This window comes from Mobula birostris, chromosome X, assembly GCF_030028105.1.
Source record: "Mobula birostris isolate sMobBir1 chromosome X, sMobBir1.hap1, whole genome shotgun sequence".
Taxonomy (NCBI): domain Eukaryota; kingdom Metazoa; phylum Chordata; class Chondrichthyes; order Myliobatiformes; family Myliobatidae; genus Mobula; species Mobula birostris.
In genome coordinates this window covers 33,474,276-33,596,171 of record NC_092402.1, presented here as the reverse complement: position 1 = coordinate 33,596,171, position 121,896 = coordinate 33,474,276, and the positions used below count along the sequence as shown (strand labels likewise).

Here is a 121,896-nt window from a genome sequence, read left to right as displayed (position 1 = left end):
CTCACATGGATCTCTTTGCGAGGGTACTACACTTAGTCAATTATTGAAACTATCCTCATTTCCTTGAAGTATGCAAACCTAGCCTCAGTCATTATTGGGAATTCGTCACCACCACTGAGTAGGTTGATGTGTTGTTTTGTGCTTGTAACAGCCAAAGACACTGTAATTTCTAGCCCTGTCACCTGCACCATTTCCTCTCTTGATTGTAATGAACAGAACACCTAATATTAAAAAGACCGATGTAACCAGACTAATCTGTAACTATTATCTGAGTGTCGCCAAGGAACATAGATTTCCATTCTCTGTCTTTCTACTATTTATTTCATTTACCATGGAACTAAATTTATCACAAATGTCTTGAAATGTAAATCCCTCCAGATCCCTGTTCTCAGCTGAATTGTTAAATTCAGGGCAAACATGAGATTTCTACAGAAGGCCGCGATAACTAATATCATGCTTTTAATGATGCTAGTTATGACTACTTCTTATTCAGTATACAAACCAGATCTCTTTCCCTGTAGAAATCCTGGTTTGGGATTTTGCTGGATATAATTTTAAAGTGAATATATATACACATACATACATTTATGATATATATACACACACACATATATATATATATATATTTATTGCACACACTGTATATATATCTCCAGTAATCTCCAACTCTCCAGTAACATCTGTATTTTTCAACCATTGTAATAATCCTTTTGAGTATGACCTACTTCTCAAGAGGCAAAGCTGGAGGCCTCGTTTATTTCCTTCATTGTCAAGCTCACTTGCCAGATTTGTACCTTTGCCCCTTCTTGAAGATTGTAGCCATGTTAGCACTTTTGAGTCATGTTATTTACAAGAAGTGTGGTGAATTTCCAATAACTGCTGGTCTCAGGAACTGCAAGCACGTAATATTCTTCTTCAGGCCAAAGTGTACCCATTACATTTAATGGAAGCAAGTTGTTTCAAGAGAGTATAAATTTTTTGAAAACCCTGTGATTGAAGACAGCTTTTAACCTTTTAGCCTCATGAGCTACTCATTAATCATTGACTTGTGACCTGTAATCAAGTAACAACAGCCTCAGATTATAATAATAGCTAAATTCAAGATGTTGTGCAGCTTTACTTCAAAACAGCTTTCAATTTAGGTAATCTGCTGTATTAGTTGCCAGTTCATAAAGGCATTTAGTCTACCTCAAACTCTTTTAAAACTTGAGCTGTACTTAATCGGTCATTTTATTGAAATATATTCTGCTCTGGTACATTTACTGTATAAAAAATATTTGGACAGCATGTCATATATGTTTCTTAGCAAGCCCAGGGGAGAACAGAATTGTTTCGTAGTAAAAAATAGAAAATTGGTCTTGTGTTCTGAGAAGGTGGAGACCCATCAGTCACTCTGAAATTAATTACAGTCATTAATCCAATGAAGCACAGCTTTCTGTGGGGAAGAGCCTGATTGATATTACCAGTCCCTCCTAGCTGGTTCATGTTTTATTTTAACGATACATAACCAGATTCTGATAACTTTAGTTATTTTATGAAGACACAAATGCCAGAGTTTATGAATAGCCTAGTTTCTATTTAGATTGCTACCAAATACCAACAAGTGAACAGTGGCCTCATTATAAATGGCTGCATCTGGTGACAAAGCAAGTCAATAAGTGTAATTACCCTATCAATCACGTTTGGGGACCACACTGCTGTAAGTGACTGAGATTGATTTTACATAAACATACAGACCTATGATTAGGTGAAGTAGTTGGCCACACAATTTCATAGCCTGCACTACTATTTAATGTGACTGTGGTGGTGCATAGAGGGCATAATTTTAAGGTGATTGGAGGAAAGTATAGGGGGGATGTCAGAGGTAGTTCTTTTTATAGAGGGAGAGAGGTAAACGCATGGAATACACTGCTGGGATGGTGTTAGAGGCAGACGCATTAGGGAGGTTTAAGAGACTCTTAAATAAGCACATGGATGAAGCAAAAATGTTTATTCTGTTTGTGCAGATTCGTGAAATTGGGAAAAAATCCATTCATATGGAAGCACTGAAGCTGGTTGGAGAGCTCACATTTGGCACATAGTTGCTTTTCTGACCACAGGGAAGTGAGCCAGAAGTGAATAAACTCTCCCAATGCCAGACCCTGTGTAGTGGCGGGAATGGCAGCCACGGAAGTGGGTGAAAGGTGGAAACATGGTGCTTCCTCCTGGGGCCATCCTCCTCACATGATGATGTGGTCTGACTAACTGACATGCCATGAAGTGTAGCCTGATCAAAGGACCCATGATCATAGCAGACAGCCCAGAACTAATTTGAACTAAAGGCCTGTGAATGCAGAAGAGTATATCACTGATAGGTTCTCCCATGATGCAGGCCATTGAAAAAAAAATGCAGCTGGCAAACGTGGTGCGCAAAGCATTGATGTGGCAATGTAGAGACTTTAATTGCTAGACCATTTCACAGTGAAATTACCACCACATTTCTGTGGTCAGGAGTCACGTGTAAATCAAATACTTGTGAATTTTGGTCATAGATTTTCTTTGAGTGATCGGTGAACGAAGCACTAGTGGATTTTTTTTCTCAATTTCACAAATCTTTGTAGAGCTGAGTAGGGGGAAAAAGTGCAACCCAATAAATATGGAATCTAGTTTTAATAAAGAACATATAAACACAACAAACTAATGATCTAAAATAAAACAAAAGGAAATCTGCAGATGCTGGTAATCCAAGCAACACGCACAAAATGCTGGAGGAGCTCAGCAGGCCAGGCAGCATCTATGGAAAAGAGTATAGTCGATGTTTCGGGTTGAGACCTTTCATCAAAGGTCTCGGCCTGAAACGTCGATTATACTCTTTCTTATAGATGCTGCCTGGACTGCTGAGCTCCTCCAGCATTTTGTGCATGCTATCTAAAATGAAGACTGAAATTCTCAATTTCTCTCACAATAGTTCAGCACAGGAAATGGGAATAGAGGGAATATGTGTTGAGGGACACCTGATGTCATCCGGTGTGTGATTGGTGTTGGTCAGACATCGACTGCTTTAAGGTGAATCGCATGCTGAAGTACATTGGCCAATTTCCCAATGGATGCAGTGATAGCTTAAAGAGTTTCCTGACAGGACCTACTCTCGCTGAAAACACTTTTATGCACAATTTGTGCAAATGGGTCCAATCCCTAAACTAATGTTTAGTTCATTTAAGTATATCTTGCCCTTGTCCTGCTGTAAGTATTGCTCTGGTTTCTTTTGCTCTCTGTTTCACTGTCTTCTCTCTGTTCCTTGGTGCACTGATTAGTCTTGGAGTTTAGCTGTGTAGCTGTCAGCTTTACTTCAGGACTATACCCAGGCTGATGTTGCCTTCTTTGCTGAGTCATAAGTGTTACCAGCTACTTGTGTTGTGAATGATCACAGCTGTGCTCGGCTCTGCATTTCAGAGACATGAACAGGTGCACTCTTGGGCTTAAACTGGTGACCAGAGGCAGTCATCAGTTTTATTCTGAAGCTCTTTTTCTCTCCCTCACTCGGTTTGAACATAAATTGCTTCTTTCATCCTTTTAAGTATCTGTGATGTCATCCATTACCGGTAATATCCCTCTTCTACTTAGCCTGACAGTTTTATCTGTATGAAATATTTCATTCTTTCTCAGCTTTATCCTTTGGCTGCCTTTTGATTGTAACCACATTTCAGTGATGCTCATAGTATCAGTACAATTTAAAGCCACAAAGAACCATAAGGGCATTAATTTATACCAAATGTTTTTTTTTAATGCATCTGGGTTTGTTGTAAGAACCTTTTAGCTTCTCTTAGAATACATTGTATTTTTCCAAATATTTTTAAGGGGCTTTATCACAGAAATTTTATGTAATTTGAAATCCCTTCCACTATGCTATCCCCTACAGGGTTTCTGGAACCTGTAACCATCAGGCAGGAGGTATATAAGCTTTAGGTCCTGCACCAACAGGTTCAGGAACAGTTACATCAGGGTCCTGAACCAGCATGGGTAACTTAATTCACCACTACTCTGAACTGATACAATAACCTATGGACTCACATTCAAGGACTCTTTACAATTCATATTCTCAGTATTATTTTTTATTTGCACTGTTTGTTTTTTGCAAAGAACTTGTTTGTAAGTCTTTGTCTGTTTATGTATTGTTTTTTTTGTAAATTCTGTTGTATTTCTTTGCAAGAAAATGAATCTCAAGATAGTATACTGTATGGTAACATATACATATTTTGAGAATAAATTAACTTGAAAACTTGAACTTTGACCAAGCATCAATAAGACACCTTAATCAGTGTGGGGAATTCCAAGTGAAAACTGTGTAACATTGCACTGGAAATTTTTACTTGTTTGTTCTGAAGAAGCAGGCAACATACTTTATTCAGCTTAACTCAATGTGAGTTATTTTCAAGACCAGAATGGTTGGCAAGGCTGGAGTTTATTGCCCATCTTCATTTCCCATGAATTGAATGGCTTGCTATGCTGCTTCAGTTAAAATACCACCCCTTTGTATTTTCCACCCAGGAATAAAAAAGCCTTTGACTATCTGCTCTATCAAGCCTTTCACATAATTTTGTATACTTCTATCAGCTCATCCCTCAACCTCTGATGCTCCAGAGAAAACAATCCAAGTTTGCCCAAGCTCTCCTGATTGCTAATATACTCCAATCCAGGCAACATTCTGGACAGCCTCTTCTCCAAAGCCTCCACATCCTTCCTATAGTGTGCCAACCAGAGCTGCACACTATACTCCAAGTGGACATGATAACATAAGACATAGGAGCAGAATTTAGGCCATTTAGCCTAAATTCCACCACAAAATCAGGGCTAATTTGTTATCCCTTTCAATCCCATTCTCCTGCCTTCTTCCCATAACCTTTGACAGCCTTATTGATCAAGAACCTATCAACCTCCACTTTAATTACACCTAGTGACTTGGCCCCCTCAACTGTCTGTGGCAATGAATTCCACAGATTCACCACCCTGTGAATGAAGCAACTCCTCCTCATTCAGTTTTTAAGGAACGTCCTTATACTCTGAGTCTGTGTCCTCTGGTTCTAGACTCTCCCACTATTGGAAACATCCTCCCCGTGTTCATTCTATCTAGGATTTTTCAATATTCAGTAGGTTTCAATAAGTGAGATCACCCACAACCTAAACTGTAGTGAGTACAGGACTAGGGCCATCAAATGCTCCTCATAAGTTAACTATTTCATTCCTTGTATCATTCTCATAAAACTCCTCTGGACCCTCTATGTGGGTCCCTAAATCTGTTCACAATACTCCAAATCCAGTCTAACCAATTTTTTTATAAAACCTTCTGTTATATTCTAACCATAGTTTTACACAGTTGCATCATGGCATGCCTACTTTTATACTCAATGTCCCAACCAATGAAGGCAAGCAAGCATTGTGATTTCTTTACCACCCTAATCACTGGTGTTGCCACTTGTTGGAAATTATGGAGTCGTACCCTAAGATTCATCTGCATTAATGGTATTTTTTTGTCTGCTAATTCTTATTTGACGTGTAGAATAATTATGTTTTATGTGCATTTAAACTTACTGAAATAATTGAACACAAATGGCAAGGCTATACATTTTCCTCTATATCTGAGATTTTCATTAGAGTCATTGGATCTGAATTCAGAACTGAACTACTATGTACAGTAAATACCATACTGCGTGTTTTGTACAAGTGACCAAGGACAAATCTTTACCCCACTATCTCTAACTTACCATTCTTGTCCCATAGCAACTAAAACATGTTGCCTCCTGACACTCAAATGGAAAATGAATAATCTGTTCCTTTACAGCAGCATTTTGGTTGTAAAATTTCATATTATCTTGTCCACTCCATAAACTGGGTTTAGTTTAATTCCCCATGGATGGTTTTACATGCTCTCTTATGATTAATACAGTTCTCACTGGCATCGATATATTTAATATTACTGCAGATTTTAATGAGGTGATACCAGAGACGGAAAGACTTGATAGTAGCTTGCAGAAAGCTCGAGCACAACTCTCTGTTAAGGCAAGACGACAACGACCTTCTAGGTCTCGACTAAGAGACAGCATAAGCTCCACAGAAGGCGATGACAGCCTGGAAAGAAGGGTAAGTCATTGTTTTGACTGTTGGACTGATAATAACCCCAACTCCACCCAGCGTGGGTCATTAGCAAAAACAATTTGTGGTCGAGCTCAGCACCTGGTAAGTCTGTGTAATTAGCTAAGCTCAGACAACCAGTCGCAAGTTACTTTAATTGGTTTCAGAAACTGTGGCTAGTGACTGGAGATAATTAGTCATTATTTTCTGTTTCTGTTCGATGAACTGTGAGGTGTTGTAATTTGGAAAAGGCAAATCAAGGCAAAACTTTCTCACTGAACAGCAGGATCCTGGGTAGTGTTATAGAACAGAGGGATCTTGGAGTTCAAGTGTATGGTTCGCTGAAAGTGGAGTCACAGGTACAAGGGTCGTGAAGAAGGCTTTTATCACATTAACCGTCATCAATCAGGATCCTGAGTATAAAGGTTGAGAGGTCATGGTGTGGTTGTACAGGACATTGGTGAAGACACTCTTGGAGTTGAAGTTTGGTTGCTCTGCAATAAGAAAGATTTTGTTGAAATGGAAAGAGTGCAGAAAAAAAATATAAGGATATTGCCAGGACTGGGCTATTGAGAGAGTTTGGACAGGCTAGGACTTTATTCCTTGGCGTGTAGGAGATGGTGCAGTGATCTTACAGAGGTGTGTGAAATAATGAGGGGCAAAAGGAGGGTGAATACACTTGTTTTTAAGCCAGGATAGAGGAATGAAGAACTAGAGTCATAGGTTTAAAGTGAGAGTGCAAATATTTAATGGGAGCAATTTAATTGAGGGGTAACTATTTTACAGAAGGTGTGTGGAATGAGTTGCCAGTGGAAGTGGGAGGTACAATAGCAACTTTTAGTTGGTCAGGTACAAAGTTTGGAAAAGTTTGGATGGAAAGGGGGAAAGTGTTAGCAATGGGACTAGCATGAATGGGGCATCTTGATCAGCACAGAGCAGAGGGGAAGAAGGTCTTGTTTACCTGCTGTATGATCCTATGGCTCTTATAATTTTTGGAAAGGTATGTGTACAAATATCAGGTGAGCAGTGCTCTGGCACCCATGATGACTTCTGTTTCTAAGATTCTTTTTCTCATGTTTCCTCAAGGGATAAAGGAAGCTATTCAGCCCATTGTATCCTCTCAGGGTGTTCCCATCAGACTCATCCTCCTTATTCATTTCCTTGTAATCTGTTCTCTTTCTCATGACCATCAACTACCTTAACTTTCTTACCACTCACCTCTATAATAGTAGCCAATTATCCTATCAACTTTGGGATGTAGAAAGAAACTGAACACATAGTGCCACGGAGAAAATAGGCAATTTCCACACAGACTGCACCCAATGTCAGGATTGATCTATGATCACTGGAGCTGTGTGACTGCAGCACTAATGACCCATTACTGTGCTGCCCCATAATCCATTCTCCTTGTTTTTATTACTTGGATTTAAGTAATGAAATGTAGTTGAAGAAAGGTTCAGGAAAGGTTCACAAGGATGTTACCAGGAAAGATTGGATAGGCTGAGACCTTTTTCCCTGGAGTATAGGAGGCTGAGGGGATGACCACTTGGACTATACGAAATCTGAAGGGTGTAGATAAGGTGGGTGGTCACAGTTTTTCCCAGGGTTGGGGAGTGTAAAACTAAGAGGAATAGATTTAAGGTGAAGGGAAGGATTTGAAAGAGACCTGAGAGGCAAGTTTCTTTGCACACAGGGTGATGTGTGGCCAGATCAAGCTGTAGAGGTGGGTACAATTAAAACACTTAAAGACACTTGGACACACGCATTGATAGAAAAGATTTAGTAACATAGGCCTAACTCAGGCAAATGGGACTAGCTCAGATAGAGATCTTGGGCAACATGGGTGAGTTAAGCCAAAGGGCCTGTTTCTGTGCTGTAAAACTCTATAACTCTGTAATGGATGTTTGCGTGGGTGGGAATCATATCTCAGTGAGGTCAAGATCTTCAGGAGAGAGGGCAATGGGAAAAAATGTCAACCAAAGTAATAGAAAAATTGAGATAATGAGATAAATTGTAGGTAGAATCACTAAATGGGTATCATGTAGTATTATAACTTAATCTTGTCATATTGGCCAGTTGGATTACAATTTTCTCACAAATCCTTTCTGGTTTGTCTTTGATAATTTCAGGTATCAGATAGCTATGGAAGCCCACTGCACAATATGAGATCTCCATTACATTCCTCTCTCCGGGGCTCCTCTCCGTCCTCAGAATCTGTCATCTCTTCAGCATCACCTTCCCAGCGGGCTGCCTCCTTCTCGTTTGATGTCAACATTGTGAGGAGGACATTTGAAGAGGAAGAGCAGGCATCGATGGCGATGGCACGTTACCAGACTCTGACTAATGCTTCCTCCCAGGAAGCCCTGGGCCTAACACCTACAAGTTCCCCTTCCAAATCCTGCCACAGCTCTGACACCTCTCCAGTTCACATGAGGAGGGAGAGGAAAACAGAAAAGCACAGTGAAGGTAATGTTACTCAATTTTGTCATTATTTATGAGATCCTTTTTCTTTATTTATGGACCCCACTATGTGCGAAACATCAGGCAAGCAATACAAGCAAAACTTACCATAAAAATTATAGAGGCAGCCTAGAATATTACTCCTAAATGCAGAACCATGGTGGACTTGGATGGAGGTTTACTCTTATAGATCCCATTTTCTTAGCAAGGCTTGTCCTTGGCATAGATCATTACATACTCCGGAAAGCCTGAGGTACTCGGAGCTGCCTCCTGGTGTCTGCATTTAGAGCAGCTTTGTCAGAAGCCACAAAGGTCACCCACCTGTCCTGAAACAAGTCTATATGTGAACTCTTTGACAAATCTTTGTAGAGGAAAGAAGATTTTTGGAGGCACTTTTAATCTGCTAGGAATCTGAAAGGGAAGGTACAATGATGATTTTGTACCTAGCACCATAACATTTTTTTCCAAAAATTATCCTTTATTCTTAACCCTCACATATTGTTCATATTCTATACCTTCACTGTATGGTCCGGGTAAATTTTGACCTGGAACAGCCTCAATGTACAAAAATTTGTAGCACCTGTACAAAAGTATAACATTTTTAAATATTTTCATTTTTGCGCATTTTGGGTCACTTTTCGGCTAAAAAATTGGCATTTAGGGTGTTTTTACTGCTGTCAAATATCAAAACAGGTCAAGTTTCACACGAGCAGTATGTAAGGGTTAATATGATAACTTAACACAAAGGGAATATGTCTTTCTTTAAATCGACTGTATTCTCTTACAATGTATTACCACTCTTGTTTCCTCCAAAAACAATGCACCTGTGAAACATTAGAGAGGCTGTTATGCAGGACCCAGTCCCTCTGCCTTGTGGCCACAGGTCCCTAGACTATGCTCCTTCCTCATAAAGCCTTTGGGTGGCAGCACCTAACTAATATACCTCAGAATCAAATCAATGAAATGTAATACAAAGCAGACTGCTCTCCCCAATCTGGAGAGAGAGCTACTTTAAAATGATCCCTTCAACATAACACAGATAAACATTTTTAAAATGGGCACCCTTATGCTCATAAATATTTAAGAAACTCAAAAGAGAATATGATTTTTGCTTGTAAACTGAATAAATCATCTCATCCCTGAATGGCTCCCATTCACCAGCCATCTCACTTCGCATCATGTAGCAGAGAGATTCAGATATTCACAGTGCAAGGAGATAGTTGCAGTATTTGTGTTTGAATTGTACCAATATCTACTGTAGATCTAAGCAGAACATAAACATTCAAGCATTTTTCTCTCGAGTTTCCTTGTTTCATATTAGAGCATCATCTAAAACGTACTAATGAAACTTGGATAATAATTTTGTGTTGCATGGTCTATCCTAAATGGCTGCAATATATGGGCATGAGAGCTGAGAACCATTGACCATTTTGTTTTTGGGTTACCTCTGGTTTACAGGAGCTACCATCTCCCAAATTTAGCAGAAGCCAATGGTCAAAGCCTCAGGGACAGCTGATTATTTGGTAAAGTTTCGAGATCAAAAATATGCCAGCAGCTTTTCTGTTCCAAGACTCACCTTGGCTTTGCTGGCAGTCACAGGCCAGCTGGAATGGTCTGTGATGGTGGGTCTCTTAAGATATCTTCGGTCAAAAAAGAAAAAAAAAACTTGGTAATTACTGAAGGCTTCAAGCTTCTGCAAATCTAATTTCCTTTCAGAAATTGAATTGTTTGGTGCACCATAATATTGAGCTTCAAAATCTAATTTCCAGGAAGAATGAGTATCTGCTCACACTCGTTCAAATTGCTACAAGTGTTTGTTTGATAATAGTTACAATGAACAGAATAAAAAAGGCGTAGGATCAGAGGGAGAAATTCATCTTCAGCTGCCAGTGTTAAATATTGGTAACTGGTTGTAACAATTAACTGGATTTATTTTCATTGGACCCAGGTGTGCAGATGTGGACAGCATCAGACACCATTACAGTAGTTTATTGCTAACCATCCAAGACAAATTATTTTCCCCATGCCTTGGGTCAGGAGAGAAGTTTTGCAGTAATGTTTATGGCTGTACAATTGTTGAGTTTTCTTTGGATAGCATTGGAAATTCATCTGGGAGTAAAGGAGAAAATAACAAATAAAAAACAAATGTGATCTTTGCAAACAGGCCCAAGGCACGACTCCATATGGCTGTGAATTAAGCCTGAGTGACTTAGCTGCTCAGCTGTGATAGCAGAGGAATATTACAATTAGCCTTGGTGCCTCAGGCGGAGTTAAACCACTAGGGCTTATACTCCCCATTATAACTTGGTGATTCCATTTGGGGGTAAAAACAGAAAATGCCAAAGATACTCAGAATCTCTGTAAACAAATACAGATTGAGAAGTAAAGGTAAGGTCTCAGTTTAATGGCCCTTCATCAGAACTGGAGAAATAAGATATCAGGTGTATTAAATTGCAAAGGAAGAGGGGTGAGAAGAACAGAAGGAATGCTTGCAATAGAGTGGAGGCCATGAGTAGAAAATGATAAGTGTTTCTAACATTTTCTGACTTTATTTCTGAGTTCTGCAATCTCTACTGTTTCACTTACTAGAGACTGAGGTTGACCAGCTGATATTATACTTTTGCACTAGTAAGAGATGAGGGAAAAAGAAATTTCACAACATGCCCTTAGAACTAAAAGGACAAATTCTGTGATGAAGATCAAAAATAATGGACTATAATATATATATGTTTATTGATCTGGGACATTAATGGTAGTAATAATCATCTAACTAATTCTGAAGAATCTGAAGAACAATCAAAGTTGGGATACTCACACTGAATGTGTACTTTGATGCATATGGCTACATGTTTTGGTTGTAAAAGATATCTTTGCTGAAAACTGATGTTGCCCCTTCCCTGAAAAGTTCAGGTTTGGGGTCATGATTGAACATTCTGTTGGAGGCTTCTCTAAATATTCACCATTTTAAAGTCAATCATCCATTTGTACAAAGGGAAAAGAACCTACAGATATTGGAAATCTGAATAAGAAACAAAAATACTGGAAATAATCAGCAGGTCAGGTAGCATCTGTGGAAAGAGAGACAGAGTTAATCCATTTCAAGTCAATAATATTTCATCAGAACTAGCATACATTTGTCTTGTTAGTCTTTTGGGAGGAATGACATAGCTTTTCAATTAATCTCATCCACTTTTGAAACTCAATTCTCCTCAGGTTTTGCAGAGAAAAAAGTTTGAAACCAACTGCAACCACATCTTTCTTTGATGGTGCTTCTATGTTTGAAACTAAGGTTCGATGAGTAAAGATGAGATAGCAACTGCACATATTATTGATTATACACATTACAGTGCCTCACCATTAATTAAGAATATAAAAAAGACCAAAATAATTATCAATTATATGTAAACAACAGGAATTCTGCAGATGCTGGAAATTCAAGCAACACACATCAAAGTTGCTGGTGAACATCAGGACGAAGGGTCTTGGCCTGAAACGTCGACTGTGCCTCTTCCTAGAGATGCTGCCTGGCCAGCTGCGTTCACCAGCAACTTTGATGTGTGTTGCTATCAATTATATGTGCTGTCTTGGTATATTGATATGTTGTCCCAGCTCATTAATTCTAGCATGAGATTGGTTTATAGTAATTTATAGTTGGATTGACATAAATCAGGAAGTGCTCACAATCTCACAAGGTTGTTATGTATTCATGGCTGTCGAAGCAAGAAGTAGATAGTTATAATTTGGGCAGTAGTTAGGAATGGCATACTAACAATGAACTCTCAATGTAGAAACAGAGCTCTAGTGTTTTACTTGCTTATTTCCACCCTAGTTTCAGAAGGAAGCAAGGAAACAAGTCCAGCAGAACCAGCAAGTCCCATAGTTGGGCTGGATAGAAAGGCAAGAAGGAAGTTTTTGGATCTTGGGTAAGTGTGGATATTTTTGAAATTAAATTAATATTCATTTTATATTAACCACAAGAAAGTTGTTCACAAAAAGACTAAATGTATATTAATTCAGCAATTTACAATTTAAGTGACAGACAAAAAGACAACATTCACCTCACTAATTTGTTCAATAGCCATTTTTTAAGACAAGGTTTGGAGTCTCATTTTTTACCATGCCCTTTCTTATTTATTCATAGAGTATAAGTATCACTGACAAAATTAACCTCTTTCTAATATCTCTTGAACTGAATGCCATGGTAGAGCATTGCAGTAAGCATTCAAGAGTCAACAGCAATGTATGGGTCTGGAGTCACATAAAGTCCAGGCTAAGTAATGATGGTAGATTCCTTTTGTGAATTAGTTAGTTTTTAAAACAATCATTTAGGAGTTTTAGGGTCACCATAATAGTACTAGGTTTTTAAACTGATAATTTAACAATTAATTTATTCTTCAGCATTCCTCAGGTCAAAGATGATCTCTGTACTGTTAATGCGGAATTTGATTGGGAATCAACTAAACTGAAAACTAAGTATTATTTGCCTTGTGTCTACTGTGCATTTTGCTGTCCACTGAAGTTGTGAAATCGATGAGGGATAAGTATAGGAATTGTGGACTCTTCCTTTTAGGGTGGCTTGTTTGTGAGTTTGGTACCCTCTTGATATTAACACAGTATATCTATGTGCCACCAATGCATGGATTGTAGGTTCTCATTGCTCCTTCACTACTTGGACAAACATCAGTGAGGGATTCCCAAGAGCCAGTGTGATTGCTCCGCTTTATCATGGAACCTTGAACACATGCTTGAATCTTTTCCTATGCCCTCCTGGGAATGTCTTCCCATGGCAGAGCTTGAAATAAGTTGTTTCTTTCTGGTCTCTGTTGTGGGACATCCAGATGCTGTGCCCTATCCAATAAAAGTGATAAAGTATAATTAGGTACTCACTTGTTGAAGCTCACACTTTATTGTCTTTGCCTAAACATCAAACAACTATGTTGACCCCATGCCAATAACTTAAAACATGAATTCTACTGCTCCCTCTGTACCAATACTCACTCAGACCACTTCTCTAACTTATAACATCGAAATAGGGGATCTCCTGTTGGCCAGACGATTGTTCCTTCTTTCTTGTGATGCTGAATCACTATTTTGCATTTGAAGCCTTTGCTTTTATATTCACTCCTTACCAGTTCAAATGTTGCATTTCAGTGTTATTGGCTATGAGTCATCTGACCGACCTTTAACACCTTCTTATTGGCTCTACTCCAAGCCAGCGTCTATTTATTATCCTCTTCTGTAAGTGACAACTGGTAATTTATGGTAATTTATGAGTATTTGTTCTAAATAAGTTACCAAACCAGTAACCAGCTCAATTCACTCAGGGCAGACACAGACCCCACCAATCACAAACCTGCATGTTATATCTAACCAAAGAACACCTCACAAATAACTTATTTGGAAATTATCCCTAGTCCAGCAGATTTCCTGGAGCATCATTGTGTTTGCTTTAAAACACTGATCCAGCCAAGCAAAACTAGTTGACAAAATGGAGGATGCAGAGCAGCTTCACAAAATGGCACCCTCCATTCCTTCGACCTCATAACAAGAACAAAGACATTGGTTTGTCTACTTCTACTCTTCTTGACTCATTCGAGTTTGATGTTTTCTTCCATATTTTAACTTCTCTATGGCCAGCATCTCCACCCTTTTGATCCACTTAAAATTCTGGAGATCACACTAATGTTTGTATGTCCTGTTGAATACAGTACAAAAGGAGCACCAACATTCATGACTACATCAAATAATACTGATAATGATACTAACAAAATACTATCGACTATAAACAAAGCTAAAACAATATCAAAACATTGCCATATTTTTTAAAAATATATTATCAGTCCAAAAGCATAAAGAAACATGATATAAAAGTATCTAATTTCACACCATATATCAAGGCATTTAACAGCAATTAATAATACTTAAAGACAACGTCATGGTATGAAGTCAGACAAAATCACCAAAAAGAGATCTGGAATGGTATCGAGCGCACAAACGTGTAAGTTGTTTAAGTTACCATCAAAAACACTTTGGAAAATACATTGGATAACCATTGGAACAAACAGCAGAACAATAATAATGTGAAATAATACACATCCTAGGATGTACATTAACGTTTAAACCAGAGTTCCAAACTTTACTCCAAAAGGTGATGGATTCTGCAAAACATCATTAGCTAAATCTGCATGATCTTGGATAATTCATCCCATTGTCTAACTTCATTATGGTAAGTATCTCTATTCCACTGTGCCATAAAATGAAAGATAGGTGGAAGAGCAGTAGTTACATATCTAAGTAAGCCCTCAGCAGTATCGTTAATATATATATCCAGATGATAGGTGGTTTTACAACAGGTTTGGGTAATACTTGCCCAGCTAAATCTAAGTCCCTTGAAACATTGGAAACTGTAAGTTGCAACTTAAAGATCCCTTTTTGTAATGTGTTCTTGAGGTAGCAATGTAATAAGTGTTATTCACCAAACAAATTCCAGAAACGTTTTGTTATTGACAGGCAAAGTAGATAGAGAATAATCATCAGAAATAAATACACAATCTGTCAACCCATTCTTAACGAAATCCTCTGTACAAACCCAATATTCATCTTTTTGATGACAGAAAGCCAAAGTTACTCCCTTTGTAGATCCTTTCCATTTAATAGCATAAGTAGATGATTAGTTAAGTGAAATCCAAACTCCTCCTTTCCCATCACTTGGTATAACTCGTTGCTGCTGTTGCTATACAATACGTCTGTCCCACCAACACATATTGTAAGAAAAACTGTTTATTCACAGGTAAAATTGACAATGAAGTACAGTGCCTATAAAAAGTATTCACCCCATCACAGTCGATTTAATTTGGCTTTTTTTTACACTGGTCAACAGAAAAAGACTCTTTTGTGTCAAAGTGAAAACCGATCTCTACAAAGTGATCTAAATTAATTACAAATATAAAACACAAAATAATTGACTGCATAAGCATTCACCCCCTTCGACTCAGTATTTAGTAGATGATTCTTTGGCAGCAGTTACAGCCTTGAGTCTGTGTGGATAGGTCTCGATCAGCTTTGCACATCCGGACACTGCAATTTTCCCCATTCTTGACTTGAATTGACTTTATTACTTACATCCTTCATATAGCCATCCGTTAGTCTAGTCTCATGAGACCATTGATTTGTGCCTTAGAAGGTTTCCAGGGCACAGGCCTGGGCAAAGTTGTATGGAAGACCAGCAGTTGCCCATGCTGCAAGTCTTCCCTCTCCATGACACCGATGTTGTCTAAGGGAAGGGCATTAGGACCCATACAGCTTGGCACTGGTGTCATCGCAGAGCAATCTGTGGTTAAGTGCCTTGCTCAAGGACACACACGCTGCCTCAGCCAAGGCTCGAACGAGCGACCTTCAAATCACTAGACGAATGCCTTAACCACTTGGCCACGTGCCAACACATCCTTCATATACATGAGTGAAAATCTTTACTTTACGTCTCCATCTAAATGTGCAATGTGCAATTTATAGTAATTTGTAATAAATATTATGTACAACAGGACAGTCAATATAACATAGAAATACAGTTGTGTCAGCATGAATTAATCAGTTTGATGTCCTGGTGGAAGAAGCTGTCCCGGAGCCCGTTGGTCCTGGCTTTTATGCTGTGGCACCGTTTACCAGATGGCAGCAGCTGGAACAGGTTGTTGTTGGGGTGACTCAGGTACCCAATGGTCCTATAGGCCATTTTTATACACCTGTCTTTGTAAATGTCCTGAATAGTGGGAAGTTCACATCTACAGATGCGCTGGGCTGTCTGCACCACTCTCTGCAGAGTCCTGCGATTGAGGGAGATACAGTTCCCATAACAGGCAGTGATGCAACCAGTTAAGATGCTCTCAATTGTGCCCCTATAGAAAGTTCTTAAGATTTGGGGGCCCATACCAAACTTCTTCAACCATCTAAAGTGAAAGAGGCACTGTTGTGCCTTTTTCACCACACAACCGGTATGTACAGACCACGTGAGGTCCTCAGTGATGTTTATGCCAAGGAACTTAAAGCTGTTAACCTCTCAACCCCAATCCATTGATCTCAATAGCAGCTAGCCTGCCTCCATTCTTCCTGTAGTCCACAACCTGTCATAAGGTGGTGGCTGGGAACGGACCCAAGTGCAAGACACAGACACTGAAGTTCTATGGACAGGACTAGGATACAGGGTTGAGGGCAAGGACATGGACACGAAAACCGGGAACCCGGAACAGGACTAGACAAGAGAGCTAGGAGCCCAGGCTTGGACTCCGAGCCAGAGACTGGACAAGGACCCAGTACCTGGGTCTTGCCTCTGGCTCGGACCCCAGAACTAGGCAAGGACAAGGCTTGGCTGGCAGGCAGGACGAGGCTGGAGTCTTCAGGCTTGAGGCTAGAGACTAGAGGCGAGGCTTGGCTGGAGGCTAGAGACGTGAGGCGAGGCTTGGCAGGGGGCAGGAGGCTGGAGTCTTCAGGCTTGAGGCTAGAGGCGAGGCTTAGCAGGAGGCAGGAGGCTGGAGTCTTCAGGCTAGAGGCTAGAGGCTAGAGGCTAGAGATGAGGCTTGGCAGGAGGCAGGAGGCTTGGCTGGAGGCCGGAGGCTGGAGGCTCCTCCTGGGCAGGGCGCGGACCACCACCCGACGGAGGCAAGGGTTGGGAAGGGACAGAACCAACCGCAGGTAACGGCAATACGCCCTGGCTTACCCGACGGAGGCAAGGGTTGGGAAGGGACAGAACCAACCATAGGTAACAGCAATACAGCCTGGCTTACCCGACGGAGGCAAGGGTTAGGAAGGGACAGAACCAACCATAGGTAATGGCAATACGGCCTGGCTTACCCGATGGAGGCAAGGGACAGGAAGGGGCAGAACCAACCGTAGGTAACGGCAATACAACCTGGCTTACCCGACGGAGGCTAGGGACAGGAAGGGACAGAATCAACTACAGGGTAATGGCAAGACAGCCAGACTTACCCAGTGGAGGCAAGGGACAGGAAGGGAGCTAGGTACGGGGTGGCTCCAGGACAAGACTGCTGGCGAGACGAGGCGAGAGTTACCAGCAAGACCAGGCAAGGCTTCAGGCAATGCAAGGTGAAATGAGAACTTCAGGCGAGGCGAGAGTTACCGGCAAGGCTTCTGGCGAGGAAACAGAAGGCAGAGGAAGGGATACAAGGAGTAAGGACATGCAAAATCCAGCAGCCACACTTTGGTCTCTGAAGGTATTTATGCAGCCAGCCCCAATGAGCATCAGCTGCCTCAATTAGAGCTCAACAAGAACAGAAACAGGGTAGATAGGAAAACCTGGAGCAAGGGTTGATGGACCGGACCGTGAACCGGAATAAGGACCTCACGGACCGGACCATGACACAACCAACAACTTTGTTTTTGGGATATTGAGGGAGAGGTTGTTTTCTTGACACCACTGTGTCAGGGTGATGACTTCTTCTCTGTAGGCTGACTCATTATTATTTGAGTGTAGTGTCATCAGCAAATTTAATTAGCAGATTGAAGCAGTAGATGTTCTTTACAAAACTGCTCAAGCTCTGTCAGATTGCATGGGGATCATGAGTGAACAGCCATTTTCAAGTCCAGCCACAAATTCTCAATTGGATTGAGGTCTGGACTCTTACTTGGCCACTCCAGGACATTAACTTTGTTGTTCTTAAGCTATTCCTGTGTAGTTTTGGCTTTATGTTTGGGGTCATTGTCTTGCTGGGAAACAAATCTTCTCACAAGTCACAGTTCTCTTGCAGATGGCATCAGGTTTTCCTCCAGGATTTCCTTGTATTTTGCTACATTGATTTTACCCTTTACCTTCACAAGCCTTCCGGGGTCTACTGCAGTGAAGCATCCCCACAGCATGATGCAGCCACCACCATGGCAGTAGGGATAGTGTGTTTTGATGATGTGCAGTGTTTGGTCTGATGGCCAAAAAGTTCAACTTTGGTTTCATCAGACTGTAGAACCTTCTTCCAGCTGACTTCAGTCTCCCACATGTCCTCTGGCAAACTCTAGCTGAGATTTCGTGTGAGATTTTTTTTAACAGTGTCTTTCTCTTTACCACTCTGTCGTAAGCTGTGACTGGTGAAGCACCCGGACAACAGTTGTTGTCTGTGCAGCCTCTCCCATCTCAGCCACTGAAGCTTGCAACTCCTCCAGAGTTGTGATAGATCTCTTGGTGGCCTCCCTCACTGGTCCCTTTCTTGCGCAGTCACTCAGTTTTTGAGGATGGCCTGCTCTGGGCAGATTTACAGCTGTGCCATATTCTTTCCATTTCTTAATGACTAACTTAACAGTACTCCAAGGGATATTCAATGGCTTGGCAATTTTTTTGTATCCATCTCCTGACTTATGCTTTCCCATAACTTTTTTGCATAGTTGCTTGGAATATTCTTTTGTCTTCGTGGTGTAGTTTTTGCTAGGGTACTGACTCACCAGCAGTTGGACCTTCCAGACACACGTGTATTTTTACTGCAATCAATTGAAACACCTTGACTGCACACAGTGATCTCCATTTAACTAATTGTGTGACTTCTATAAGGAACTGACTGCACCAGTGATTAATTTGGTGTGTCATATTAAAAGGGGGTGAATACTTATTTAATCTATTGTTTTGTGTTTTATATTTGTAAGTAATTTAGATCACTTTATCGAGATCTGTTTTCATTTTGACACAAAAGAGTCTTTTTCTGTTGATGAGTGTCAAAAAAAGCCAAATTAAATCCACAGTGATTCAATGTTGTAAAACAATAAACCAGTGCCTCTACTTTTTAGAGGCACTGTATTTCCATGAGTACTGATAGCTCAATTTGTACCTTTCTGCTTTGTCGTTTCTTCCAGGTAAGCCCAGTCATCTCCCCCTTAATGGCATCTTGATAACTCTATCCCTTTCCCAGTACCATTGATAACAATAGCATGTGCTGGTGGGTTACTTATAGGTAGCCAAGGATTCTCATGATATTTGCCCACATTGTGAACTTTTCACTCTACCTGTCCCCTGTACAATGTTCTCCTATGTACAGTTAATAATGATCAAAACATCCTTTGGAAAATACTTGGCTGTAACCACCCTAATAAATATATCTTGATTGAATCACTGCCCCATTTACATTCACACGACTGTGATCCCACAGAACTGTAATCTTACCATGGCCATCACTACCTAAGGACTGCCCCGTAATTTGACCTAAAAACTGACTATTATTCCCTCTGGAAGAGTTGACATGAGCTTTCACCTGTATGACTGTGTTCTTCTACCCTCACCTATATCCCACAGTTGGCTTTCCTCTCACCATCCTGTACCAGTGAGGAACCATTGACAACAAAAAAAGTTTTTCCTGTGTTTGTGTCTTTGTTCTTGGGTGTTACTTTCTAATCTCCTTCCACCTCCCCCTTTATTATTCTTATACAAATGGTCCCTTGGGATCATTTGCTATCATAATGTAATACTCCAGTACAGTTAAGATTATCTTCAAGGAAGGTAAAAACTTTTAATACCCTTTTCAACTACATCCCAACCCTGCAGTGCCAAGGATGACTGACCAAGACATCTTAATTCGAACATGTAGCAGCAGCTAGATAAATGTGTGCCTTCGGATGTGAGAGTGGTAATGCTGAAGTGCTGTTTGGACTTCATTTAAACTGAAGCTCCATTTGCAATTTACATGACAAAATACCGATTGCATCAAAACTATTTTCCAAGGAATCCCATATCAAAATCAATATGTAAAAGTCTTGAGAAACATCTTTTATGTTCTGTAAAAGAAAGCAGAATGTTAGTAAAAACAACTTTAGGATTCCTCCCTAATTACTCCAATCTTTCCAAAACTGTTAATTTCAAATTCCCAATGAGCAACTTCCCCAAATGCCCATTTCCCTCTGAAATGTGGGCATCTCATATCCAGAACAGATTTCTATCTCCTTAACTTGGATTACACATCGCCAGTGTGGAATCCAAATCTCTCTCTAAAATCAATTCCATAAAAAACAAATAAAGAAAATCAAATCAAAAACATAGATAATACAAACAAAAATCTTTACTGTTCTTCCTTCAGAACCTTCACATGTAACTGTGAAATTAAAATAAACAGTTAATTCTCACTGTGGAAAGCTTTCACATATTTTTCAAAGAACCAAGGCAGAAGGGAAAAACTGCTGACTGCTGACCCGACACATTAACACATTCATGCAACACATTATAGGATTCAAACTTCCTCCCAGTATTGATTGAGCAAACACAGAACAGTCCTTGCATATTTTTCTTTCTCTCTCCCCTCCCCCCTTCTCTCCTCCCCATCACCTCCTCTCTTTCTCTATACCACCCTCTCTCTCCTCCACCCCCTCCCTCATCCCCACCCCTCTCTCTCCTCCCACTCTCTCGCCCCCTCCCTCTCTCACACACACACACACTCTCAAGTGAACTCACGTGTGGCCTACACTTCACACAATTGAAACATACAAGCCATTCACACTTAAACCATTTCAGAAAATCTTTTGTGCCTGAGGGTTAAACCATTACCAAAATATTCAGTTACAATCAGACAAAATTGAGGAAATGTGTTATTAGCTTCCTGTAAATCACCCAGTGTTCCCTGGCCTTGGGCCGGTACCTCCAGCAAGGCTGAGTGTAACACTGAAGTTAGACACAGAAGGGTTAACTTCTGTTTCTCTGCCTCATCTAAATTGTGAAGTATCCTGTGTTGCTGAATGTGCTGGAAAAGTTTCCGAGGATCGTCTCCCAGTCCACACTTCGGTACATTCACAGCTATAGCAGTCAATCGGGCCATATGGAAAGGGATAGAATACTGTGTCACAACCGGTGCCTCTGGCTGTGGTGTTTCCAGAACTCTCTCTGTTACCACAGGTGCCATTGGGAAGGTGGGTGTTGAAGGTTACTCTCCCTCTTGGAAAAATCCATAGGGAGGTGGGACACTTTCTTAATCATCCTCACTGCTGCAGTGTCACGCACAAAATGATGGTGGAATACAACAGGCCAGACAGCATCCATAGGAAGAAGCACAGTTGACGTTTCGGGCTGAGACTAACTGAAAGATGAGATAGCAAGAGATTTGAAAGTGTGAGGGGGAGGGGGAGATCCAAAATGATAGGAAAAGACAGGAGGGGGAGGGATGGAGCCAAGAGCTGGACAGGTGATTGGCAAAAGGGGTACAAGGATGGAGAAGGGAGAGGATCATGGGACGGGAGGCCTAGGGAGAAAGAAAGGGGGAGGGGAGCACCAGAGGAAGATGGAGAGCAGGCAAGGAGTTATTGTGAGAGGGACAGAGAGTGAAAAAAGAGAAAGAAAAACAAAAGGGAAAAATAATAAATAAATAAATAAATAAATGATTAAATAAATAAATAAATAAGAGATGGGGTAAGAATGGGAGGAGAGGCATTAACGGAAGTTTGAAAAGTCAGCGTTCATGCCATCAGGTTGGAGGCTACCCAGACGGAATATAAGGTGCTGTTCCTTCAACCTGAGTGTGGCTTCATCTTGAAGGTAGAGGAGGCCATGGATAGACATATCAGAATGGGAATGGGATGTGGAATTAAAATGTGTGGCCTCTAGGAGATCCTGCTTTCTCTGGCGGACAGAGTGTAGGTGTTCAGTGAAACAGTCTCCCAGTCCGCGTTGGGTCTCACCAATATATAGGTGTTCAATCCCTTCCAACCTATGTTCGTGACACTTCTCACGCTTTGGATTTTTTCGATGATTTTAAATTCTCTGGCCCCCACCGCCTTATTTTCACCATGGATGTCCAGTCCCTATATATCTCCATCTCTCACCCAAAGCTCTCCGCTTCTTTTTGGATTCCAGACCTAACCAGTTCCCCTCTACCACCACTTTGCTCCGTCTAGCGGAATTAGTCCTTACTCTTAATAATTTCTCCTTTGGCTCCTCCCACTTCCTCCAAACTAAAGGTGTAGCCATGGGCACCCGTATGGGTCCCAGCTATGCCTGCCTTTTTGTTGGCTTTGTGGAACAATCCATGTTCTGTGCCTATTCTGGTATCTGTCCCCCACTTTTCCTTCGCTACATCGACGACTGCATTGGCACTGCTTCCTGCACGCATGCAGAGCTTGTTGACTTCATTAACTTTGCCTGCAACTTTCACCCTGCCCTCAAATTTACCTGGTCCATTTCCGACACCTCCCTCCCCTTTCTAGATCTTTCTGTCTCTGTCTCTGGAGACAGCTTATCTACTGATGTCTACTATAAGCCTTCTGACTCTCACAGCTACCTGGACTATTCCTCTTCTCACCCTGTCTCTTGCAAAAATGCCATCCCTCTGTCTCCGCCGCATCTGCTCTCAGGATGAGGCCTTTCATTCCAGGACGAATAAGATGTCCTCCTTTTTTAAAGAAAGGGGCTTCCCTTCCTCCACCATCAACTCTGCTCTCAAATGCATCTCCCCCATTTCACACACATCTGCTCTCACCCCATCCTCCCGCCACCCCACTAGGAATAGGTTCCCCTTGTCCTCACCTACCACTCCGCCAGCCTCTGGGTCCAACATATAATTCTCCGTAACTTCTGCCACCTCCAACGGGATTCCACCACTAAGCACATCTTTCCCTCCCCACCCCCCCCCACTTTTCACAGGGATTGCTCCCTACGCAACTCCCTTGGCCATTCGTCCCCCCATCCCTTCCCACTGATCTTCCTCCCGGCACTAATCCTTGTAAGCAGAACAAGTGCTACACATGCCCTTACACTTCCTCCCTTACCACCATTCAGGACCCCAGACAGTCCTTCCAGGTGAGGCGACACTTCACCTGTGAGTCGGCTGGGGTGATATACTGCGTCCGGTGCTCCCGATACGGCCTTCTATATATTTGGCAAGACCCGACACAGACTGGGAGACTGTTTTGCTGAACACCTACGCTCTGTCCGCCAGAAAAAGCAGGATCTCCCAGTGGCCACACATTTTAATTCCACATCCCATTCCCATTCTGATATATCTATCCATGGCCTCCTCTACTGTCAAGATGAAGCCACACTCAGGTTGGAGGAACAACACCTTATATTCCATCTGGGTAGCCTCCAACCTGATGGCATGAACATTGACTTCTCTAACTTCCGTTAATGCCCCTCCTTCCATTCTTACTCCATCCTTTATTTATTTATTTATTTATCTAACTATCTATCTATCTCCTTTTTTCCCTCTCTTTTTTTCTCCCTCGGTCCCTCTCATTATAACTCCTTGCCTGCTCTCCATCTTCCTCTGGTGCTCCCCTCCCCTTTTCTTTCTCCCTAGGCTTCTCGTCCCATGATCCTCTTCCTTCTCCAGCTTTGTATCCCTTTTGCCAATCAACTTTCCAGCTCTTGGCTCCATCCCTCCCCCTCCCCCTCTCACTTTCAAATCTCTTACTATCTCTTCTTTCAGTTAGACCTGATGAAGGGTCTCAGCCCGAAACGTCGACTGTACCTCTTCCTATAGATGCTGCCTGGCCTGCTGCGTTCCACCAGCATTTTGTGTGTGTTGCTTGAATTTCCAGCATCTGCAGTTTTCCTCGTGTTTGCAGTATTGTAGTGTGTTGCCTCATATGCCAAATTACCCCAGTCTGTATCACCATCATCATCAGTTCTCGTCCCAAATGTACATATCACTCCTCTCTGAGCTAAGAGTTGACATTGCAGCTTTTCGATTTGTTTTAAACACTTGGTGTGGTCTGCGCTTGTGTGTGGTTGCCTTTCCTCTCAGCTGCCAGTTTCTGCAGTCCGTAAATCCGTTTCTCTCCTGTACTTGCCTTTTTACACTCCTCTTTCCATTTCTCCTTTTCTCTCGTCACACGTTCACCCTGAGTCGGAAACTGAGTCATGTGGATCTAATTTGTCTGACCTTGCTCTCTCTGAATTTCATTTCTCTTCCCCTCTCTCTCCATCCCCTTTCTACACTTACACAATTCCTCTGCCATTTTCTGTTTTACTTTAATTAGATCTTCCCACATACACCCTATTTTAATGGCTTTTTTTAATCTCTTGCAATTTCTTTGATTTTTTTTCACTAACTGCTTTCCACAATGCATCCTCCATAGTCTCTGACCCTCCACTCTCAACCTTTCCTATCCCCTCCTCATAATTGGGCCATTTTCTTAATATATAACTAAGCAAGTAATCTCTCCAATCCTCTGAATCCCTGGGTTCTTTCTTCTTGTCCTTTCCTTTTCCCATTTAAAAATCCTAAACTAGTGGGTGGTTCCACTCGAAACTAGGGTCCCAGACCTCTATTCTTTCTTTTCGAGCGCATCCTGGGATGCCAAAGCACTATTTGGGATATAGACCTAGGAAGGGACACTGACTTTGGTTCAACTTGTCCGACCATGAAATTACTTCACTACTTATGTAGAGAAAACTGGATCGTTAGCCCAGGTTTCGGGATTGCTCCTAGGTTGAGGTGAACATGAATTCTATTTGGGAAGAATAGAAAGCTACATAGAGGCCTGAAGAAACACAAAGGGAATAAAATTCATAAGAAAATAATAGGCCACTTTACACTCTGCCAGCTTTCCCTTCACAACTGCAATGAACTGTAAAATGCACTGTAGACTCATTATTGCCCATTTTATGTTACTAGCTTTTCTTTCTTTTTCAATCTTTTTATTAGTTTCATAAAATAAAAAAATAACATAGCAATAATACAAATAGTAGGAGATACATTGTTGTACTTAAAATGAGTAATTATAAGACCAAATAGTATAAATTGACAAAACTCCCAATCGTGTTGGATAAACAATGAATAATACAGGACAAAAAAAACTGAAGAAAAATCATGAAAAAGAAAAAAAAGAAAAAAAACAAACCCCATCCCAAAAAAAAACTAAACAGAATTAGTCAACTAAACTAAAAGACTTGGGCAATTCTAACAACTTAAAAATGGGAAAGAAGAAAACCTTAGTGTCGACGACTCCATTCCTCTCAGCCAACAGTACGGAGAAGTAAAATAAGTTTGGAAATGGTCAAATTACATCATATGAAAATGCTGAATGAATGGCCTCCAAGTTTTTTCAAATTTAATAGAAGGGTCATAAACCGCACTTCTAATTTTTTCCAAATTCAAACACACCATAGTTTGTGAAAACCAATGAAATACAGCAGGAGGGTTAATCTCTTTCCAATTCAGCAAAATGGATCTTCTGGCCATTAAAGTAAGAAATGCAATCATCCTTCGTGATGAAGAGGTTAAATAACTTGAATCTATCATTGGTAATCCAAAGATAGCAGTAATTGGATGAGGTTGTAAGTCTATATTCAAAACCGATTATTATACCGATTGAAAAATGGGAAAAAATTCTTCAATTGGTTAATTTATCCTCTATATGTGCTAAACATGTGTTGATACAGTTTAAAGTAGTGCACAGGGCTCATATGTCCAAAGATAAACTATCTCATTATTATTCTTATATTAATCCTATATGTGATAGATGTCATTTCAAGATAGCTTCTTTAACTCACATGTTTTGGTCATGTCCTTTGTTGGAAAAATATTGGAAAGATATTTTTGATATGTTATTATCTTTTAATGACAATTTTTGAAAAATTTCTTTCTTTAAGCTCTATTTTATTAGACTGTCAAGTACCAGCTGTTTATATTTGTTCTAAGATATGTTTTTGTATATTAAAATATCACAGATAAAAAGTAAACTCTGTAGGAGTAATTTCAACTTTGTTGGAAGATATCACAGTTTGATGTTCTTGCTGCATTTTTTGTACAAGGTCCAAACTAAGCTAATGACAAATATCTATCACTTAGCAAACCTGGTGATTGGTTTTGTGATTACATCTGTGGTTGCATTAAGAATCAGAGTCAAACATGAAGCCTCTTATCTTCAAATAATTTCCAGTTTATCGCACTATCATTATACCATAAGCACATTGTTTACTTTTCTATACTGTTAGCAGTCCTTAATACTTTGGTCAGACTGAGTTATTTTGTTGGGGGAGAAAAGCACACAGAAAATTGTTAATTCATGCCATAAAGTCACAAATTCAGTGGCACTTATTTGAAACTGATCACTACCTTTTCCATGAATGTTTCATAGACAGCTTCACTTTGAGCAAATAATCCCAATGACACTTCACATTACTTTCCTCCCCACTTTCAAAGGTCTCCCTGAAAACTATCTTCTCCAATTTTTGAGTTTTCTACACAACACTATATTCCATCCTGGATTACTACCCAATTTTTGTTTGTGAAGAAATGTTACAAACCACTTCGTACAAAGGGCAGAATATCAAAACAAATTATTGGTTTTGTAGAACAAGAATAGATCCTGTTCAGAAGGAGCAGCGTTGTATTATTGTAGAGAATTGTAAAGCCTCAGCTTCCCTGTTCAGCTTGTGCTGAGGTTGTGGTTATCCCTGTTTAAAATGGATCCAAGTCATTTCACTTTAGAAAGTTACTGTAATCCGGTCAAAAACATAAGGTTAGAAATGATCCAATTTTTATCTTTTACCTCAGAAATGAACACATTAAGGAATTGGTTCAGGTTCTGTATCCAAGACTTCAACTAAATCTGAGAAACCAGGAGGAATAGGAATGCAGATTACCTCCCCCTCCCATATTATTGCTCTGCCTCTCCATGAGGACTTGCCAATCAGTGAAACATGTCAGGCACAAGTAGCGTTCATGTGGTCCTACAACCAAATTTTACCAAGCTTGAGTTTCTTAGTTCATTCACACATTGCAACTAATTTTAACTCCATAGTTTGCCCAAGTTTTAATGTATAACAGCTACTTAAAGGAAAAAAATGAAAGAGTCATGAATAGATTTATTCCATACGATAGTAAATTGCAGCCTCTAATTTTTCTTGCAATTAAGTAATCTGTGTTGACAGAACCACTTTAGATCTTTACTGTTATCCTATCCATGGGAGCCACAAAAAGGCAACTTATATTGAACATGTATTATTGTTATGAGAGCGGCATATATAACGTCTGTTAGATCGATGTTCTCGTGCAGAGTATTGAACAAAAAGGCTGTTTATGACGCTTCTTATTGCAGAGAAAGCCATAAAAGCAGCCCTATTTGACATTTTGGATTACTTGCTATTTAATCTTTGAAATAGCAAAAAGAAAAATTGTGCCGTGGCCTGCTATATTTTATTCATTAGTTTTTCTATCTCTTATCACAGTCTGAAGACCTTGCACCAGGTAGGTGGAAGGAACCAAGGAAGTTAATGTCAAATACCTGACAACAAATCTGGTGATTCGTTCCATAAACAGTGTTCACAGTCAGGATATAACAATAACATCATGTTCTCCTATCCTGTATTTTTATTGGTGACAATAACCACATTTTCCTGGTAAATACTTATCCATAAAGCAATGTACAGTAAATTATCAATTCATTATTTTTGGTTGCTTGTTGGATTTTGCTAGGCACAATTTAATTGTTGTATTTTCCCAAAGTGCAAATGCAACAATACTTCAGATAAAAGCAGTTGGTTCGATAACATTTCAACTTTGTGAAGCGAATGGTACTACATAATTATCTAGAACTTCCTCATCACCTGAAGACTTTAGTAAATAGAAGGTGCAACACACACAACTGCTAGCAACCAGTGACCAAGAGCTCCATGTGTGAGTGTCCTTTGGTTGGTGTGTCTGAGGGACCTGGTTAACTGATTGGTCAGTGAAGGAGGGGCAAAATTGATTAATTGCTTAATCTTGCTTCTAAATAGCTGTTTTTTTTCTCTTGGGATGACTGCTTGTAAACTCCGTGGCACTGTGGCATGAGATGGCAGGCATTACTGATCCAGCCTATTGTAGTGTGCACTGCACCTGAGTAGAATGCGTCAAGGAAATCAGATATCCATGGATACGGACATATTGTGACAGGGGGGATTTGGGGGGCAAGATTAGGTGCGGAAAGAAACTTGGTTGCAGGGAGGAGACATGAATCTGTTGGGGGAGGGGGTGACATGCTATGAGCCAACTGCTAGCAACCAGTGACCGCGATCTCCATATGTGGGTGTAAGTGTCCTTTGGTTGGTGTGTCTGAGGGACCGGGTTAGCCGATTGGTCAGTGAGGGTGGGGCAAAAGTGGTTAATTGGTGAATGGAGAGTGAATTGGAGAATTGATTAGTGCTTAGTGAATGGGAAAATTGGGACAGGCAGTGCTGGGAGCTGAGGAAGAGGCTGTCAGAACAATGGGAGGAAATGTGAGCTGGGAGCACAAAGAGAAGCCACTAAACAAATATCTCAAATCAGACTTCCAGGGCCAAGCTGGGATGTGCTCAGAGACACTCCCTGTCAATGACTTGAAGGCGGGTATCGTAGGCAAGTAATTCATAGACTGCAAGGACTCCTTCAGTGAGAATGCATCTGCCTGCTGTCATTCATGCATTACCAGCAGATGCACAAATAACTTGGAATAAAAATCCCAGACTTTGTAATCATGTGGAAAGCTAATGATTTTCATTCATGATTTATTTATTCAGAGAAAAAATGATTTTTTTTTCAGAGCAAACAACGACTGGTTGCTGCAAAATCTGATTTCCAGGCAAATACTTTTTGGATACTTTTTGATATGAATAATAACTAAAAATGCTCATGAGTGACAATGGAGTGAACAAGACAGAGAGCAAGAGAAATCAATTTTAGTGTAATCTGTGCTTCAGCAGAATATAAATTAAGCAACTTAAAAATATTCTTGCTTAAAAGAGAAAATGCTAACCATTACTAAAGTTATAGTGGTTAAAATTCTGATCTAGTATGGAACAGTGCGAACTTAAGACTATAAGACCATAAGATATAGAAAGAGAATCAGGCCATTCAGCCCATTAAGACTGCTCCACCATTCCACCATGGCTGATTTAGTATCCCTCTCAATCCCTTTCTCCTGCCATAGCACAACCAAAACAAACTTCAGTTCATATGTGTGTATATATACTTGCCCATAAAGTAGATAAAATGGGGAATCCCCTGTATATCTGAGGATCTGCAGTATTTTGTGATGAAAAATTCTGTGCTGGTTATACCCACTGAAAAAATCATTAACACTCAGATTGGTTAAGTTGCTCATTAGCTGCTTTGGGAATGTAGTAGGTTCATTTCTGAGGTTATGCAAAATAATGTAGAACAAATTAAAATAAAATCTAAAATGAGATAGTTTCTCATTAAAAATCTTCCCCTTTTGACCTGAATAAATTAATGTTGAAAGGAAATAAAGCAAAACTCTGGTGTAGATGCAGAAGCAGAGCAGTTAGCTGCAGGCCATAAATGATTAAATAGAAATCATAGACAGAAGAATAGTCAGAATGAGGACAGAATGTTAATAAGGTTAAAGTGAAAGACCAAAAATTTAAATACCTCTGTAATTAACATTGTCAGCATCACCACAGAGTGAAGTGTCAGCGACAACTAAGCCTTTCTCAAAGCATGCCTGGGCTGCATTTATGTGCTGTTAGATTCAATTCTGGAAACTGCACCTAGGAAAGGATGTCAAGGCCTCAGAAGCTGCAGAAGGGATTTACTGGAATGCTGGTGTAGACTTCATTCAAGTGAAGAAATTGGAGGCTTGTGACCTAAAGCAGATGATATTATTAGGAGTGTTAATAATCACACTTATTTCTAATGGAGTAAGTAAGCGAAAAAAGTCGGAGTGTTGGACACCAAGATTTACGGTCTTTGGTCAATGAAACTACAGGAGCGGAAAATACGTTGTTCAACTGGCAGAAGTGATTTGGAGTTTGAGAGGGGGTGGGGGGGTTGCTGAGAGCCAAAAGGGGATGAGTCACTCCATAATCATTAAATACATATACGATGTATTAGTGTACGTATACAGCATGGAAACTTGTTCTTTGGCTCCTGACTCCACCCATCCTATCAGATTATTGCTTAGAGAGTTAATGAAGAGCTGGATTCTTACTGCTACTAACTCTGAAGAATTCCAATGTCTATGGTTTGTAACACATGCCTGCACCATTACAGGGTACAGCTGCGAAGATCCTCATCCACCAAAGGAAGAAAAGCAGAGAAGGCAGCAAACAGACTGTCTACTGGCAGCAGGTAAAATCAAGCTGTGAGTCAGCACACTACCACATCTTCGCACGTAGCTGAAAGGGTTTGAAAGTATGACTCAAAGTTGTTGCATGACGTTGCTATGTATTCGAGTTGACTTCACCACATTAACTTCTACCACCAATGATACTTCTCCTTCAATGATGTTTTAGAGTGGGGTGGACCACATAATAATTCCTTTGACTATAAACGCAGAAACAGAGGATCTCGTCAAATTTATCTTTGGTGGACTCTTACTCATAAATAGGTTATGCTTTCTGAGTAAGGAATTTTGCCTGTGATATTATGAGCAAAAGATGCCTGCTTTACAAGAGTCTGGAATGTCATAGATTTGAACGAGTTGTGTTTTGGATAGAGTGGGCTGGAAATTTTCTTTTTAAAGCATTTAAATATGCAAATGTAGGCCCCACTGCATTATAGCTTCACCTCCACGTTTTCACCTTTGATCTCATATGAACAAGTGATGCAAATGTTCTGGCAGTGCAATGGATTTTGTTGCAGGTAGGACATCTTCTTTTCCAGCAAAGAGAAGCCTGGAAGTTGACTTGCTCTCATTTTGACACAGCTTTCCGTAATCCTTCAGTATCCACTGGTTAGGCAACTCAGATGTATAGTGCCACACTGCATATGCTCATCTCACAGGTACCCGGAACTGTGCATCCAGTAGAGGACACTAACTTGTGTATTTAAGAAGCCTCCTATTTGCAACAGCTGGGCAGACTACTCATCTATTTAAAAGCTTAGTTTTAGAACAAGCGGTCTACCATCTAAGACAGATGACGACACAGAACCTGGAATGAGCTGCTAGAAGAAGTCGTTGGGGTTGGTACTATTGCAACATTTAAGAGGCAGTTGAATAGGTACACGGAGGGGAGGGGCTTGGAAGATTATGGGCAAAACACGGGCAACTGGGAAGAGCAGGGAAGTTGCTGTGGTCAGCATGGACCAGTTGGGCTGAAGGGCCAATTTCCATGCTGTATTACTTCATGAATCTAATTTGGAGTTTGGATTTCTCTCACCAAAAAGCTGCAGAGGCTTTGTCGTTGGAAGTAATTAAAGGTGAGAAAAGGTTTTGGCTACTGGGGGAGTCGAGGATTCTGGGGAACAATCAGTGAAGTGGAGGTGAGGCCTGTTATGTACATGTGGAGCAAAAACTACAATGGAGTAGTAAACTTAAACGTTTTACTCAGACATATTGGTAATAGTACACGCTAGACAACATACAGTGTGGGAGCATTGAGCCAGCCCCTCCAAGATGAAAACTCGTGCACTCCAAAAGCTTGCGCCAAAAGAGAGAACCCTCCATATGTAGGAGGCCCAATTGATTCACCGCGCAATTAAAATGGCTGCATGCGCTCTTGCCAATTCTTGCAAGCGGCCTTCTTTTGTTTTGCTTTTCATCACCAAGTATTATGTAGGTGCGAGACTAGAACAACAACGGAGAAGTAGGACTAAATATTTTTACTGAGTCATGTTAGTAATGGTACATGCGGGGCTACATACACTGTGGGAGCGACAAACCGGGCCTGCCAAGACAAAAAACATGCGCATTCGAAAGCCTGTGCCTAAAAGAGAGCTCTCCAGATGTAGGAGCCCCAGTCAATTCACTGCGCAATCAAATTGCCTCATGCACACTTGCCAATTTTTTGCAATCGATCTGATACAGTACAAGGCCAAGCTCAGACCAACTGTGATCTTGGATAGTCAACATTTCAAGATGAGAGTTAAGATGAAGGCTCTTGACCTGAAATGTTGACTGTCCGTTTCCCTCCATAGATACTGCCTGACCTGCTCAGTTACTCCAGTGCTTGGTGTGTTGTTGTAGATTTCCAGAGCTCTCTTGTGTCTCATCCTTGATTTTACTGAGTGGCAGAGCAAGGTCAGGAAGTTGTATGGCCTGTTTCTGCTTCTATTAGTTGTGTCTAATGTACTTTAACTAGTGCTGAACTTGGGCTAGGCAACATAAGCTGCCAAGTAACAGTTAGTGGACCTTGTAATCTTAATTCATATCCAGAACAAGACTGTCCAGGAGATGCCAGCATGAGCAGAGATCAAGTTTCTGGAAATCACTTAGACCTGAAAATTCTCGCTAGGTCCCAAAACAAACCCTCTTAGCCAAAGGATCAGAAACCAGATAAACTGGATTTCAGAAAAACCATATCAATAATTGTGCTTATTTTCACAATTGTGCAGTGGCCTATTCTCATTTGTCTGATTGCAGGTTGATTTTTTTGTAGGTAAGCTCCTTCAGTGGGAATAATCCTAATTTTATGATTTTATGGCTGTTCTTCATTTCAAGGTTGCAGATTCCTGAAGACTGGGCTCTTTCCCAGCCTTTGATATCCCAAACCTGTCTGAAGCAACATTCAGACGTGACTTTAAATAGTTGAGTGGGTTTCTTATCTAGTTCTGGTGTAGCCTGATTAAATGTACATATCCATTGGCTGTACCAGTTGGATTAATGTGAGTTAAGTTGCACGTTGCAGGCACTACCTATTTGAGTGGCCCAATCAGGATCTCTGAAAGATGAATTAAGAAGGGAACAAAGGAAGTCCCACATATATTTTAGTTAGATCAGGAGATATCTTTCCCTTTCACGACTTCTTTCCCTTTGACCAGCATGTGACTGGGATGTTTGCCCTTACTCACATCTTCCTCAGTATGCTCCATAGATAAATCTTTTGAAGATCTTGCTTTTGTGCTGGACGGAACAAAGGTGCTACACCTGCCCCTACACTTTCTCCCTCAGCACAATTCAAGGCCCTAAACAGTCCTTCCAGGTGAGGCGATGCTTCGCCTGCAATTCTGTCAGGGTCATCTACTGTATCTGGTGCTCTTGGTGCGGCCTCCTCTACATCGGTGAGACCGGATGTACAAACGTGTAGATTAGAAAATCATTTCGTCAAGCACCTTTGCTCCATCCACCACAAAAGGTGGGATTTTATAGTGGCCACCCATTTCAATCCAACTTCCCATTTCCATTCCACTGTGTCTGTCCATGGTCTCCTCTACTGCCATGATGAGTGCATACTCAATTTGGAGGAACAAAACCTTATATTCTGTCTAGGCATCCTCTAATTTGATAGCATGAAAATCAATTTATCTATCTTCCAGTAATTGCTCCCCTCTCCCCCTTCTCTCTTTTCCCAGTCCCTATTCTGGCTCTCCCTTACCCCTTCTCTTCTCCTCACCTGTCCATCACCTTCATCTAGTGCCCATGCTCTTACATTTCTCCACTAATCCACTCTCTTCTCCTGTCAGATTCCTGCTTCTTCAGCCCTTTACCTCTTCCACCTATCATCTCCCAGCTGCTCACTTCATCCCCTATCCCCACCCACCCATCTTCCCCCTAACCTAATTTCACCTATCTCCTTCCCCTCAGCCTGTATGCCTTCCTCTCATCCTACCTTCTTAATCTGGCTTCTTCTCCCTTCCTTTCCAGTTCTGACGAAGGATCTCAGCCTGAAATGTCGACTGTTTATTCCTCTCCATAGATGCTATCTGACCTGCTCAGTTCCTCCAGCATTTTCTGTGTGTTACTCTGGTTTCCAGCATTGCAGAATCTCTTGTGTTCAAGAGTTATTCCAATCTCTTTCTTTTCATTTTACAGTAAGGGGAAAAAGTGAACATTTATAACTATGAATATCAAAGTAAAAAGCATCGTTAGCAGCAGATAATTATTACACAAAATTAGTATATAATCCATCAGATACCATGATTTTTAGAAGAATTAATAGTTTTATTGGCTTGGAATCTGTATTCAAACTAAGTTTTTTGTAAGATTGCTGTAAAATAGGAGAAGTATTTGCACATACTGTATATACCTATCAATCATTTAAACTGCTGGTTTTTCATCACTCTTAAATGGAATTATTTTTTCTTTGTTACTTGTGCCTTATAATCAATCAAATCAATTGAGATGGGTGGCTTTAAGGAAAAATACGATTAACTTTCTACATTAAGTATGTTAACACCTCTATAAAAATGACAGATGACTTTATACTTATCTCACCTATTTGGAGACCATTTGACCCATTGTGTGTGTACCATCTCCTCAAAGTAATCTCTTTAATCCTACTATATCTCTCTTTATTTCTCTTTACTCCTGCAATTTATTCTCTTACACATACACATCACCACCCCACCCACTCCCAATTCATTTTGTCAATAACTTGCACTAACATTTAAAACTTACACATAAAAGCATTTGCTTTTGCCAACAGCCAACATTCATTTCTAGCTCCACATGTTAAAGTGCACAAGATGTTTGAAATGCAAATCAGATTGTACAGCAACTAAAAGAGATTAGAAAAGGTTGCAGCTGGAGAATTTTAATGGAACTCAGTTCTAAGATTTGTTTTGAATCATGCTTAAAGCCGATTGTAGCTAAAATTTAATGATTTAAAATAGTTACACTATCAGTTGAATTCTTGTCTGACTTTGGTTTGACAGAGGCCCCAGGACAGAGAAGGATGTGATAATAGATCTCTTCTTTCTTTGAATGTAAAATGCATGGCCTGGGGAGATGAACATCAGCAGATTTTAGATTTCTGTTTCTGCATTAATGTAATGTGTCTGGGCTGGCATTTTGACAACCAAGAATTGGACTCTGACACTGTGATGAGTTTCTCACAACTATTTCTGTTTTCATTGACTTTCCATAACTACTTTTGAAGTTGTATGCCCTCAGATTCCACCCACTCAGTAAATGCATCATTACTATAAATTATACCTGATTCTGTTCTTGCCTTTTGTCCCTGGCAATAACATAGTAATCCAGCAACATTAGAACTAGGAAGAAACCATTCTCATACCTGCTCTGCCACTCAATTCAATCATATCTGGTCTGTACGTCAAATCCACTTGCCTCACTTTTGCTCCTTTTTCTATAATAGCTCTGCCCATCAAAACTTATGTACTAAAGCAAAATATTGTGGCTTGCTGGCAATACTTAATAAAATCAGAGAATGCTTGAAACTTCTAGACAGTCATGAGAGATGTTATGGATGTGATGGGAGGTGAGGACCTCGCTATAATTGCTGTCACTAAAGAGGTAATGCTGAGCAAACTAGTGGCCCTAAAGATAGACAGATCCCCTGGTCCTGACTGGATGCATCTCAGGGTATTGAAAGAAATGGTGGCTGTTACAATAGATGCATTTGTGTTAATTTACCAAAATTTTCTGGACTCTGGGCAGGTCCTGGCAGATTGGAAGATAGCTAATGTCATGCCACTGTTTAATAAAGAATGCAGGCAAAAGGTGTGTAACTATAGACCAAATGAGTTCCGCCAGCATTTTATGCATGTAACTGTAGGCTAGTTATCTTAATGTCTGTAGTGGAGAAAGTGTTTGAAGCTATCATTATGGAAGAAATAGCAAGATATCTGGTATAAGTGTTTCCATCAGACAGACACAACATGCACTCATGAAAGGCAGGCTCTGTTTGACAAACGTACTGGAGTTCTTTGAGGATAGAACGAGCACAGTGGATAGCTGGGAACAGGTGGATGTTGTATAGTTGGATTTCCAGAAGGTGTCACATAAACACTTATCCATAAGATAGGGATTCATGGAGTTGTGGGGAATATATTAGCATGGATGGAAGATTGGTTAACCAATAGAAGGCAGAGAGTTGGGTTAAATGGGTATTTCTCTGGATGGCGGTCAGTGGTGAGTGGATTGCTGCAAGGGTTGATGCTGGGCCTGAAAATGTTTATGATATACATTAATGATTTAGAAGAGGGGACTGAGGGTAGTGTACCTGAGTTTACTGATGAACTACACTGAGTGGAAAAACAGATTGTGCAGAGGATGCGAAGAGTCTGCAGAAAGATGTAGTTAGATTAAGGAAGTGGGCAAGGGTCTGGAAGATGGAGTACAATGCTGGTAAATGCAAGGTCATCCAGTTTGGAAGGAAAAATTAAAAGTCAGATTGTATGGTGAAAGATTGCAGCAAGCTATTGTGCAGAGGGACTTGGGAATTGTTTATATATGATTTGCAAAAGGTTGATTTGCAGATGTTACGGGTTATCAGGAAGGCAAATAGAATATTGGCCTTCATTGCTAGCAGGATTGAATTTAAGAGCAGAGAGGTTGTGATGCAGCTGTACAGGATATTGGTGCGGCCACAAATGGAGTACTGCATGCTCTTCTAGTCTCCTTACTTGTGGAAAAATGTACTGGCTTTGGAAGTGATGCAGAGAAGGTTCATCAGTTTGATTCTGAAGATGAGGGTTTAGCATATGACGAGAGATTGAGTCGCCTGGGACTATACTCGCGGGAACTCAGTAGAACGAGAGGGGATCTTACAGAAGCATATAAAATTATGAAAGGGATAGATAGGTTAGAAGAAAGCTATTTCCACTGGAAAGTGAGACTAGAACTGGGGGACATAGCCTCAAGATTTGGGGGAAGAGATTTAGGAGATGAAGAGAATCCGCTTTTCACAGAATAGTGGAATCTGTAGAATTATCTGCCCTGGGAAGCTGTAGAGGCTACCTCATTAAATATATTTAAGACTCAGTTTGATAGATTTTTGGATAGCAGGGGAATTAAGGGCTATGGGGAAAAGGCAGGTAAGTGGAGCTGAGTTCACAGCCAGTTCAGCCATGATGTTATTGTATGGTGGAGCAGGCGCAAAGGATTAGGCCTGCCCCTGCTCCTACTTGTTATGTACTTATGTAACCTGCAGACTGAGAAAAATAGTTAATGGTTTGGATGCTCACGAGAACAATTTATTGACTAAGATCATTACTTCATTAACCATTTAACCCAATCTTACTTTGAGCAGATCTTCCCAGCCAGAATATTGTAAATGAAGCAAGGTCCACCCCGACTGGCAGATATTATGTAGAAGAGAGACTTCATGTTATAAATCTCACCAAATTGCTTTAATAGCTGGTAAAGCCATCCCTTCCGGCTGAACTAGATGTCCAACAGCATGAATCTTTTTTGAATTGTTTCTACACATTTGATTCATTATCCAATGTGTAGAAACAATTAAAAAATATTATTACACAAATATTAAGGCAAAAAGATGTAAAATACAGGAAAATTTAAATAAATACATTTAAGTTAGCTCTGTTAAACCAGACAGTTATACAATACAGGTCGGGTCACAGATCTCTCAGTCGGTGAGCATCTGGGGGACAGTGACCACCGCTCCCTGTCCTTTAACATTATCATGGAAAAGGATAGAATCAGAGAGGACAGGAAAATTTTTAATTGGGGAAGGGCAAATTATGAGGCTATAAGGCTAGAACTTGTGGGTGTGAATTGGGATGATGTTTTTGCAGGGAAATGTACTATGGACATGTGGTCGATGTTTAGAGATATCTTGCGGGATGTTAGGGATAAGTTTGTCCCGGTGAGGAAGATAAAGAATGGTAGGGTGAAGGAACTATGAGTGACAAGTGAGGTGGAAAATCTAGTCAGGTGGAAGAAGGCAGCATACATGACGTTTAGGAAGTAAGGATCAGATGGGTCTATTGAGGAATATAGGGTAGCAAGAAAGGAGCTTAAGAAGGGGCTGAGGAGAGCAAGAAGAGGGCACGAGAAGGCCTTGGCGAGTAGGGTAAAGGAAAACCCCAAGGCATTCTTCAATTATGTGAAGAACAAAAGGATGACAGGAGTGAAGGTAGGACCAATTAGAGATAAAGGTGGGAAGATGTGCCTGGAGGCTGTGGAAGTGAGCGAGGTCCTCAATGAATACTTCCCTTCGGTATTCACCAATGAGAGGGAACTTGATGATGGTGAGGACAATATGAGTGAGGTTAATGTTCTGGAGCATGTTGATATTAAGGGAGAAGAGGTGTTGCAGTTGTTAAAATACATTAGGACGGATAAGTCCCCGGAGCCTGACGGAATATTCCCCAGGCTGCACCATAAGGTGAGGGAAGAGATTGCTGAGCCTCTGGTTAGGATCTTCATGTCCTCGTTGTCCACGGGAATGGTACCATTGGATTGGAAGGAGGCGAATGTTGTCCCCTTGTTCAAAAAAGGTAGTAGGGATAGTCCAGGTAATTATAGATCAGTGAGCCTTATGTCTGTGGTGGGAAATCTGTTGGAAAAGATTCTTAGAGATAGGATCTCTGGGCATTTAGAGAATCATGGTCTGATCAGAGACAGTCAGCATGGCTTTGTGAAAAGCAGATTGTGTCTAACAAGCCTGATAGAGTTCTTTGAGGAGGTGACCAGGCATATAGATGAGGGTAGTGCAGTGGATGTGATCTACATGGATTTTAGTAAGGCATTTGACAAGGTTCCACATGGTAGCGTTATTCAGAAAGTCAGAAGGCATGGGATCCAGGGAAGTTTGGCCAGGTGGATTCAGAATTGGCTTGCCTGTAGAAGGCAGAGGGTGGTGGGGGAGGGAATACATTCAGATTGGAGGATTGTGACTAGTGGTGTCCCACAAGGATCGGTTCTGGGACCTCTACTTTTCGTGATTTTTATTGACGACCTGGATGTGGGGGTAGAAGGGTGGGTTGGCAAGTCTGCAGATGACACAAAGGTTGGTTGTGTTGTGGATAGTGTAGAGGATTGTTGAAGATTGCAGAGAGACATGGATAGGATGCAGAAGTGGGCTGAGAAGTGGCAGATGGAGTTCAACCCGGAGAAGTGTGAGGTGGTACACTTTGGAAGGACAAACTCCAAGGCAGAGTACAAAGTAAATGGCAGGATACTTGGTAGTGTGGAGGAGCAGAGGGATCTGGGGGTACATGTCCATAGATCCCTGAAAGTTGCCTCACAGGTAGATAGGGTAGTTAAGAAAGCTTATGGGGTGTTAGCTTTCATAAGTCGAGGGATAGAGTTTAAGAGTCGCGAGGTAATGATGCAGCTCTATAAAACTCTGGTTAGGCCACACTTGGAGTACTGTGTCCATTTCTGGTCACCTCACTATAGGAAGGATGTGGATGCATTGGAAAGGGTACAGAGAAGATTTACTAGGATGCTGCCTGGTTTAGAGAGTATGCATTATGATCAGAGATTAAGGGAGCTAGGGCTTTACTCTTTGGAGAGAAGGAGGGGTGGGAAGTTCAAAGGGGATATTAGAGGAAGGTTTTTTACTCAGAAAGTGGTTGGTGCGTGGAATGCACTGCCTGAGTCAGTGGTGGAGGCAGATATACTAGTGAAATTTAAGAGACTGCTAGACAGGTATATGGAGGAATTTAAGGTAGGGGCTTATATGGGAGGTAGGGTTTCAGGGTTGGCACAACATTGTGGGCCAAAGGGCCTGTGCTGTACTATTCTATGTTCTAATACTTAAAACTTACCTCTCTCTCCCAGCTCACATGAGAGAAGAGCTGGCCAAAATTGACTGGAAGGGGACACTAGCAGAATAGCAATAGCTGGAGTTTCTGGGAGCAATTCAGAAGGCGCAGGATCGATATATCCCAAAGAAGAAGAAATATTCTAAAGGGAGGATGACACAGCTGTGGCTGACAAGGGGAGTCAAAGAAAGCATAAAAGGAAAAGAGAGAGCATATAATATAGCAAAAATTCGTAGGAAGTTAGAGGATTGAAAAGCTTTTAAAAACCAACAGAGGGCAACTAAAATGCCATAAGGAGTGAAAAGATGAAATATGAAGGTAAGCTAGCCAATAATCTAAAGAGAACACTAAAGGTTTATTCAGACATATAACGAGTAAAAGAGAGGCGAGATTGGATATTGAACTGCTGGAAAATTGCACTGGGGACATAGTAATGAGGGACAAAGAAATGCCTGATGAACTTAGTAATTATTTTCCATCAGTCTTCACTGTGGAAGACACTAGCAGTATTGCATAAATTCAAGAGTGTCAGGGAGCAGAGGTGAGTGAAGTTGCTATTACTATGGAGAAGGTACTTGAGAAGCTGAAAGGTCTGAAGGTAGATGAGTCAGCTGGACCAGATGAACTACACGCCGGGGTTCTGGAAGAGGTGGCTGAAGAGATTGTGGGAGCAAAAATAGTGATCTTTCAAGAATCACTGGATTCTGGAAAGATTCAAGAGGACTGAAAAATTGCAAATGTCACTCCACTCTTTAAGGGATGGAGGCAGAAGAAAGGAAATTATCGGCCAGTTAGCCAGACTGTAGTGATTGGAAAGTTTTTGAAGTCCATTATTAAAGTTGAGGTTTCAGGGTACTTGGAGGCACATGATAAAATAGGCATGGTGTCCTTAAGGGGAAATCTATCCTGATAAATATGTTATGGCTAAATATGTTTGGCTTTGTGGCTGCATTTGAGGACAATATGAAGATAGATGGAGGGGCAGTTAGTGTTGACGCAGCAAGAAGCCTGCCAAAAGACTTGGACAGGATAGGAGAATGAGCAAGGAACTGGCAGATGGAATATAGCGTTGGGAAGTGTAGGGTCATGCATTTTGGTAGACGGAATAAAGGTGTAGACTATTTTCTAAACATGGAGAACATTCAAAAATCAGAGGTGCAAAAGGACTTGGGAGTCCTTGTACAGAGTTCCCTTAAGGTTAATTTTAAGGTTGAGCTGGTGGTAAGAAAGGCAAATACAAGGTTAACATTCGTTTTGAAAGGACTAGAATGTAAGAGCAAGGATGTGATGCTGAGGCTTTATAAGGCAGATCGCACCTGGTTTATTGTGATCAGTTTTGGGCCCCTTGTCAAAGAAAAGATGTTCTGGCATTGGAGGGGGTCCAGGGGAAGTTCATGAGATTTATTCCAGGACTGAAAAGGTTGACATATAGGACCGTTTGATGGCTCTGGGCCTATATTTGCTGAAGTTTAGGAGAATGAGAGTGGATCTCATTGAAACCTATTGAATATTGAAAGGCTCAGATAGGGTAGATGTGGAGAGGATGTTTCCTATAGTGGGAGAGTCTAGAGAGGTGGATCCGTGGAATTCATTGCCATAGACGGCTCTGGAGGTCAAATCATTGAGTATACTTAAAGTGGTGGTTGGTAGGTTCTTGATTTGTCAGAGAGTTAAAGGTGATGGGGAGAAGGCAGGAGAAAGGGGTTGAGAGGGATAATAAATCAGCCACGGTGGAATGACAGATCAGAATAAGTGGACTATATAGGCCAAATTCTGCTCCTGTGTCTTAGCATCCTTTGGTCTTGAATGGAGTTGTTGAATCCGCACAAGGTCTAATGGCACAGTGTCAGTAGGATGTTGTCTCCCATTGCTGGACTTTACATCAGAGGCTAATGAGTGTAATGGCGATGAACAACTATGGGAAAACTCAGAAGTTCTGCTTTTTGTGGATACTTATAATAAAGCCCCAAGTTTTTACAGCTATAAAATGCCAATATTTCTCAAAAATGTGAGCTGTTGTATCAGGCCTTTTTCCTTCAGAGGTTTGAAATCTGTGATTGCCCTTGTACTCACAGTATTATGGGGAGAGAGTTCCCCATTTTACAGCCCATAAAATAAAAAACATCACATATTGGGTCTACCTGACACTTAATTTATCTGTGCATATCCCATGCACCATAAATCTAGTTACCTTCATCCAGACTTTGGAATTGGTTGATCAGCCTTTTCTAATTTTCTAAGTTGATTTGTAAAGTCTCCTGTGTCATTGATTATGCTTTCAATTTGCTCCTCATTCTGACTCTCGCCTCTTCCTGTTTGCAGGGAGTCTGTTGATAGCCCAATCAGTATTCTGGCTTCTGCCAAGGCTGCAGTGCCACAGTTTGTGCCTTTCTCATGGTTCACTGACAGCAGCAAAGGGTCAACCACCTCCAGTAGCACAATGTCACCAACCTGCTCTCCAAGAATGTCCTCCCATGGACTTTCTCCGAAAAAGTCTGCTTCCCAGGTAGGGCTATTGTCAGTCTTTGTTAAAAATTGGTTGGAAATTATCAAGAGGTCTACAGATAGATCAAAATGCAGAATTTATTATAGGTTCAACCAAAGGATGTCCCTCCCTTAAAACTGCTGAAGGTGAATCAAATTTTCTTGTTAGAATGCTTTGGCGCTGAAAGTTTATGGCTGGATTCAGCAAGTGAAAAAGCTATTGACTGTGAGGTAGACATAGGAAGAAACAAATAAAACACAGCGCAAAGATTTGTAAATTAAAAATCTGTAGTACTTAATGGCTACAGGAATTTATAAACAAGCATGTTCAACTGTGTATAATGTCACTTTCAGCGCCAATTATTGATGACATATTTAGGAATGTTGTTCAAGTGTGAATGTTGCAGTTGGTCTTTCTTCATTATAATTGGGGAAGACTTGGCCTCATTTTGATGTTAATGACATTACTTCCAATGGTGTGATAAGCACGTCAAATATAGTGACTGTGGTGGGGGACCAATTGATAGTAATGTGTTGAATATACTGATAATAATGTGGTAGATGTGGTGGTTACTTTCTCCCTTGTTGCAAACCATCATTACCTGGCACTTTAATGGTGTGGCATTGCATGCCACTTATCGGTCCATACCTGAATGTAATTTAGGTCCTGCAGCATGTACAAACGTAGACATGCAAAGCTTTGTTTGATGTGGAGTTGTGAATGGAACTGAGCATTGTGCACTCATCAGTAAACAACTCCACTTCTGACCTCATGTTGGGTGGAAAAGCATGAAGAAACTAATTGAAGATATTTGGATCTGGGAACACTGGCCTGACGAACTCCTGCGGTGATTTCACCTGGCTGGGATGATTGACCTCTTATATCGACAACCACCTTCCCTTCTGTAATCTACAACTCTAACCATTGGAGTTTCTTTTCTTGATGCCCATTGCTGGACTCCGTGTTGTCACAATTGCTGAAATGCTGCTTTGACAAAGGGAGTCGCTCTCACCTCATGTCTGGAATTCGACTGTCTGGTCCATATTTGGACTCAGGTCGTGATGAGGTCTGGAATTGAGTGGAACTGAAACAGTGAACTGGTTATTGACAAGGAAGTGCAAATGAAAGTACTGTCAATTTGCACATACATACTTTCTTCGCTTTACTGATGATTGAAAGTGGGCTGGAGGGCAATAACACCAGCAATTTTCCATATTGTACATCAGATTATTGCTTCTTACATTTACTAGCACACCCTGTTTAGAGGTGGAGCTAGTTCAGGAATACAGGACTTTGGTACTGCAATTACGCTGTTGTCTGATTCCATTGCTTTTGCTGCATCCAACGTTCTCAGCCTTTTCGTAATATACTCAACTTAACACTGATGCATTTTGTGTCTATGCAGTTCCGGAACTTGCTTAGCTTCTTTTAATAACACTGTCTAAACTCCTGACCAAGCATGAGGATACCAAGCCTGTTCGCCACATTCTGATGGGGACCTATCAGTGCTGTGCTAATGTCTGGCACATGAAGTACCTTCATGTCACAGAATGTGTAGGCATCTACAACAGATTCAAGAACAATAACCGGTCCTGATGAAGGGTTACAGCCCAAAATGTTGACTGTCTATTCCTTTCCATAGATGTTGCTTGATCCGCTGAGTTCCCTCAGCATTTTGTTGGTGTTACTCTGGATTTCCAGCATCTGCAGAATCTCATGTGTTTCAGTATTAAGTCATTTCTGACATTTAGGACAGCAAAAGGTTTAAAAATTGCATGAGGAGTTTCTTCATAAGACTTAAAATATGCTCATGGCAGGTCTTGATTATTTAAAGTAACTGGAACAATCCTAACATTTTTGGAGTCATTTGTATAGATGAACCTCATTAGAATCTATTTAAAATGCTAGAATTTCAAACAATTATTTAGAACACTCTCAATAACAGAGTGTCCTGGAGGCTCCATGCTATGTTGGTTGAATATGCTAAAATTACTTATTTTGAAAGATTCGTAAGACTCATTGGAAATGTTAACTCACTGGTTGACTTCCTTTGCGTACCTGTCTATACAATGATCTATACCATTCTTTTGTTTAAGCCAAGTCTTTAAGCTTGTCCAGGTGTACTGAGAATATCAGTAGGGTATGAAAATACTGATTAAAATGGCATATTGATTTCTGGCAAGAAACACTATTTAGACAATCAGCTCTATAGCAACCTATATTATAGCACTGAAGGAAGAGTTCTACAACAGTGGAGAAATCCCCTCTGTCAAAGTTCAAAGTTCAAAATTTATTATTGAAGTACAATTATGTCCCCATATTCTACCCTGAAATTCATTTTCTTATGTGCATTCACAGTAACCAATGAAAAACTACACACAAAGAAAGATGGACAAATAACCAAAGTGCAAAAAAAACAAAGTGTCCAAATAGAAAAAGAAAAACTACTACTAATAATAATAAATAAATAAGTCATAAATAATATTGAGAACATGAGTTATAGAGTCCTTGAATGTGAGTCCATAGGTTGTGGAAACAGTTCAGTGTTGAGATGAGTGAAGTTTTCCATTCTGGTTCAGAAGCCTAATGGTTGAAGGGTAATAACTGTTCCTGAACCTGATGGTGTGGGTCCTGAGGCTCCTGTACCTCCTGTACCTCCTTCCTGATGGCAGCAGCGAGAAGAGAGCATGGCCTAGATGGTGGGAGTCCTTGATGAAGGATGCTGCTTTCTTGTGGCAACACTCCTCATGGATATCAGTTACTCCCATGTTTCTAAGAATAAATAACTGGAACTGAATTCAAGAATATTTCTGAAAAGAAAAAAGAAAATCTTGTAGAACATAGCATCATTATCTTCACTGGTGTGAATTACAAAACTGTATAATCCATTTGGTGCTCATGACACTGTCTCTCATACACTGGAGACCAAACACAGATTGGGCAATCATTCTGCAGAGCACGTCCACAGAACTACCCAGTTGCCTGTCACTTTAATATTCCCTCCCACATCCACTCTGATCCATGTATCTGCCGACTCCTGCATTGTTTCAATGAGGTCCAACGTAAGTTCAGAGAACAATAACTGACCCTCTGTCTGGGGAAAGTGCAGCCTTTGGGATTCAATACCAAATACAACAAGGACAGGTAATTTTTTTTCCTGTCTGCATCAGAACTGAGCAGTAACTCTATAATTCTCTGTAATCCCCCTTTCTCTCTCCCATTAATCAACCAGACAGCTCCATGAGTAGTGCTTCAATATGGCAATAATGCCTCATCGTATCTCATTGTCCTAACCATCCCTCCAACACCCACTCTGCAACTCAAAAATAATTTGTTTCCCTGCTTCCCTGGTGTTTTTGCAGGATAACTGAGTTTCTCTGTCTATAGCTGCTGCCTGATTTGTTGAGTTTTTGCAGCATTAGCTTCGGACCCAACTGATGAAATGATTCACATAGTAAAATGTAAGTGACACATATCAGGAGTTAATGGCAATGACCCAGAGTTCATTTAAGCCTGGAATCTTCAAGTAGAATGTGATTTTTTAAATGGAATACATGATGCTATAATAATGAGTGCAGAAAACAAGGATGTTATGTCATGTTTCTGGCAAGGCTTTTGCTCTACTGTGGGTTCCGTACGTCAAGAAGGATTCCAGATTCTGAGGGGTGAGTGAAATCAATTTTTGGAGAGACTAGAGGGGCTGAGAAGATGAATGGCAAGGTGGTTCAAAAATCAACTGTTTCCAGTGAGACAAATATCAGCAAGCACAGGACCAAGAATCAATCGACAAAGAACGCTGATGGAGCATGATGAATGCTCTTTTTGTGCAGTCCACACATATGATGCCAGTTGTGTGCAGAATGGCCCTGTGTTGAGCTGACGATTATTGGACAGGTACCAAATGGCTTCTTTGTGGAAGAAGGGTTCCAATGAGAGCATGTGTAAAGGATAGTTCGTGGGTCGTGAAGCAGCAGTCTCTTTAAAACAAAATGGCAGACCTGAAACCTCATTAAAGTTAATGCAAGCAGTCTGCATTGGAAATGTTTTTTCATCCTGTTTGTGGAAGAGCTGAGGACTAGCTGGTGTAGACTGGAAACAATTGGCAATAGAATCAGGTGTTGAAGAGGAAATTTGCTTTTCATGCCATAAACTTCATGATCTGAATGGATGCTGAAAGCAGATGCAATTGTTTCTCTCAGAAGGGAACAGGATAGATACTTGAGAAAGAAGACGTACATTTGCTGTAGAAAAGGAGCCAGAGAATAAAACTGCCTGCATTGCTCTTGCAGATAATTAGTGTGAGCTCAATGGATAGTAGACGTTTTTGGTTCCTTCTTTTACAGCCTCTTTCAGTGCTGTAAAAATTCAATTTTGTGATTGCTCTATTTATGTAATGAGACACATTCATATCCATTGAACATTGACTGCTGTAAAGGAATAAATGTTACAATATTAATAGCAATACGTTGGAGGAAGAGGTGGAGGGAATGATGTGTATGCTATAAATAAGAATGGTCCCACACCACCTGGTTCAGGAAAAGATATTACCCTTCGACCTTCAACTGAACTAGCGTGGGTAACTTCAGTTACCTCAACACTGAATTGATTTCACGACCTATGGACTTACTTTTGAGGACTCTACAACTCATGTTCTCAATATTATTTATTTAAATATTTATTAATTGTTATTTCTTTTATAGTTGCACAGTTTATCTTCTTTTGCACAGTGGCTATTTGTCAGTCTTTGTGTGTAGTTTGTTTCATTGATTCTATTGTATTATTTTGTTTTACTGTGAATGCCTGCAAGAAAATGAATCTTTGGGTAGTATATGGTGACATATTCATACTCTGATAATAAACGTACTTTGAACATTGAAGAAGACTGGCATTGATATGATAGGATTAGGACTAGATGCTTATCTATTGGAATTTGAAGATTGCTAAAACTCATTAATGAGAACATAGAACTGTATGAGTTAAAGCATAACATAAAATGAACTTTTTTAACACTTTCAAGATGGATTGACAAACTTGTTTCTATTTTAGACGGTACCAGCAAATGAGTCACAGTCGAGTGACTCGGGGAGCTGAACAATATTATTTCTTGTCTTGAGGCCTGAAGCAAAGTGTCTTTCCGTGCTCCTAGAGCATGAAGGCAGGTGACAGCTGTGCCACCTAACTGATGACTGTCTTATCCCTGATGATTACTCAGTGATTCTTCTTTCTATGTCCTGCAAAGGGGAGAAAATAGGGTTAGAACCAATTTAAGCAAATAAGACATCACGACAATGGTTGGAAAGATAACCACACTTCCTATAGGCCTAATTAAGGAGAAACTCTCTCGGGTCTGAGTACTCCCAAGCTTTTCAATTGTCCGTGCCCCTCTGAAAGCCCGAGCTCTGTTCAAAATTAGGCCTTATTAACAATATGGGAACAAATATCCACCAAATATTGTGTCTCTAGAAAGGATTGAGATGATGTTGAGGAGGAGACGTAGGAAGGACTGCAGTGGAACTGGTAGGATCACACTGACTTCTTCCAACTCCTTCTTAAACTTAATATAACATAATGATCATCAGCTTGCTAGGCCGCATCCATCCCTGCTAATCACAAAATAACACCCTGAGATACTATCAGGGCACTGAAGCAACCTTTCTCTGTACTATTTTATGCTCATAAAATAAATATTATGATGTCTAATTTCAATTTCAGCATGATAAAATAATACAGGAAGACATTCCACTAAAAAAAAGGGAAGTAAAAAGAAGGAAAGGATGAATCTGAAGAAAATGGGGTGATATCAGGGTAGCCCAATGATGCTGCCAGACAACATCAGAATTATTGAGTGCAGAATGTTAGAAGCCTCAGAATTAACAATAATATTAGAACAGAGAGCATCGAACATAGAACATTACAGAACAGTCCAGGCCCTTCGGTCCATGATGTTATGCTGACCTTTTAACCTACTCTAAGATCAATCTAACCCTTTTCTACCACATAGCCCTCCATTTTTCTTTCATCCATGTGCCTATTCTAAGAGGATCTTAAGTGTCCCTAATGTATTTGCCTCCATGCACCCACCACTCTGTGCATATAAAAGAAACCTACCCCTAACATCCCAATACTTTCCTTCAATCACCTTAAGATGATGCCCCCTCATATAAGCCATTTCTGCTCTGGAAAAAAGTCACTGGCTATCCACTCTATCTATACCTCTTATAATCTTATACACCTCTGTCAAGTCACTGCTCATCCTCCTTCGCTCCAAAGAGAAAAACCCCAGCTCACTCAATATATCCTCATAAGAGATGCTCTCTAATCCAGACGGCATCCTGGTACATCTCCTCTGCACCCTTTCTAAAGCTTCCATGTCCAGAGTTTTATAAAGCTGCAACATTACCTCATGGTTCTTGAACTCAGCCCCCCGACTATTGATGGCCAGCACTCCATTCGCATTCTTAACCACCCTAACATCTTGTAAACCCCAAGATCCATCTGCCACTTCTCAGCCCAGCTCTGCAATCCTATCAATGTCCCATTGTAAACTATAACAATCTTGTACACTTTGCACACCACCACCAACCTTTGTGTCATCTACAAACTTACTAACCCATCCTTCCACTTACTCATCCATGTCATTTACAATAATCAAAAGAGAAGAGGTTCCAGAACAGATCCCTGTGGAACAGCACTGATCACCAATCTCCAGGAAGAATATGCTCCATCCACTACCATCTACTTCCTTCTGTGGGCAAACTAATTCTGAATCCAGACGGCCATGGTTACCTGAATCCCATGCCTCCTGACTGAATGAGCTTACCATGGCGAACCTTGTCAAGTGCCTTACTAAAATCCATGTACACAACATACCTTCATCAATTTGTTTTGCAGTTCAATGATTCACAGGTTTGCATGCATTTATTTTAAATGGATTAATACTGTACTCAAATTTCATCACAGAAATGTCTGCTGACTTCATTAATTAATTTCACAACTGTAGTATATTACCTCGGTGACTTTGCATTAAGATTAAGCAGCGAAACATTGTGACATTTTTTAATAGCTCTGATGCTTAACAAGTAGAGACTGAATTGAAGTATGAAATGAAAAGTATATTCTTAATCCAGGTGATAAGAGTATAAAATGGAAGTTCCTAACTTGGGGTCCGTGGACCCTTGGTTAATAGTAGGGGTCCATGGCATAAGAAAGATTGGGAACCCCTGGTGTAAAAGGTAATTGATGCATTGCAAGGAAGGTGACACTGCAGTGACCTTGTTCAACAACAGGCCTTCAATACTAAACAAGTGTTCCTTTAGCACATGCTACACCATGCCTTCATCATTTTGTGTATGTGAAAAGCAAGAAAAGCACATTATTTGATTGTATGTTAAAAACTTCAAATTCGTCATCCAGACCTTCCATTCTGCAATGTAAAACTCAATTAAGGCTCCAATTTATCCATTAACAATGCCATTTATAACAGGTTATGCTGATTTAATATTTCTCAAGGTCTTGTTGAAAACACAGTTGTGCGGCCATGCATTGCTTTAAACAGCCTTGGCAATGTCAACAATCCCCAAAATGCCTGACTTCTCTTTTAAGCTATTATACATGGTTATTTTTGACAGATGAATTTATAGTGTTTCAACATGCAGATTTTAACCAAGGTGAATACTTTCTTTTTTAAATATACAAATGTAAATATCTGATATCTTTTATAAATATAAACCAGATTTATTTTTAAATTGTAAATTATTTATTCCTTATAAATAAATGAAACCTCTAACTCATCAACCTGAGAAAATTTCCTAACTTTCCGTTCGGTACATCTGATTTATTTGCAATGTATAAGCATAATTCTGTTTTAATTAATACAATATAGAACTATATCAATGTTATGTGAAAATTACATAAAATTATAATGTCTGTGGTGTAACTCTGCCAATCCAATATTATTTCTTCTTGACATTAGCATTCTTTTGATTTCTTTCAGCCTCAGTTAAATGCTCTCATTAGTGGTAAATTATGCTAAGCAGGTTCTTTTATATTTTAAGCAAGGGCTGACTTAAGATCTCCTTCTTCAGGTGGTTTAAATATCCAAAAGGGCAGGAAGATGCCTTTGTTTTTTTTAAATGGATTCAGGGGAATTCCATTGGTATTTGACCAGATCCTATGGTAGGAGGTTGCCTTGCAGTGTGCAGTATTAGAAAGAGTACAGAGAAAATTTACAAGGATGTTGCTGGGACTTGTGGACCTGCGTTATAGGGAAAGACTGAATATGTTAGGACTTTATTCCCTAGAGCATAGGAGATTGAGAGGAGATTTGATAGAGTTATAAAAAATTATGAGTGGTATAGACAGGGTAAATGCAAGCAGGTTTTTTTTCACCGAGGTTGGGTGAGACTAGAACTAAAGGTCATGGGTTACAGGTGAACGGTGAAATATTTAAGGGGAACATGTGGGGGAACTTCTTCACTCAGAGAGGCTTGTGAGAGTGTGGAATAACCTACCAGCAGAAGTGGTGGATGCAGGTTTAATTTAAGAAAAATTTAGATAAGTACATGAATGGGAGGGAATGGAGGGCTATGGTCTAGGTGCAGGTCAATAGGACTCGGCAGAATAGCAGTTCAGCATGGACTAGATGGGCTGAAGGGCCTGTTTCTTTGCTATAGTGCTCTATGATACTAATTAAGTCTATGCAATCCTGTGGGAAGATGACACCCTAGAGATAAGTATAAACCATTGCTATGGGGTAGATCCTCAGGAAAGGTGACAGAATTGGTCATAGAATTTCATTTTGTTTATTTATCAAGCAGTAAATTAAGTAATTAATAAATAAATTAAATAAAATGAAGGTTCTCAGTCATCCAGATCATTGTATATCAAGCAGTAGTAAATCAAGGCAGCTGGACCTGCTGTGTTGCCTAGAAGACATTTCACCACTCATTCAAGAGGCTTCTTCAGTTCCAAGCCATGGTTGGTAGTTTTCTGGTTTATAAACTCTGTGAGCTGTTTAAAGGTATGACAATCACATGAGGGTCGTTAAGAGTCATAGAGGTAATAACAGGGTCACTACTCTTATCTTTGCATGAATGGAGGTGTGAACAGTTATGGAGATGCCAGGGTAGAGATGTTAGGACTGCATTGTAGGTAGCTGATAGGTGGTGTCGTACCCCAACCCCTCTGTTCAGGGATGGGTTTTCCAGTTTGACAAAAATGGCTCACAGAGTTTATAAACAAGAAAGCTACCCACCATGGATTGGAATTGAAGTAGCCTCTTGGATGAGTGGTGAAACATCTTCTAGACAACACAGCAAATCTAGTTGCCTTGATATAAATTGACCTGGATGACTGAGAACCTTGATAGATAGATTAGATAGATAGATAGATAGATTGATTTATTTACCTACATCCAAGGGAATGAAAATCTTTGTGTTGCATCCCTGTCGCAATGTACAAACATTTTCTAAACTTCTTTCCCTTCTTCTCTACCACTGAATTGTCCATAAGCCTTCCAGCATTGGCCAAGCTCCTTGTTCATTGCTGTTAATTAAATTTATCTCCTTACCTTCAAGGCCATAAGAAATTGCTGTAGGTGACAACCAAACCAGCTTCAAAATTCAATAAAACTGTGATTGATCTGATCTTGGCTTCCCTGTTCACCACTGTAACGGAAATACTTAGTGGCCCAGTCTTCACAGATCTCTGTAGTGGGGAATTCCAAAGAATTACAAAGTATGTGTTTGATCTAAGCAGCTCCAAGCAAGCTCAGACTGAAATGCTGCTGAGCTATGAAGCCTGGTTGCTTATAGAATAACCTTTCTGAGTCAGGGAGGATGGCAACGACTTTGATTCACTACCCCCTGGGACATCCAGACCACAGCCACTATAAGTTCCATATGGAAGATCAATTTCTCTGCAAAATAAATTAAATCATGTATAAAAAAAGGTTATTGACAAAACATAACATCCACAGAGGATTTACAAGCAAAGATTTGGCTGTAATAACAGAATATAAAGGTAAATTTCTGCAATGCTTGCTCCTTTGGAAAATAATTTTATTCTTCTTTAAGCTTTGTCTTGGAACAGATGGCAGCTTGCTGGACTATAGAGAAATAATTGAATGTTTGGAACAAGGAAGAAGAGGGCCTGGATACATCTTATAAAAATGTTTTATTGCACAGAGTACTAACATAAGATGGAACTTTGACTGATGGAAATGCTGCTGCTTTCTATTTTATTGCTGCTAGTGGGGTCCTGAGTATATTGTGAAACCCCACTGGTTTCCTTGGGCTGTGTACGCCGAGGGAAGACACTCTCCGGTCCCGCCAAACTCGTGAGATTGAGGCCCTCTCCCACCTCAAACCCCGGTTTGTGTGGATGCTGGGTAATTTACTATCCTGTTATGACTCAGTGCCAAGAAATAACAGACAGCACACTGCATACAATTAAAGAAATTATATTTATGAATATTAACTTAACTATAGGGTTAGTAAACAAAAGAAAGAAAAAAACAAAAAAGGCCCATTATAATTAAGCAGTAAAATGTGCACAAATTGGAGCTCAACTCTTCCAAAAGTCAGATTCACCGATCCTCAGTCAACCTCCGTACCCGTTGTCTCTAACCATAACCCAAATACTGCTTCTACAGAAAGACCATTACGTTACCATATTTTATATGTTGAGTTTACTTTTTTCAAATTCTTATCAACATATGACCAATCTGGTAATCTCTTAGCAATGGACTTAAATTAACATTGTTGACATATCCTTCTTACAGTTTATCCAGAATCTGTCTTCTGATAACACCTGGATTAACAAATCAATATTCTAATTTCGGACAGTCTTGACCTTTTGATAATTCAAACTTTCTATTGTTAAGTGGCTCCAAATCTTCATTTGTACACTTGTGTAGGCTAGGTGCACAACCTAGTGGATCCTGGATGAACTGTGGGCGGAATATGCCAGCCATGTCAATATACTGTATGTCTACTGCTAGGAGATTTTCAGATTGGTCATATGTTGAGAGAAATAAAGAGTCAACATTTCAAGTGCATCTTGGACCAAAATGTCAATCCTTTATTCCTCTCCATGGATCCTCCAGAATTTTGAGCGTGTTACTCTGGATTTCCAGCATCTGCAGAATCTCTTGTGTTCAACTGTGGTTCATTTATCATTTCACATTTCACTCCGGGTAAAGTGAATTGTGCAAAATAAACAGTACAACATAGCTGTGGTTCTAGGCTGGTTTGTTCAAAAAACGAGATTAAAAACAAACAACAGCACATGTTCTATGTCCTGTGTCTTCATGAGAGCATCTTCTATGCTGTTATGTTACAGTTATCTTCATCACAATATTTGGGCCTAAGGCATTGAAACCAGCCCAAGGCTCATAAAGCAGATGAAGACAAAACCTAATGCGATTGTTGATGAGATATTGCCTCAGCTGAGACTACTCCCATGAATAATTTAGGAAGTCACCTCTGGCAAATGAAGTGAGCTCATGGGGCAGGTCCGACATGATTTAGCAGATTGTGAAGACAGTTCTTGGCTAAACTGGTAACAAAACTGCTCACATCACATGAAAGCTTGCACTTCTCCAGGACTTTGTTTTATAGATTGAAGGCTTTCTTTAAATGAAGCATATTTTCGCTCAGCTCTCAAAGCAGGGAAGCAAGAATGCTCACATCATTTGACAGAGCCATGTCTGTCTTTCCTTCCTGGACCCTACAGAGGTCTTCAGTTCTGTGAACCTTCGCTGGATTCTCTTCAACACCTTAATGAACAACTGGATTGGATTGAGACAGGATAGTATTGCTTTCACCCTGTCAACTCTCAGTTGACTCTACTGCCTTCTAGGAAGAACATACTAGAAGAATTAAAACACTAGATTACTCATCTTTAGAAGGAATACTCAGTAACATTTAAAGAAAACCTTCGAATTATGTAAAACAGATGTGTCTCATTCCCAAGGCAAGTAATTAACAGCCTCCTCCTTGGGGATGTCTAGTCAAACATTAAGATGCTTAATTTATTTGGCTCACATACATAGTTTCAATATTTTATTAAAATTGTTATCTATGTTTACTTAAAATATGACATCATTTCCTTAAAGCTAACTGAGGAGTTTGAAAGTCCCCTAATTCTGGAAGACAAAATCATTTGCATAAAAGGGAGAAGCTTCCCTGGCAACATCTGGTGATCCAATGAAGTAACAAGAACATTACTGCAGCTCATTACCACTCTGTGTCAGCCTTGTCTCTGCCTCTGCCGCTGAGTCCAGACTCTCACACCAGTAACTTCCAGACTCCTATTTTAGTATGGACCTGTGCAGCAGTACTGGAAGTCCTGTCTTCCAGATGAAGAGTATAACTGAGGTCAGTCTGCTCTCTCAGCAGAATGTAAAAGATGCCAAGACATTAGAATGAAGAAAGAAGAAGTTTTCCTCCAAGTCCACATCAATATTATTCCTCCACTAGCATCAATAAAATGATTACTCATCATGTTGTTCAGTATTTTGGTTTAAATTGGCTGTCATATCTCCTATTTTCAAACTTCAAAAAGTACGGCATTGACAGTAATGTTTATTAGTACGTTTTGAGTTTGAAAGTTTCTCTATAAATGGGAAGGTGTGACAGATGCTTTGAAGTGAGCAGGAGATTGACTGGAGGAAGATCTTTCCTTTGTTTGCAGCTATAGCACCATGACTGAATCTTGGGTTCTAGTTTTAGTGTTCTTGTTAAACTGAAATAACCAGCATAACAACTAACATTTAGGCCAGCTATCGCTGGGATTGTAGTGTGATCAACATGTCTAATGAGGAATATACAGTATATGCCCAAGTTTCCTGAAGAGGCAAGTTCATGCTCACTGCCCTAATCACACGACCCGCATCCCCACCCCCGAACTTTGCACTTAACTGCAAGTCTTCAAGCTAGCATCCAAATTGGATGGTAGCACCAATATATCTTTAAAAGATTTCACATGGCAAGGCCTGGACAAGTCCTGCCACATCCCCAGGCTAAGCTGGCTGTCAAAGTACTTTGCATGGTTGTGAATGTTGCCAAAATTGAAAAACATTAAAAAGATACACTAGAAGCCATTTAAAATGTGTTAATGTATTTAACTCATGAAGTTCAAAGAAAGGAAATTATCAGACATTAATCTCTCTTCTTTAAGCCATTTCACATCATGCACATAATCTGGTAATGATCAGCAGGCAAAATTTCCAGTGCAGCTGCTGGAAAGTTGGTGCTTCTCCAAAATCCAACACTAAAAAAGTTACAATTTCCCCAATAAGTACCTTTCAGGAAATCTGTCCTTCTGAAAGCATGCAAGTGTGCTAAATTTCCAGAAAATATTGGAAAGGAGTCATGGCTATTCCACTTGGAAATGCTTCTCTGGAAATTTCAAACCATATTTTATGAAGATATTTTCAGGGCCTTTCTGGGTCTAGATTTAAGGGAGATCAGCACAGTATGGAAAGGTATAAAATGCAATTTAATTTTTTTTTATTTACTGCCTATTACGCCGCTGGCATTTAGGGCAGCAATGAAGGTCCTCCATCTCTGGCAGTGTGCAGAGCTTCCTTCATCATGTTAGTAGCTTCCTCTCTCAGTTTTCACTACTGTCAGTCATGCAATCCTGGGTGGAGACTCAGGAATACCATCACACTCTGATGTAGAAGGATTACTCATTGCTGTTTCCATAACAGTTTTGTTTAACCAGTCTGTGTTGTTGGCTGAACCCCGAACCTGGAGGACCAGTGGACCACAGCTAGTCTGGCCTCTGTTCTTTGACCTGTTTGGTATGGGTGACCCTATCAAAAGCCAAAGCATAAAGCCCTGACTCCAGCCTGCATAGCTCTCTGGGTCATTGAGGCATGCAAGCCTCCAAAGCCAAAAATAAGATTGTGGTCCTCTTGGAGGATGCAATTTAGGTGCAATGAAGTCAGATGAAAATCGTCCAGTAGGGAGAATACCCCTGACGTAGAGCTTTTGAAGTTGACTAGCCTGCTTCAATGCAGTAAAATTCTATGCACCAAATTTATCCATTTTTTAAAAAAGATTAACACCATGTCTGGGTACCTAACCCACAAATAAAAACGCAAACATGAGGAAATCTGCAGCTGCTGGAAATTCAAGCAACACATATCAAAGTTGCTGGTGAACGCAGCAGGCCAGGCAGCATCTCTAGGAAGAGGTACAGTTGACGTTTCGGGCCGAGACCCTTCGTCAGGACTAACTGAAAGAAGAGCTAGTAAGAGATTTGAAAGTGGGAGGGGGAGGGGGAGATCCAAAATGATAGGAGAAGACAGGAGGGGGAGGGATGGAGCCAAGAGCTGGACAGGTGATTGGCAAAAGGAATATGAGAGGATCATGGGACAGGAGGCCCAGGGAGAAGGAAAAGGGGGAGGGGGGGAAAACCCAGAGGATGGCCAAGGGGTATAGTGAGGGGGACAGATGAAGAAAAAGGAGAGAGAGAAAAAGAATGTGTGTATATAAATAAATAACGGATGGGGTATGAGGGGGAGGTGGGGCATTAGCAGAAGTTTGAGAAGTCAATGTTCATGCCATCAGGTTGGAGGCTACCCAGACGGAATATAAGGTGTAGTTCCACCTTATAATGCCCCACCTCCCCCTTGTACACCATCCGTTATTTATTTATATATACACATTCTTTCACTCTCTCTCCTTTTTCTTCCTCTGTCCCCCTCACTATACCCCTTGCCCTTCCTCTGGGTTTTCCCCCCCTCCCCCTTTTCTTTCTCCCTGGGCCTCCTGTCCCATGATCCTCTCATATCCCTTTTGCCAATCACCTGTCCAGCTCTTGGCTCCATCCCTCCCCCTCCTGTCTTCTCCTATCATTTTGGATCCCCCCTCCCCCCCCACTTTCAAATCTCTTACTAACTCTTCCTTCAGTTAGTCCTGATGAAGGGTCTCGGCCCGAAACGTCGACTGTACCTCTTCCTAGAGATGCTGCCTGGCCTGCTGCGTTCACCAGCAACTTTGATGTGTGTTCCACAAATAAAAATATTATTAACCTAAAGCATTAACATTGTTTCTCTCACCACAAGTGCATTTGACCTGCTAAATGTTCATCACATTTTCAGATTTATTTCAAATGCTCAGCATTTGAAGTATTTAGATTTTGCAACTGAAATTTTTCAACAGGAATTTCTGTGAGTATTCCCAGCTCCCAAAGTAATGGCTCACACCAGCTCTTCTGCCAAGGTTACAGTGTTTGACTAGGAGAAAATGTGCTAAAATCTTTGATTAATATTGTAAAAGCTGCTTACGTCAAACTGAAGCTACGTTCCCATCTGTGTCCAAACTGATCACCTTGCAAGACAAGGAGACTTGAGGAAGATTTCTGCAAATAAATCTGTTAGAGTTCATTGAAATATTTGGTGTTTCCTTTTGATATAATAAAAGCAATTTCTCTCAAGGAATTAAAGGGAGTTAAGGCCACTTTATAGCTTTGAAACAGATTACTCATTCTGCAGGAACTGGTAGGTACTGACATATCCTTTCAAGGAATATGATGAAACAGTTGTGACAAGTCCAGCAATCAAATTATCACTAATTGTCCAACTAAATAATAGGACGCAATTTGGTTACTTCGGAGCTATGATCAAATCATCGTACATTTCATCTCCTCATAATTTTTTCACCGTTGTTTTTTTAACAGGGATCCACTTATGCTTCCACAATCCTTTTTGTTCGGATTTAATGGAGAATAAGATTCATGTTTGTGGAGTTCTATTATTTTGTTTTATGTTTGTCCTCTGTTTGGAAAGCAAGGCGTTGACGAAAGGAGCAGTTTTATTTTTAGATATAGGCCAGTACTGTGCCACATTAGACTGGAAACTGCAAAACATTCTAGTGTACGGTTAAAATTTGAGCACATCTAGGATTGAAAAAATATCTCAAATAGATTGCTTCACATTGGGGTTTTATACTAGTTAAAATATAATTAAAATCAATTTGATACCATCATCTTAGAGTCATAGGGTCATAGAAAAATACAGCACAGAAACAGGCCCATCAGCCCATCTTGTCCATGCTGAACCATTTAAACTGCCTACTCCCATCTACCTGCACTGGGACCATAGCCCTCCATACCACTATCATCCACTTCTCTTAAACATTCAAATTGAGCTTGCATGCACCACTTGCTCTGGCAGCTCATTCCACACTCTCACACCCTCTGAGTGAAGAAGTTTCTCCTCATGTTCACACATGGCCTCTAGTTGTAGTCCCACCCAACCTCAGTGGAAAAAGCCTGTTTGCATTTACCCTATTTATACCCCTCATAATTTTGTACACCTCTATCAAATTTCCCCTCAATCTTCTACATTCTAAGTTCTCCAGTCCCGGCAACATTCTTCTAAATTTTCTCTGCATTCTTTCAACCTTATTTGTGTCTTTCCTGTAGGTAGGTGACCAAAACTGCACACAGTACTCCAAACTAGGCCTCAACAACGTCTTAAACAATTTCAACATAACATCCCATCTCCTGTACTCAATACATAGATTTATGAAGACCAGTGTGGGGCAGCACAGTAGCATAGTGCGCATCACTTTACAGTACCAGTGGTCCAGGTTCAATTCCCGCCACTGTCTGTAAGGAGTTTGTCCATTCTTTCCGTGACTGCATGATTTTCCTACGGGTACTCCGGTCTCCTCCCACAGCTCAAAGACGTACCAGTTAGTAGGTTAATTGGTCATTGTAAATTTTCCCATGATTAGGCTAGGATGAAATTGGAGGATTGCTGGGCAGTGGAGCTCGAAGGACTGGAAGGGCCTATTCCACACTGTATGTCAATAAGTAAAATAAATGTGCTAAAAGCTTTATTTACAACCTTATCTACCTGTGATGCCACTTTCAATAAATTATGGACCTGTATTCCCAGATCCCTTTGTTCTACCACACTCATCAATGCCCTACCACTCACTGTGTAAGACCTACCCTGGCTGGTCCTACCACAATACAACACCTTGCGCTTGTCTGCATTAAGTTCCATCTGCCATTTTTCCAGCTGGTCCAGACCCCGCTGCAAGCTATGACTGCCTTCCTCACTGTCCACTACACCCCCAATCTTGGTGTCATCTGCAAATTTGCTGATCCAATTAACCACATTATCATCCAGATCATTGATATAGATGACAAACAACAACGAACCCAGCACTGATCCCTGTGGCACATCACTAGTCATAGGCCTCCAATCAGAGAGGCATGTATCTACTATCGCTCTCTGGCTTCTTCCACAAAGCCAATTTACTACCTCATCTTGAATGCCGAGTGAATGAACCTTCTTGACCCACCTCCCTTGCAGGACCTTGTCAAGTGCCTTGCTAAAGTCCATGTAGACAACATCCACTGCCTTGCCTTCACCAACTTTCCTGGTAAATTCCTCAAAAAATGCTATAATTTTGGTTAGACACAACCTCCGACACACAAAGTTATTCTGACTTCCTAATCAGTCTGTAGGTGAACACAATCAGTCCACGTCTATCTACGTACTCATATATTCAGTCCCTTAGAATACCTTCCAATAACTTCCACTACTGATGTCAGGCCCACTGGCCTATAATTTCTTGGTTTATGTTTAGAGCCTTTCTTAAAAACTGGAAGAAACTTAGCTATCCTCCAATCCTCCGATACCTCACCTGTTGTTAATGACGATTTAATTATCTCTGCTACGGCCCCTGCAATTTCTGCACGTGCCTCCCACAAGGTTCAAGGGAACTCCTTGCCAGGCCCTAGAGATTTATCCACACTTACTTGCCTCAAGGCAGCAAACACCTTCTCCCCGTAGCATTATGTTCATTATCTGACCGAAGAAGCATTATTTTTTTGGCAGACTTTTGCTTTAGTTCACCTTCTATTCATTTTAAGATGGGAGGCACAGATGCCTAGCTAGTAGAGCCATTACCACACAGTGCCAGAGACCTGGGTTCAATCCCAATGCCATAAGGAGTGGTAGGTAGATTAACCTGTGTAAATTGTTTGTAGTTGAGTGGAGGAATATGGGGAAATTGATGGGAATGTGGGTAGAGTTAAAATGGATTAATATAGGACTGGTGTTAATGTAGTGTGGATTTGGTGGGCTGGAGGGCCTATTCCAACGCTATGATTTTTGAAGGAAGGAAAATTGGATTCTGCTGTGATCCTTTTCCTAGTCACTGTCACTCGGCATTTTTTCCTTTGTTAATATTTGGCCGAATGTATTTAAGTTTCATGCTAATGAGAGAGTTCATTCTGTCAATGTATTACACTTCATTAATATGCTGGCAAGCTGGACCTCTTTGACATCCAGTGTTGTTCAGAATATAGTGTTAGTTCAATTTTAAAAACATTAAAGGTGAACACCATCAATCAAAGACACTACATTTAAAATTAATTAGAAATGTCACTCATTTTTTTCAGTGGCCATAGAAGCCACTGCCTGTTACTTTAGAAGCCCGAGGCGTTTGACATTTTTTCATCCTGACCTAAGGTTATGTTGCTCTGCATGGTAGTAGCCTGCTTCGCACCAATTAGTATTACTTTAATGATGGCAGGAATTTTCATGACGTCTTGATGAGCAACAGACAGGTGGAAAAACCGCTCTGTTATTCAATTGCCTTTCTAGTCCTGATGAAGAGTTCCAGTTGAAATATCAACTGCTTATTTCCCTCTATAGATGTTGCCTGACCAGCTGAGTTCCTCCAGAATTTCATGTGTGTTGCTCAATATCTAGAGAATGGTGAGCCCCAAAATAATGGTGCTGGGGGCTTTGCACAGGTAATGCTTCAATGATGGATGAAATGAATGTTTAGGAGGTAGTTAAATGTTGTAATAAGTAGTTAAGGTCATCACTGATGGAGATAGAACCATAGAACATTACAGCACAGAAACAGGCCTTTTGGCTCTTCTTGGCTGTGCCGAACCATTTTTCTGCCTAGTCCCACTGACCGGCACCTGGACCATGTCCTTCCTTACACCTCTCATCCACGTACCTGCCCAAGTTTTTCTTAAATGTTAAAAGTGAGCCCGCATTTATCACTTCATCTGGCAGCTCATTCCACACTCCCACAACTCTCTGTGTGAAGAAGCCCCCCTAATGTTCCCTTTAAACTTTTCCCCCCTCACCCTTAACCCATGTCCTCTGGTTTTTTTCTCCCCGAGCCTCAGTGGAAAAAGCCTGCTTGCATTCACTCTATCTATACCGATCATAATTTTATATACCTCTATCAAATCTCCCCTCATTCTTCTACGCTCTAGGGGATAAAGTCCTAACCTATTCAACCTTCCTCTGTAAATCAGTATCTCAAGTCCCGGCAACATCCTTGTATACAATACCCCAAATTCGGCCTCACTAATGCCTTATACAACCTCACCATAACATTCCAACTCTAATACTCAATACTTTGATTTATAAAGGCCAATGTACCAAAAGCTCTCTTTACGACCCTATCTACCTGTGACGCCACTTTTAGGGAATTTTGTATCTGTATTCCCAGATCCCTCTGTTCCACTGCGCTCCTCAGTGCCCTACCACTTACCTTGTATGTTCTACCTTGGTTTGTCCTTCCAAAGTGCTATACCTCACACTTGTCTGTATTAAACGCCATCTGCCATTTTGCAGCCCATTTGTCCAGCTGGGACAAATCCCTCTGCAAGCTTTGAAAACCTTCCTCACTGTCCACTTCATCTCCAATCTTTGTATCATCAGCAAATTTGCTGATCCAACTTACCACATTATCATCCGGATCATTGATATAGATGACAAATAACAATGGACCCAGCACTGATCCCTGTGGCACACCACTAGTCACAGGCCTCCACTCAGAGAAGCAATCCTCCACTACCACTCTCTGGCTTCTTCCATTGAGCCAATGTCTAATTCAGTTTACTACCTCTCCATGTATACCTAGCGACTGAATCTTCCTAACTAACCTCCCATGCGGGACCTTGTCAAAGGCCTTACTGAAGTCCACGTAGACAACATCCACTGCCTTCCCTTCATCCACTTTCCTGGTAACCTCCTCGAAAAACTCCAATAGATTGGTGAAACATGACCTACCACGCACAAAGCCATGTTGACTCTCCCTAATAAGTCCCTGTCTATCCAAATGTTTGTAGATCTTATCCCTCAGTACTCCTTCCAATAATTTACCTAGTACTGACATCAAACTTACTGGCCTATAATTTCCTGGATTTCTTTTAGAGCCTTTTTTAAACAATGGAACAACATGAGCTAACCTCCAATCCTCCAGCACCTCACCTGTAGATACATAGAACATAGGATAGTACAGCACAGTACAGGCCCTTCGGCCCACAATGTTGTGCCAACACTCAAATCCTGCCTCCCATATAAGACCCCATCTTAAATTCCTCCATATACCTGTCTCGTAGTCTCTTAAACTTCACTAGTGTATCTGCCTCCACCACTGATTCAGGCAGTGCATTCCACGCACCAACCACTCTCTGAGTAAAAAACCTTCCTCTAATATCCCCCTTGAACTTCCCACCCCTTACCTTAAAGCCATGTCCTCTTGTATTGAGCAGTGGTGCCCTGGGGAAGAGGCGCTGGCTATCCACTCTATCTATTCCTCTTATTATCTTGTACACCTCTATCATGTCTCCTCTCATCCTCCTTCTCTCCAAAAAGTAAAGCCCTAGCTCCCTTAATCTCTGATTTTAATGCATACTCTCTAAACCAGGCAGCTTCCTGGTAAATCTCCTCTGTACCCTTTCCGATGCTTCCACATCCTTCCTATAGTGAGGTGACCAGAACTGGACACAGTACTCCAAGTGTGGCCTAACCAGAGTTTTATAGAGCTGCATCATTACATCGCGACTCTTAAATTCTATCCCTCGACTTATGAAAGCTAACAGCCCATAAGCTTTCGTAACTACCCTATCCACCTGTGAGGCAACTTTCAGGGATCTGTGGACATGTACCCCCAGATCCCTCTGCTCCTCCACACTACCAAGTATCCTGCCATTTACTTTGTACTCTGCCTTGGAGTTTGTCCTTCCAAAGTGTACCACCTCACACTTCTCCGGGTTGAACTCCATCTGCCACTTCTCGGCCCACTTCTGCATCCTATCAATGTCTCTCTGCAATCTTTGACAATCGTCTACACTATCTACAACACCACCAACCTTTGTGTTGTCTGCAAACTTGCCAACCCACCCTTCTACCCCAACATCCAGGTCCTTAATAAAAATCACGAAAAGTAGTGGTCCCAGAACAGATCCTTGTGGGACACCACTAGTCACAATCCATCCAATCTGAATGTACTCCCTCCACCACACCCCTCTGCCTTCTGCAGGCAAGCCAATTTGGAATCCACCTGGCCAAACTTCCCTGGATCCCATGCCATCTGACTTTCTGAATAACCCTACCATGTGGAATGTTGTCAAATGCCTTACTAAAATCCATATTGATCACATCCACTGCACTACCCTCATCTATATGCCTGGTCACCTCCTCAAAGACCTCTATCAGGCTTGTTAGACACGATCTGCCCTTCACAAAGCTATGCTGACTGTCCCTGATCAGACCATGATTCTCTAAATGCCCAGAGATCCTATCTGTAAGAATCTTTTCCAACAGCTTTCCCACCACAGACATAAGGTTCACTGGTCTATAATTACCCGGACTATCCCTACTACCTTTTTTGAACAAGGGGACAACATTCGCCTCCCTCCAATCCTCCGGTACCATTCCTGTGGACAACGAGGACATAAAGATCCTAGCCAGAGGCTCAGCAATCTCTTCCCTCGCCTCGTGGAGCAGCCTGGGGAATATTCTGTCAGCCCCAGGGACTTATCCGTCCTAATGTATTTTAACAACTCCAACACCTCCTCTCCCTTAATATCAACATGCTCCAGAACATCAACCTCACTCATATTGTCCTCACCATCAAGTTCCCTCTCATTGGTGAATACCGAAGAGAAGTATTCATTGAGGACCTCGCTCACTCCCACAGCCTCCAGGCACATCTTCCCACCTTTATCTCTAATCGGTCCTACATTCACTCGTGTCATCCCTTTTTTCTTCACATAATTGAAGAATGCCTTGGGGTTTTCCTTTACCCTACTCACCAAGGCCTTCTCATGCCCCCTTCTTGCTCTTCTCAGCCCCTTCTTAAGCTCCTTTCTTGCTTCCCTATATTCCTCAATAGACCCATCTGATCCTTGCTTCTTAAACCTCATGTATGCTGCCTTCTTCCACCTGACTAGATTTTCCACCTCACTTGTCACCCATGGTTCCTTCACCCTACCATTATTTATCTTCCTCACCAGGACAAATTTATCCCTAACCTCCTGCAAGAGATCTCTAAACATCGACCACATGTCCATAGTACATTTCCCTGCAAAAACATCAACCCAATTCACACCTGCAAGTTCTAGCCTTATAGCCTCATAATTTGCCTTTCCCCAATTAAAAATTTTCCTGTCCTCTCTGATTCTATCCTTTTCCATGATAATGCTAAAGGCCAGGGAGCGGTGGTCACTGTCCCCCAGATGCTCACCCACTGAGAGATCTGTGACCTGACTCGGTTCATTACCTAGTACTAGATCTAGTATGGCATTCCCCCTGGTTGACCTGTCCACATACTGTGACAGGAATCTGTCCTGGACACACTTAACAAATTCTGCCCCATCTAAACCCTTGGAATTAATCAGGTGCCGATCAATATTAGGGAAGTTAAAGTCACCCATGCTAACAACCCTGTTATTTTTGCTTCTTTCCAAAATCTGCCTCCCAATCTGCTCCTCTGTATCTCTGCTGCTACCAGGGGTCCTATAGAATACCCCCAATAGAGTAACTGCTCCCTTCCTGTTCCTGACTTCCACCCATACTGACTCAAAGGAGGATCCTGCTACATTACCTACCCTTTCTGTAGCTGTAATAATATCCCTGACCAGTAATGCCACCCCTCCTCCACTTCCCCCGCCCTCTCTATCCCTCTTAAAGCACTGAAATCCAGGAATATTGAGAATCCATTCCTGCTCTGGTGCCAGCCAAGTCTCTGTAATGGCCACTACATCATAATTCCGCATACAGTATGTATCCAAGCTCGATACTGACATTTTAAATATATCTGCCAGGGCCCCTGTAATTTAGATGTTCATTGTCTAGCTCTTTTAAGTCACAAATGGTACATGTCACTTATCAACCATATAAGTAACCATGTTATTTAGATCTTGCTGGATGTAGCATGCTATATTTGCTGGGGAGTTGCTAATGGAATTGCATGTATATTGTGCAATCATTAGCAAGCATCCTTACTTTTGACCTTATGGTGGAAGGAAGATATTAAAGTATCATTTAAAGATGTTTAGGCCTAGGATCTGCCCCAAAGAACTTGCTGTGGTGATGTCTTAGTTTTGTGTCACAAATTTCATGTCATATGTCGGTGATAGTAAACTGACTTTGTTTCATTTTCTGTGATTTGATTTTGCTTTGGAGCAAGTGACTCTCAAGGCACTACTGACATTCAGATGCTTCTCCATCAGGTTAAAAAACAGGGTGCTGGGGTAATTTGGGTTGGTGGAGCTGCTACTGCCATCGACACTTTTGTTGTCATGCCTGAGCTGGAAAAGTTGATTATCTTATGTTTATGATGTAAATTTGCTTCATCAAATCCTTGATTGTTCAAAGTTCAATGTTCAAAAGTCGAAGTAAATTGCCACATGATAATGGAGTAATGTTCACCCATTAAAAACAAAAGCAAAGTGTGTGATTGTGAAAAATTTGCCTGATGAGAGGTGTCACATTATTTTGACAAAGATTGTGTGTGACTTTCAACTCAAAGTTAATTGCTGTCTTTTGGTTGTTCCCACCTGTTTGTTCCAATTGGTTCAATACCAATCATAGCAACATCTGTGGCTGAGGATGCATTGGAGAGGCTGAAAAACACAGCAAGCAATATGGTGAGATGAAATATCTGCTCCATGTTGCCCGGTCTCAAAACAGCAAGAATAGGAGGGACAGTCTGAATTAAAAAATTGGAAGTCGAAAATGGAAAACAAACAGTTGGTGGTGCTCAGCGAGTCAGGCTGCACCTGATCCAGCAGTTTGTTTTTGCTCCTGATTACAGCATCTGCTGGGTCTTGTGTCTCTATTAATCAAAAAATGATTGTGTGTGTAGAAAGCATGACTCTGTAGGTACAGCCAATTATTGAGTGAAAAGTGCTGCTTCTATGGGGTAACATTGTTAGTCTGCTCCATGTACCACGAGGTGATAAAATAGCACAGTTGCTTAGATTTTAATGAGCTCATCATGGTACATGGATTTTAATCCGCAAATTCTCCTTGCTAAATGAGTTTGGATTCATTGGCTTGGAATTGTATCTCCTATATGCATCTTCCTACCTTGTGCATATCATTCTGATCAAGGAAATTAACCATTTCTGAGATAATGAACAGGTGTACAGGTGTACCTAATAAAGTTTATTAGATACACAGCAGGTTTGTGTCTCCCCGAGGAAATAAGACAATTTTGCACGACGTTCCTACAGAATGGCTACAAGGTGAAGGAAATCAGTTGGGCCAATGGAAAAACCAGGAAACCTAACAACGAGGAGGAACCCGTCGCTACCACCTATTTCCCTATATTTCCACAGTTTCTGGAAAGATTGCCAGGATCCTGAAGAAATACCAGATTAATACCATCCACAAACTCATAGGGAAGCTCAAGTCACAGTTTATGTGGGTGGAAGATGACCTGGGACTCAGGTTAGCTGGTGCTTACAGGATTCCCTGTGAATGTGAAGCAGTGTATATCGGCTAGACGGGACACACGGTGGAAACCCACATCAAAGAGCACAGGAGTTGTACCTGTTTGGGTACCTGGAGAAATCGGTGGTAGCAGAACACTGCATCCGCAATGGCCATGGGATTGACTTTGACGGCACAAAACTACTGTGTCACGCCAATGGGATTTCGGATCGCCTAGTGAAGGAAATTAATTTTAACAAAGACAAAGGTCTCATTCTAAGTACGAACTGGAATTTGTTTGTACATTAGATAAAGACAATGTAAAACTGATTGGATGAGGACAGACCAATAAGGAAGCATAGATAATAGGGGTATAGATACCACCAGAATAGACATGCCCAGTTGAAGAGTTTGTCGAAACGTCAGTTATTATTGCTATCTGTGCCCGACCGGAAGCCCGAGAAGAGTTTATTCATCATATACGCCAGGCAAGCACAAGATCCTTTTTAAAATTTTATTGTTATTCAACCATACATGAATACCCATGAAACAGTCTTACTTCAGGGCCAAAGTGCAACAGTCATGCACAGTACAAGGCACGTATAACAAACACATAGAAGAAAGCAAGCACGTATAAAATATCAGTAAAATACAGTCACACAAAAAATATACAGTCCAAGACCCTGAGTCCATAAATGTTGTAACAGCATGCAGCCAAATGCTGGGGAGCAGTGTTGACTCCAGCTTGGACGAAGTGCCTAACTGCCCCCCAGCACTCCACATTAACAATATCCAATAGGGTTTTGCAATCACAAGAAAAGTGACTAAGACAATCACTCACTGTTAGACTGCACACCAACTCCCTCCCCAGATGCAGCAGGATGCGTATTACTGGGTACCCCTGCTCTAAAGGAATCTCATCTTCAGGAAACTAATGACATTTTCCATTATGATTTGTGCTTTGATTTTTCGGCACTGCACAGTTGTGGTGTGAGGAGCCATGAAGGTAGGGTAGTCTTCCCCCACCTCCACTAGGATCCATCCCTCTGGGTGCTGAAGGTCATTGAAAATGTTCAGCAGTGTGGACTCCCTCTGGATGAAGGACTTATGGATACTACAAGAAACATGGTATTGAGTTATAGTACACAACTGACCGCGGCAGCCTCCAAAGCTTAGGCACTCCAATTCTCCAAAGAATGGATAGCTGACAGGGTCCTTCTAAAGATTCTGGTCTGCTCTGTTAATTGGTGGCCATGTTTTGGCACCAAGATTTGGATATTTAAAGAGCACCTGAACTCAGGTTCAGAGCTCAATCGTCAGCTCAGCTCTGGTTCAGTCTGTCACTGCGTTTAGGATTTCTGTCTCATTTGGATTCTCATCTAGCATCTAGTCAAGAATTCTTGTTTCAGACTTGAAATCATGTTTCGATTCTAGTCTTGGATACTCCAGCACTGGGATCCTTACCATCCTCACCTGGGTCTTTCATCAAGCACTGAGCATCAAAAAATTCTTTTCATTCTTTCTATGATCATTGAAATTTCATTGAGGAATGAAATTTGCTGCTGAAAATAGTTCTGGGGTTACTGTTGGAACTCTGTCAACAACGCTGGCAAATTCCAATGCCCAAAATGCCACCTTCTCTGAACTGAAATCAGGGTGAAATCCTTTGGTAGGAGAGAGTCTGTGGCTTTACTGAGGCTGAAGGGAGCTGGGAAACATGCGAAAGATCTGCTGATGCTATCTGGAATGATCCTGGACACAAAACCTAGAGTTATGGTTACCTTGACCTCAGACAAAGCTGAAGTGGGAGGCCAAAGAATCTCCTGCGAGTGCGAGAGGGAGGGTAGGCAGGTGACAGTGCGAGAGGGAGGATAGGCAGGTGATAGAGAAAGGACGCGCTCAGACCGAAGGTTTAAGATGTGTCTATTTTAATGCAAGGAGTATTATGAACAAAGTGGATGAGCTTAGAGTGTGGATCAGTACTTAGAGCTATGATGTTGTGGCCATTACAGAGACTTGGATGGCTCAGGGGCAGGAATGGTTACTTAGAGTGCCAAGCTTTAGATGTTTCAGAAAGGACAGGGAGGGATGCAAAAGAGGTGGGGGCATGGCACTGCTGATCAGAGATAGTGTCATGGCTGCAGAAAAGGAGGAAGTCATGGAGGGATCGTCTATGGAGTCTCTGTTGGTGGAAGTTAGGAACAGGAAGGGGTCAATAACTCTACTGGGTGTTTTTTATAGACCACCCAATAGTAACAGGGACATCAAGGAGCAGATAGGGAGACAGATTCTGCAAAGGTGTAATAATAACAGGATTGTTGTGGTGGGAGATTTTAATTTCCCAAATATCGATTGGTATGTCCCTAGAGTGAGGGGCTTAGATGGGGTGGAGTTTGTTAGGTGTGTTCAGAAAGGTTTCTTGACACAATATGTAGATAAGCCTACAAGAGGAGAAGCTGTACTTGATCTGGTATTGGGAAATGAACCTGGTCAGGTTTCAGGTCTCTCAGTGGGAGAGCATTTTGGAGATAGTGATCATAATTCTATCTCCTTTACCATACCATTGGAGAGGGATAGAAACAGAGAAGCTGGAAAGCATTTAATTAGAGTAAGGGGAAATATGAGGCTATCAGGCAGGAACCTGGAAACGTAAGTTGGAAAAAGATGTTCTCAGGGAAACATACGGAAGTAATGTGGCAAATATTCAGGGGTTACTTGCATGGAGTTCTGCATAGGTACGTTGGAAATGAGACAGAGAAAGGATGGTAGTGTACAGGAACTGTGGTGTACAAAGGCTGCTGTAAATCTAGTCAAGAAGAAGAGTTTACAAAAGGTTCAAAAAACTAGGTAATAATAGAGATCTAGAAGATTATAAGGCTAATAGGAAGGAGCTTAATAATGAAATTAGGAGAGCCAGAAGGCGCCATGAGAAGGCCTAGGCGGACAGGATTAAGGAAAACCCCAAGGTATTCTACAATTATGTGAAGAGCAAGAGGATAAGACGTGAGAGATTAGGACCAATCAAGTGTGACAGTGGAAAAGTGTGTATGGAACCGGAGGAGATAGCAGAAGTACTTAATGAATACTTTGCTTCAGTATTCACTGCGGGAAAGGATCTTGGTGATGGTAGGGATGACTTACAGCAGACTGAAAAGCTTGAGCATGTAGATATTAAGGAAGAGAATGTGCTGGAGCTTTTGGAAAGCATCAAGTTGGATAAGTCACCGGGACTGGACGAGATGTACCCCAGGCTACTGTGGGAGGCAAGGGAGGAGATTGCTGAGCCTCTGGTGATGATCTTTGCATAATCAATAGGGAGAGGAGAGGTTCCGGAGGACTGGAAGGTTGCAGATGTTGTTCCCTTATTCAAGAAAGGGAGTAGAGATAGCCCAGGAAATTATAGACCAGTGAGTCTTAATTCAATGCTTGGTAAATTGATGGAGAAGATCCTGAGAGGCAGGATTTATAGACATTTGGAGAGGTGTAATATGATTAGGAATAGTCAGCATGGCTTTGTTAAGGGCAGGTCATGCCTTACGAGCCTGATTGGATTTTTTGAGGATGTGACTAAACACATTGATGAAGGTAGAGCGGTAGATGTAGTGTATATGGATTTCAGCAAGGCATTTGACAGGATATCCCATGCAAGGCTTATTGAGAAAGTAAGGAGGCATGGGATCCAAGGGGACATTGCTTTGTGGATCCAGAACTGACTTGCCACAGAAGGCAAAGAGTGGTTGTAGATGGGTCATATTCTGCATGGAGGTTGATGACCAGTGGTGTGCCTCAGGGATCTGTTCTGGGACCCCTACTCTTTGTGATTTTTATAAATGACCTGGATGAGGAAGTGGAGGGATGGGTTAGTAAATTTGCTGATGACGCAAAGGTTGGGGGTGTTAAGGATAGTGTGGAGGGCTGACAGAGGTTACTGCGGGACATCGATAGGATGCAAAAATGGGTTGAGAAGTGGCAGATGGAGTTCAACCCAGATAAGTGTGAGGTGGTTCATTTTGGTAGGTCAAACATGATGGCAGAATATAGTATTAATGGTAAGACTCTTGGCAGTGTGGAGGATCAAAGTGATCTTGGGGTCCGAGTCCATAGGACACTCAAAGCTGCTGCACAGGTTGACTCTGTGGTTAAGAAGGCGTACGGTGCATTGGCCAATCGTGGGATTGAGTTTAGGAGCCGGGAGGTAATGTTTCAGCTATATAGGAACTTGGTCAGAACCCACTTGGAGTACTGTGCTCAGTTCTCGTCGCCTCACTGTAGGAAAGACGTGGAAACCATAGAAAGGGTACAGAGGAGATTTGCAAGGATGTTGCCTTGATTGGGGAGCATGTTTCATGAGAATAGATTGAGTGAACTCGGCATTTTTTCCTTGGAGCGACAGAAGATGAGAGGTGACCTGATAGAGGTGTATAAGATGATGAGAGGCATTGATCATGTGGATAGTCAGAGGCTTTTTCCCAGGGCTGAAATGGCTAGCACAAGAGGGCATAGTTTTAAGGTGCTTGGAAGTAGGTACAGAGGAGATGTCAGGGGTAAGTTTTTACAGAGTGGTGAGTGCGTGGAATGGGCTGCCGGCAATGGTGGTGGAGGCGGATACGATAGGGTCTTTTAAGAGACTCCTGGGTAGGTACATGGAGCTACGAAAATAGAGGGCTATGGGTAACCTGAGGTAATTTCTAAGGTAAGGACGTGTTCAGCACAGCTTTGTGGGCCGAAGGTCTTCTATTGTGCTGTAGGTTTTCTACGTTTCTGTGTTTCTAAGTTGTCACTATCTCAGGTGATGAATGCCTGGAAAACTTGAGCCTGCCGGTGCATAATTCATCAGACAATTCCAATGACGTAGTATCTTTGAATACTGTGTGGATAGCTTCTCTGTAATTAGACAGGCCCTTGTCTTGTACCCTTGGGTTCTGGATACTAATATCCTCAAAAAACTCCAGTGATGATGTGATGTCTGTAGTATCACCACTCAGGCACTCATTGAACGAACAGCTCAGAAGTTAAATGCTATCAGTTGTAGCACACTCTCTGAGAATTTGAAAGATGTTTGAGTAGCCTCTATTCAGTGGCAAGGCTGAGTAATCAGGTCATCCAATGTCAGCTGAAAGTCCTTTGAAACAGGGACAAAGCAAGAACATAATGTGATTGATTCTATTCTGCCGAGACTGCTCCATGATGCTTCCCTGGTGCTTTGAGCTTCAATTTATGTAGGCATATCTCTGATGCAGAGGAAAAAGTGAGGTGCACTGATGTAGATCTCAAACACTCAGTACAATTTCACAATTGACATGATTTCACACAGATATATTTGCTGGTGCATTCCTCTCCAGGTAAACACAAATTTGGATCAGTCACTGCTTAATTAAAATAAATCAATATAAGTGATCCAATTTCTGGTCTATATGGAAAGAAACTTGATCACTCGCACTGAGGACACGATCACAGCTAAAGCTGTGATCCTTTATATGTATATTCTGTAGTTTTCACTACTACAGTTGGGGTGTCAGTTAAAGGAAAGGTAGTAAATTTAGCACATCCCAGTTAAATGATCTATATGGTTCTCTTTGCTTTGCTACAACACGGTGCCTCCATCACAGACTCAGAAGTATAATCAGATGTTTATTATTCATCCTCCTGTGTCTCCGAGTGAGATAAGTGCCAGTTGATGGTAAGGGATTTTTATTCACTGCCATGATTGAGACTCCTCAAAAGCATTTTTCTCTCTTGCAGTGAGATGTCAGAGAAGCCTTTCGTGGTTTGGAAGAGTTTGACTCCAAATCACAGAGGTGGTGGGCAAATCAAGTGAAGTTTGACGTTCTGAGATCAGATGTCATCAGCTTTGCCGTGTCAAATATACAGTATTTACAAATCACATTGAGAGAAAGGTCTTTACTGCTCTATCCCCACTATCTTGTTCTCCATCTCAACTCACTGGGAGTCATCTTAAGCTAGTCCTCCTGAAAAGGGATTTGACACAAGCATAACTTGCTGCATATTTTGACTTGCAGTTGAACCAATAAAAGATAAAACAGACAGTACGTATAACAGACAGCTTAATCTGCTTGCACCAGTATCCAGCCAGGTGGATAAACTCCATTGTTCCCCAGTAATGCCCTCCAACAGCATCCCTCTAACAATGAATTAAGTAAAAATTCAGTGCTTGAAATTTTCCCTCAGATTTTAAAATGTCATTTTTAGTCGAGTGTTTCAATCCAGTTTAGCGGATTGATGGTTCAGTGTGGCAGTCTGTAGCCTTCAGTGACGTGTCTGAGTAAAACAAAGAGAATAATTAAACTTGATTCTATTGTGCACCATAAACAGGATATGAGCAGCTCAAGCACACTATTTTAACTTGGTGTAGATTCTTTGTACAGGATTGCCATACTCAGATTAGTGACTCATGGGATTGCACTTCATATGTATTTACTGCGAAGAATAATCTGGGATTTCAATTTGCTCAACTAACCTGTGAGCACAGCAACACAGTTCTGTAAACTTTAGTTTATTCTACTGTTGTTCACATTTACTGTTTGTAAATTAAATAGTTTTTCTGGATTCTGATCTTTCAATTACTCTGTTATTCATTTACCTGCTCTATTAATTTATTTACTTATAGACCAGTAAGAAATTAATTTAAAAACTTCATTAAAAATGACTCAGGTGTCCTAACAACACAGGAGGCCAGTTAGCCCATCCAGTATATGTCAGTTTTCAGAGCATTCCCTTCCGTTCCATTCCCTCAGTTATTTCCAGAGCTCCCACACAAACCGTCAGAACTTGTTTTCTTGTCATCAGATATCTTCTCTGATAGCTTCTACAGTACTGTGCAAAAATCTGTACCCTCGAGTTTCAGATAGTATGGCCTCCACGGATCCCTGATCGCTACACCATCGAGGCTGTCTGGGATTACCTGGAGAGCCAGAAGCAAGCGAGGTACCCAAAGTCTGTAGAAGAACTGTGGCAAGTTCTCCAAGATGTTTGGAACAACCTACTAGCTAATTTTCTTATAAAACTGCACAACAGTGTACAGTACCTAAGAAAACTGATGCAGTTTTAAAAGCAAAGGGTGGCCACACCAAATGTTGATTTGATTTATTTTTTTTTACTGTTTACTGCTCTTTTATAGTAATTTTTTGATATTTCAAAACTTTTTATTTCATTATTTTTGAAAGCATCTTCACTTTACAGAATTCTTTTAACATGCGCTAAAGACATTTGCACAGTACTGCATATCAAATATTGTTGCTACATATAAAGTACAATTAGTTATGTTACCATTCTAAAGTGTTACAACCTTAAAACAGCAATAATTATTAATAAACAAATTTCTGTTTGACACATGTGGTGGAGTTACCACAGGGTGAAAAAGAATTAGCTGCTTCCCCAAGCACAGGGGTTAAGAACCAGGGTACACAGATTTAACATAATTGGTAGAAGATTAGCAATCCCATAACCAAATGGTCCATTCAAATTGCCACAGTTTTGATACATCAGGTGTGAATAGGAGCGCACACCTAACTAATTGATGGGCATTCATTTTAAGAAAATTAAGATTGTCAAATTAGAAGACTATCATTTAATACAAAAGCTTTGTGCCACCAAATTACAGCAAACATTTAATGTTATTGGCTTCTTTCAATAGTAGGCAGAGGATTATAGAAACAGATTAACTACATCAATAACTGTCATCAATAACTTCTAGAAACAAGTAAACAAAGATGCATATTTCTCTATTGCATGAGCTCATGACCAAGACTAGAGGCTGTGTTTACATGCCACAAGCCAACTCCCTGCCCTGTCAGAGCTGGTGATAATAGTGATGATGTTGCTTGTCAAAATGGCCATGGGAACCTCATTCATTGGCCGTATATAGTCGACATTATGGTATCCACTGCTCATGTTAATGTAGGCAATCAATAGCCAATTTATTTGAAAGATTCAAATAAAGCTGCATTATGTAATGGGGAGTGGTGGTTTATAATGTTAGCAATGGAGATTTTTAAAGTCATTCCAAATTACTTCAACTTGTACTAATGACATTATAGATGGCATTTGTCCAAAACTTTGTCACAAAATGTCACAATCCCTTTCAAAGTTCATAATAATTGGAAATAATATAGTGTTCTCATTTGGGAAACAATTGCTAAAGCTGACAACTGAATAAACCAAGAAACTCAGCCATTTGTTTCCAAACAATTGTATACAACTAATGCTTTTAAATAACTCTTTTCAGTGGATTTTTTATCCTCTGTGGAATTCAAAGCATTTTAAAAGATTTGTAGAAAGCCCTGTAGAATTAATTTGTTTCTGGTATTGGAAACATTTGTGTTTTTAGCTGTGCAAGTGGGAAAAAATCCAATTTTAGATGAATTATTTTACATTACAAGTTGATAAATTGGCTGAAAAGCTTTACATATTGGAAGCAATTCATTGTGCTGGGTAATCTAAATCCAGTTTATCAAGCAGTGGGTGAGCGTAACTACTTAAATTAAGCATTAGTAAATTTGAAGAATGAGCCTGATCTTCCTACAAGCAATTACCGAAGATTCCAGTATTGGGTTGGAAGATGAATGCTTTGCCCATCAGTGGTGCTATACATTGAACATCCATCTTCAACTTTCTGACCACCAAGTACACTGCTCAGCTGGTTCTTTGCTGCGTGGTGAAACTCTCCAACCTTTGACCTGATGGATAGCTTCCATTACAGTGGATACAAACGACTCAGAGATGCTTTGGCACATCTGGGCTACTGCTTGGCAGGAGACAATTGGCTGAATGAAACCCCTGAAAAGAACAGGATCTTTGATTCATACAGGGGCATTGAGAAGTGGGATTGGCTTAGTGGTTAAGCATCACCGGAACCAGCCTACCCGCCATCAAAGACATACATATAGAAAGGTGCCGGAAAAGGGCCAGTAGCATCATGAAGGATCCCGTTCACCCTGCTTATGGACTGTTCGTCCCATTCCCATCAAGGAGCAGATTATGTAGCATCCACACCAGGACCACCAGACTCAAAACAGTTACTTTCCCCAAGCAACTGTTTGGCTACACCTCCAACCACTACTTTATTAACTCCTGTCAATCACCTATCTACAGCCTAGTGTCACTTTATGGACATACAATCAATCTACGTATAAAAGCCATTTTATGTATTTATATTTATTATGTTTTTACATCATTATTCTTTGTTACATCATTGTTCTTTATCTTTTGTGTTTTTTAGTGTTGTATTGGATCTGGAGTAACAATTATTTCATTCTCCTTTACACTCATGTACTGAAAATTACATTAAACAATCTTGAATCTTGAATCTTGAATCTTTGTAGTCAACAGCTATTCCCTGCAGCTCCTTTCTAACCAGACCAGAGAAATGCAGAGAATGATCCGATTTCACACTGAAAACTTTCTACGGCAGCTAGGATTGAATACATACAGTATTTTTTTTTAAAGTCCTTTTCTTCTCAAATGTCTAGAATGATCCCTGGGCTGTGCCTTGAGCATTTTGTGCTATTGGGCTATTCTGCTGTGCAGGGTCTAAGTCCCCACCCCACCCCAAAACAGCACACAGCCAAGAAGCATAACAAGGTCTTCAGACCAACTGGTTCCTCAAACCAAAGTAGATGTCAGTCAAAAAAGTAATGATTAATTTGCATGACAAAACCCCTAATCTATGTACGTACCAAGACTTGAAACTGGCAAAGATAGAGTATACTAGTCATTATTACATTGTTACAGAGCGGACACAGCACATGGCCCTTCTAATAAATAGCACCATGATATGCCTCCACACATAGTTACACAAGTGTGTCAATGTGTAAAGATATTCTGCAACAGTGACCAGAGTCTATCAAACAACAATGTGATCAACTTGAACCTAGCCTCCAAGAAAAGTTATTGGACCTCATGTGGTGGTTTGTTTGCAAGACGAAATGTGTAATCAACATATGTGCTAATCTTCAAACTCCTATATTACTAGTCATTGCTGCATTACTACTGAGCACACCATGTGATTTTCCTGTTCAATAGGACTCCAGTACTTAGGATCCTGAGATTTCCTAAACATTGCTGTGGCAGTATTTGATGTATTGAATGACTAGAAATACCATTCAGTCACATCTCAACTGTATCAATCAGCTCCTTCTTTGCAGCTCAGTTCAAATCCACATGAAGACTGGGTGCTCTTAGTGTTCATCATCAGGGAGCAATAGTGGGTCTGAAAGCATGCAAATAATCTCAAACTGTGGACCAAAAGAACAGGTATGGTAACTGACTGCCATCAGGAAGAAGGTACAAGAGCCTCAGGACTCACACCACCAGGTTCAGGAACAGTTATTACCCCTCAACCATCAGGCTCTTGAACCAGAGGGGATAGCTTCACTCGCCCCATCACTGAACTATTCCCACAACCTATGGACTCACTTTCAAGGTTTCTTCATCTCACGTTCTCAATATTTATTGCTTATTTATTTATTTATTATTATTATTTCTTTCTTTTTGATTTTGCACAGTTCATTGCACGCTGGCTGAATGCTCAAGTTAGTGCGGACTTTCAGTGATTCTATTATGCTTATTATTCTGTTATGGATTTATTGAGTATGCCCGCAAGAAAATGAATCTCAGATTTGTACATGGTGACATGACTTTGATAATAAATTTACTTTGAACTTGGTACTATACAGGGTTTCAGGACATGACAGTTTCACACTCACACTCATAGCAGCAGCAATCTAGTAAGATGTGAGTAAAGCAAAAATTGTTACTATTTTTCCCTAAACATGACTACATGCAGATTATGAATTTCAAGCTTCGACTGCAAATATAGCTCAAATAGTAAATTCAATTAAGCAATGAACTATAACATTGTATTCACTGACAATAGTAAGTTAAAATGGGCCATATGCTAATTGAAAGTTTTGACTAATTCTGGTGACTCTGATCTAAAGGCAAATAGCTACAATGGCAACTGAAAAGAATATAACTTCACTGAGGTGAACATATTCATTATACCAATAAAATTACTTCAGGGAAATGTCTGATCACAAAATCAACATTACTTCAATAAGTGAGCCTTTGATTAAAAATTGCAATAGAGGGCATGTTCTATGGCTTTTGAAGATTCACAGAATATGTAACAAAAGAGGCACAGAACCCCAGCGAGGACATGTTAGTGTATATAACAGACACAATGGATGTTAAAAATAACCCTCCATTGTTCTGTTTCGTATTATACAGGAACAATATGTTATGAAAATGGTGACCTGACTGGTACAGTAAGCCTGCACACCTCATTGGTCAAAATCAGCAAACCTCATCACGCAAACTGGGGTTGTATGTATACACACATAAAAAGCTGGAGGAACTGAGCAGGTCAGGCAGCATCTATGGAAATGAATAAACAGTCAACGTTTTGAGCCAAGATCCTTGTTATGTGTGGCCCTCTTCACATATAATGTGCTTGCGCAAAGAAGTTACTGAACATGGAGTAGAGGCACTGAGTACATGGTTGATATCACTGCTCCAGTATCATGGTATAAAGACATGCTTAGAGTGTAGTCAAATATCATACTTTTATTGATTTGCTACTATTCTTATGTTATGCATTTCATTGTTTTTCTCTTTCACGTATAGCATATTAGCTGTTCAGATTAACACACACTGTCATTAATTAAATCATGTCTGCCATTTGCTGCAGTTTTCATGTTCAAGATCCTGGTCCTTTATGCACAACAGTTGAACCTATAGAGCAACCCCTACTGAAGCATTATTAGCCAAGCTTAAGTGGTGGCACATCATCTCTAAGGGGCCAGACATGGTGCCCTATTTTGAATTTCATCCGTGACATTAACTGACGAGGTAAACTTCTACCCACTACTCCTCCTTCACCCACTGCAAAAACTGGACAGTTTGATAATATTCTTTTACGAGTCTCCCAAATAAATAATTTATCAGGGTGCTGGAATATGACAATGAGATGAAGGTCCACAACTAGAAAACAATGCTTTCCTGGAATAAGGAAAGAAGAAACAATATTAGGAGCAAAAGTATTTCTGAATGGCAACTTTGTTCCATCTTTCGATCATAACTAATACTATATCGCGAAGGAGTTCCTTTTTTGTACCGAGGTAATCAATTTATCAATAGCAAACAATGTGTATTCAAGAGTTGTACTGTTGTGTTCGTCTTGCTATTATAATTGCGAAGCTCTGAGCATAGAAATTTATAGGATTGCCACCCTGTTGTAAGTATCATATGACATTCAGTTTCATTGAATGGAATGGAGAAACAAAAGATTGGATAAGCTAGGTTCTCCTGCTTCAGAGCAGAAAAGGATTGGGGGGTGATGCAGATCTTGATAGTGAGTACAAAGTTATGACAGCCATAGAAAGGGTAGAAGTTAGGAAGTTTGTCCCCATAGCAGACTATTTAAAACTAAAAGACATAGGTTTATGATTAGGGGTAAGTGGTTTAGAAGGGATGTGAGGAAGAACCATTTCACCCAGAGGACAGAGCAATCTGAAGTGTATTACCCGAGAGGGTAGTGGAGGCAGGCACTCGCACAATGATTAAAATATATCCAGTAAATATCCATTACAAACGGGGTTTGTATAGACGGGTATTTGATGGTTAGCATGGACAGATAAGCCAAATGGCCTCTGTTGGTGCTCCGTGACACTATGAGAAATGAATATCAATTGCAATAACAAATATCCAATGCAGTAACATTCAAGGGGAATTTCTAACACTTTGTGTTCACTCGCACTCAATAACGAAGTTAGATTTGAAACCTTGCCGCAACCATTCTCATGAAATAAACAGCATTGAAATTCATCTCTGTGCACACAGGAGTCGACACTGAGTGAAGACACCAGTCCTCGAAGTGGAAGCCCCAGAATTCTAGTTAGCTCAGCCGCTGTTTCACGAGCATCAACCACCCATCTGCCTCTGTCCTCTGAAGAAGTAAGTGTTTGTAATATTGATGGTGTATTATTTTATTCTTATACTCCTGATTTTGACTTTTTTTGCCATCATTGCCCTTCTCAATCCTCTTCTTCTACATTAGTTTCCATCCTTTAATTCTGCTCTGAGGGATTATTGAACCAATCCAGCCTTAGTTTACCTACTGGAATTATTTTACCAAAAGGAGGTAACTTTCGAGAAAATTTAACAGCAGAACATCATTGCAATTAAGACTAATTCTGACTTCACCTAACAGTCAAAAAACTATGTTTCAACAGAGTTCATTGGAAAATGATAAAGACCACTGTCCTTGGATTATCTTTCTCTTAACCTAGCACAGAGAAGCATAACAACATCTACTGAGGCTGAGAGTAATGAGGACCATCTAGAACAAGGTGCAACCCTAAACTATGGCAGCCGGCAAACATGGCTTAAAGCTCGTAGAATTAAAATCCATTTATTTATCATGCATCTATTGGAATTGTTTATCTTCAGCTTCAAAACACCTGCTACTTTATTTATATTTTGACCCCTTTTAAATGAATCCTAAACTACTATGACACAGCTATCTGCTACAGAATCATTATACCTGAAAAATATTCCAGCCATTTGAGCAAAAGTCTATTATTACCCTGCATTGTTATGTTGGGATAGATACTGATAAGTTTCCAGCAGACATTAAAGCAACAGATATTGTCCACTCCTTCCCCTTCTGAGGACAATATTTACACTTTGTTACAGTTACAGAAGTAGAGGCCATGTGCTTCATCTTCCACATCACCTCAGCAATGACCATTGATAAAGTTATCAAATATGGGATGAGGATATAGAGTCATAGAGAAGTACAACACAGAAACAGACCCTTTGGTCCACCTAGACCATGTCAAAAACCATTGAAACTGCTTACTCCCAACGACCTGCACAGGGACCATAGCCCTCCATATCCCTACTATCCATGTACCCATCCAAACTTCTCTTAAACGTTGAAATAGAGCTCGCATGGACAACTTGTGCTGGGAGCTCATTCCACACTCTCACGACGCTCTGTGAAGAAACTTCCCCTCAAGTTCCCTTTAAACTTCTCACCTTTCACCCTTTAGCCATGACCTCTGGTTGTAGACCCACCCAACCTCAGAGGAAAAAGCCTCACAGTTTTGTATACCTCTATCAAATCTTCCTTCAATCTTCTACTTTCTAAAGAATATTAAACTGTTAATAGCTATCCTCATCTGCAGTCCATATATGTACAAGAGGAACAGAGGGAGGGATATAAGAGGACTAGTGTTCAGGAATAGGGGTCCCCTGGCTGATTTTTCTGCTCTCCAGGTCAGGGACCAGTATGCCAATTATGAATGACCACGTTTCTTCACTGAGGTATCAGGAAATAAGATGATATTAATATCAATGTAAGGTTTTTAGAAATTTGCACATAATATTTTTTCTCTATAACTAAGTGAATAATGTAACACGAGAGCTTTGTGGTACCTGCATGATTAATGTGAAGCCTTTCTGGTCACCTTCTCAGCCTTCCAGATGTACAGAGATCAATGACACTTTGGGAAGTGGAGGGCTGCGAAAAAGCTAAATTGACACCATTAACAAGAACCTCCAGCTCACAGGATGTTTGCCATATTGCTGGGAAAGAAATGTTTTGTTTCGTGAACTGAATAATTTTTTCACTTCTATGCAAATTAATTGCAATCAGTTGGCACTTCTTCCCCACATGATCTCACCTTCAATTCCTTATGTGAAAATACTCCAGTGGAGATATGGACAGATTAAGTGAATGGAAAAAAAAGACATGAAGTGTAGAATATAATGTGGCAAATGTGAGGTCATCTGATTTGGAACAAACAGTGTATTTTGTAAATGGTAAGAGACTGGAAGGTGTAGGTATTCAGAGGCACATTGGTGTACTTGGATGAAATAGCGGAAGGAACAAATGCAGCATGTGATGAGGAAGGTTAACAGTACATTAGCCATAATTGTAGGAATATTTGAGTACAACAGTGGAGGTATCATACTGAAATTATGTAGACTGCAACTGATATACAGTACTGTCATATAGATATAGGGCAAAACAGCAGGGAAATAGGTCCTTCAGCCCATCGAGTCATCAGCATCAAGCACCCATTTATACTAATTCTACACTAATCCCTTTTTATTTATTGTCCCCATATTCCCACCAGCTCCTGCCACTCACATGCACACTAGGGAAAACTTATCATGACCATCACTGGGATGTGGCAGCATCCAGAGGGAACCCATATGGTTACGGGGAGTAAGTACAAGCTTCACAGGACCAGAGATCAGGATTGAATAGAATCACTGAAATTGTGAGACAACACCTATGTTATCTGTTTCAATATGCTGCTTCCAACAAATGTGATCCCCCTACCCCTAGAAGGATAAAGTTACAACAGAGGTAGTACAAGAAGATTCAAAGGTCAATTTCTGAGATGGAGATTTGTCATCTGACTAGATGGAGAGGAGGTTGGGCAGATACTCTAGTGTTTAGTAAGCTGACAAGTGATCACATTGTAACATAAACCATTGTAAGGGTGCTTGAATGGGTATATACAGAGATGATTTGAGATCAACAATGCAGAAATTTGAGTACAGGAGGTGGGATGTTATGTTGAACTTGTACAAGACATTGGTGAGGCCAAATTTGAAGTATTGTGTGCAGTTCTGGTCACCTACCTATTGAAAGATATCAGTAAGCTTGAAAATTTACAAGGATGTTGCCAAGACTTGAGGGTCTGATTGTAGAGAAATTTTGAAAAGGTTTTTGCAGGCTTTGAGGTTGGGTGAGACTGGAACTAGAGGTTATAGATTTGGGTTGAAAGGTGAAATATTTAAGGGGAATATAAGGGGTAACTTCTTCACTCGGAGGATGGTGTGAGTGTGGAACGAGCTGCCAGCAGAAGTGCTGGATGCGGGTTAGATAGTAATATGTAAGAGAAGCTCGGACAGGCACACGGATGAGAGATGTATGGAGGGCTATGGTCCAGGTATGGGTAGGGGTGACGAGGCAGAAAAACTGATTGGCATTAACTCAATATGCCAAAGGACCTGTTTCTGTGCTGTAGTGCTGTAGGACTCTATGATAATTTTTCTGGCTGGCTTGCACAGAATTAGGAGTCAGAATCTTAAAATACCGGTTCAGCTATTCAGAACTGAGATAAGAAGAACATTTTGTCAAACATGGCATAGTGAATCTTTGGAATCGTCTATCTGAGAAGGGACTGGAGACTCAACATTGAATACATTCAAGGCAGAGGTTGATAGATTTTCAAATGTTAAGGAAGTCAAGGTTATGGGGTCATTACAGGAACATAACACTGAGATAAAAGACCGGCCATGATCTAATTGAATAGCCTGTTCCTGCTTGTTTCTGATGCTCCTATCTCAAAGAATTGTGGTACAGTTAGCCACTCTTCCTGCAGATGTAGCTACATTTATTTATAATCATATTCTTTAATGCATGTTACATATTTCTATGAAACTGATTAAAAAAGGCATTTCACCAGTATTTTAGAATTGTTTCTATTTCCAAAAAAAGATTTCATTCATAAACACAATTCATGAGGAAGTAATAAAATATTTATTGCAATATGCTTTTTAAGTCCATTTTTGTACAATACTGATTTATAATGCAGTTTTAATGTCATTTAAATACTTCAATCCAATTCAAAATTAATTTTGTATGCCAGTTCCTTGATGAAGGACAGCCATACTGCCTTGTTTCAACTTGGACCACAAAGCAAGTCTGCCATTGGCTAATTGGGTTGAACATGGAACACTATGTATCAGAATTCACTGCTGGTAACATTGATGGTGAACAGTTGTTGCACTTGGATGGAAGTAAACTGAAGGTAAGCCTTGGAATATAATGGTGAAAGTTGACTTTTGTTAACAAGGTTGAATAAAACTGATTAAACCTTTCTTTGAAGAGTCATGTAACAAGATGTACTGAATAGGTACTAAATTCATATGCTGGTAGTTTGTAATTGGGGAGAAAATTCCTTATCCCCTAAACACGTAAAACTAGCCCTGGTTCAGTATGTAATTAGGCCATTTCTGGATTTAAGATGATTCAGAGTTTTCTTATTCTCCATGGAATGTGGATGACATTGAAAATTACCCATTAGTGACATTGAGAGAGTGAGTCCAGGTGAACATAATCCTACAGTGTTGTTGGTGGAGAATCCCAATATTTCAACCTAGCACCAATAAAGAAATAATTGTAAGTAATGGTGATGAATGAAGGAGGGAAACTCGAAGGTAATGGTACTCCTGAATGAGAGAGGTGGTCCTAGATCTGTTGGATGCTATCAAAAAATCTTAGTAAATTGTCACAGTGTAATGTGCAGACAAAACAGGCTGCAGATCCGATGCATTAGTTGTAAAGTAAGTTATCTCGATGTGACATAAAAGGAGGCTATTCAGCCCATCAAGCCTACATTGGCTCACAGAACCATCCTATCCCCTAGGAAAATTGAGGCCAAAAGTAACTACAACCTCATGTAAAATGTTTTTTTCTAGAACCTCAGGACTAAGGTAAGGGGTTGACTGAATTTATTATAGGGTAGTACTGAATTGAAATTAGGGTCAGTTTATAGTAGCCAATTAACCTACCAACTTGCACATCTTTTGGATGTGGCAGTAAAACCACGTAGTCACAGAAAGAACTTGAAGACTCCACTTAAGAGCTCTAGGGGTCAGGATTGATCCTGTGTTGCCAAAATTGAGACAGCAGCTCCAGTAGCTGTGTCACTATGCTACTCCATAGGACACTTCACCAATCAGGCAGGCTGTTTTATTATTCCACTGTAACCCTGCTCATGCATTTTAGACACCGGAAAGCTCTGCAGTAAGCTCTGCTGCTAAGTTTCTTATGGCCAAGTTACTAATTCTAGTGCATATAAATTTCTGATCAATGGTAACTTCCTGAGATGTTGCCAGTTAAATGTATAGGGGAGATAATAATAATCTCTTCTAAAATGGTGTTTTCTGACACTTGTGTAACACACATTGAGTTATTGAGGGAGACAGCACCTAACCAGACCCTTTGGCCTACCAAGTCTATGATGACCATCAACCACCCATTTACATCAATCCTACAATAATCCCGTATTTCATTTTCTCCACGTACTGTATCCCAGTTCCATCTCTCACTCATTGGCAGGATTGCCTAGATTACCCATACATTCATTTCAGCAAATGGTTAGTAAAAATCATTAAGTTTGTGTTTAGCAAGCTAGCACATGCTACAAACATTGTCTTCACTGGGGTTGCCCACTTGAGGAATTGATCTCAATGTGTTGAACTCCACAGACTATACCATGCATGTGATCATTATTCCATTAGTTTCAAGATAATTAAGGAGAAGGATAGGACTAGTTCTCAGATTGAGATTCTAAATTTAGAAAGGCCAGTTTTGATGGCATCATTAAGAGATCTGGCAGGTGTGGATTGGGATAGCTTGTTTTCCAGCAAAGGGATGTTTGGTAAGTGGGAGGCCTTCAAAATTAAAATATTGAGAATACAGAATTTGTATGTTCCTGTTAGAATAAAAGGCAACGCTAACAGGTATGGGAAACCTTGGTTTTCAAGGGATATTGAGGTCCTGGTTAAGACAAAGAAGAAGGAAGCTCATCTCAGGTATATGCATTAGGATCAAATGAGGCACTTGAGGAGTGTAAGGAATACAAGAAAAAACTTAAGAGAGAAATCAGGAGGGCTAAAAGAGGTCATGAGATTGCTCTGGCAGACAAGGTGAAAGAGAACCCAAAGGCTTCAATGGATATATTAAGAGCAAGGACAGCAAAATTGGCCTTCTTGAAGATCTGTGTGGTCACCTATGCATGGATCTGAAAGAGATGAGGGAAATCTTATATTAATTTTTGCATCTGTATTTATTTGGGAAACAGAAACAGAGCCCAGTCACTTGGCATTTAAGATGACATAACAAACTAAATTCAGCCTTGGTTTCGTGGGAATAGAGTGGTAGTAGATGGTTGTCTCACTGTGACTAGTATTGTGCTCAGGGATCAGTGCTGGGGCCATTATTGTTTACCATCTATATTGACACCAAGATTGTGGACATAGTGGACAGTGAGGAAGGCTATCAAAGCTTGCAGCAGGAGCTGGACTAACTGGGAAAATGGGCTAAAAAATGGCAGATGAAATTTAATGCAGGCAAGTGTGAGGTGTTGTACTCTGGCTAGAAAAATCAGGGTAGGACTTACACAGTGAATGGTTGGGTGCTGGGGCGTGTAGTAGACCAAAGGGATCTGGGAACACTGATCAATAATTCATTGCAAGTGGCGTCACAGGTAGATAGGGTCGTAAAGTAAGCTTTTGACATATTGGCCTTCATAAATTGGAGTATTGAGTACAGGAGTTGGTGAGGCTAAATTTGGAGTATTATGTGCATTTTTGATTACCTCCTTACAGGGAAGATATCAATAAGCTTGAAGGATGTTACTGGGACGAGGACCTGATGAGGATCTGTAGGTAGATGAAACTAGGCAGAAAAACTGGTTGGCATGGACTAGGTAGGATGAAGAACCTGTGTCTGTGCTGTAATACTCTATAACTCTATGATTCATAAGCACTCATACTGGCAACAGAAAGTGTGCACAGCCCTCATCCAAAGTCCGAAGGGCATGAGATGTAAGAATATTTGGAAAAGGTCGAACCCTTCAACACAGACTAAAGGAATTTATGGGGACATCTTACTGATGTAGAAAATATTAAACCAAATGGCTAGAGTAAAACTAGACTTTTTCTTTAAATTAGTTTAAACAAGAAAATCCTATAGACAAAAAGCAAGAATTATATTCAAAATAACAAATTATTATGTGATAAATGTTTGAAATAGAAATTTATAGAATCACTGAAAAAATACTTTAATTCCTCTCGGCAGTCCTTTTGAGGATTTCTACTTTGGGGCACTACAATGTAAGAGATTAGAGCCTTTTAAATTGCATTTAGATGCTGTGATGCAAGAGTTATGGTAATAGAGGATTAACTGCAAGGGTTTCATTCCATCTCTGGCTCTTCTGGACTTATAGGCCTGACTAATACAAATGATCATAACATGCCAGAAACTGTTTTGAGGATTATTTTGTTTCCCTACACAGGCTTTGGGGGTTATCAATTCACAGGATCGTGCTACTATCAAAAAGAAAATTAAAGATATGAACACAGCTGTTGAAAAAGAAAGAAAAGCCCTTGAAAAGCTAGAAAAACAGAAGGAAAAACAGAAGAAAAAGGAACAGGAACAATTGCAGAAAAAATCTTAAGGAAGGTGGAAATACGATTGAATGCACATTGAAACATTTGTCTTCTGTTCTTCAGAGACTAAAATGTAAGCAGCAAGAAGAAATCCAAGGAATGGCAGGATTTAACTGGACATTGCATGACAGGTTTGTTGGTGGGGGACTTGTGAAGTTCTTCAGCTTCACACATGGACAGTTCAGGTCTGTAATGGCAACATCTAGTCTTACAAACAAGTAATATTTCATGATGCAGGTAGATGTTTCTTTAGGTCTCAGTGGCTTACTGTGAAAACTGTTCTGCTTTTACTAATCAACAAATTCATCCTGAATCAGACGTAGTGGAAGAATATAACATCAGGATAATCCATTAAAAAATTGGAAAGTAACCTTTTAAGAATAAAATCTTCCTAATTATTTTTACATCATTAGTAAGAGTAATACTGAATACTTCTGTGGGCTTGCAAAGTGAAAGAATGTGTAAATATCTTATAAAAATGTTTTGTTTAATCTTAGAATTGTTGAAAATTATAAGACCAAAAGACAAAGGGGCAGAATTAGGGCACTCTGCTACCTTCTAATGGTTAAGTCAGAAGAATAAGGGTGAATTTTGGATTGATCATGCCTGCATTTGAAATATTACAGGTGCTTTTGCACAGTTTTCTCAAACCTATTTTTTCCTCACAGTCCAGGTTATGAAGAGTTCAGGGTCCTGAAGTGAGTTTACAAGCAATTGTGCTGTGATGGCAGAAGAACATTGCATAAATATAAGGATGGAATGCTGTAAATGTGGAATGTGAATTGGGATTGAAGTAAAGAGTCTAGATAATGGGATGCACTTGATAACTTGCCATGTGTGAGTAATGTGTCTTTGTAATAAAACGTCAGAGTGCATGAGAGATTAAAATGGCAACAATACCAGGGAAGACCCTATTATCTTCTCAGACTGAGCATTGTAGTTGCACACTATATTCAGAATTTGTAAATCAGCTTGTTGATTGAAGATTGAAATTTATCCAAAGATCTAAGTAGTGATGAACATTGTTCACACTGATGTAAAAAATAAGCACCGGTTATGTGACCTTAAAAAGAAGCATTTTCTTGCCTACATTTTAAAAAGTAAAAACCCATTGCAGGTGGAAGAAGTATTGCTGGGGTGGATATGTTTTGCATGTTGCAAATGTAGTCACTAACACTAACATTTGGTTGGTCTTTCCAAGTATCACAGTTCTGATTTAAAGTAAATTATGGAACATTCTGAAATATTAACTTGCAAAAAGCAATTGCAGAATATTTTAGAGTGGCTTCAATTTTTTTTAAGAGATTTAGAAGAAAGATGAAATGGTTTATTTTTAATGAAGACTCTCTGCTATTGTAAATTATACACATGCAAGTCAATGAGTTCTGTCTACTTTGTTTGCTGCTCAATGTGGCCACTATCGCCCACCCTTTCTATGCATGTTTTGAAATATATCATCACAGCTTACAGTTTCTGCACAGAACTACATTAACACAGATTTTATATACAAGGTTTCCTAATTCTTTGAAATTATGTTAACACTACTGCAAAAATGCACAGATGATTCAAAATAATATAATGGCTCCCTCCCCTCAACAGACAAGAAAGTGCAATCACATTAGCCTCCTTCATACCAATGTTACCAGCTAGTTTGCCAAAAAGCAAAGAATAGATGAAAGCACTTACGAAGGGATTTGGTTGGAATGAGTTGACTAAGGTCTTCACCTCTTTACACAGGTAAAAAATAAATTTAACTCTTAGATTCGTTGCCAAATCTAATCATCTTAGAACAGAAATACTTGGTTTATTAAAAACACTTCAGAGAACTTGGTTAATAACATACAGAAGGAATTATCATATGACGGAATTTAAATTGATACAAAAGTGATTTTAACATCACATTGTCTGACACAGTTCAAAGTAAATTTATTATCGAAGTACATATATGTTACCATATCCTACCTTGCATTCAGTTTCTTGCAGGCATTTACAGGAAAAGAAATACAATAGAGTTTTACAAAAAACACTACAGTATGCATAAGTAAAGACTGACAAACAATGTGAAAAAGATGACAAACTTTGCAAATAAAAATAATATTACGAACACCCGTTGTAAAGCGACCCTCAGATTAGGATACTTGGGAAAGTCAGTTAAGAGTATAATTTCTCATATATAAATTTTGAAGGACATGTAAATTATTGTGACCGCTGTGGCTCGTGAAAGTATTTATCGGATGGCTCAGACATGCAAAAGTAAACGGAGTGACTGAGTTAGAGGATGTTGGCCTCGAAAGTGATGGCATAATTGGGGCCATACTGAACCAAATATATGTAAGGTACTTTTTCAGTGAGATATTTGAAGGGCACCTTTTGTTCACAGATGGACAAAATGCTGAGTAACGCAAGGACTTGACACTCAAAATGGTTCACTGCACTTTTATTTGGCTTATTATATTGTTACATTATTTTATATCATTGTTTAGAACTACCAGAAATAGAGTTACTGCTATTATAACCCAGACCATGGCAGTTACTAATTCTAATGTTTAATTTAATAGGAATGATTTATAAATCTTCAAAAACTTGGTTTCAAAGTGTTACCGCACTTGTTAAATAAGATGTGGTTATGTATGGCAACGTGATGTCCTTCTGTGTTTTATTCCTGATGCACACATACTGTATAAATAGTTCTCAGGTCTTTACACAGAAACAAAATCGCTTGCTTCAGCCTAGCTCGACAGCTTGTTCATAATTATTAGTGCTGAGCTGAGATAGAAAGCAATGGTAAGGCATTGACTCAGATTATTATGTAAAAATATGAATGACAGAAACATCATTCCTGAAAAGATTCATGAACATAGGCATCCATGATCTTATTTGCCTGTGATAATTGGAATCAGCATACTGTCATGTAGCTATGCTATTATTGAGTTTAACAATTTGGGTCTGTTTTAACTGGTGTCCATTTTATGCTCTTGTGAGCAGAATCTATGAGTAATAACAAATATGTTCTAACTCAAAGAATGTGTGTTTTGTCCAATGTGTCATTTTAACTGCCAAATATTAACTTAGTTTATGACTATTAAACAAACTGAAAAACACGGCTATTAAATTTACATAAAGCTGTTCCCAGTACATTTCTGGAATCCAAATTAAGAAATTTAGATATGAACATACTTTGTGAATTACTTCATTGCCTTTGTCCCTGCACCCCAAAAAGAATGTTTCTTTGTGAGTTTTAGACAGTGGAATGGGAAGGGTTGAAAGTAAACTCTTTTCTGAGTTGGAGTCAAATCATTGTTCAGGCAGCAGATTTATTTCTTTTATCATCAATTTCTCATCAGATTTCAAGTTCAAAAAAGGCTCATGAAGGTCCTAGGCAGGGTGCAGGAATGTTTTCTGGTATGATGGGTTTCAGCCATAAGGTTAATCTGTAGAAGCTGGCGTTGGTTTCACTGGAGTGAAGAAGGTTTGAAGATTTGTCAGTAGCATACAAGAGCAAGACCGTGGTAGCATAGAGATTAGGGCAACAGTTACAGCATCGCAATCACAGATCAGATTTTGATTTCCGCCACTGTCTGTAAGCAGTTAGTACAATCTCTCCATGACCGCGTGAGTTTCCTCCCACATTCCAAATTCTTACGGTTAGTGAGTTGTGGGCATGTCATGTTGGTGCTATAAGCATGGTGGCACTTGTGGGCTGCCTCCACCACAATCCTCAGACTGTGTTGGCTGCTGATGCAAACGATGTATTTCACTGTTTGTGTCAATGTGCATGTGATAAATAAAGCTAATCTTTGGATATGGTATTTAGCGGAAAACTGTTCCCATTAGCAGATTTTTCAAGGACCAGGGGACCCAGATTTAAAGTGATGGGTATAGGTTTCAAGGAAAACATGAGGAAAAACTTCCACATGGTGAGTGAGGCTATCATCTGGAATTCACTGCCTTAAGGATGAAGGGAACACAATCAATCAAAAGAGAGAAAATGAGAGAAAATGATCTGCAAGGCAATAAAGAATGGGGCAACAGGAATATACAAGATTGATCTGCTAGAAGCTGGCACACACTCAATGGGCCAAATTGTCTCCTCGTGAGCAAAATCCTGTGATTCCATTAACCAGTTAGGCCTACTTTGCTATTCTAACTTGTTATTTTCCAGATTCAGTGTACTGAAGACAAAGATGGTAATACTTTTAATACTGTGTTTAGTCTGAGTTACAGTTTCATACAAACAATTTCACAGTTGTAAAAATTAATCTTGATTTGGAATCATAATTTCTGGGTCAGTCATAAAATGTTTACCTAGAATTATAAGTAATTTTTACCTTCCAAAAGTATGCACGATGTCAACGTAAGGTATCTGCAAATGTGGTTTAATTGTTTCATCAATTATTAACATGGAAAAGTAAAACTGATGAGCACCAAAGTAGGCAAGCTTCACAGAATTTTCTGATTTTAGATAATGGACTGTAGAATACTCGAAGCAGCCCCTCCTTCACATTCGCCTCTTAAGAAACTGATGTAGTTATTCTTGCCATTTGTAATACACAGCTCCCACCCACTTCAAGATGTCACTATTGTGACTGTTCTGAGGGATGGAGTGAGCCACAGGCAATGGAAACACATGTTCCAAACACATGCAGTGAAAATCAGAGACATTGAGAAGCGGTGGAAATATATTTAAATAATTGGGGAAAAATTATCTTATTTACAAAACAAAAGTATCAACACACACAAAATCCTGGAGGAACTCAGTCGACATTTTGGACCTGATGAAGGGTTTCTGCCTGAATCACCAAGTTTACTCCTTTCCATGGATGCTGCCTGACCTGCTGAGCTCCTTCAGCAATTTTTGCGTGTTACTCTGGATTTCCAGCATCTGCAGAACAGGAGAATAAATCAGAGCATTAATACCAATGATAAGAACAGAGAACTGCCCTTTAGTGGGAAAATGACCTTGGACTCAGAGCTGGCTGTAGGGTTGGAGTAGGAAGGTCAATGCACCATCCCTTCCCTGCCACATCTTCTGTGCCTCCATGCTGCAGAAGCCAGGTACAAAATTCTGCAATGTACCAATATATTTAAGCCTGCTGTATTTTCTCTGTAGAACCATAGACTAGGCAGCCATCAGCAAAGTACATCCTTCGATTATTTTATTGTATTCTAAAAGAATTAGCCAGAAACAATTTGTTTTACTAATTGACTAACCATCTGAATCTATTGATTAATCTGTCCCAGCCAATACTAAGGTTGCACTGAAGTTTTTAAACTTGAGATTCATGACTTCACAGCTTCAAATTATTGTGAAAATCTACCTTCCTTTTAACTTAACATAATTAGCAGATCAGGATTTTGTGATACTTGTTTGTTATTATTGGTTAAATAGAATAGTTGACAAAGGCCTATCAGTAAATTGGGAAAAAAACACTGTAAAATCTGAATAAAAACATAAAGTGCTAAAAACACTCAGTGTGGGTCAGGCAGTAAATGTTTCAGGACTTCCCAATTTTGATAAAGAGTCACCTCATAACTTTAATCAGGCACATATTCTGAAGGAATCCAAGCATATCCTGCACTAATGTTGGCTCTATTTTTCCTTGGTGACACTGGACAGATTGCCATAACAAAGGCTCCCTGTAAATCCTCTAACTGCCTGGTGACGTGGTCAGCACCTTTGTCAAGGTATTTATTTGGCTGTGGCTTCCACAAGATTCTGTATCATAGAGGTAGCCCAAACTATTTGTATGCACAGTTGTCATATTATCACAGTGTCCAACCCACTCAGCAGTGCAGAATTTGATTCAGTAACTCTGATAGCTATCCATCAGCTCTGATAGATTTTCATCCTGTATTTAAGGACAGTCTTATAATTTGGCTCTGCACAATATGCCGTGTATTCCCCATCAAACTCCTTGCTCTATTTGGCTTCACGTCTTATTCTTAACCTGATCCTTAATGAATGTTTCATCCATTAAAGATATTCACCAGCATCTACTCTGACTACCAGTTCCTAGAGCTTTCTTAATTCCATTCCTTTCAAAAATATATATTGGTTTATTTATTGTCTACCCTGTCTCCTCTTCTGCAGATTGAATTGCTCCTTGAATGATAACCTTATACTAATTCTCTAGGATTCTGTGAAGAATACCATTTACTGCAACAACATAGTTCTTTAGATATTTCAACGCTTCCTTCTTAATTAGTGTCCTGGCCCTACGTGTTTCAAGTACTATGCTTGGTCAGCATATTCCTGGTAGATTTAGTATGGTCGTTTTGAACCAGGCAATCTGTACAGCTGAACACATCACTGCCATCTATCCCTTTTCAATCTAAATCATTGCCTTGCTTTTCTGCAAGTTTAAATATAATTGTTTCAGCACAATCTTTACAAACAGCATTATTTTTGAATGATCTGACCATCATTCTATAAATAATATGCAGAAAGACCTAAAATGGACATGTGATTTTTTAGTGCTCTTTCAGATTAGTTCTTTTAACACTGAGCTTTAAATATATGCCTACTTCCTAATTAAGTGCTTCAATCAATTTCTCACTGAGGCTTGTGTCAGTACCTTGTTGTTTCCACATTTGCCATTTATATATATACTGTTGCCAAATGACTGTGTCTGAGACCTATTCTTCCCATTCCAAAATAAACTACTTAGTGTCGGACTGACAGGTTTTCTCAAAGTTCTCTTTTATTTCCCCAATTAAAACTTTGTTCGTTTATATGCGGCAAAAACACTTTTCTTTTTAAATTGTAATCAATGTTTGATCATTTCCTGAGATTTAAGGTAAATTTCTCTTAAATTAGCTTGTTGCAGAAACTAGTAAATGACCTTGTGATACGTTAATTCCAAGTATCCAACAGGAAAGACAGGTCTGAGTGGTTACAATGATATATCTTTGCAAACAAGTGATTAAATTATTAAGCTGTTAGACTTCTTGCAGTTTAAAAGCCATCGTCACCCACTTTAAAAGAGCTGAATCCATTGTGGCTCAGGTTTAGAGCCCAGGGGGTTAATCTATCACTTTAAAATTAAATTTGATCAAAAGAACAGCCAAAGGAAACCCTTTCCTACAGGTTTATCCTTGTCAGTTTATGCAATATGAATGTAATTACAATAAACCATGGCTTTACACTGCATTTTAACTGATAGAAATTGTACAAAATCTATATAAAGGACCTAAATCAAACAGGACATCAAAACCCACAATTACCATCTGAGGGAAATAAACATCCTTATTAAGGTGGCATGAAGGTAGATACAGGGAATGATAAAGACATGATTGCAAACAAACCAAGTAAACGATAACATGTTGCTATTCTTTCTTGGGGCGGGGAGTGGTCATTGAGAAAATATAATTACAATGTATACCCATGACTGTATTGCCATCCACAGCTCCAATCTGCTAATTAAATTTGCCAATGAAACTACATTGATTGGCCTTATCTCAAACAATAATGAGGTGGCCTACAGGAAAGAAGACATCTCTCTGACACAGTGCTGTCAAGAAAACAACCTCTGCCTCAATGTCACAAAAACAAAGGAGCTGGTTGTGGACTACAGGAGGAATGGAGATGGACTAACCCCTATTGACATCAATGGATCTGGGGCTGAGAGGGTAAACAGCTTCAAGTTCCTCGGCATCCACATCACCAAGAACCTCATGTGGTCTGTGCGCGTCAGCTGTGTGGTGAGAAAGACACGACAGCACCTCTTTCACCTCAGACAGTTGAGGCAGTTTTGTATGAGCCTCCAAATCCTAAGAACTTTCTACAGGGGCACAATTGAGAGCATCTTGACTGGCTGGATCACTGCCTGATATGGGAACTGTACTTCCCTCAATCGCAGGACTCTGCAGAGAGTGGTGCAGACAGCCCAGCGCATCTGTTGTTGTGAACTTCCCATGACTCAGGATATTTACAAGGACAGGTGTGTAAAAAGGGCCCGTAGGATCAATGGGGACCCAAGCCATCCCAACCACAATCTATTCCAGCTGCTACCATCTGGGAAGCGGTACCGCAGCATAAAAGCCAAGACCAGCAGGCTCCAGGACAGCTTCTTCCACCAAGCCATCAGACTGGTGAACTCATGCTGACTTGAGTGTACTCTATATTACATTGACTGTTCTATTTATTATAAATTACTATGAATGAACATTACACATTTAGATGGAGATGTAATGTAAAGATTTTTACTCATGTATGTGAAGGATATAAGAAAGAAAGTCAATTCAATTCAAAATAATTGACAGCTTTGTACAAGAAACATGAATACTTCCATGTGTCCATGCAGAGAAGACTACAAAAGGTTAACAACCTTCTGAATAACCACCACTAACAAGATGGTACAGTGACACCACCTCACCGCCAGCAACATTAATTCTTTCCTGAACTCAGGTGCTTCCATTTAGTCCCGCATTAAAATTGGTTGCTTAATCACAGACATCCTACTTCTCCCGGAAGTTCTGGGAGTCTCCCGCATATTAACAGTGGCTCCCTGATGCCCGCAAATCATATACAATATCCTGGAAATCAATTTTTTTGAGAGAAATAGAGATAGTGAGCACGAGAGCGAGAGAGTACGCCATGGGAGAGTGTTCCAAAAAAAGAAAATATAAAATGTACGTTACCCCAGACTACCTTAAAGTGTACCCCTGCCTAATAGGGGTCAAAAATAATGACAGTGTTGCTCGCTGCACTGTTTGCAACAGTGACCTTTCTATTGCCCATGGTGTGTTAAGACTGTAAAAGACATGTTGAGATGAGTTTAACAGGTGTCATTCGTTCACTAGCATAGCTAATATTATTTAAACTAGCTGGCTAGCTGCTAAGGATCTACACACATCAAAGTTGCTGGTGGACGCAGCAGGCCAGGCAGCATCTCTAGGAAGAGGCACAGTCGACGTTTCGGGCCGAGACCCTTCGTCAGGACTAACGAAGGGTCTCGGCCTGAAATGTCGACTGTACCTCTTCCTAGAGATGCTGCCTGGCTTGCTGCGTTCACCAGCAACTTTGATGTGTGTTGCTTGAATTTCCAGCATCTGCAGATTTCCTCGTGTTTGCTAAGGAGATACTCTATTGCAGACATCCCACCTCTCCCGGAAATTCCGGGAGTCTCCCGCAAATTGATGGTGCTACCTCCCTGAAATGAATTTTTGCAGGGTGGGATGTCTGTAATCAGCCACAGTAACTCGTGCTGGTGGCAGTGGGTGAGGGGTTGATGTGAAAGTGGGGAGAATAAAATGGATTAACATTGGATTAGTGTGATAATGGGCGCTTGATAGTTGGCACAGGCCTGGTGGGTTGCAGGGCCGGTCTCTGTGCTGTATCTCTTTATGACTCTATGACTCAAATTCAGCAGATAGGTGGAGCCCCACATAGTTCATTCTACAGAGACCACTATCTTTTAATCACCAAACTGCCTCCGTCTCTCTCATACTCTCCCTTTTGGCGGAATGTAGAATTAATTCAAATTTCTGTTAGCATAGACTTAGCACCAATAGCCTTTCTCATGTAGCTCAAAAAGTTGGAGTTCCATGCAAAATTTTAAAAATGCAAGGAACATCCATTCAGTTTAAACCAGCTTAGAAACAAAAGTATCTTTATTTTAGAAGGCATGAAAAATAGAAAGAAAAGCAGACGAAGAAAAGCACATGATTGCAAGGAAATCAAGTAAACTGCAACACGTTGATATTCTTTCAGTAATTGAAATTGCAAATGGAAAGAAAAAAATAACTTCTTTGTGCAACTCTCTCAAAGGTTAACCAGACAATATGGTTTAAAGTACTTAAGAAGGGACTTTTAATCCTGGCAAGTTACTCCATATCCGATATAACATAAAAAGCATAAGTAAGCATAAAGAACACTAAAAAATACACAATAAATATAAATACATACGATTAGCTTATATATGTTAATGAAGTTTCGTTAGGTACAGTAGTACCTGTATATAAGATGACAGATAGGAAATGATAAAGTATTGGCTCATCTGACTACCCAGTTAATCACTCATTTCACCTAAATTTTATTCCATTCTCTCTGCTTCTTTCTTCCAGCACCATTTTCCAATATTTATAAGAAAGGTAAAGGGATAAGATACCCTCAGTTCCTTTTCCCTCTACAAACTAGAGTTCCAAGGTGTTCTGTTTATGGTGCCAGGAAACCGGGTGGCCGTAAATAACACACCAGCTACGGGGATGTGAAAAAAACTCTCTCTCTCTCTGTATCACGTTTTACGGCGGTTGGCATCCAGCTTAATGGTGCATTACCGCCACCCTCTGCTCCAGAATGTGCACTAGACATACATTCTAAATCCCTTCACCCAATCGCGCGCGCACGCACACACACACACACACACACACACACGCACTCACAAACCTACACTTCACCCTCCCATCTTTGACCATCCTAGTATCCTATTCCTGTTTATTCATCATATTCTATAAAAAAAACCCCTGTACCCCTTAAAAACGCTAAAAATACCCGGACTTGTGCTCTCTCACCCATGCCCAGCACCCCTTTTAATGTGAATTCCTGCATCCCCAACTCCCTTAATTTATTTCTCATCATCTCTCTCTGTATCCCATACTTCCTGCAACACAAAACTACATGTTCTACTGACTCCTCTTCCTGACATTCCTCACACAATCCTGTCTGGTGTTTCCCTATCATTTTCAATGTTTTGTTTAATGCACAATGCCCCAGCCTTAACCTGGTCCACACAATTTCCTCTCTTCTGTTTCCATTACCTACCCTAGTAACTGCAACACTCTTTTGTATTTGATATAAATGCCTCCCTTTCCCCTTCCTGTCCCATCTTTCTTGCCACATTCCGTTGACTTTTTCCCAGATTACACACTTAACCTCTGCTTTACTAATACTAATGTGCATTTCCACATTTTCTTTCTTTAACGCCCTCTTTGCCAACTCATCCGCCCTCTCATTCCCCTTCACCCCTACATGTGCTGGAACCCATAGAATTTTTACCTGACCTCCCTGATTTGCAATTCTTGTAACTAACTGAAGGACTTCATAAAGTACATCTTGCCGACTGTTTGTGTGAAAAGACCTTAAACTTGCTAGAACTGAGGATGAATCTGAACATATCAATGCTTTGGCTTGTCTGGCTTTCTGCACCCATTGCAACGCAACCAACACCGCCAGCATCTCCACTGTAAACACCCCTAACTTATTAGATGTTCTTCTGCTGATTCCAATTTCTTTTGCTGGTATTACCACCCCAAACCCTGTCACTCCTGTTTCAGGTTCCTTCGCACCATCTGTATAAATGTGAGTATAATCACTATACTTTTCCATCACATGACAGTTAAATGCATTTACCAAATCTGTTTTATATCTTTCTTTCCTTTTTACCTCTAACAAATGCCAGTCTATGTCAGACCATACAAGCTTCCATGGAGCTTCAACCGGATAAACTACTGAAGGACTTATCCTCAGATCAAATACTCCACATTCTTTCGCAATATCATTCCCTACCCGACTAAAGGTGTCCCTCTGAAACCTCCCATTTTCCCAGCACTCCTGCAACACTCCTTTAGTAGGGTGAGAATCATTGTGCCCCTGCAAGTTAGCCCAGTAGTTTGCCATCGGTTGCATCCTTCTTAGTTCCAAAGGCATTATTCCCATTTCTACCTGTAGTGCTGACACTGGTGACATTTTAAAAGCCCCACTGCACACTCTCAAGGCCTGAGCCTGAATCACATCCAGTTTCCTTATAAGAGACCTAGCTGCTGATCCATATACTATATTTCCATAATTCAATACAGATCTCACTAAAGCCACATACATTCTCTTCAACGCTAAACAACTTGCTCCCCATTCCCTACCAGTCAAACATCTCATCACATTTATTACTTTTTTACATTTCTCCTCAACTTCCCTGATATGGTCTGCCCATGTTAATCGTGAATCAAATATAACTCCCAGAAATTTAAATGATGCAACCCTTTCTAATTCAACCCCATACATCCTTAACTTCTTCCCTACCTCAACCCTTTTCCTGGTAAAAAATACAGTTTGAGTTTTATCTACTGAAAATCTACATCCCCAATCATAACCCCACTCCACCACTTCATCAATTGCTTCTTGTAGTTTCCTGATTATATGGTCCATGTTCCTGCCTCTTTTCCACAAGGCCCCATCATCCGCAAACAGTGACCTACCTATATCCACTGGTACCTTTATGAAGACATCATTGATCATAATGATGAAAAGTAACGGGCTAATCACACTACCTTGAGGTGTGCCATTTTCCACTATGTACTGTTTTGATAATTCTGATCCAATCCGAACTTGAATTTTTCTACCAAACAAAAAATCTTTAATCCAATTAAAAATTCTCCCACCAACCCCCATCTTGTGCAGTTTAATTAATAATCCTTCCTTCCACATCATATCATAGGCTTTTTCAATGTCAAAGAACACTGCCACTACTGACTCTCTATTTGCCTGGGCCTTCCTTATTTCAGTCTCTAACATAATCACTGAGTCCGTGGAATTCCTTCCCTTTCTAAAACCACTCTGATAACTTGCCAGCATTCCCCTTTTCTCAAGCTCACATGATAACCTTTCTGTTATCATCCTTTCCATTATCTTACATATATTTGATGTTAATGCAATTGGTCTGTAGCTAGTGGGTCTTGACAGATCCTTGCCAGGCTTCCTTATTGGAATTACTACTGCTTCTTTCCATGCACTTGGTAATCTTCCCTCCTCCCACACTCTGTTATAAAAATGCAGCAACTTCAAGAGCGCTCCTTCTCCTAGATTTTTTAGCATCACAGAGCATATCAGATCTTTCCCTGGGGAGGTTGGTCTCGATCTCTTTATTGCTCTCACCATTTCTGCTAATGTAAATGGATCATCAATTTTTTCATCTGTTCCTTCCCTCCTGCTTAACACACCTGGGTGTTGGCTCATTATTCTTTCCCTTCTTCTTCTCCCTTCTTCAGACAAATTTTCTGAACTGTGTATCAGTACAAATGACTTGGCCATGACCTCAGCCTTATCCCTACTGGAGACTGCAGTTTCCTCCTCAGATATCATTACTGGATATTCTCATTCCCTTCTATCTCCTCCCATCCTCTTAATCATTCCCCATATCTCTCCCACAGGTGTTGTTCTTCTTACCTTGTCGCAAAAACTCCTCCAACTTGCCCTTTTAGCTTGACGTATAGTTCTTCTCACCACTGCCTGTGCTTTCTTATATTGAACCAAATGCTGCATATTATGGGTTCTTTTAACTAGCCTGAATGCTCTATTTCTGTTTTTTACAGCCTGACAACATTCCTCTATCCACCATGGTACCAGTTTTCTATTCATCCTATTTTTACTCCTAGGTATAGATCATTCTGCTGCCATGATAATTGCTAAAGTCACCTGACTGTTTAATTCATCTACATTTCCAGAAATATCAATCTTTGTCAACCCTTCTTCACTCAATTTCTGGAACTTACCCCAATCAGCTTTTTCAAACACCCACTTTGGGGTTCCGCCACCTGGTCTTACTTCAACTCTTTCACCCACTGAACACAAAACTGGGTAGTGATCACTGCCTACTGTTGAAGCAGTCCAAACTCCCCAGTTACTAATGCCAGCCAAGGTATTAGACACTAACGTCATATCTAACACTGACTCAGTTCCTGTTGTTATATCTATCCTTGTGCCTCTACCATCATTCATACACACCAAATCCCTTTCTTCCATCAAATCTTCAATTACCTTTCCATTTGGATCTGTAATCTGATCCCCCCCATATTGTGCTATGAGCATTGAAATCTGCACACCACACTAACTTATGTCTGTTTTGTCCTTGTATCTTTAATAGGCTGTCCAAATCCAACCTTTTACATGGATTGTAGTAGTTAATTATAACCACTCCCTCCCCTCTCTCCCACACTTCCACCACTATGTATTCCTGATCATCTCCTTTTTCCAGTACCCTATATGGTATACCTTGCTTGATTAACATAGCACAACCCCCTCCTCCCCCTAGATTTCTATCTTTCCTTATCATTGTATACCCATGTACCACATAGTCTAAAGTTGGTTTCAACCAAGTTTCCTGAATACACACTACATCCGGTTTTACAACCAATTCTTTAATAAAGTGCTTGAATTCCTGGCTATTGGCCAGTAAGCTCCTTGCATTCCATTGTAAAAAAATCACCATAATTAGTATTAACCAACACATGACACTTCCTGGCTTGACTTCCTGGCTTGACTGATTACTGAGGTTCTCCCTCACTTCCTCCCATGTCAGTCCTACTAACCCTAAATGGTTTACTGCTGCTTTTACCACCAGCTGAATTTTGTCACTTTTTGACTTTACCTCAGCCGTACTATTAATCACTCCTGCAATGAATGTTACTAGAGCCTTTTTGTCTACATAAACCCTGTCATTTGTTCTTTGTTGCATCTCTCGTATCCCTATTGTTCCCTGTTCATTAGGAGCATTATTCTGTTCTCTTGACATTCTTACAGCTTCTGCATAAGTGATCTTTCTTTTCACTCTTATTTCTTGAATTTTAGTCTCCCGTCTGACAACCTCACACCCACTATATGCAACATTATGAGCTCCTCCACAATTGCAGCATTTTGGTTGGACTCCTGTTCCGCACTTTCCATATTCATGATCACCCCCACATCTAGCACATCTCCTCTGCCTTTTACAGTTTTTAGCCACGTGTCCAAACCTTTGACAATTATAGCACCTCAGTGGCTTTGGCACATACACCCTTACTGGGTAACTCATGAAACCCAGGAACACCTTCCTTGGCACTCTTTCTTCTTCAAATTCAATCAATACTGATTCACTTTCCTTTTTCACTCCCTCCTTTGTTGTTTTCAGTCTTTGAACATTCATTACTTTCCCTCCTTTGCTATTCCTCTTTATCTCCTCCATATTTATACTCATTGGTATCCCCGTGATCACTCCTTTACAACCACTGTTTTGTGCTCCCACCCTCCCAGTGTATTCCACCTTGCATTTTCCTATCTCTTTTAGCTTGAGTGCTTTCTCAAGTTGTTCCTCATTCGCACATCTTACAAATAAGTTGCCATCATTAAGGACTTTTGCAAATACTATTTCCCCTACCTTATTTGTCAGAGTTGTTGTTAGCACAAACGGGTTAATTTTCTTCATATGTCCCTGAGCCTTCTCATTAAACCTAATTATGACAACACCTCCTCTCTGAGCTTGTTCATCTTCCTCACTTTCAGAGCTTTCTCCACTATCATTTCTTATTCTTTTATTCCCTTTGTCTTGGTTTTTATTCATCCGACCCCTCACTACCTCCTCATTCCCTTTATTTCTCCCTTCACAATAATCCACCTCTCCCCAGCTGCCTACCTCTGGTCCCAAGTCTCTATCCCTCTCCTTCTCCACTTTCTTTCCCTCAACTCCACCTCTTATCTTGTCCACCATTACCGGACCCACACAACCCCCTCCCAGCAATTTCCGTTCCTTCCCCACTCTCTTTCCCTCAACAGGTTCCAAACCACATTCACGCATCAAGCAAAACACAGCCAGCTTCCAGTCGAGCCAACTCCCACCCACCCTGTGAAAAAAAAACAAAATGTGCTCAGCTTATTTACTTGTAGGTCTTCTTCCCAGAATGCCCTCTCATCTTACGCCATTACGTTGAGTACGGTACCCCGTAAGGGTCAAAATACGCATGTATACCCTTAAAGGTTTCTCTATATGTTATGGATTTTGACTTACAAGTAAAATAAACTGCATGTTTTGTTTCTTCTCATCCCCCGTCTCTCGAGTCGTATCTACGGCTATTCAGCTTTCCAGCACCACAAACTTAATAACTGGTGACGAGGTGACAAGTCCACAGGCAATATTTATTATTTTGTTCCTTTGGGAAAGAAGTCCGTGCACAACGCCGGTGGATGCGCGGAAAGCAAACGGCCGCAGAAAGTGTGGTCAGTGAAGAATCTGAGGGGAAAGAATCAGAACGAGACGGTTAAATAAAACAAATAAGAGAAGGAGAGAGAGAGAGAGAGAGAGACGGATAAGACTAGTTACGTTTTCCAGAACATAATTGTTCTATTTTGCACTGGCAAATCAAATTTTAGATGATATTCGTGTTCCAACTTTTTTGACTGTGATGGGTGTAAAACCATTTAATTTGTTACGCAGTCCAATGCACCCTGTTAAGCCTGCCGATAATGTAGGTTTTCGCAAATAAAACAGTGTGAGGCATTTTATGTTTAAGGAAAAACAGTTACAACTCATTCCCTCCTCCCCTCCCTCTGCTTTCCGCAGGGATCGCTCCCTACACGACTCCCTTGTCCATACGTCCCCCCCATCCCTCCCCACCGATATCCCTCCTGGCACTTATCCGTGTAAGCGGAACAAGTGCTACACATGCCCTTACACTTCCTCCCTTACCACCATTCAGGGCCCCAGACAGTCCTTCCAGGTGTGGCGACACTTCACCTGTGAGTCGACTGGGGTGATATACTGTGTCCGGTGCTCCCGATGTGGCCTTCTATATATTGGCGAGACCCGACGCAGACTGGGAGACCGCTTTGCTGAACACCTACGCTCTGTCCGCCAGAGAAAGCAGGATCTCCCAGTGGCCACACATTTTAATTCCACATTCCATTCCCATTCTGACATGTCTATCCACGGCCTCCTCTACTGTAAAGATGAAGCCACACTCAGGTTGGAGGAACAACACCTTATATTCCATCTGGGTAGCCTCCAACCTGATGGCATGAACATTGACTTCTCTAACTTCCGCTAATGCCCCACCTCCCCCTCGTACCCCATCCGTTATTTATTTATATACACACATTCTTTCTCTCACTCTCCTTTTTCTCCCTCTGTCCCTCTGAATATACCTCTTGCCCATCCTCTGGGTCCCCCCCCTTGTCTTTCTCCCTGGGCCTCCTGTCCTATGATCCTCTCATATCCCCTTTTGCCTATCACCTGTCCAGCTCTTGGCTCTATCCCTCCCCCTCCTGTCTTCTCCTATCATTTTGGATCTCCCCCTCCTCCTCCCACTTTCAGATCTCTTACTAACTCTTCCTTCAGTTAGTCCTGACGAAGGGTCTCGGCCCAAAAAGTCGACTGTACCTCTTCTTAGAGATGCTGCCTGGCCTGCTGTGTTCACCAGCAACTTTGATGTGTGTTGCGCAACTCAATGTTGATGGCTGTGAATTGTGTACCTTTCCATCAATCACATTACCCAACAATAAGCTTTAAGGACACAGTCTAAAATGACCACTATTTACCTAAACCTTTGATTATTGCTGAGAGGTTTAGATTTCATAAAACGAATCAAGAGGAAGGCGGGCCGGTTTCACAGTTTATGGTGGTGCTGATGTAATTGTCTGAACATCGTGACTTGGGGATTTTGGCCAGTTGCTGAAAGACACGTTACATGATAGACTCGTTATGTGGTCTGCGTAGTGAGGCAAATCAGAAACGTTTGCTTACAGATGACAGACTAACATTACAGAAGGCAATTGAGATTAGTATGTCTATGGAGATGGCACAGCTATTAAGCGCATCTTCCCAAGTTCATAAAGACTACTGACTTTAAGAATGAGACATCATTGGCAATCAGTACTACTGTTGTGGCAAATCGGGGTATTCAGAAAAGAATGCTGGTAAAAAAGATTTAGATTGCCTAAGTTGTGGCAAAAGGGGCATATTGAATGCACCTGTAAAAGTAAAAATCATAAACGTGAACAAGATGGAGCATACTGAGGACAGACTGAGTTACTCTCTGTGGTTGAAGAAGCTTTACGTGTTTTATCGATTTCAGGGCATGAAGATGGCTATTAGGCAGTGAGGATGCTGGTGGACATGGGTGTTGTAGTACCGCTGGTGTCAGAGACAGTTTACAAGTCAAGTCAAGTCACTTTTTATTGTCATTTCGACCATAACTGCCGGCACAGTACACAGTAAAAACAAGACAACATTTTTCAGGACCATGGTGCGACGTGAAACAATACAAAAACTACACTGAACTACGTAAAACAACACAAAAACTACACGAGGCTACAGACCTACCCAGGACTACATAAAGTGCACAAAACAGTGCAGGCATTACAATAAGTAATAAACAAGACAATAGGCACAGTAGAGGGCAGTAGGTCGGTGTCAGTCCAGGCTCTGGCTATTGAGGAGTCTGATGGCTTGGAGGAAGAAACTGTTACATAGATTGGTCGTGAGAGCCCAAATACTTCGGTGCCTTTTGCCAGATGCAGGAGGGAGAAGAGTTTGTATGAGGGGTGCGTGGGGTCCTTCATAATGCTGTCTGCTTTACGGATGCAGCGTGTGGTGTAAATGTCTGTAATGGTGGGAAGAGAGACCCCGATGATCTTCTCAGCTGACCTCACTATCCGCTGCAGGGTCTTGCAATCCGAGATGGTGCAATTTCCAAACCAGGCAGTGATGCAGCTTCTCAGGATGCTCTCAATACAACCTCTGTAGAATGTGGTGAGGATGGGGGGTGGGAGATGGACTTTTCTCAGCCTTTGCAGAAAGTAGAGATGCTGCTGTGCTTTCTTGGCTATGGAGCTGGTGTTGATGGACCAGGTGAGATTCTCTGCCAGGTGAACACCAAGAAATTTGGTGCTCTTAACGATCTCTATGGAGGAGTCGTCGATGTTCAGCAGGGAGTGGTCGCTCCGTGTCCTCCTGAAGTCAACAACCATCTCTTTTGTTTTGTTCACATTCAGAGACAGGTTGTTTGCTCTGCACCAGTCCGTTAGCCGCTGCACCTCCTCTCTGTATGCTGACTCATCGTTCTTGCTGATGAGACCCACCACAGTTGTGTCATCGGCGAACTTGATGATGTGGTTTAAGCTGTGTGTTGCAGCACAGTCGTGGGTCAGCAGAGTGAACAGCAGTGGACTGAGCACACAGCCCTGGGGGGCCCCCATGCTCAGTGTGATGGTGTTGGAGGTGCTGCTCCCAATTCAGACTGACTGAGGTCTCCCACTCAGGAAGTCTAGGATCCAGTTGCAGAGGAAGGTGTTCTGGCCCAGTAGGCTCAGCTTTCCAATCAGTTTCTGAGGAATGATTGTGTTGAACGCTGAACTGAAGTCTATGAACAGCATTCAAACGTACGTGTCTTTTTTGTCCAGGTGGGTGAGGGCCAGGTGGAGGGTGATAGCAATGGCATTGTCTGTTGAACAGTTGGGATGGTACACGAACTGCAGGGGGTCCAGTGAGGGGGGCAGCAGGGTCTTGATGTGCCTCATGACGAGCCTCTCGAAACACTTCATGGTGATGAATGTGAGTGTGACGGGACAGTAGTTATTGAGGCAGGACACTGAAGACTTCTTTGGCACGGGGACGATGGTGGTGGCCTTGAAGCAAATGCAGCATGTCACCCCAGAAGGGGCAAGGTTGATTTTTAAAGCTTTCACTGGTGAGGTTGTTCCAGTGAGGGGAGTGGTACATATTACAGTGGAGATTAACAAGCAGAGAAAAACTTCTACTGTACGCCGTTAAGGGTATGTATCCAGCACTTCTGCGGTTTGCTGGTTGGAGAAACTCAAACTCAACGAGCACAAAGCGCTCGTTGGTGGGAGTACTGGTCTACAAGAGATATTGAAGACATACAGAGGTATTCAATGGAGAACTGGCCACTGTTAAATTGGCTGTTAAGCTCAACACAACATCTAAATGCCTGAAGGCAAGACCTGTACCATATGCCCTCAAACCAAAGGTAAAAGTTGAATTGGAAAGGCTGGTCCAGAGTAAGGTATTGGAACCAGAGTGTCTTAGTAAATGGACAACTCCAGTGGTTCCTGTCCAAAAAAAAGAGATGGGTCTTTAAGGCTTTGTGGAGCCTTCAAGGTAACCATTAACCCGGTTCTTACAGCTGAACAATACCCTCTTCCCCTCATTGATGACCTTTTTTGCAGGATTGGCCGGAGGACCAATCTGCAAGTGGAACCAGAGTCATAGGACCTGTTGATCATAGTAACTCACAAAGGAACATCCAGGTACCAAAGGCTTCTGTTTGGTATTACATTGGCTCCGGCACTTTTTCAGCAAGCAATGGACTAGATCCTGAGCAGGTTGACAAGGATGCAATGATATTCGGATGACTTACTCCTTACTGGGAAAAATGAGTGTGAGCACCTACAAAACTTGGGTACTACACTATGAAGACTCGAGGAATAATCGGCTAAAGATCTGGAAGGACAAGTGAGTTCCTTTGACCTTCGATTGTATATTTGGGCCATGTGATCCACAACTCAGGAGGCTCCATCACCACATAATGTACAGCATTTAAGATCCTTCTTAGGACTACTAACATACTATGCAAAGTTTGTTCCTAACCTAGCGAGCAGACTGAAACTATTTCATGAGCTTTTAACACATTGTCATTGCACAGATCGCTGCGAAGAGGCTTTTAAAAAGGCCAGAATAGCTTTGTCACAATCTGAAGCACTCACACACTTTAACCTGTCATTGCCCATGTAGTTGACCTGCAACACATCACCCTATGGTGTGAGGGCAGTTATCTCAAACATCATCCCGTTGGGTGAAGCCTGTCCAATCGCTTTTGTGTCAAGGACATTAAGCAAGGGAGAAAGCCATTACATCCAGATTGAGCGAGAAGCACTTGCAAATGTCTTTGGAGTGAAGAAATTCCATCAATTCCTATTTGGTCGACAACTTACACTACTGACAGATCATCACCCCTTGATGTCAATTTTTGGTCCACATGCAGGCATTCCTTCCTTGGCTGCTAGTCAAATGCAACGTTGTGCGCTGTTACTATCTGCACATCAGTCCAATATGAAGCTCACGAGGTCCACGCACCACTCGAATGCTGATGGGTTATCCAGACTTCCCTTAGCTGTTACAGCTCCAGAGCTATTCCCAAACAGATCCTTTGCTTCAAGGAAATACCTACAACTTTGATAACTGTGGTGCAAGTCTGGAAGCACACACATACTGACCCTGATCTATCGAAAGTGGTGGCCATGGTAACACATGAATGGAAAGGAGAGACAACCATAGAATTGAAACCTTACCCAGTTCGATGGAAGATGCTCACAGTCCAAGCAAGGTGTTTCTATGGGGTTACCGCATTGTCCTTTCCGCACAATTAAGAAAGCAAGTGCTTGACAAGCTATATGTAGGACACTGTGGAGTAGTGCACATGAAAGAAATTGCACGTAGCTACTTCTGGTGGCCAGGACTGGATTTAACTATTGAAGAGAAGGCCAAAGTATGCCCACGTTGTCAGCACGTGAGAAATGTTTCTCAACTTTCTCCTTTGCATCCATGAGAAAGGCCTGAAGAATCATAGCAGAGGACTCACATCGCTTTTGCAGGAGCTGCAGAAAGCCACATGTTTTTGGTCGTAATGGATGTACACAGCAAATGGCCTGAGACTGCCATCATGAAGAGAACTACATCTGACAAATGCATTGAGGAGCTACTTTCCATCTTTAGCCATTTTGGGATTCCTCAACAACTTGTAAGTGACAATGGCCCACAACTCCTGTCTGAAGAGTTAAGACCATAAGACATAGGAGCATAATTAGGCCATCTGGCCCATCAAGCCTGCTCCGCCATTCAATCATGGCTGATCCTTATTTTCTATCTCCTCCTCAACCCCAGTTACCGGCCTTCTCCCCGTAACCTTTGATGCCATGTCCAATCAAGAACCTATCAATCTCTGCCTTAAATACACCTAATGACATGGCCTCCACAGCTGCCTGTGGCAACAAATTCCATGAGCTCTCCACCTTTTTGCTCAAGAAATTTCTCCGCATCTATTTTAAAAGGGTGCCTCTCTATCCTGAGGCTTTGCTCTCTTGTCGTAGACTCTCCCACCGTGGGAAACATCCTTTCCACATCTACTATGTATAGGCCTTTCAATATTCGAAAGGTTTCAATGAGACTCCCCCTTATCCTTCTGAATTCCAGTGAGTACAGACCCAGAGCCATCAAATGTTCCTCGTATGATAACCCTTTCATTCCTGGAATCATCCTTGTGAACCTCCTCTGGACCCTCTCCAATACCAGCACATCTTTTCTAAGATGAGGGGCCCAAAACTGTTCACAATACTCAAGGTGAGACCTCACCAGTGCTTTATAAAGCCTCAGCTTCACACCCTTGCTCTTGTATTTTACCTCTTGAAATGAATGCTAACATGGCATTTATGGAAGCAAACAGCACATCAAGTCAGCACCACATCATGCAGCCACCAATGGCCTTGCTGAATGATTCATACAAACAATGAAACAAGCCCTCAAGACTTCAATGGGAAATCAATCCCTCAACCAGTGCCTTAGCACTTCCTTGCACCTCACACCTCCACTAAAATGGCTTCAGCCACTGCACTGATGAAAAGACAGCTTCGCACCTGTCTTGATCTGCTTAGACCCCCAAACACAAAACAGATTGTGCTAAATAAACAGAAAACCCAAGCAGAGAGATGTGCCAAAGTGAAGTACAGAAATTTCACAGCAGGAGAGGGAATACTTTTCCAGAACTACAAAGTCGGTATCTGTGACGGTCGTGGCACAAACTAGTCCTATGACATACACAGTGGAATCTAGTGACCACAACATCTGGAGAAGGCATGTTGATCAGCTGTCACCCTGTTATGAGGCAAGTGAAAACCAACACAAACACCCCAGTCTAGATCGAGTTGTAGAAATGACACAGCCAATGCTTCCTCATCATCTGCGCTTTCTGCAGTGCCCCCAACTGACAATACAATACTCAAGCCAAGTTCCATACACCACCACTCAGAGATGAAATGACTTCAGTGTTCTCACCAGGTCATTGGTACCTTCACAGAAACAGGCAGCCTCCAGATTGAACCTCTAGTGCCTAACCCTCAGCACATGGGGCTGAATAATCCCCAGGGTTATATTAGGGAATAGAGGCTGTCTAGCCTTTTACTCTTGTTTAGAAAAAAAATGTTTTTTGTTGTTGATTGAATTTGATGATTAGTCATAGTCATAGTCATACTTTATTGATCCCGGAGGAAATTGGTTTTCGTTACAGTTGCTCCATAAATAATAAACAGTAATAGAACCATAAATAGTTAAATAGTAATATGTAAATTGTGCCAGGAAATAAGTCCAGGACCAGCCTATTGGCTCAGGGTGTCTGACCCTCCAAGGGAGGAGTTGTAAAGTTTGATGGCCACAGGCAGGAATGACTTCCTATGACGCTCTGTGCTGCATCTTGGAGGAATGAGTCTCTGGCTGAATGTACTCCTGTGCCCACCCAGTACATTATGTAGTGGATGGGAGACATTGACCAAGATGGCATGCAACTTGGACAGTATCTTTTTTTCAGACACCACCGTTAGAGAGTCCAGTTCCATCCCCACCACATCACATTACTCCATTGAATGTTAATAATTCAGCTGGTGGAAGGGAGAGAAACTTTTAAAATAAGGGAAGAGGGATATGTAATGTATTCATGTATATTTTGACCCTGATGTATAGATGTAAGGTGAGAGGTCATTCTGGGAAGAAGACTTGCCAGTAAACTAAACTGTGCACATTTTGTTTCTTCTCATCCCCCATCTCTTGTATGTTATTTACGGCCACCTGGCTCCCTAGGACCACAAACATAACACCAGACTGCAGACTGTAACATTGAAACCGTGATCTGTTGGTCTCCCTTCTCACTGTGGCAGGAGTGATACCTCTCCCTCCATTATTAGTGAGAGAGAAAGCCTGTAGCATGTCAAACGGTTGGGATGAACAGTGGACTCTGATGGACTCTAGATCATGGTCTCTTTACTATTCCTTGCATGCCGGGTGGTGGGGGCAGATGCTTTTGCTGAGGCAGGTGGGGGGAGGGGGAGTGGGGAGGATTGATGCTTTGCTGCTGCTTGTGTGTGGGACGGGAACACTTTGGGGTTCTAACATTTTCCTGTCGTTCACTCTTTGGGGGTTTTATTCTGTTTTGTGGAGATCTGTAGAGAGCTAGACTTTCAGCTTGTATACATCCTCTGATATTAAATGGAACCATTGAACCAGGGCTTTTGCTACACTGGATTTACCCCACGAGTCTTTTAATTCTGTCTGAATTCGTATTCTTTGCCTACCTTTCTTGTGTAACATGAACTCATTGGAGAATCTTTTCAAATAGAAATATCTGTGTGAACATTAGCCCACCCTTGGAGTGGGCCCAGCAAATGTTGCTAGCTCTGCCGGTTGTTGGGGGAATTCAGTCACGTTCAGCACAGATTTTTCCCAGTATAACCTAGCAATCACAATTATTTTACATTAAGCATAATTACATGTGACCTATGTCAGCAATTCTAAGGTGACAAATCATAGATGAGCACTTCCTTGACCAATGTACAAAACATTATTTCTTGACCAACTTGAGATGAGACCCCATACCCCTTATAAGTATCTGATCATAACAAAATAATCCATGTCACATCATTCCAGAAGTTATTTGTAGTCAATAGGGTTGATATTAATATGTTTTCTCTGGCAACCATCCATGTCCACAAACCTATCATCTTGCATATATGTAGAGTTTAAATGCTTTGGAAACAAATTGTGAATCTTTATCTCTTTTCCAACCCACAAATTAATTAAACATTTCCTATATTCCTTCATCTGCATTGTCCTTTATGACATGTTTTGAAATGCCATCTGAGATAGCATTCTGGTGGGATATCATTCTAATTACATTTCTGTTGCCAAGCTAGTTAGCTCAAGTACGGAAGCCAGATCTGAACATATTAGGGCAGGGAGATTTATTCTGTTACACCATACTTAAGCCACTATGTCAACATCTCAAGTGCCAAAAATATCTTGCAACCTTACGCAGTCCATACAGGAATATCTTTCTGGCACGTTATGTGAATCAGCCACTTGTTGGTGATCCTTTCTTTAGTTTGAAAGCAGCCCTTGTACCAAAGGCTCCTCTGTGTTTATTGTAACAACTTGATCAGTAACCCAGGTTTCAAACCGATGCACAATTGCCTTCCACTGCAATTTTCAAAGACTTGCTTATCTCCCATTTTCACCACTGACAATGTTGCCAACCTACATGTAATTTGAACTGGTGGCATCCTGAAACTACATTTGTACTGTGATTAAAAGAAAGGCTCACATTTTTTTCTGAAAGTTTGTTATTTTGCACTACTGATTTTATGCCATGAGGGCAATATATTAAGCAGAAATATAGAAACATAGAAAATAGGTACAGGAGTAGGCCATTCAGCCCTTCGAGCCTGCACCGCCATTTATTATGATCATGGCTGATCATCCAACTCAGAACCCCGCCCCAGCCTTCCCTCCATACCCCCTGACCCCCGTAGCCACAAGGGCCATATCTAACTCCCTCTTAAATATAGCCAATGAACTGGCCTCAACTGTTTCCTGTGGCAGAGAATTCCACAGATTCACCACTCTCTGTGTGAAGAAGTTTTTCCTAATCTCGGTCCTAAAAGGCTTCCCCTCTATCCTCAAACTGTGGCCCCTCGTTCAGGACTTCCCCAACATGGGGAACAATCTTCCTGCATCTAGCCTGTCCAATCCCTTTAGGATTTTATACGTTTCAATCAGATCCCCCCTCTATCTTCTAAATTCCAACGAGTACAAGCCCAGTTCATCCAGTCTTTCTTCATATGAAAGTCCTGCCATCCCAGGAATCAATCTGGTGAACCTTCTTTGTACTCCCTCTATGGCAAGGATGTCTTTCCTCAGATTAGGGGACCAAAACTGCACACAATACTCCAGGTGTATTACATTATTTAATGGTATTGTTACCAATAGAACTGATAAACTGATAACTAATATAGAAGTCTAGAAATTATACTTCTATTTTTTCATGTGTTGTAACAGTTTTGCATGGTGTGCTAATGCAGTTTTAAGAAATTGCCACTTGGATCATACCTTCATTAGTACTCTCAATTGAATTACATTGCTATGTGCTGTTTCGACTTCAAGGAATGGTACAAGTTGATGTTCAATATAGAACAGCGACAGGAATTTAAACACACAGCAGCAACCTGAGGAACCAGCTCTGGAAATGGAGAATGCACTATAAATCAGCAACATTGCAAATGCTGGAGCACTCTACCTCTTCAAGATTGGCTGTTGCAATGCTGGGAGAGGGGAGGGGACGTATTCTTAGGAGGGACATTCCCTTGGTTACACATGGACTCTACTTGCTTATGGCACTCTGCTTTCAGCAGGAGGTTACCAATATCTGCAAGCAAAGGAGGACTGCAGAGTAGTGCAGTAACAAATACAACAACCTTGTCAGGTATGTGAAGGGAATTACTCAAGATCATAACAAATAGGAGCAGGCGTAGGCCACCTGGCCTGTCGAGCTTGCTCCACTATTCAATGAGATCATGGTTGATCTGGCCATGGACTCAGCTCCACCTACCTGCCTTGTCCCCTCAACCCTTAATTCTCCTGTTATGCAAAAATATACACACTATCCTCGTTATATGCGAGGACATTCCCGATCAAAACTTTTCCATGGACGGCTTCCAGACCGTTCGGGCTGACCGGAAGTGCACTGAGAGCGGTAAGCGTAAAGGTGTTGGGTGCTTACTGTTCTGGTTAACAACAGATGGTGCAGTCCGGGTCATATTACGATCGAGGAACGTGTTTGTAGACCAGATATTGAACTTTTTACTGTTGGACTTCGGCCATATTCCACCGAGATACAACATTGGGCGGCACTGGAGGTCGTTCCTGCCTGTGGCCATCGAACTTGCAGCTCCTCCCATGGAGGGTCAGACACCCTGAGCCAATAGGCTGGTCCTGGACTTATTTTCCATCTGGCATAGTTTGCATTTTGTTGTTTGATTGTTTGTGGTTTTTGTATTGCTATATTTACGCTCTATTCTTGGTTGGTGCGGCTGTAACGAAACCCAATTTCCCTCGGGATCAATAAAGTATATCTATCTATCTATCTATATGTTCCTTGAAGTTGACGCATAATGTGAAATCGCATAATGTGAATAATTATTTAAATAGAGAAAATAGGGATGGGTTCCAGAGGGCTTCCTAAATATGTTTCATCTGTAACTTATTCACATTTTTATACCATACGACACAAAAGCAGAACTACAAGACAACATTTGTATTATATTTAATCAACTTAAGGTAATATTCAATGTAATAAATCATAGAAAGTTAACATCCTCTGGTGTACAGTACTTACCAACAGTGGCAGGTGTGTTCGCTCCGGGAGATGAGTGGTTGTTGTGGTGTCGGGCAGCTTTACACGGATAAGGTGGATGGTTGTGGTCGTTGGGATAATATCAAGCACAGCAATGGGTGAAGGAAGACTCAAAGAACTCTTAGAACTACTGGCAGCAGAAAGATTACAGCAATTTGCATAAAGTGGTGAGGGTTGTTTGCTTGGAAGCATTTTGTTTTAAATTTGGTTGTCGGGAAGAAGGGTTGACAGCAGGGAACGACTGAAATGTTGACTTCGTTCTAAACTTGGGTCCATGTCCATCGCCATTTGTGCTAAGTGTTCCGACTTCCACCATTCCCACACCATTGGTAAACTCCCGGGATTTTCAAAATCGGCGGTTGCTTGCAGCATCTGAGAGATAGTTTGCTGTAAAAAAAATACGTATGCCTTGAATGTGGATCACACCTTGGTCGAGTGGTTGAATCAGTGATGTTGTGTTAAGCGGCAGGAAACGCACTGTTATGTTAGGATGAATGCTGTCCAAATGTTTATGATGGGCTGGTACATTGTCAAGCAACAAAAGAACTTTAAAGGCAAGATTCTGTTCCTGGCAGTAGCGTCCCAGAGCTGTGTTACCTTCCACTGATGCCACGTTGTTTATAATTTCCAACTTTTTTTCAAGTGTTAAAGTGGTACTCTGCCATCAGCTGACAGCCCAAGACATGACATTGGATGCTTAGGAGGCATAGTTAAATATTTCAAGCACAAAATCACTGCACTGTAGGTAAAACCAACAGAAGTTTAAGATCACGCATCCACACCTTGCCAAAGCCAATGCGAGAGTGGCGGGAGTGAAATTGTGAGGCGCGCGCACCTGACTTGTATTGGCAGGAAAGCGGTGCTTCTCGTCCCAACAGTGAGACTGTGAGGTGTGTGCATGTGACTTGTATTGGCGGGAAGGCAGTGTTCCTCGCATAACTGTGAGTTTTGGACGCATATAACCAGACGATGGTAGAAATAGGTTCCTCGCATAACTGTGAATCCGCATAGTCTGACGACGCATATAACGAGGATAGGGTGTACTTTACCGTGCTTTTAATATACTTAATGAAGTAGCATTTACTGCTTCCCTGCGCAGAGGTTCCACAGATTCACTATTCTCCAGGAAAAGCAGTTTCTTTTCATCTCCATCCTAAATCTATTCCCCTGAATTTCAAGGCTATGTTCCCTAGTTCTAGTCCCACCATTTGAAGCAACTTTCCTGCTGCTATATTATTTATCACTCCCATAATTTAACATTTCTATAAGACACCCTCTCTTTCTGAATTCCAGCAAGTAGAAGACTATAAGTACAAACATTTCATTCCCATTTACACTTCTGCACTGAAGAATGACAATAAACAATTTTGTATCTTGAATCCGGAATAAAACATAGGATCAGGATCAGGCCATTTAGCCCATTGAGTCTGCTCTGATATTTGATCATGGCTGATTTATTATCCATTTCAACCCCATTCTCTTACCTTCTCCCCATAACTTTTGATGCTCTGACTAATAACGAACCTACCAGCCTCCACTTTAAATATACCATATGACTTGACGTCCACAGCCACCTGTGGCAAAGAATTCCACAGATTTACCACCCTCTGACAAAAGAATTTCTTCCTCAATTCTGTTCTAAAGTGATGTATTCTGAGGCTGTGACCTCTCATCTTAGACTCCTCACTATAGGAAACATTCTCTCCATGTCCTTTCTATCTTGGCCTTTCAATATTCGATCATTTTCAATGATATGTCCCTCATTCTTCTAAATTCGAGCGAGTACGGGTCCAGAGCTATCAAACATTCCTCATACATTAACCATTTCATTCTGGGAATCATTCTTGAAAACATCCTCTGGATCCTCTCCAATGCCAGCACATCCCTTCTCAGATAAGAGGCCCGAAACTGCTCACTATACTCCAAGTGCAGTCTGACCAATACCTTGTAAAGCCTCACCTCTTCCATCACCACCATACGTGTCCAAGCAGCCCTAAAAAGGTCAGGCAAAGATTCACGTGCTCCCCCTCCAAACTCATTACTGCATCTGGTGCTCCTGATGTGGCCTCCTCAATATCGGCAAGACCAGCCATGAACAGCACTTAGCAGAACACCTGCACTCTGTGCAGTGGCCATCCTAAGCTCCCAGGAGGAGTCAAGGTATGCAACTATCTGTCCACTGCCAGGGCGAGGCCTAACATAAACTAGAAGAAAAGTGCTTTATGTTCCATATGGGTAGTTACAACTCAGTGGTATGATCACTGAATTTTCCAGTTTCAGGTAACTTGCACATTCTGTGCTCCTTTCTCTCTCCCTTCACCAACAGACACTACGGCACCCAATTTTGTTTCCCCCCCCCCCCCCCCGATTCTATCTGCCTATCACCCAAACACTTGAAAGACCTACTGGGTCACCTATCCCCTCCCCCAACTGGTTCCTGCTGGCCATCATCCCATCCTTATCTGATTTGATTTGTCATCTTCTTTATGTATTAGCTTCTAGCATCTGCAGCCTCTTGTGCCTCCACTGTCACAACCACGGACTCTGCCACAGAGTCTGGACGCTCTCGCAGGCAAGCATCTGAAAGAAGACGGCAATCACACACATGAGAATGACACATTCCAGCCAATTTGAGTTTCTTTGTAATTCTCTTCCTTTCTTTCAGTCTTGTCAAATCTTATGCCCCTGCCTAGCTGATTGTACATTCTGGGAAAGGAGATCAGTGATTTTTAGATAGATGTTGTTAAAGGAGCAGTATTAATTTAGTTTTACTTTACTGCTTTCGAGCCACAGTGATGGTATTAGCTCATACCTCTGCAATTGGACCTTGGACTTTCTGACTAACAGACCCCAATCAGTTAAGTTAAACAAACTCTCCTCCTCCACTCTCACCCTGAACACCAGTGTGCCTCAAGGCTGTGTGCTGAGCCCTCTTCTGTACTCCCGTTTCATCTATGACTGCATTCCTGTACATGGTTCTAACTCCATAATCAAGTTCACAGACAACACCATGGTGGTTGGCCTGATCAGACGGGATGACGAGACAGCCTACAGGGATGAGGTCCAGCACCTGGCCACGTGGTGTGCCGACAACAACCTGGCCCTTAACACCCAGAAGACCAAGGAGATCATTGTGGACTTCAGGCATGCTAGGAGCCTCACTCACGTCCCCATCTACATCAACGGAGCTGTAATGGAGCGTGTATCAAGCTTCAAATTCCTTGGTGTCCACATTTCCAAGGATCTCACCTGTCCCTGAACTCCTCCATCCTGATCAAAAAGGCACAATAGTGCCTTTATTTCCTGCAGAGCATCAAGAAAGCTCACCCCTGTCCCAAGATACTGACAGACTTTTACCGCTGTACCATTGAGAGCTTACTCACCAACTGCATCTCAGTGTGGTATGGCAATTGACCCGTATCGGACCGCAAAGCACTCCAGCATGTGGTGAAAACTGCCCAGCGGATTATTGGCACCCATTTGCCCACCATTGAGAACATCTACCATAAACGCTGCTTGGGCAGGGCGAAAAGCATTATCAAGGATGCATCTCACCCTAACCATGGACTTTTTACTCTCTTCCCATCCAGTAGGCGCTGCAGGAGCCTCTGCTCCCACACCAGCAGGCACAGGAAGAGCTTCTTCCCTGAGGCTGTGACCCTGCTGAACCTCACATCACAGCGCTAAGCAGTATTGCACCCATATTGTTCTGTCTCAGTACTTTTATATTTGTGTGCTGTAGCACTTACTTTTTATTGCTGTTATTTTGTAAATAACACTATTCTTTGCATTTCTGGTCGGATGCTAACTGCATTTCATTGGCTTTGTCTCTGTACTCGGCACAATGACAATCAAGTTGAATCTAATCTAATCTAATCTATCAGTTTTCAGTTAGTTTGAGAGTCTTTGGTTAACAGCCCTGCTGGCCTAGCATTTGATATTTTCCTTTGTTCTGTACAGTTCTTATTAAAACTCAGTGAACTGTTCATTCGGTGCCTGTATGTCTCTCTCTACTTGGACCATCACTGAGCTCCCACCAGCAAGACTTGACCCCTTCCAGTGTTCAAATGGACTCATGTAAAGTTCAGGCAGTCACAGTGGCCTAAACAGTCTACAGTCAAACCGGTGTGGTGTTTCATGGGGTTTGCAAACTTTTATTGCTGTTTCATAAGAAACTTCAGTTCCATTGCGGTTCCCATAAAGGCATCCACCAGGAAGATCCCTGCAGCATTCTAATGGACAAGTGAAGAAGACCAAGGGTTCTTGGAGCTAAGGCAACACTTCACCACTGCCCCAGTGCTGCAACATCCAGACCCATCCCATTCATTCATCATCGAGGTTGATGCATTTGATGTCGGCATTGGAGATGTTCTCTCTCGTAGCACTCTTCAGTAGCTAATTGGCCTGTGCTTTTCTTTCCCATTGTTTGACTCCCGCAGAGTGTAACTGTGATGTCAGGAACTGAGGTCTTTTGATTGTCAAGGAGGCCCTGGAGGGAGCAGAGGACTCCTTTCTAGTATGGACAGTTCACAAAAGCCTCCTCTTACATTTGTGACGCCGAGAGACTCAACTCCAGCCAAGCCCATTGGGCTCTCTTCTTCATCAATTTTAATTTCACCCTTGCCTATTGTCCTGGCAGCAAGAATAGCAAGGCTGATGCTCTCACCTGCCAGTCTGACATCTCTGAGGACAATACCAAACCACAGCCCATCCTTCCAACCACATGCATAGATGCTCCAGTGAATTGGAAAATAGAGGTAGAGGTTAAGACTGGCCAACACTTGGATCCAGGCCCAGGTGGGGAACCTCCCAACTGGATATTCATTCCCACCATTGTGTGCCCCAGAGTGTTGGAGTGCTGTTGCTCTTCCAGACTAGTTGACCATCCAAGGATTCAGCAGACCCTGAAATTTATGATGAGACTATTTTGGTGGCTGTCTATGTCTCAATATGTCCACAACTTCATCTCTACCTGTCCCCTTCGTGCCCAGTACAAGACATCATGTCAGCGCCCTGCTGGTCTGCTCTGCCTGCTGCCTGTGCTTTATTGCCCTTGGTGCCACCTCTCAGTGGATTTTGTCACTGGTCTGCCACCTTCAGTTGGGAACACTACCATTCTGGTAGTTGTAGACTGGTTCTCTTAAACTCTCCCCAAGCTCCATCAGCTCATGAGATTGCCATCCTCATGGTTCGGCACATGTAGAGGTTGCACGGCTTCCTTCAGGACACGGTGTCTGATTGAGGACCACAGTTCACGCCCCATTTTTGGAAGAGTTTCTGTTCTCTTTTGGGTGCCATTCCACCCCAATCTAAAGGACAGGCTCAGAGAGTGAATCAGGAGCTGGAGACAACCCTGTGCTACCTTGTCTCTTCCAACCCCAGAACCTGGAGTTACCAACTGGTTTGGATAGAGATTGCCCACAATAACCTCCAGTCGTCCTCTTCATCCCCCTGTGAATGCCAAAAGGGATTCCAGGCACTACTCTTGAATGACCAAGGGATTGACATGGGAGTCCCTGCTGCTGAACGCTACAGGTGCATGTGGAGATGGGCCAGGGCTTTTCTGTTGCGCACCCAGAAACAATATGCCTGGCAAGCTGACTGGCTCCATCAACAGGTGAAGCCTCTGAAGCTTGTATGTTCTCCCTGTGACTGAGTGGGTTTCCTCTGAGTGCTCCGGTTTCCTCCCACAGTCCAAAGACATCGGTTGGTAGGTTAATTGGTCATTGTAAATTGTCACATAATTTGGATTGGATTAAATTGGGGTTTGCTGGGCAGCATGGCTCAAAGGGCTGGAAGGACAAACTCCATACTGTATGTCGATTAAAAAAATAAATAGGCCATGGGAAAAGATCTGGCTAGTGTCTGGAGATCTTCCACTGACAGTTGAGAGCCCCAGGTTGGTCCCACGCTATGTGGGAGTCATTCATAGTGGAGGAGGCTATCAGCGGAACCTCCTATAGGCTGTGTTTACCATCACTGATTTACTCAGTGCTCCATATATCCGAGCTCAAGCTGGTGACCTCCTCCCCTCTTGTTCCAGTCAACTCCCTCCACCTCCTCTCCTCTTGTTGGACGGGTCCCTGGTTGACTCTGTGCAGCACATCCTGGCATCTTGCTGGGTGCGGGGAAGTCTTAAGTACCTCATTGATTTGGAGGGGGATGGACAAGAAGGATGTTTTTTCGTTCCAGCTGCACACATCTGGACAAGTCTCACATCTAGGACTTCAAGCGGGCATAGGCCTCTGGCACCTTGGCAGCTGCGTCTAGGGAGGGAAGCCCTGTCACAACCACGGAGTGCGGGCATTCTCACAGGCGGGCAGTTGAAAGAAGATGGCAATCACATGAGAATACCCACATTCCAGCCAAATAGGGTTTCTTTGTAACTGTATTTAACTCTCTTCTTTTTATTTCAGTCTTGTCAAGTCTTGATCAAAGCACAGCGACGACAATGCTCCCTGCATACCTTTGTCCATGTTCCAGGAAAGAAGATTAGTGATTTAGATAGACACTATTAAAGGAAGAAGATTATTGATTTAGACAAACTCTGTTAAAAGGGTGTTATTAATTTATTTCTAGGTTACTGCTTTCGAGCCGCAGGGACGGCATTACGTTTTAGACAGTGGCCTTGTTGGCCTGGCATTTATTCTTTTCCTTTGTTCTGTACAGTTCTTATTAAAACTCAGTGAACTGTTTATTCAATGCCTGTGTCTCTCCCTCCCTACTTGGGCCATCACTGAACTCCTGTATCCACTTATCAGCTCCTCTCCCTCCACTTGTCTTCATCTGTCCTCATTTTGCCTCTTGCTATTACCCACCATTGGTCTGCCAATGTCACCCCTCCCCATTCCCCACGTGGCTCTCCACATGCCCATCATCCTCGTCACCTGGTTCCACCTATCACCTGCATCAACATGTTCCCTCACCTCTTTATCCTGGCTTTCTCGCCTGTAAGGCAGGGTCTCGACCTGAAATGTCAGACAACCCTCAACTTACAATGCTTCCTGGCCCACTTTGTCAGTCCAGCAATTTTTTTTGTAACATGTTCCAGGCCCCCCCACGTTGCTCCATAAGGGAATGATGTTATCCTATGTGGGGACATTATGTCAGGAGGTGAAGAATGACTCACACCAGGAAGTGCCCAGCTAAATTATCAGTTACATGAAATAATATGGACATGATTGTCAAAGGGCTGTTTTCAGCAGGTTGCAGAGTACGCAAGAGGTCATTCATTCGTGATGTAGCACAAGATTTAACAAGGGCTTTTGTCTCTTTTTGGTGGGCTGCAATCAGCGCAGGGCCCATAAAAAGGGAAGTGTAAGCACAGC

The 121,896-nt window shown here is 41.1% G+C and overlaps 1 protein-coding gene across 1 annotated transcript; it reads left to right on the top strand.

The window, feature by feature from the left end:
• Positions 1 to 5,886: 5,886 nt before the first annotated feature.
• samd14 (sterile alpha motif domain containing 14) lies at positions 5,887 to 87,366 on the top strand. The gene is made up of 8 exons (XM_072248949.1): positions 5,887 to 6,117; positions 8,238 to 8,574; positions 12,404 to 12,491; positions 30,510 to 30,587; positions 42,195 to 42,378; positions 79,940 to 80,053; positions 83,770 to 83,931; positions 87,205 to 87,366. Exons 1-8 carry the CDS (start codon positions 5,887 to 5,889, stop codon positions 87,364 to 87,366), a joined length of 1,356 nt encoding a protein of 451 aa, XP_072105050.1.
• The last annotated feature ends 34,530 nt before the right edge of the window (positions 87,367 to 121,896 follow it).

Coding starts and splice junctions, on each gene's coding strand:
- samd14 (XM_072248949.1), top strand. CDS start 5,887: ATGGATGGTTTTACATGCTCTCTTATGATTAATACAGTTCTCACTGGC. Junction 8,575..12,403: donor AACAGAAAAGCACAGTGAAG/GTAATGTTACTC, acceptor CCCTAGTTTCAG/AAGGAAGCAAGGAAACAAGT. Junction 83,932..87,204: donor TGGATGGAAGTAAACTGAAG/GTAAGCCTTGGA, acceptor TTCCCTACACAG/GCTTTGGGGGTTATCAATTC.